The sequence below is a fragment of the Dermacentor andersoni genome, chromosome 10 (assembly GCF_023375885.2).
Source record: "Dermacentor andersoni chromosome 10, qqDerAnde1_hic_scaffold, whole genome shotgun sequence".
Lineage (NCBI taxonomy): Eukaryota > Metazoa > Arthropoda > Arachnida > Ixodida > Ixodidae > Dermacentor > Dermacentor andersoni.
The window spans coordinates 67,394,506-67,521,784 of NC_092823.1; the positions used below are offsets into that span (position 1 = coordinate 67,394,506).

Below are 127,279 nucleotides of genomic sequence, written 5' to 3' on the forward strand. Positions count from 1 at the left end.
CTTTGACCACCGACTCTTGATGACATCGTGTTCGTGCACCTAAATCTAAGTACACTTGGTTTTTGCATTTCACCCCCATTTAAATGTGTCCGCCATGGCTCTGATTCAATCACGCGACCTCGTGCTTAGGAGCCCGATACCATAGGCACTAATCAACCACGGCGGGTCAAAAAAGAAGATCACGACTGCAGCCAACAGCTAATTTTACTTTTGCAGCTTCACTTTTTAAGCTGTTGTGGGCTCAGTCCAAAAGCCGTTTCGGTTATTAATGTTGCCCGCAACCACCGCCGCCTTCGGTTTTTGTCGAACCTATCGCAAGGTATAAGAAAAATGCTAAATTCCCGCCATGATCAAGCCAGGTCTCTATGCGTGAGAGCCAGCTGCTCTACCACTGCGCCACACGAGCACTTTTTGGCTGCTATGCAAACATGCCCTATACAGGCATTATAGGGCGCGAGCGATCCTGTGATTAGATTTACTGTATAATGACACCAAAGCCTGCAGAGTTGAGCGTGGGACCACGATCTTGCCTGTCAAGCATCTGTAGCTATGCGGCAAAGACGCACTCTGCCTTTGCAGGCGGTGTGCCTAGCATATCGCTGATCGACCGTGGGTGCTTTTCGGGGGCTTTTCCAATTTTTCTTATCTGCGTTTCGGCCTAATTTTATGCACAGCGCATTAAAACGACTGACTATAGTCTGCTGCGTTATTTGCGGCACTAAAATTATTTGTCTACTAGCATGCACTCGCAAGTGATTCACCTGTGCGCCATCCAGAAACTTTTGACCGAATAACTTAGGTGCAGATGGAGTGTTCTAAATACATGGGCCGTACAAGGATAAAAATATATATATTTAACGTTTCCATATCATCTCACGCAACTTTCGCTTCAACTTACACGGGTGCAAGCAGCATCGCGTTCTTTGTTGGAAATAGCAATTCTGAGCGATTGCTCTTCAGCTGGCTGCCTAGGTGGTTAAATAGTAAATGGAATATCTGATCACAATATTGTTTCCCGCACATTGCCTATATCAGCTCACCTTCGTCAACCAGGCTCGGTAAAGCCTATACTCTCTTGGTATAAAGCAGATCGTGCCGCAATAACGACATAATTTTCACATGCATATTCTGACTTCTCAGGTCTTTGTTCCGATAGTAGCGCAAGCATACATGAAGTGCCGACACATATTAAAGAGCATGTCATGTATTGTATAGGTAACTTTACTCCCACATGGAACAAGACTACCAGAAAGCACATTGCTTCGATTATTCGTGAAACAATTCCCTTAAAGTACAAAATCAAATGACTAACGAAGTACAGAAAAATACTAGACAGCACTAGCTCTCAGGTAGCCCCACTCAAGTCGTTGCTTAAATTCAAGGCATGGAATGCGGAACACCACCTTTTGGAACACGAATTACAGAGTTTCACCAAGGAAAATTCAGAGCCATTCCACTTTGCGAAGGTGCATGACGAGTGGAACGGTATATATGGTGATGAATATGTTGATAATAAATATGTTGATTGAAAATAATAGACACATACCACGTTGCATTGTTTTCACCATTGTTTTATTGTTTGAATAGATTGCACACTCTGTGCTTCTTTTCATTTTTACATTCTTTTGTTTGCTTTTTGTACGTTTTATTTGGTCACCAAGGTGACTATCGCTTTATGATAGCTATGACCAGTGGCTCTGTGACAACATTTCAAAGGTTCTTGGCCAATGAGAGGTCTATACACGACCGATGACGCGTCGTGGGCACACTGATGTTTCTGTATCATTTAATTGCCAAACCTCTCCTAACAAAACACCGCGATCCACTTTCCGTCTGGCCGAGATACGTCTTTGTTGAAATCACCCAAAATTAGGGCGGGAGTGGAGGCAGTAGGGCTGATCCAACCTAAGGCACATACTCTTGGCCTTTGCGGTACAATCTTTGTGGTAATTACGGGCTTCCCGCCATCGCCACGCACATTCCCGTTTCTATTCACGGCAGTGTTCTCGTAGGCGCTCTGCTTTACTGCAGTACTCACCACACGTGACCTACCCATTGCACCGGTGGAAGAGAACTGAGATAAGCTTACGTGGTTTGCCTATAGAACCCGCGACGTCAAACCATAATCCATACTAAACCGTGTCTATTCCTATTTTACTTTTTATGACAATATCTGTTTTAACCAGTATACATACTGTGATAAGCTTTGCGTGTCTATATAGACACTGCAGCAGTTTCTTTTCGATGAGCTTGGTCTACGCGATTGTTCTGTGCATGCAATGAACCACCAGAACCTAGGATATAACAGCTCCGCTGCAAAACTCACCCAAGTGAATTGTGGCACTCCATTCACAATAAACGTGCAACCCATACCACTTTACCGGGCGAGCAAGGGAAGATAAAGATGATTTTTTTTTTCAATTCTCACTTCCACTCAGCCTTTAGCACCGAAAAGAGCGTAATGATGCAGGCGCACCCTGATTACAAAGACCAAGCTAAAACACTATCACTTTTAGACATCACAGCATCTGGCATTCTCTCAATGCTCTTAAATCTTCATGACAATGAATAGTTAAGTTCGTAGCACTTCCTACAAGGGAAACCCATACGGATAGCTCGAAAGAAAAGTCTCGCAGTTGAAGAAAAATATTTTCGTCCTGGTCTGTGACTCGAACCCAGCACCACCGCCTTTTTGGGGGAGCCGCTCTACGATCTGACCTAACCAGGTGGCTAGCAGATGGCAGAGCGGAATCTAATTTCTCGAACAACTCCAAGCCTTTGCTTCGAGTTGTTGACAAATCGTTGTTGACAAGTTGCTGACAGAACGGAAGTTAGGAACGACACGAGCGCAGTCATATGTGATACTTTAGGACATATATTGAACAGCGTTGTTTCCTAGCGGGATTTGGGCAGGAAGTGTACACGCTTGCAATATATTTTTTTTACTATTATCGTGCGAGGGTTGACAGGGAAGTCGATAAGCGCCGCGGAACGGAGGACATATGTTAAATGATGAAAAGTATGTGCGTGCTGGCAAGGCGCAGCCCAGTGCAAGTGTCCTCGGCTGCGCTATTCTGCTAGGCAGAATGTACCCTGTGCTTACTGCTCCGTTATCGGATCCTCTTCAGAGCGCAGCTCTTTTAATAGCCTGTTCCTGGGGCGCGCATCGGCGGCGTCGGCATAAGCACGGGAACGAGCGCCGCGAAGAGTGAAAACTCACGCGAGCGCAGCGGTGGATGAAAGAAATGTCATGGCGAAGAGAGGAGGAGAAAACCGCATGAGGATTGAGCAGTGGAAAGAAGCGACGGAAAACGGCGTAGGTGCGGATGGGAGCGGCCTGCGAATACACTGAGGTAGCGGCGGCCTTGGCATCCCCAGCCGCGTGGGCGATCTCATCTGTGCTTCTGATCTCATCTGTGGGGGAAGCAGATGACATCAGGGTGCTGTGAGTTTGCCTGAGTTAAAGCCCCTTCGTAAACTAGGGACACTCTCCTCCTCCGCCTTCACTCCTCCTTGCTTCCCCTCTCTTTTACGCTCCCTCTTCGACGTTACGCCGCCTATACCACTCGAGCGAAAATGCCGCTGAAGCACGACTGTAAACAAACGAAGCCGGCGCGAGGGCCCATGTGATGCTATTAGGCGAATAGCGACGCGGCGTCGGCCTCGGCCAGAGGGCGCGAGGAGGTGGCAGCATTCTTCAAAGTGTGTTGCTACTTTACGAACTTTAAGGGGTTTTAGCCTCAGCACCATACGCCCAGCCGCGACGTATGGTGCTGAGGTTGGTCCGTGGTACCAGCGTGTGCGACGGGGATCACTGCTCCTGCAACGGGCGATAGCGAGCGTCTAAGAGTAAGGCTCAATGTGACGCTCCCTTGGGTGTTGTCGCCGCTGATACTTGTGGCACGACCTCCCCGTGACAAAGGGCAGCTTTTATCGTTGGCGGAACGAAAGCGCGCGAGGCAAAGCGTCGTGCCACATAAGACGAGCTGTGCGGCGGTGACGGCTACTATATGGCACCACAGTAGCGCACGTCGTCTCTATGGAAACAAAGCACTGCATGAGTGCAGGTCTGTCTGCGGCGGCTACTATGAATCGCACCCACGCGCGGCTTTTCGCGATCTCCCGATTAGCAAGGCAAACGTACCACACCACACTTCGCTCCCTTTGTAACGTGCCGCACGAGACAGACTGTCCGCGCCAGCCAACGTATCCCTAAATAACAATACGCGTAGATCTGCGCTCAAATTTTGCATTAGAGAGTATCGTACTCGTCGGTGAATTTTTGTTTTTGTTTTTTATGAACCTCTTGCACAAATACGAGGAGAACATGAGCATCTACGGCGTCTAGAAACGCGCGCAGACGTTGCTGTTGTTGGACTGGATTATATTTTTGAACTAGATAATGTTAGGAATGGCCGTACGGGGTGGCAACGTGCCAGCTATTTCAGCCCGCTGCACGTGTTCCCATCCAACCAGACGGGGCGCACTTCAGAGAACTGCGGATGACCGACAGCCACGTGGCGCGGGGTCAGCTCAGGAATGTGGTACCCGGCCGCGCCACCCGAGATGGAGCAGAGTTCTACGAAGCCCCTCTGACGTCGGCTCCGGACCTTTACACTTGTGTGTGTGTGCAACACGAGTATGAGAGCCCGCCTCCTCCAAAAGGGCGGGTCATCTTCGGTGACGTAGAACGGTGACGTCGAACGATAACTGGACGAACGTTTCCGTACTCTTGAAATCAAGGGGGGACCAAGTGCTTATAAGCAGCGATCGTCGGCTGCTACTGTGTGCTCGTCGTCGGGGGCTGAGTGCTCGTTGTCATGCTAAAAATGTACTCGTGAGCTGTGTGCTCGTAAGCTGCTTGCTGTATGTTAGTCTTGCGGGCTCCATATGGGAGTCACGCTAAACTGTCGATGTATGTCTTGCTAGAGGTGTAAATAATGTAAATAAATCCTATTCACCGAGTTCCTCTCTACGACCTTCAACTCCTTCAAATGGTGGCAGCGGCGAGATCGTCCGACGACTCCTACAATAAGCAATAGAACTGTGTTGCACCAGCTGACACTGTATGAAGCTTCAGATATTTATTCATTCATTTACCCTTAATACCTTCAGTGACTTTCGCATGAAGTATAAGATGCCTCCCGTAGTGCTAAATAAAGGAAACCAGACAGTCTGCGATATATATGTTTTGCAGAGCACTTCACAGACATAGATCGCAAACACATTGGATATAACGCAAGCTACAGTTAACAGAATCCTGCAGGTGTTCAGCGATGACGGGCATATTGGTAATACAGCAAGAAATGTGTACGCGAGAGAAAATGGTGCTGCATTACATGCTGATGCTGATGTTGATCGTTTCATGACAGCTGGTAAGGTCAGAGATGTGGTCGGTGTCGACGTTAGCCCAGAACTAGTGCGGCCACGGCTTTTAAAGAAAGGTTTGAAAACAAAGTGCTGCCAAGAAACCGCTCCTTTCCAGTGAGGCGAAAGCAAAATGGATCACGTTCGCTCAAAACCAGTTTCATGTGACTGCACATGAATGGCAAAACGTTGCCTATGCCAAAGACTCAGCGTTTTGAAGCCAGTAGAACCAAAAGCATGTCTACCGACTAGATCTCTTGAGGCGCGTATTACTTCTCACTTTTCATAATGCCTAATTCCACGCGTTATTGTTCGTCATTCTCAATATAATTGTACATTATTCGTCTTTAGGATAACTTGCACACATACATACTTCGAAAAACACCGCTATGTTCGATCTAAGTAATGGCTCAGATTCGTTAATGTACAACTCCTACGTTCTGCTAATGAGAGTCAATGGCCGCAAAAATGTGAACTTTTGCGGTATGCTAATTAAGAATGGCCTTGGATCTCCGCCGGATTGATGCAACATTGTACAGTGAAGCCTTTATGGAAATCACCCACCTATACATCCTTCCATGTGTCATAGACAGTTCGTTTCCACGTGACTACTGCTGCTTCAGCAAGACTTGTCGCCCGGCCATACGGCGCGCCTTGCAAGCACATCTGGAAAAACTTGGCGCCATTTCACTAGATGCGCCGCCATTTTGAGCAGATATAAATGTTATTGAAACTATTTTAGTATGATGAAACCCAAGCTGTCAAGCATGCAGCTATAACAAACAAGCTGTCATGAATGGCGGGCTATGATAAAAGGACGTTGTGAGACGCTGCAAATGGCCCCACTCTACGACTCGCAGTCTCGCCGAGGTCGACCAATCTGCCGAAGGCTTTTCGTCGTATTGAGAGATCGTTGAAACACACAAAATGAAGCTTTCTCTCTATTTCTTATGTTTAATAAACAGCTAAATAAAAATATCAGTTAGAAATTTAACTCTGAATTGAGCAAACTTGCACCCAGCAAAAGAAGTACCACTCAAGCACTTCAGCGGCGAGCAATGCCGGTGATCGTCGAAAATCTTATCTGTGGGTCAAGTGCAACGACTTCTATACATGACTCGTCAAAAGTTCCAGGATAACCGCTGGTGCCCGGGTGCCTTTAACAAAGTGCTACACAATTCGGAACATGCATGTGACATGATTATACAAGGTTCGGTGAGAACATTCACAATAGATAGAATCAACTATAACATTCAAGTAAGTTCCAGATTAATCACGCGCGTCTTGCACTCAGTGATAACGTTCAGGAATTGTTAGCTGGTGAAGTTAAAATTTAAATATTGGGTTTTATGTGCCAAAACCACCATTTTAATATGAGACACGCCGTAGTGGGGATTCCGCGTTAATTTTGACCACCTGGGGTTCTTTAGAGTGCACCTAAATCTAAGTACACCGGTGTTTTTGCATTTCGCCCCCATGTAAATGACACTGGCAAAGCCGGGATTCGATCCCGCTACCTCGTGCTGAGCAGCGCACCACCAAAGTCACTAAAAAACCACAGTGGGTAGCCGGTGAAAAGCGGTCACCTGAGATAGCTAAATGACACGTGTCAATCACCCTCCCTTAGAAAGCTGTCATAAATGAAGATGTCCGCCAGCCCAGATGTCCGCTAAGCTAATTATTACGCCATAAAGGCATGCCACGCAATAAAACATCCTTAAGAATTTTCCCTAACCACTCCCTACCAGCGAGGCAATCCACACATTATCGCGCTCCACATTCTGTCGATGTGCTACGCGGGCAGCAGCACTGGCGGCGCTCTTCATCAAGCTAGCCATGTCAGACGTGTCGTAGTTGACAGAGCCCTGTTATTTGTTTCCAGAAAGATTCGATTTAAGTGCTGCGTCATGCCAAGATGTCACACAAGCCGTTCCATTGAACGGCGTCCGAAAAGTATATGCACTTTTGCACAGAAGCCAGACATTCAACAATTATGCCACGGATGCTTTTCGCCACAGCTGCGTGGTTCATATTGAAATCGTCTTGTTGGCATTTAAAAAACGTAAAATTATCACAACTATTCATCACGTCATCATGCATCAAAATGGGGGCCGATACTGCTATCTAGGTATGTGTATCGATGTGGTAGACAGCCCAGCAAAAAAAAATCAGTGCCACACCTCTCACTCTATTTAGGCTTGTAGTGACGCGATAGAGGGCAGTGCTCATCAACTCCGCGTGTATATCATCCCGAACTCGCTCAGGAAGACTTTGTCTTTCATCGCCTGCAATCGCATGCTGAATCGCCTTCCAACCTTTCTGTTTTGTCTTTCCGAAAATGCAAACGTTCACTTCATTTGAAGGGGTGCATTGTGCTACGATCATTGTTCAACTCGTTTGATTGTGGTGATCACTTTTCAAAGCCTGCGTCCATTCGTTCCTCTCAGAAGCAACATTAGCCATTGTCGCCATTAGTCTTCCCCTTTACCTAGGACCACGGTCTTTGAAGCTTACTTTCCTCTTGTAATATTCGTGGTTTCAGTGTTTTTAACAATGAGGTAAACATACTGGCGTATGCGAACGAGCTCGCTTTCTTCTGCAGTCGCAAGTCTACTATCAAAACTGTGATGTACATGATAGAGGAATTCGCAGCCATCTCTGGTGCGCAAATGAACGGTGCTGAATGTTCGCGACTCTGCTTCAACTCATGAATCTTTAGGGCGACAAGTTTGCTGGCATTCAGTTGTCTTGTGAGCAGCCAAAATATATTGGTGTTCCACAAGATGCATATCATTCAAGTGCACATTACTGGGCAAAAGGGGTACCAACTTTCAAGCGTTGTGCCCCGACCTTTGTTCGTCAGAACCTCTCAATCTTTGACGGAGCTAAAGCCAGCAACTCATTTTTTGCACCAACTCTCCTATTAAAGGGCAATTATCATACAGCCAAATGTACCACGAAGCTACAAAAGAAAACCATACGAGTTTCTGAGAAATATTTCTTCACAGCTGAAAAAAATCAGTCCTGGACCGGATTCGTACTGATCTCAGAACTAGATTTAGTTTTCCTGAACTTTAAAGCGTATTTTTTCCCTGAATACCGGCGCAGGTTTCCTTTGTCGCTTCGCGCTACCTACGTAATTTTGTCATTCATGACAGCTCCTCGACCTTGCAGAATTCCACGGTACTGGTTTTCCAATCTTTTTTGACTGCTCCAAGTACTGGCTTTTTCTAGGGTGTTCATCAAGAAATTTTCACGAATCTTAACAACCTTTATCCGCCTGCACTGACGACCAGTCAGTGCAGGTGGACGTACACTAGTTCATCTTTCTGTTACGCAATTAGCGCCTCGTTTACCCTGTTTTCATTGATGTTGCCATAGATTACTCTGCACGTTCGTGCAGGTAAACATTCTCACCATTTCAGCAAATTTAGTACATTCGAGAACTATTGCTCCACGTCGCTCTTTGCAAGAATTTATGCATAAGAACACCCTTTTATTTGGTTGCTTGGCAGTTCTCCAGTGAATACCTATTTTCTATCTGACAAAACATTTAAATAAGGACCTAATATCTTTCACGCATCCGTTAAACAGTTAAACCTGGATATAACGTGCTTGCGCACGTCTGTAAAACGCCTATTTCTCCGCACTCTAAAAATTCATATAAAATTCATACGGAAATGCTACGTGCTAAATACCTGGTTAGGCAGGAGAGGTACCTTTGCGTGTTCAATTACCTGCTGTGGCAGTGATGTTACGGAAGCTATAGAATATCTGTTTACTAGCTGCAAGGATGCCTTGTCATTTTGGCACGTTTTCCAAAAGAGTTTTAAAAATGTTCTTGATTTGAATTCTCATAGCATAAGATATTGTATGCAACCTGAGTGAGAATATGTACCCCTTCACATCTTCCTACTGATAAGGTACCACGGTTTATGTAAAACGCGCACGTTATATCGGAATGCACAATCAGTTGTATCTTCGAAGTCATAGTTCGGTAAAATAATTTCACAGCAGGAAGGCTTTTATGATCAAAAATATTTGCAAGCGCATTGGTATCCATCTTTGACGAAGTGCATCCATTATTTTCATCACTTTTAGAGAGATGTTTACGTTAATAATAGTATTGTCAACGTTTTCTTTTGTGCTCGTAGACTCGGCTACGGCTGTATTGATTGCTATATATACAGGGTGTTTCAGCGAACACTTTCAAAAATCTTTAACAGTAGCCTGTGACAAATATCACGTTTTTAGTTCATGAGCTGGTCTCCTATAAGGGGCGGACAATACTTGCACAAAGGATTGAGATAAGAAATTGAATAATTAACAAACACTCTCCAATTAAGTTTTAACTAATTACGTTATGGCCCATATTGAAATTTACAAATTCTAGCCGTAGTGTTCGCAAGGCGGATTCACTTCGAACGAACTTTCAATATGACACCAGCTTTAAGATATGAATTCCCGAACTTTGTGGATAAATGCATTGGCCTTCCAGTTAATTTGTTAAGAAAACGTCGTTTCATGTACCAAAGCACACAAGTAACTGGAGCACCACTGCATTTCTCTCCAAAGTTCGGTAATTTATATCTCAGAACTGGTGTTGTGCTGGGAATTTGTTCCAAGTGGAGCTGCGTCGCGAAGCCCACTCCTATGGGTCATATATTGGCTAAAAAGTTAATTAGTAAATTCTTGATAATTATTGATTTTGCATTTCAATTTTTTGTGGAAGTAGTGTCCGCCGCTTCGACTATAAGGACTCATCAACTAGAAGTGAGCTACCTGCAGCAGGCAACCTTTAAGCATTTTTGAAAGTGTTCGCTGAAACACCCTGTATAACATATGCACGTACGCAATTTTTGCCAGCTGGTTACCGCGACAGGTTGCTATGCCAGGGGATCATGGCTCCATTTTAAAATCGGGCCCCTAATGAAAAAAAAAATTATATTGGAGCTATTAGCAAGATAACAGCAGCTATAGTCGGAAAAGTCGGTTAGGTTTCGAAAAGGAAGCTTCGGATTATCATTAAACATGGCGTAGCGAGACTATCTGAGTTAGGGAAGTTCAAATAGGAAAATGCTGAACTGTGTCTAAAAATACAGCCATCAGCATTTGGCGAAACTGCTACAGACGGAATTAAGGAGTGTGCGATAGAAGTCGGTGGTAACTCCGTTAGACAGCATACCAGTAAGCTATCGCAGGAGACGAAAGATGTGATCAAGAAACGACAATGTATGAAATCCTCTAACCCTACAGCTAAAAGAGAACTGGGAGAGCTTTCCAAGTTAATCCACAAGCGTAAGACAGTTGACATAAGGAACGATAATATGGATAGAATTTAACATGAACGGAGGAAGCCTCAAATCAGTGAAAAAGAAACTAGGAATTGGCAAGAATGAGATGTATGCATTAAGAGACAAAGCCGGCAATATCATTACTAATATGGATGAGATAGTTCAAATGGCTGAGGAGTTCTATGGAGATTTCTACAGCACCAGTGGCACTCACAACGATAATCGAAGACACAATAGTCTAGCGGAATTTGAAATCCCTAAAGTAACGCCGGAAGAAGTAAAGAACGCCTTGGGAGCTATGCAAAGGGTGAAGGCAGCTGGGGAGGATCAGGTAACAGCAGATTTGTTGAAGGATGGTGGGCACATTGTTTTAGAGAAACTGGCCACCCTGTATACGCAATGCCTCATGACCTCGAGCGTACCGGAATCTTAAAAGAACGCTAACATAATCCTAAACATCCTAAACCATAAGAAAGCGGACGCCAAAGACTTGAAAAATTATAGACCGATCAGCTTACTGTCCGTTGCCTACAAAGTATTTATTAAGGTAATCGCAAATAGAATCGGAAACACCTTAGACTTCTGTCAACCAAAGGACCAGGCAGGATTCGTAAAGGCTACTCAACAACAGACCATATTCACACTATCAATCAGGTGATAGAGAAATGTGTGGAATATAACCAACCCTTATATATAGTTTTTATTGATTACGAGAAAGCGTTTAATTCAGTCGAAACCTCAGCAGTCATGACGGCATTACGGAATCAGGGTGTAGACGAGCGGTATGTAGAAATACTGAAAGATATCTATAGCGGCTCCACAGCCACTGTAGTCCTCCATAAAGAAAGCAACAAAATCCCAATGAAGAAAGGCGTCAGGCAGGGAGATACGATCTCACCAATGCTATTCACAGCGTGTTTACAGGAGCTATTCAGAGACCTGGATTGGGAAGGAATGGGGATAAGAGTTAATCGAAAATACCTTAGTAACTTGAGATTCGCTGATGATATTGCCATGGTATGATGATATTGCCACTGATGATATTGCCACTGACATGGAAAGGCAAAGCAGAAGGGTGGGCCTCAAAATTATTCTGCAGAAAAATAAAGTAATGTTTAACAGTCTCGGAAGAAAACAGTAGTTTACGATAGGAAGCGAGGCACTGGAATTGGTAAGGAATACATCTCCTTGGGGCAGGTAGTGACCGCGGATCCGGATCATGAGACTGAAATAATCAGAAGAATCAGAGTGGGCTGGGGTGCATTATCAGATCATGAACAGCAGGTTGCCATTATCCCTCAAGAGAAATGTTTATAACAGCTGTGTCTTACCAGTACTCACGTATGGGGCAGAAACCTGGGGGCTTACGAAATGGGTTCTACTTAAATTGAGGACGACGCAACGAGCTATGGAAAGAAGAATGACGGGTGTAACGTTAAACGATAAGGAAAAGGCAGATTGGGTGAGGAAACAAGGGCCAGTTAATGACATCTCAGTTGAAATCAAGAAAAGGAAATGGGCATGGGCCGGACATGTAAGGAGGAGGGAAGATAATCGATGGTCATTAAGGGTTACGGACTGGCTTCCAAGGAAAGGGAAGCGTAGCAGAGGTCGGCAGAAAGTTAGGTGGGCGGATGACATTAAGAAGTTTGCAGGGACGACATGGCCACAATTTTTACATGACCGGGGTAGTTGAAGAAGTATGGTAGAGGGCTTTCCCCGAAGTGGCCTTAACCAGGCTGATGATAATGATGATGATGATGATGATGATGATGTATTTTCACCTAAATATAGTTAGAAATCTTCAGCACGCGCTACAATGTCACATAGCGCAAGATGCGTACACATCATCGAACAAAAGGGCACTATTTTCCTATTTAATCCACAGGTTTCACTCATTGCCTTCATACAATTCATAGCTATCTTCTATATAATAAACATATCTTACCTGTGTTTGTATTGTTAGTTTAAATTCGTACAGTTTTATTTGGGAACACCCGTCCATACAACCTACTGTCTGGATTACGTTGACAATTTGCACATTTACCTAGTCGGCAAGCGTGATTATTACAGGAAAATGAAGGCAAATAAATTAGATGATGGTCTTCACATTGAGATAATGGTATTGCCGCAGTATTTCAATTCAGTCCCGTAGTAACTGGCGAATATATCTGCCTTCTTTTTTCTATTCATTGCGTCTTACACTTCTTGACAACTTGGAGAATAAAATCACTCACTTTCTGGCACATATCTCTATACTCGAACTTGTGCGTGGTTTGTGGAGGAATTCAAATTATCAGTTGGCAGACGTGCGCTAGTCGCTGACTCTAAATGGTATATTATGGCGCATTACAGGCAATGCATTGTTGATCCGATTCATGTAATTTGCTCTAAATTTTTCTGTTGCGGAAAAAAAGGAACCGGTTCTAAATATAATCCATGGTACCAATACTTTCCCGCAGTAAAGCCGCCAAGTCGATGACGTTTATGCCGACGTTTCTTACTCATACGGAGGAGTAATATCATGCAGTGTAAATCACATTGTGCATGGTCTGGTATAAACCGCTCTATCACCTTTTATGTGAAGGCTGCTGTCTTGTTATTCTTCGGAAAGAAAGGAACATGAGACCTACTGTTTTTCTCGATAGACTTGTCCATGTAAAAATTGGCTGTCATTCGGTATAGTATATACGTTTCCGGTTTCCTGTTTCTGGATATCTTCTCGGACAGTTCCCTTCTTTAGACATTTTTATTAGTCTGGCGCGTCGCCTGATGACTGACAACAACGGCATTCACCCTAGTACAGTGACGACTGCTAGCAAACTATGCTATTTCAAACTTCACTGGCACATGCCCTCCTACTTCCCGCCGAAGAAGATATTTAAAAGAAATCCAACCTGGTGGCTATGCCAGACACGAGGAGCTTGTTTCTGTAAAAACGTCCTACTATTCTGCATTTCGTGCATTCAGGTAAGATGCCTCATATCAGATCGCATCTTTCATAATCATCGAATTTGTTTTCTTTTTCTCTAGACAGAGAATTAGATGATTAACATCACCCCCAAATATGTTTCTTCTTGACTTCTAGAATAGCTGCACAACATTCTCTTTACGAAAATCAGTTATATTTCGATCAGCATTCTTGTGATACTTCCGGCACGTTTCTGGCCTTCCGATGTCTAACGTATTTCACGGCCCTCCTCGTTTGCTTTCGGGACACTCTGCGCGTTCACCTCCGACTGGTCAAGTTAACAACGCCCGCTTTTCTTCATAATATTGAATAACATTTTAATACCAGAAATATAGTAAATAAATATAGAGATATAGATACTGCAACTTCGCCCTACTTCATTCAAAGTAAGGTATGCTGAGCCCCAATTCTCTAGTTCCAGTGAGACAACCTTCGTTGTAACGGGTAGTCCATGCTTTGTAAATATTTTTGTTGTTTTTTTGCAGCTTCCTAGGTGCAGACGTCGTGGTCTGTGACGATGCTATTGCGCATGCGTCTAATAATGTGGTTGACATTCTCAGTTTAGTTCCCCCCTGTAGACTGCATTTGACAGTTTCTTCAGAAATACCGTTTGTAACAACATTGCTTGAATTTTAGTCGTATTAAGTCGACAGACAGCGGAAGATGGAATGTGTCGTAATTTTTTTTTTTTTTTTTGCTTGCGTATGATAACGCATCGAAATCAACTTTCCCTAGACGTCGAACAAATCGCAAGTTTACAGACACTCAAATTCCTTTTACAGGTGGTTTTCTTGCCAATTATTTAATGACAGTTAGGTTTTACATTTATCGTGCTTTGTGCGTCCGATGCCACTACAATCAACACAGTTTTTGTATTCTTTTTTGCTATGCAATGCATGACGTTTTCCTTGGTTATTCACAGACTTATTTGTAGGGTTGAAAGAATTCGTGTGTTAAGATTGGTTACGACGAACTGCTTTTCAAGTCTGCACCATATGGAATTAATGTACTGTATCACTTCATACATACCAAATCTTGTTACTGTGACCTTCCCATTGAAGTGCATCGGGAGAACTGGAGGCAACGAATAAATATATCTGTGTATAGTACCGATTTTCTTCTTTCGCTGACCACATACAAAGTACCATACTGCGCACTCTTTCTTTCTATAAGTGTTGTCTGATCTCGTTTTACAGATGCCTTCTGCAAAGTTTCACTCCCTTGAGCACGACATATGTATTTAACACCAACTAAAATTTCGCCAATTTCAAAGATGATGCTCTGCTTGTAAATTACTACAACTCTCACTTGAAGCAGAGGCGCTAGTACGAAGAACCAATACACAAACCTATCAGCGCATTCTGCCATTGAACAGAAGCTTTGTTAAGCGGAATTCCGTAAAGGGAAGGATCTCTAAGTGCAAATTCAATGGGTCATCGTGTTTTGGGAGGATGGCGCTTTAAGGTACTGCAACCTGCAAATTTACTTTCGTCCACGCAGCAACCTCAGCCAGACTGATTGCTAAGATGAAGTTCTCCACTGCCATCCTGTTCTTCTCGCTACTAGCAGGTAAGCAGAAGCGCCATTCTACGATGCGTTAAAAATGTAATTAACATAACAATTTTCAACACAAGATTTAAGTATGTACGCTGAGTCCTGCCAAAGAACAACAGTTTCTCCCGTGTCCTACATAAAAAAAATATTGTAACATTGAGCTTTGAGGAAATCCCCACATGAGTGAGAGAGAGAGAAGGAGAGAATAATGCAGAGAAAGGCAGGGAGGTTAACCAGGGATAGTTCCAGTTGGCTACCCTACGCAGGAGAAAGGTTAACGGTGATAAAAAGAGAAACAGAGTGGAAGGGGGCGATAGAACGAAAGAGAGACAAGCACGAACAAAGCGCGCACACTACAGAGCGATAAGGGGCGGCATTCTTACAGTCTGTCGTGAAGCCCCGTAGACCGCAAGAACCTTAATAGGGCGAGCAAGGCCTTCAACGCGGATGTTCGTTCGGAGCATTACTGAATGCCCCATGCTCCCAATCACTTCAGCACTTCAGAGCAACATTGCTTAACAAAATTCTCCCTCAACATTAGAAGGCGCGCTTAATAAGAAGGAAAAATAACAGATTCTGTCGTTAGCACATTACAATATCTAATGACACACGTGCGCTGCATTGTTCTTTTTTTTTTGCGGGTGAGACCTTTTTCACCAGCTTGCCAATGTTATGATGTTATGCTATCAATATTATCATGCAATCAATGTTGTCGTGTGCCTACGTGCAGTGTGCCTGGCTGATTTCACTGACCTTGAAAAGCTCCCCAACGGCAATGGCTTGGGAAGAGGTAAATATAACATGTCCATATGCGCGTGCTATGATATAATTATTTTCGTCAATTCAAATGCTACGATAAGAAAAGCACATGTTTTGGTTTAGCGCCGCGAGTATTAGTCGCAATTAACACGTTCGTCTGAGACTTGTAATGTAATGAGGTTGCATGTTTTATATTGACATGCATCTTGCCAGTGCGACGGCCGGCAGCTTATATTTTCCACTTGGCGTGGTACCTAGTGAAGTCTCAGAAATCACGGAACATTTGCAGTCTTTTGGACCGTTTCCGCTATTTTGGCAATACGGCAATCAGTTCGCCCCCGAAAGCGCTACCTGTATAATAATAGGTGAGCCAGTTTTCTCTTTAGACTTCCGACTTTGTGTTGTTTATCAAGGTGCAATGAACACAGTATATCCTATTCATGGCTTCCCGGATCGTAACCGATTAACACGTCAACATATCAATTCCTGAGGTGATGAAAAACAATTCCGGCATTGGAGCATACGGACATTGTTATGAACATTGAAGTACCTCATACACGCCCGTCCCTTAGGCACCGTGCCCTTTCCTTTGATAAGACGGTAACTTCAGCCGCTAGGCCTGCAGTGCACAACCTCGTAGCTGAAGTACTGTATGTTACTTTTTCGTGGATTCAGCGAATTGCGCTGTTATTTTTTCGCGGTCTTTTTTCGTCTTTTCATGGTGTTAGTTTCGCTCCATGGATGATACACACACAGACACCGTCACGTATACACGAAACGGACACAGATTGCACTGTAGCAAATATGTAATCATTCGCTCGACCCTCGTTACACTGAATGCGCGCTTCACATATTGCGGAAATTGCATTTGTGCACAGGCAGAGTCAGAATGAAAGTGAAGGCCGAATAATGACCATGAAGCCGCAAACGCAAGCAACTTAGAACACAAACGCCCATCATAAGTGCAATCATCATCTTTATCAAAAGTGGCACGCGCGCTCGCGGCAGAAAGCCTCGTCAACAGGTCGGGCTGTGTAGCGGAGAGATGGCAAAAATTAAATAGCCGTGCAGTTCTTTCGACTGCCTACAATCGTTTTAGCACATTTTCTTATTTTTGCATACGAGCGGCGAAGAACGGAATAATCTCATAGGACTATGATGTTATATGTCATGCTCACTGTTTCCAAAGCTGCGATAAAAAAAAAGATTATGGGGTTTTGCGTGCCGAAACCACTTTCTGATTATGAGGCACCCCGCAGTTCAGTACCCCGGAAATTTAGGCCACATGGGGTTCTTTAACGTGCACCTAAATCTAAGTACTAGGTTGTTTGCGCATTTCGCCCCCATCGAAATGCGGCTGCCGTGGCCGGGATTCGATCCAGCGACCTCGAGTTAGGAGCCGAACACCAAAGCCACTGAGCAACCACGGCGGTTCCTAAGCTGCGATAAATACCCAGTGCGCTCATATGAATTTCAAATGAAATAATATCGTTCGTTTGCGTGGCACAAGAAGAATTTAGACAAAGAAAGCGTTCGGTAGAAAGAGACACAGAGGAAGAGGCGATATTTAATTTTATAGTTTACGCAGCACGACTTATCTCCTTGGGAAAGGCGGGCACGACAGAAAGAAGAAAGAAGGTAGGGAAGGTCGACGCGCTCACAGAGCTCTTGTTTGTCAGCAGTAGCCAGGCGGTGCTTTCAAAGGTTACACAACAGCCCTGCGTCCTCCAGTAACGTGAAAAAGTGTCTGAAGGCGGAGCGCTTGTGCCGGCCGCAGGACACCAGTTGTGAGGCCGAGACAGCAGGGAGTCCCAGGCGTAGAAATGACGCGTAGAGTGAATCCCTCTCTATGGAGAAAGCGGGGCAGAAACAAGGCAGCTGATCAGTTGTTTCGTCCTCACCGCGCGCTGAGCACGCCGGGGATAGAGCCAGGCCTTTGCTGAATCTTTGCTATGCCGTTCACGAGCAGTCGATCCGGGGGCACAACAGGGAGGCGACTGCTGCCTTGTGAGGCATCGATCAGGAAGGGGATGGGAGAGTCCACCTCTGGCGACGCTCTGATCTGGGTGGAGCGCCGTAAAATAGCACTGCAACGTGTGCCTTGTATAATGGAAGGTCGTTACAGTGGTGCTGTAGGGAGGTGCATGCAGAATACGGAATCATGTCCTCCTCTCATTTTTTCTTTTTGCATCTCTCCTCGGTGCCACGTAATATGTGACCGCCATAGGCGGCCTCGATACTAAGCCAGGCTTGTATTAGAATAAAAAGCATGTGCTGTATACTTGAATAAATCAAGCAGGCAAGATGACTATCTCTCACCGCTCCGTTATATGGGGTGGTAATAGATCACGTTATTTAACTAACACCCGCGCTTTCAGACACCAATGGGCACCACCGTAGAGAAAACGAGCTGGGGACATGGTGGAGCTCGGAAGGGAGGAGAGCTGCGTCGGAGAAGCAGATGTGAATGCGCATATATGCGCGCTCTTAACCTTGATCACGTGCTCAGGGCCCTAGCGTGGCGCGGCGTTTCGGAATATGTGAAGCGTTTGTAACGCAACATGCCACCGCATCAACAAACAGCTGTCGATGCTGCAAAACGCTAGCGCAAGCGCGCTAGCGTTTTTGGCTGTACACGCGTAAGCGTGTACAGCCAAAGCACGCGCCAGCCGAGCCAGGAATGTGGCGGAAGCTCGCGACATCCGTATCATCCAAATGTGCGACTTGTTTCGCGCCCGGCAGAAGCAGCAAGACGCTGAGCAATAGAAGCTTGATGTGGGCGAGTTGTTGTAGCATATTTGAAGAAAAAACAACGCTACAAATAGGCGGACTAAAAGAAGAACATGCATGACAGACAGGCGCTGCATGTTTTTCTGTTAGTCCACGTCCTTGTAGCGCTTTGTTTTTTTCTTCAAGTGTCCTGAGCAGCGATTGCTGGCCCTAGAGCGAAGGATAGCCCAGCACGGATAAGCGGTTGCCGAGAGTTCTGAACAATAATACAACAGTCTGCTACGTTGTAGCGCGGTTCAGGAGACCCGATGGGCGTTATTGTAATGCCGCTTGTAATGCAATGCGATTCAGAAAAAGATAAGGTGGATAATAAGCATGAACAAGAGACAGTACACAGATAAACAATAAATATTTACTCAGGAATCATTTGAATAATTGCCTACTTGGACCTTGTCTTCTTGGACGTCAGCGCTTGGTTTACACTTGCTTTTTTTTTTAATTTGATACCGTAACTAATGCCGGAACACGCCTAAATATTTATGTCGTAAAATTTACATTAATTGCAGCCTCACGTTCTTGCAGCTCAAAAACGCCCGTATAAAATTTAGGAGAATAATAAACATGAAAAAGAGACAGTATACAAAGGCAAGCAATAAACATTTATTCATGGAATCATTGAAATGAGTGCGTACGTCGACATTGCCTTCTTGATCGCCGGAACTTGCTTTAAAACTCGCTTTATTTTAATTTGTGACCCTACCTGATGCGGGAATTCTCCTGCACTTTTTTACAACCACGTCGTAGAATGTGCCTACAAACTGGAGCCTCACGTTTTTTGCAGGTCATGGATGCCCGTCCATCCTTCTTTGCATGAAAAGCTGCCAGAAACAGGGCTTCAGCATAGGATTTTGCCTCAAGCCCAAAGTGCCATTGCTCTGCCTGTGCAAGTAATTCCTAGTCGAGTGCATCACTGTCTGTCAATAAACCTCGCCCCGACACCCGCTATGCGGCGTCCTCGTTGAATGTGTTGTGTTTGCGGCGTGAAAACGAAATTTCACTTATCGCTTCGCACTTTATATATTGAAACGTATTTTCATTTCTCTGAAATCGCATTGACCTTCATCCGATGAACGGCCAGTGCATTACAACAGGAACTTCACCTATTGCACCGGAACATCTTCTGTTGCAAGCAAGGAAACACACTCCTTCACGTAATCCCATACGAAAACGAAAAGTTACGAAATTAATGCAACCCAATTTGCGCAAGGCTTTTTCTCTGACCCTTTCTATAGTAACTACGTAGACAAATTAGACTTCCCCAATTCGGCCCCGTGCCCTACTGGGTTTTAACAATTCGGCACCGTGCCCTACTTAATGTGTAACACGAGGGAAAGAATACAGGAGCATCAATAGGATTATTCTGGCCGTGATGAGTTAGTATTAATCTTCCCCGTTAAGCCTCGGTTGCGCATGCCCAAATTGGGCGAAGTGATGAGACAGATATCGAATAAAAATATGAAGCGATTTTTTCCGCTGTCTTTATTCACAGTATTTCGGGCATATCAGAGGACCATACGCCATCTACCCTTCGTTCTAGAGGGACTTCTTTGAGAGGAGCCGTGAGCTTGTTGTGCTCCGTGAAATGGTAGGTAAGGTACTTTACCGATTCCGTAGCGGACTTGTTCTGACAGACCATGTCGGTGCATGTGTTTCGCTTGGTGGAGACAGACCCGCACGGCGTGGCAAGACATGGCCGGCTCTATCGTCTGTTGCACAAACTCGCGGTGCGTCTTGGTGTCCTGGTTGAAGTGGCCAACGGGGACGGAGGCTGCACATCCTCGTCGCAGAGCCACGGCAATCTTTGGTCGACTCTGTTCTACAGCCTCACTCATAGTACTCGAATAAGCGATATCATTCAAGTTCCAAATCAAGCACGTGCATCTTGCGCTGAGCGATAAGGTTTAGCAACTGTTAGCCGTTGAAGAAGTTAAAGTTGAATTAGAGGACGTTACGTGCCAAAACCGCGATCTGGTAATGAGGCACGCCATGGTGGGGACTGCGGATTAATTTTGATCATCTGGGGTAAATTAAAATGCACCTAAATCCAAGTACACCGGAGCTTCTGCTCTTCGCCCTCATCGAAATGCCACTGGCGTGGCCGGGATTCGATCCTGCTACCTCGTGTTTAGCAGCGCTACACCAAAGTCACTAAGAAACCACAGCGGGTAGCTGGTTAAAAGCGGTCACCTGAGAAAGCTAAGCGCCTCTCTTAGAAAGCTGTCATAAACAAAAATGTCCGCCAGCCCAGATGCCCGCTAAGCTAATCATTACGCCATAAAGCATGCCACACAATATAGCATCCTTAAGAATTTTTCCTACGCACTCCCTAGCAGGGAGGCAATCCGCACATTATCTCACTTCGTCTACTGTCGATATGCTGCTCGTGCAACAGCTCTGGTGGCGCTCTTCATCAAGCTAGCCTTGACAGCAGCGCTGGATTAAGGGAGGGCTAAGGGGGCTGCAGCCCAGGGCCTCACCTCGGACAGTAGGAGAAGGGGGCCCATCTATTCTAACCTGCTTAGTATATGGAACCATGGGCAACGGAACTTCGAGAGACATGTATGAAGCGAGAAAACCAGAACGAGAAGACGGCGCCCCCCGCCTAATGTAACAGCTTTCAATAGGTGAAGCGCCGATAGTGACGGCACACAAGGAGAAATACAGACGGGACAAGGCGCTACTTGCAACTGTTTATTGAAATCACAGGTGGCTGATTATATAGCCATGAGGAGAGGGGAACGAAAAAAGAGGGACACTGAACATGTGAATGCGCACGTGCGAGAACACTGAAGATAAAGGGAATTCAATAAAGTGATTTCAATAAACAGTTGCAAGTAGCGCCTTGTCCTGTCTGTATTTCTGCTTGTGTGCCGTCACTTTTGGCGCTTCACCTAATGAAAGCTATGCACCAACTAGCCCCACAACGTGTTTTACAGTTTTACTAATGTAACAGCATGCGTTTAGGCTGATCATTTGGGGAGAGCTTGTCGAGCTGCAAAAACAGGAATCCCCCGTCACCCCAGCAGGGCCTTCTTTCTTACGAAGCGAGGTGCGTTTGCTTGGAAGAGTTTTCGTGGTTTCCTGTCAGTCCGTCTGTCCAATGCTGTCTGGAGAGGAAGGGCAAGGGGGAAGCATCTAAAACATCTGGGATGAAGACCTAACCTCCCTTGCCCCTCGTCACCACCACGCCACCCTCCACCTCTCAAATAGTTCCGCCGCAGTCCTTCTCGTAGAAAGAACGTGCTGCAGTACCCAACCGTGCCCCATTCGACTATTCTTTACCGTGATGGTAATTTGGGTGGGGGAGGATGAGTCCGATAGCAGATAATGATGAGTTTGATGGCAGAGTCTAGGCAAGAAAAGGAAAGAAGACGTCGTACGTGCTTTTGTCCGCGTGCTGTAGGGCATGGAGTGCTCACCGTTCAGGCTAGGGTTGTGGGGCAGTGAGGAGGTTTTTGGTTCACCGAGCAATGGCAATTATATGGGAGTGCTTGACGCCATTGCCAAGTTTGATCCCTTTCTAGAATAGCACATAAAACGCTACGGGAACAAAGGGAAAGGTCACCCATCGTGTCTGTCAAAAATCATTTGTGATGAATTTTTTGAGCATATGGCAAAGGCTGTCAAGGAACGTCTCGTTGACGAAGTGAAACGCGCAAAATACTTCTCTTTCATTGTTGATTCGACTACAGACCTTACTGACGTTGATCAGCTATCAGTTGTTTTACGATACTATTTAAATGGGAAAGTGTACGAACGCTTTTTTGGATTTATTCCAATTGAATCGCATAACGGCTTGTATCTTTTGGATACCGTGATGTCCCTCTTGACGACCAATAGCATCTCAATTGATGATTGTAGGGGCAAAGTTTATGATAATAGGTGTAATATGTCAGGAAAAAAGAAAGGACTGCAAGCTCAAATCAAACACATGAACGAATCGGCAGTGTACGTACCGTGTGCCGGTCATTCACTCAACTTAGTTGGCGCGTGTAGCGTTGACGGTTGCCTTGCGGAAGTCAACTTTTTCACTGTAATTCAGAGACTCTATGTGTTCTTTGCTGCCTCACCTAAGCGATGGAGGTATCTTTTGGACAGCATGGGCGGAACGGGCCAGCAGCTTGTTTTGAAAAGTCTCTCTGAGACCAGGTGGTAAAGACAAGCTGAATCATGTAAGGCCATTCTGAAACATTTCAATGCAGTCTTGTGTTGCCTTGAAGCTATGGAAGAAAACGGTGACACTAGGAACGAAGCGCACTGTCTCTTCGAGAAAATGATAAAACTAGACACTGCGTTCATGGCGATTTTCTGGAGTGAAATCATCGAGCGCTTTGACAAAACGAGCGTAGCACTCCAGAAACCAGGCCTAGACATTTCAACTGCTGTAGACCTGCTGAAGTCTCTAGAAGGCTTCGTTAATTCTTTGCGACCTCTCTTTGATACCTTCAAAGAGAGAGAACGCACGCTAAGTACCACTCAATGTTATCAGGATGAGGGCAAACGCATCGTTTCGAGTTAGTACTCGGACGTAAAAAGCGATAGTGCGCTACAAGGTAGAAAAAAGTTTATCGTAGAGACCTACAATGTTGTACTTGACAGTCTAGGCTCTGCTTTGCGAGTGCGAAAGGCTGCCTACACTGAACTCTGCGAAAGGTTCGGCATCTTAAAATTGCTCCCCGAAGTTGGAAGCGAGGCCTCTCTGGCACGGCGGGCTTAGAAGTTGGTGAAAACCTATAAAAAGTATTTGGATCCAGCATTTTCCGCTGAAATCGTTCAGTCTTCAGACTTTCTGCACAACTCTGTGTGCCAGGACAAAAGTCCCCTGGGAACAATGAAGTTGCTGCACGAAAGAAAGCTTATTGATGTGTTTCCGAACCTTTCTATTGCTTTGCGAATGTAGTTAAGCCTACCCGTGGCAAACTGGGAGACCGAACGATCGTTTTCCAAGTTGTCACTGATAAAAAAAAATCGCCTTCGTTTGAGCCTCTTTGACAACAAGGTGAACTCCCTTGCTATCATGTCCATTGAAAGTGACCTCCTCCGCGATCTATCCTTCGAACAGACTTTATCAGACTTCGCCAAAGCGAACGCGCGAGAGATGCCATTTTAAAAGAGGACTGTTTGCGCTATGCATGCATAGCTCTAATAAGTTCGTTGTGTCGCCTCCCAGCCTCCACGTTGCCAATGAAACGCTGAGCAGTGTAATTTGATATGCAAATCTTCGTTGTTCGTCTCTTGTTTGTTCTTGTGATATTTAGCGTGTTTGTAAAGAACTGTACTCTTGTTGTTTTTGATAGTGCCACGTTTATTTGGTGTCATCCTTGCTTGTCTTACCTTAAACGAAAATATTTTCAAATAATGTTTTTAATTACATTTGCTAATTTTCATCTGTATTCTAGCGCATTTTTATGGTGTTTGTATTGCCTTAAGTATTGCATATACCTATTTCATATTTATAGAGTAACGTGCATAGCGATTACTGCAGTCTGATGCTCGAATTTTAATAAAGAATGTGTTGATACAACCATGCGTCTCCTCACGGGATTAAACTTAGTGATGCAAACAAAGCATAGCTTCAGAAGCATCGACGTCTGAGCTGTGTTTTCTTTTCTGCGTTCCTGTTCATTTTGAGTGCACTAAACTTTTCTTGAAAGCCTAGCTTTTACTGAAAACATAATGCAGATTATTCACAAAGTGAACATATGTGTTGGTGTTTAAAACAGCACGCATTTCAAGCAAGTTTACTTGTTTACCTTATATTAATAACAATAATAATAATCCCGTTGATCGCACTTCGTTCTTTTTAATTTGGTGGAATGGGAATGAAACGGCGTATTTCCAGTAGCGTAGCAGGCGAAAGGGGGAGGGTCAGTATAGGGAAAGGGGGCCTGCATGCGCATTAGCCCAGGGCCCCCATTTTTCTTAATCCGGCCCTGCTTGTCAGGCGTGTCGTAGCTGACAGAGCGCTGTTTCTTCTATCCAGAAAGATTCGCCTTAAGTACCGCGTCACGCCAACATATCTAATCAGCCTTTACTTTGAACAGCGCCCGAGAGGTCTCTAGTAGCAGCCAGACATTGCGACATTTACGCCACGGACACTTTTCGCCACAGCTGCGGGGTTCATATTGCAATCGTCTTGTCGGCCTCTAAAACACGTAAAATTATGAAAGTTATTGAACACACCATCATGCATCAAAATGTGAGCCGATCCTGAAAGTACTGCCATCTAGGTATGTACATCGATGTGCAAGATAGTCCAGTCAAACAAAATCAGTCCCACACTCCTCTGACACTCTTTAGGCTAGCAGTGACGCGAGAGTGCAGTGCGCAGTGACTGCACGCGTCTCAGCCCAAACTCGCTGAGGAAGACTTTGTCCTTCACCACCTTCAATTGCATGTTGAATCGCCTCCCAACTTTTATGTTTTCTCTTTCCGAAAATGCAAACATCGGTTTCATTTGAAGGGGTGCATTGTGGTACAATCATTGATCAACTCATTTGATTGTTATGATCCCTTTTGAAAACCTGCGTTCATTCTTTTCTCTGCGAAGCAACGTTTGGCATTGTCGCCATTAGTCTTTGCCCTTTACCTAGGACCACTGTTTTTTACGCTTACTTCCTTCTAGTAATATTCGTGGTTTCAGGGTTTTTGACAATGAGGTAAACACACTGGCATATGCGGACGACCTCGCTTTCTTCTGCATGCACAAGTCTACTACCAACACTGTGATGTACATAATACAGGAATTCGGAACCATCTCTGATGCGCAAGTGAACGGTGCTAAATGTTCGCGACTCTGCTTCAACTCATGAATCTTTAGCGCGACAAGCTTTCTGGCATTCAATGGTGTTGTGAGCCGCCAGAATATATTGGTGTTTCTCAAAAGATGCAAAAGGGCAAAAGATGTACCAAGCTTCGAGCGTTATGCCCCAACATCCGTTCGATTTAGCCTCGCAATATTTAACGAAGCTAAAGCCAGTAAACTCATTTTTGCGCCGAAGCCTTCTATTAAATGGCAATTAATATACATCCGAATGTAGCATAAAGCTACAAAAAAAACCGTACGAGTTTCTGAGAAAAATTGCTTCACAGTTAAAAGAAAACGGTCCTGGTCCGTATTTGGCCTCAACTCTGAACAGGATTTGCTTTTCCTCAACTGCAAAGCGTTTTTTTTTTTTTTTATCTGACAGCTCCTCTACTTTACGGAATTGCGCAACACTGATTTTCCAATCTTTTGTCTTCTCCAAGTACTCCAAATTTCTAGGGTGTCGATGAAGAAATTTTCACATCCCTTCACTATCTTCATTTAGTAATTTCTTGACAAACCAATGAGGTGCCACAGCCCTTTGAAGCCAGTCAGTGCAGGCGAACTTACACTAGCTCATCTTTCTGTTACACAATCAGCGTCATGTTTATTTTTTTTTCATTGATGTTGCTATCGATTACTCTGCGCGTTTGTGCAAGTAAACATTCTCACCGTTTCAGCAAACTTATACATTCGACAAATATTGCTTCGCGTCCTTCTCTGCAAGAATTAATGCATAAGAATTGCCTTTCAAAGGGTTGTTTGGAAGTTCTCAAGTCAATACTTGTTTCCTATCTGACATAAAAATTTAAGTAAGGACCTAATATCTTTCACCCGTCCGTTATACAGTTCGCTATAGATCAGTCAACCTGCATATAACGTGCTTGCACACGTCTCTAAAACACCTATTTCTCCGCGCTCTAAAAGTTCATATAACATTGATACTGAAGTGCTACATGCTAAAACCTGGTTACGCAGGACAGGCATCTTTGTGTGCTCAATTACCTGTCGCGGCAGTAATGTTCGGAAAGCTATACAATACCTCTTTATTAGCTGCAAGGATGCCTTGTCATTTTGGCACGTTTTCCAAAAGCCTTTCAAAAAAGTTCTTGATGTACATCCTCATAGCATAAGATATTGTATCCAACGTGAGTGTGACGATGTGCCTCTTCACATTTTGCTGACAAGGTAGCACGGTTTATGTAAAATTCGCATGTTAGATCGGAACGCAGAATCAATTGTATCTTCGCAGTCATAGTCCATTAAAATAATTTCAGAGCTGGAAGACTTTAAGATCAAAAAGATTTTCAAGCGGATTGGTATCCATCTTTCACGAAGTTCATCCTTAATTTTCTCCGTTTTCAGATATGTTCACTTGAATAATAATATTGTCAACGTTTTGTTTTGTGCTCGTAGACACGGCTGCAGCTATATTGATTGCTAATTATATTTTAAGCACGTACCCAATTGTTGCCAGGTGGTTAGAGCGACAGTCTGCAATGCTAGGGGACCGTGGTTCAATCGATCCATCGGACCCGTAACGAAAAAAACAAACAATCTTTTTGAGCTATTTAGCAAGACAACAGCAGCTATAGTCATGAAAGTCCGGTAGGTTTCGGAAAGGAAGCTTTGCATTATTAAACATGGTGTAGAAAGATTATCTGAGTAAGGGAAATTCAAATTGGAAAATGCTGAACCATGTCACAAAAAGACAACCATCAACATTTGGCCAAACGGCTACAAAAAGACGTTTTCATTGAAGCTAGAGATTCCAAATAGATGAATGTAGTGGCCTCAGACTGACCATGTTTATGCACGCTATAGTATTTTCACGTACCTATAGCATGCGCAGCAACATCACATAGGGCAAGTTGCGTACACTTCATCGAACAAAAAGGCCCAATTTTCCTATTTCAACCACAGTTTTCGCTCTTTAGACTTGTACAGTTCATAGTTTTCTTCTAAAAAATAAACATATCTTAGTTGTGTTTGAATTTTAGTTTAAATTCGTACAGTCTTATTTGGCAACACTCGTCCGGACAACCTAGTGTCCTGTATGCGTTGACAATTTGCACATTTTCCCTAGTGGGCTAGCGTGATTATTTCAGGAAAATGAAGGCAAATAAGTTAGATAACGGCCTTCACATTGAGAGAATGGTATTGTCGCAGTAATTCAGTTCAGTCCTGAAGTAAGTGGCGAAGATATCTGCCTTCTTTTTTCTATTCATTGCGTCTTACACTTTTTGAAAACTTTAAGAATAAAGTCACTCACTTTCTGGTATATATCTCTATACCCGGACTTTTGCGCGGTTTGTGGAGGAATTCGAACGATCAGTTGGCCGATGTGCGCTAGTTACTGACTCTTAATGGTGTATTATTGCGCATTAAAGGCAATGCACTGTATATCCGATTCATGGAATTTTACTGTAAATGTTCCTCTGGCGAAAAAAAGGAACCGGTTCTAAACAAAATCCACGGAACCAATACTTTCCTGCAGTAAAGCCGTCAAGTCGATGACGTTTATGCCGACGTTTCTTACTGATACGGAAGAGTAATGTCATTCATTGTAAATCACACTGCATGGTCTGGTATAAACCGCTCCATCATCTTTTATGTGAAGGCTGCTGTCTCGTTATTCTTCGAAAAGAAAAGAACATGAGACTTAGTGTTTCACGACACACTTGTCCATGTAAAAATACGCTGTCATTCGGTATAATATATACGTTTCGGTTTCCTGTTTCTGCATATTTTCTTGGACAGTTGTCTCCAATAGGGCTTTTATTACTCTGGCGCATCGTGTTATGACCGACACCAAAGTCGTTCACCCTAGTACACTGACGCCCCCTAGAAAATTATGATATTTGAAACTGCACTGGCTGGGACCCTCCTACTTCCCGCCGAATAAGATATTTAAAAGAGAGTCAACTTGGTGGCTATGCCAGACATGAGGTGGTTGCTTCCGTAAAAACGTCCTACTACTTTTGCATTTCGTGCATTCAGGTAAGATGCCTCATATCCGACCGCATCTTTCATAATCATCGAAGTAGTTGTTTTTTTCTCGAGACATAGATTTAGATTATTAATATCAGATATGTTTCTTCTGGACTACTACTTAAGTGTAAAGAAAATAGCTTCACAATATTCTCTTTACGAAAATCAGTTGCATTTCGATCAGCGTTCTTGAAATACTTCAGGCACGTTTTTGGCCTTCCGATGTCTAACGTCTTTCACGGCACTCTTCGTGTGCTTCCAGGACACTCTACACGTGAACCTCTGATTGAAGTTAACAACGCCCGCCTTTCTTGCTAATATTGAATAAAAGTTTATTACCACAAATAGAGAAAATAAACATAGAGATAGAAATGCTGCGACTGCGCCCTAGTTCATTCAAAGTCAGTCATGCCGAGCCCTAATTCTCTAGTACCAGCACGACAACCTTCGCTGTAGTGGGTAGGTCAAGGTTTATGAAGCTTTTTTTTTTCATCTTTCGAAGTGCAGACGTCGTGGTCTGTAATGGCACTATTGCGCGTGCTCGCAATAATGTGGTTGACACTTTTAGTCGACCTCCCCACTGAAGACTGTATATGACAGTTTCTTCAGAAGTACAGTTTGTCACTACATTGCTTGAATGTTAATCGCAGTAAATCTGCAGAAACAGTGGAATGGTCTCTGTCACAATTTTTTTGGCTGCGTATGATAAGGCATCGAAGTCTACTTTCCTTGACGTCGAACAAATCTCAAGCGTCTGTGACTTTACTAACAGACAAATGACATTTCCAGGTGGTTTCCTTGTCAAATATTTAATTACATTTTACGTTTCACATTTAGCGTGCTTTGTGCATACGGCGCTACTACAATCAACACTATTGCACTCAGCTTTTTTTTTGTTGTTGTGCTATGCAGGATGTCTTTCGTGGTTATTCAGAGAGTGATTTGCAAGGTTGAAACAATTTCCGTATTAAGAATCATTGGAACGAATTGCTTTTCATATCTGCAACATTTGGATGTAATGTACTGTATCGCTTGAAATATACCAAATCTTGTCGTTACTGTGACCTTCCGATTCAAGTGCGTCAGGCGACATGGAGACAAGGAATAAATACATCTGTGCATGCTACCGATTTTCTTCCTTCGTTAATTGTAGTAGTACATACTGCGCACCTCTTTCTATAGGTGTTGTCTAATCTCATTTTATAGATGCCTTCTGCAATGTTTCCAACCCCTGAGCACGAAATATATATTTAACCCAAACTAAAATTTCGCCAATTCCGAAGATGATGTCCTGCTTTTAAATTACAACTCTCCCTTGACGCAGAGGCCGTAGTACGAAAAAGCAATATGCAAACCTAACAGCGCGTTCTCGCATTGAACCGAAGCTTTGTTAAGTGAAAATCTAGAGATTCCGTAAAGGGAACCAACTCTAAGTGCAAATGGAATGTGTCACCATGTTTTTGGCAGATCACGCTTTTAAGTACCGCCACCTGCAAACTTACTTTTGCCCACGTAGCTACCACCGCCAGACTGATTGCTAAAATGAAGTTCTCCACTGCCATCCTGTTCATCTCGCTACTGGCAGGTAAGCACAAGCGCCACTGTAGGATGCGTTAAACATCTAATTAGCACAACACTTTTCAGCACAAGATTTAAGTATGCCCGCTCAGTCCTGTCAAAGAGCAACAATTTCTCCTGTGTGCTACATGCAAAATATTGTAACATTGAGCTTCCAGGAAAGCCCTACACTATTCAATGCCCCATGGTCCCAGTCACTTCACTTCAGCCCTTCAGGACAATATTACTGAATATAAAATTCTCACACAACATTAGAAGGCGCGCTTGATTAAAAGAAGGAAAAAGAAAACAGTTTCCGTCAGCACACGAGCGCTGTATTGTTTTTTGCAGGTGACACTCCTTTCACCAGCTTGTCAATGTTATGATGCTATGCTATCACTATTATCATGTTATGAATGTTGTCGTGTGCCCATTTGCAGTATGTCTGGCTGATGATGACACTGACCATGGCACTGACGATGAAGAGAGCACCGACGACAGTGGGTTGGGAGTAGGTAAGTATAACATCTCCATGTGCGTGCGCTATGATATAACTATTTTCGCCAATTCCAATACTGCGATGAGAAAAGCACACGTTTTAATTTAACGCCGCGAGAATTAGGCGCAATTAACATGTACCTCTAAGACTTGTAATATAATCAGGTTCCATGTTTTATATTCTTACGCATTCTGCCAGTGCGATGGCTGGTAGCTTTTATTTTTCACTTGGCGTTGCACCTAGTGAACTCTCAGAAATCTTGGAAAATTTGCAGTATTTTAGACCTTTTCCTCTATTTCGGCAATACGGCAATCAGTTCACCTCCGAAAGCACTACCTGAGCCATTTTTTTTTCAGTCGTCACACTTTGCGCTGTTTGGCAAGGTGCAATGAACACCGTATAACCTATTGACCGCTTCCGAGATCGTAACTGATTAAGATTTATACGCCAAGATATCAATACCTGAGGTCATCAAAAACAATTCCGGCATTGGAGAGTGCGGACATTGTTATGAACATTGAAGTACCTCATACTAGCCCATCCCTTAGGCACCGCCCCCTTTCCTTTGAGAAGATGGTAACGTCAGCTGCTAGACCTGCAATGCACAACCTCAGAGTTGAAGAATTGTATGTTACTTTCTCCTGGGTTCAGTGAATTGCGCTGTTGTTTTTTCAGTCTTTTTTTTTCTTTTCATGGTGTTAGTTGCGCTCCACGGATTACGTACACACAGACTGTCACGTACACAGGAAACGGGCACAGATTGCACAGTAGCAACTATGTAATCATTCGCTTTGCCCTCGTTATAGCGTATGTGCGTTTGACAGATTGCGGAAATTACATGTGTGTACAGGCACAGTCAGCAAGAAAGTGAAGGGCGAAAAATGACCATGAAGCCGCAAACGCAAGCAACTTAGAGCACAAACTACCATCATAAGTGCAATTGACATCTTTATGAAAGGTGGCATGCGAGCTTGTGGCAAAAAGCCTCGTCAACAGGTCGTGCGGCGTAGCCGCGAGATGTGAAAAACTAAATAGTCATGCCGTTCTCTCTGCTGCCTACCCTCGTTCAAGCACGTTTTCTTATTTTTGCATTCAAGCGGCGAAGAACGGAAGAATCTCATAGAACATCATGTTATATGTCATGCTCACTGTTTCCGGAGCTGCGATAGATACAGTGCGCTCATATGAATTTCAAACGAAATATTATTGCTCGCTGGCGTGGCAGAAGAAGGATTTAGACAAAAGAAGCATTCGGTAGGAAGAGAGAGGGAGATGTAGAGGCGACATTTCATTTAATGCTTTAGGGAGCACGACTTAGCTCCTTAGGAAAGGTGAGGCCCACCGAAAGAATAAAGAAGGTAGACAAGATCGACGGTGGGCGCGCTCACATAGCTCTTGGCTGTCAGCAGTAGCCAGGCGGTGCTATCAAAGGTTACACAACGGCCCCGTATCCTCCAGTAACGTGAAAATGCGTCTGCAGGCGGGGTGGTTGTGCCGGCTGCGAGACACCAGTTGCGATGCCGGGACTGGAGGGAGTCCTAGGCGTAGAAATGACGCGTAGAGCGAATCCCTCTCTATGGAGAAAGCGGGGCAGAAACAAGGCAGATGCTCGATTGTTTCGACGTTACCGCACGCTGAGCGGGCGGGGGATAGAGCCCGGCCTTTGCTACACCTGCGCTGTGCCATCCCCGAGCAGTCCATCCGGGGACGCAACAGGAGAGACCACTCCTGCTTTGTGAGGCAGCGAGCAGGAAGGGGATGGGGAAGTCGACCTCCGGCGACGCTCTGGTCTGGGTGGAGCGCCGCAAAGCACCGTAAAGTGCTTTGCATAATTGAAGGTCGTTACAGCGGTGCTATAGGGAGGTACATGCAGAATACTGAATGGTGTCCTCCTCTCATATTTTTTTTTTGCATCTCGCCTCTGTGCCACGTAACATGTGGCCGCCATAGGCGTCGATACCAAGCCAGGCTTGTATTAGAATGAAAAGCATGTGCTGTATACTTGAATAAATCAAGCAGGCAAGATGACTATTTTTCACCACTCCGTTATATGGGGTGCGAATACACCGCCGCCATCATCATCATCATCAGGCTTTCAAGGTGGGGACACGGTCTCAGCCGGCGCCATATTGGTTCTCAACACCGCCGCGCCGCCTTGGAAAGTATATGAAAGCCTAAGTAATTTTGACAAAATGTTTCGCATTTGCCCGTGGAAATCGAGTCACGAGCAGGAATATAGTAAAAGCAACTGTTCGGTGTCACAACATATTCCCAAAGAAAGCTTTAAACACAATATTTGGCATTTAAGAGGAAGGTTTACTTAGCAGCTGCTATCTACATTTGAACGGAGAAATAATTTTCCTCAGCGACCACTACTACAAACTAGGAAATCTTTGTTGCATGTAAAAGCAAAGTCTGCCAACTGTATGAGATACATACTCATGTGCACGCAGCCGCACATACAAATATACGCGCAAACATGCACACAGGTAGATAGAAACACGCCCGCACACAGAAATACGCTAGCAAACACAAACACACACACGAACGCGTGTAAACACATACATGCACGAACACTTGCACAGACGGACGCAAGTACAAGCGCACACGCAAACATAAAACATGAACATGCACACAAATACACACGTACGCGCATACACAAAAATACGCACGTGCGCACTGCGTATTTGTACATACAAGCACACATACACGCTATTACGCATGCACACACGCGCAGACACGTGCACACTAACGCAGCTACACGCACATTCGCGCCCAAGCACATAAACAAGCACATAAAAACACGTGCGAACATAAATACGCGCGCTCAGAAACACGCAAGTACGCCCGCAAACGAATACAGGCAACTACACAACAACATGTACCCACATGCAAGAACGGAAGCACATTCAAGCGCGCAGATAAACACGAGCACGCGTAAACACACGGGCCCACACACATATATTCACGCAAAAACATGCGCACACACTCCGAGGAACACGCGCACACATGTAAGCTCACGATACAGGCACACACAAACAGCATTACGCACGAATGCGCACACGTAAGCGCGCCTATACCTACACACAAAACGCATTGACAAACCAGCACATCCACATGCACGGACAAACAAACACACACACACACACACACACACACACACACACACACAAAGCTAGCCAAAAACACGCTGAAGAAAGGCGCCAGGCAACAGCCACAGCAATACACGACCGTGCTAGAGAGAAACATGGCGCCGACGCTTTGAAGGGCGTCATGCACTGGGTTAAAATATGCATCCACCCTCTACGGCAATGCTCTTATCGATGCACCCTGGGCCGACGAGGCTGCTTGCCACGCAGTCACGTGTACCCTTTTATAATGTTGACGATCGTGCATGTCCCAAGCTATCATACTGCCCGAAAGGTTTTCTATCAAGAAGTTGGCTTTTCTGTTTTAGCTACACTACCTGGCAGAGCGTGTAAGCCCGCTGGCTTTCGCATTTTGATGCTTAGCTCGATGTCGTGGATTCAATACCGGCCATGGCGGCCGTGTTTCGTTGGGGGCCGAATGCAAAAAAATTCGGCAGAACACGTCTAACGATGACTGTCCATGGTAATGCGAAAAGCAAACGAGTAATGAAATGACAGACTATGTTCAGAGTATTGTTTCTTCTGCTGGGTGTCACATATTCGGATACCGTCACACTTTGCTATGACACTCACTTGGCAAGGTCGCCCGTGAACACACAAGCATGGCAGCGGCTCTATGATGCCGGTGCAGTGACGATGGAATGATGTCAATGAAACCAGAGAAGAATGTACTACGATGGCAGGAGGAAAGTGGCATGCCGATAAATTATGACGGTGGTATAGCGACAAAAACGTGACGGCGGTATGGCTACAACCACATGAACAAGCGGGAATGATGACGATGCCACGACCGAAATGACATGACGGCGGTTGTATGACAACGAATGCATGGTAGCTCCTTTGTGATGACGACGTGTGGCAACGATCGGATGAAAACGGTGGCATAATTACGACTGAATGACGACAGCATGATTACGATACAACAACGAACAAGGAATGACGCCGACGGATCGACGAAGGTGGAATGGCTGCGACGACATGATGACAATGGAATCACGATTCTGAAGTGATTACAATGGTGAAACGATAACCGGACTACGATCACATGATGACAACAGTACAACGACGTTGGCGCGACCAGAGCTGGATGTTGAAATTACGATAACGGTAACATGTCATGCCGTTGTCGCGACGGCCCCGCGACGACGGCATGACAACAGATGCACAATGGGGACTGTATTGAGACTATATGCAGTGACAATAGCATGACGGTGGTATGATGACGAGCGCATGATAACAATGGAACGACAATGATAGTATTATGACGACGATGATGTGAGCACAACGGCAGTACGAGTATCAGATGACGAAGCTGGAGTGCCGGTCATGGCATGACCACTACGGCACTACGACATCACAATGGTGGCATAATCGTGATTGAATGATGACAGTATGAATACAACACAACGGAAAGGAAAGATTGACGTCGATAGAACGACAAAGGCAGTATGGCGACGGTGGTATGAAGACAACGGTTTGACGCTACTGAAGTGATGACCCATAAAACGACTCCGAGACGGTGACTGTGTGCCCAAAATGGCGTAATCACGACGGCATCACAAAAGTCGGCTGACAATGTTGAAATGACGACAATGCAACGACTACAATGACATCATGACTTCGAATACATACCTAGTGGTCCAAGTTATTAGAGAGCTTGAACTACAAGGTCGCACCTCATGCCTAACGACAAAAGCATGGCAAGAGTCCGACCCCGAAGTTACCACGAGTATTGAGCGAATACGATGGCATGAATATGGCAGTGTGACAAGAGTTCATGACGACTGTGTGATGGCGATGGCATGACGAGTGGGGCATAACGAAGCTGGAGCGACAATCCAACGCTAAAACGGCGTGATCATCTATCTAGATAGATAGATTTATCCTACATATGTAATGGGCAAATGGTGCAACAGAATGTCCCCGGACTGATGTATGAGGATGACATAATGCTATTAACGGACAATGAAAAAAATACAGTCTTCTGAATATTTGTGGCCACGCAGAGACAAATCTAAGCCTTAAGCTTAGTACAGAGAAATCGGCAATTATGATAATTCATGAGGAAACGAGCAAATTACGTGATGTTAATTCAGCAGCAGGTCGTACCCATAGTCAAGCACTACAAATACATCTGCGTAAGCATACACGAACGAACGACTTACTCAAACGCCTAACAAGATAATCTGAAAATAAAGGTAAGGTGCAATAATGAAACCTAGAGCGCTTTGGGGCCACAATAAATATGAGGTGTTGCGTATAGTCTCGAAAGGAGTAATGTTGCCTCGCTAACATACAAAAATGCCATTCTCTGTCTAAAATCCGATATCTTGTCGGGGTGTGGAGTTAACCAAACACGGGTAGGTAGGGTGGCTTTCGCAGCCAGTTTTAAAACCAGAAATGAGGCGTTACATGGTGACATGGGTTGGTCCTCTTTTTGCAATCAGAGAGGCACAGAGCAAAATTAGGTTTGAGAAAGACGAAGGAAGATAGATCAAAATTAATGGGCGGCTAAAGTGCACAAGTGTCTGTACTTGAAATGTGTAGACACAGAATAAAGAAAGAAGTCAAGAAATTTGGCAATGAAGTACAAGATAATTTAAAGCGTAAATATACAACCAGGGGTCATCAAAAGTAATGTGACAGAAACCGAGAAAGCGCACTGGATAGAAATTATGGAAAGGAAAGAAACAAGGAAAATTTAAGAGAATGAGAACAAACAAACCAGAAGGGAAAATCGTTACGATAAAACAGAGGGCAGTGCCTTGCATTTTGAGGCTCGAGCTGGTTGCCGAAGGAAGAAAAAAACGTCGGAGCAAATACTCGTAGCAAGATGAGGAGGAGGAGGAAGTAAACTTTATTACTCTAGAAAGAGTAATTCAGCGGTCGGGCCGGATGTCTTGATCTTCTATTGGTTGATGCAGATCTCCGGCTTGCATGGTTGGCGCCCCTATTCCAGGGCACCACTGAGCGTGGCTGCCCGGCGGGCATGATCCACCAGCTTCCGTTGGAGCCTAGGGTCGCCGCTGGAGAGCACGCTCTTCCACTGCTCCGCACTCAGATTTTCTATTTTGTGGAATTGCTTATTCGTATTGCACTCCCATGTGATGTGATAAAGTGTGGGTATTGCACCACACCACGGGCATGTGTCCCTGTATTGACTTGGGAACATTTAGCATAGTATATGTAAATTTGGGAAAGTTCCAGTCTGCAGCTTTCGCCAGTAAACTGCCTGTTGTTGAGTGAGTGTATTGTGGGGTGGGGGATATCTGATCCTCGTCCCTCTATGGTAATTTAGTATGTCAGAGTACGTTGGCATCACTGATACATGTGCATGCTGCAGCAAAAACCCGGACACGACACAGCCCGTCCTAATGGAATGCCAATGCATTCACCCAGTGTGCCTCGTCGGCAAGGTACACCTTCCAGAAGAGCACGGACATTAAGTAGATTGAAGCACCAACATGTCAGCATTCGAGATATGCAAAAGACGGTTAGCGTATTGGAGGAAAAAAAATGAGGGAAGAGATTGCTATGTCCGTACCTGCCTGATGCACAGTTAGCGGTACAAAGCAGATAGAGAAGTTTTGAAGAAGGAAAAATATGAAAGAGATGCACACAAAAATGCTACCACAAAAAGCTTTGTATCATACCTGATTAAATGAAGCAGGATGGGTGACTATTTGTCGCCGTCCCGTTTCAAACGGAAAGCAGGTAAATGATCACAATCATCATGATCGTCATGGTTAAGTGGGTCATATACAGCACTTGCGCCGTTGGTACTTCCCTCCGCAGCCTGCTCCGCACACGGCTGGCCGGAAGGCCCGGGCATCGTGACACCAATGGGCATCACCATAGAGAAAACTTAGAGCTGGGGACACGATGTAGTTCGGAAGGTAGGACAGCTGCGTCGGAAAATCACATCAGATTGCGCATGTGCGCTCTTATCCTTGATCACGTGCGCAGACGGTAGTGGTGCGCCGGCCTTGACGAAGCCCTAGCGTGGCGCGGCATCTCGGAGTATGTGAGGCGTTTGTAACGGCAACATGCCACTGCGTCAAACAACAGCTGTCGATGCCGCAGAACGCTAGCACGAGCGCGCCAAGGCTGTGTGCGTTCGACGAGCCAATGAAAGTGCCGACGAGCGTTAAGTACGTAGAGCCAAACGACGCGCCAGCCGAGCCAGGAATGTGGCGGAAGCTCGCAACATCCGTATCATCCAAATGCGTAAATTGTATAGCACCCAGTGGAAGCAGCACGATGCTGAGCAGCAGAAGCTTGATATGGGCGAGTTGGTGTAACATACTTGAAGATAAAACAGAGCTTCAAAGACGCGTACTAGAAGAACATGTACGACGGACAGACGCTGCATGTTTTTCTCTTAATCCGTCTTATTGTAGGGCTGTCTTTTCTTCATGTATGCTGAGCAGCGCTTGTGGGCCTTTGAACGGAAGAGAGTCGCCCAACACGGATGCGTGGCTGCCGAGATTTCTTAACGATAAAGCAACCGTCTCCTACGTTGCAGTATGGTTCAGAGGACCCATTGGGCATCATTGGAATGCCGCTTGTATAGCAATGCGATTAAGGTAAAAATTAGGCGGATAATGAGCATGAAAACAGACAGTATAGAGACAGACAATAAACATTTACTCGAGGAATCATTCGGATGATTGCGCCCGTCGACCTTATCTCCTTGAGCGTCGGCGCTTGGGTTACACTTGCTTTCTTTTTGCTACCGTAACTGATGCCGGAACTCGACTACATTTCTTCTAACCGCGTCGTAGAATATACATAAATTGCAGCCTCATGTTTGTGCAGCTCAAAGACGCAGAGATAAAATATGTGTGAATAATAAACAGGAAATAGAGTCACTGTACACAGGCATGTAATAAACATTTATCCATGGAATCATTGGAATGAGTGCGTACGTCGACATTGCCTTCTTGAGCGTCGGAACTTGCTTTACAACTTTTTTTTTTTTCAATTGTTACCGTACCTTATACGGGCATTCGCGTACACTTTTTATAGCAATGTCGTAGAATGTGCCTACAAACTGGAGCATCGCTTTTTTTTTTTTTTGCAGCTCTTGGATGCCCATCCTTCCTTTTGTGCATCAAAAACTGCCAGCAAAAGGGCTACCGCATAGGATTTTGCCTCAAGCCCAAACTGCCATTCGTCTGCCTGTGCAAGTAATTTCTAGTCGAGTGCACCGCTGGATGTCAATAAACCTCGTCCCGGTACCAGCTATGCGGCGTCCTCGTTGAATGTGTTGTGTTTACTGCGTGACAACGAAATTTTACTTATCACTTCTGAATTTACACACTCGTAATTGAAACGTATTTCAATTTCTCGGAGATACATTGATCAACATGCGATGAACGGCCAGTGCATTACAACAGCAACTTCGCCCATTGCACAGGAACATCTTCGGTTGCGAGCAAGGAAACACCCTGCTGCTGGTAATCCCATACAAAAAGGAAAAGTTAAGAACTTTGTGCAACCCAATGTTCACAAGCGTTTTCCTCCGATCCCTTTCATAATAACGACATAGGCAAATTAGAATTCCCAAATTCAGCACCGTGTCTGACTGTGTTTTAAAATGCGAGTGGACCAAAACAGGGGCATCAATACGATTCTTGTGACCGTAATGCGTTAGTATTAATTTTCCGCGTTATGGCCTCTTTTGCACATGCCCATTTTGGGCAAAATTATGAGACAGATATCGAATGAAAATTTGAAGCGATTTCTTCCGCTGTCTTTATTCAGAGTATTCGGGCGTGTCAGAAGACCATATGCCATCTACCCTTGGTTCTAGAGGGACTTCTTCTAGAGGAGCCGCCAGCATATTGTTTTGTCCCATGAAATGGTAGGTAAGGTACTTCACTGATTCCGTTGAATACTTGTTCTGGCAGACCACGTCGATGCATGTGTTTCGCTTGGTTGAGACAGACCCGCAGGGCGTCGCAAAACGGAGGCCGGTTCTTTCGTCGAGCAATTAGACAAACTTGATGTGCTTCTTGGTGTCCTCGTTGAAGTGGCCGACAAGGGCGGAGGCTGCACGTCTTCGTCGGAGAGCCACGGTAGTATTTGGTCGGCTCTCTTCTAAAGTATCACTCGCACTACTCCTAGCAGACGCGGCATACAACTTACTGAGCATCGCAACTGAATACAGCGCACCGAATAAAAACGCAGCCAGTAAGTCGACTGTCGGAACGCGTGACAAGTGTCCGGACTCTCACGCGGGCGAAGTGCATTCGCTGACATTAAAACTTTTTTCTGGGTGAGTTGGTGCATACTTGACATGAAAACTGTTTACAGCGCAAACACATGCAACCACAAGGTATAAGGGACAGGACACAAGCACTTGTGTCCTGTCCCTTATACCTTGTGGTTGCATGTGTTTGCGCTGTAAGCAGTTTTCATGTCAAACATTCGCTGACATCCAAGCGCCAAATGTGTGGAGCAGCATTCTGGCGCGCTGCGAGTGATGCCTCCTCGCCCAGCATTCCTCCTCTTCTCCACTCATCCTCCCAACTTTGCCGTCCAGAAGCCGACAGACTAGTTTTCGTTGGTATGATCGTTCTAAAGCAGATGAATTAATGCCTACCGTAGACAGACAAGTATACCGGATGACACTGTAACTAACTGACTGATCATTATGTGAAATAAATATATAGAGGAATAGATGCACATTTTACTAATTCATTTCTAAGGAGGCATCCCTCTCGCAATGCTGCTTTCTTCCAAGCGCTGACGCAATTTGCTTCAGATTTTCGGAACAAGCGTGTAGAAAATCTTGATGTTGCTACTATGCGGATGTTCCTTGTGATTTAAGAGGCTTCACTATCGTATGTTCCTTGTAGTGGTGAAAGTGAGGAAGAATTTGTCTAAACTATGAATTGACAACTATCGTACACGTGATGCCTGCCATGTTTTCACCAATGAAGTTATCGTTTTGCTTTGAATCTCCTATTTGAAATAATAACTGAATAGGGTCACCGCTGAAGCAATCGCTGTAATAATTGCAAGGCCCTCCACGTGCATCAGGGCCGTAAAAGAGCAGATTCGGGAAAGCGTTTGAGTGAAGTGAGAGTAGGTTTGGTTCCGGTCCTTGCCTATGATGTTTACCTGCTTTCACAGCACGAACATAGGAGCATCTTTCCGGTTAAGAACAGCGGTTGTTGCCTGCAGCACGAGTAGAAAATTCAAGCTCCAAGCCACCGGGACCAATGCATTCTTCATGCTGCAGATGTTTCTCTTCAACAGCACATCTGCAGCAAGTGCACCACTTTAGAGACTACGTTTTTTTTCCTTCTGTCTTTTTTTTAGCATATTGCATTCCTCAGAAATGAGGTTTCGGAGAACAACCGAGTAAAACGTGCGCAAGCGGCGATGTTTAAGCAATCGCATGTTTAAATCCGTTCACTGCTTGTACAGTGCAAGCGACGTCCGTAGAGCAAGCAGACGCAGGGAAAAGAAACTTCATTGCAGAAACCATCGTCAATGACTACTAAAGTCTATTTGAAGGATTTACAAACGTCAATGACGAAACAGTATTTGTTCTTGAGCAACTTCTCTTTTTTTATTTATGAAGCACTGCCGCCTAATCCCGAGGAACTTCCTGTGCCTTCCGCCTTCTTTCTTATTTAGCCTACTGCCAATGGTGCTGTTGGTAACAGATGAGGCAGTACCACGTTGCAGGGATACGAGCACACCATCTCTTCCACGTGCGCTGGAACATACACTATCTGGATGACGATTTCACACTATCGACCAAGCATGATATGTTTCACTCACATGAACGGGATGCGGAGCAGCACCAGTGGCTCGGGGATCTCGTTTGCGGCCGGCAGGTACCAGGGCCTCTCCGAGTACTACAATCCGTTCCTTCGCGAGAGGCCCGATACCGTGCTACTCTTCAAGAAACGAACCCCTGCACATTGCGCACAGCAAAAGCGAACTCATGTCCACCCTGGGAAACGCTCGCTCGGGGATGGCCCCATTCATTGGCTTCGACACCACGACGACGTACTGTACGAAGCAGAGGCGATTGCAGACATTTCACGCCCCACCAAATTCGTCATCGACGGAGTGCTTCTGAAAGTGCTCGTCTACACACCGCAAGTGGCGCTGCTCCTATCGGTGCGGCTTGCTCGGCGGCCGTCCGCTTGGCGTGTCACTGTTTTTTTTCGGCCGCGCGTTGCCCCTCCCTTTGCTCGCACTGCACGGCCGCGCGCATCACGATGGCCCGTCGCTTGGCATTCTGCGGCCCCGCTCTCGCCGTTTGGGTACGCATTGCGTACCTCTACCTTCTCTGCTGAGTCTCTTCCGGTTCATACTTTCAAGGGTACATTATATTATCTGCAAGTGGAGGCCGACGCGCCACATAGCACACCTAGTATAACCGAGCCACATCTATTTGTGGCGCGCACACCCGTACTGACTAGCAGAGCAAGCGGCACCCCGCCTGTAGAGGCGAACGAGCGAGCAGATGGGCGGGCGTTCACCGGCGACACACTCTGTGAACTTGGACGGCCTAGCATTTGACCCTGGCTCCCGCCAGGCGAGGACATGCTTGGTATTTAAAAAGAAATTACAAGGCGACAGGTAGCACGAATAAGGGGCGCGTGGTAGAGTAGGAATATTTTCATGTAGTAATGAGGCGAAGAAAACAGCAGCAAAACTGTGAATGACGAAAGTAGCTTTTTATTGGGCCAACTTGTGCCCACAAAACTAGTAACGCAGGAGCACAACGATAGCGGTGAACATAGTCACCGATCGTCGAAACACTGATCTTCAGGTAAAGCGTGTCGGCTTTTATACGTGAGCCATCGAAGCTTCCAGAGTAACCGCTGGTGTCCGCGTGTCTTCCAGAAGGTACTGCACAATTCGCGTAGAGCGCAGAATCTGATTACACAAGCTTCGGTGACAACGGACGACTCGTAGGCCCATCGATAACAACCCAGTAAATTCCAATCATGCAGGCGCATCATGAGCTCGGCGTTAACATTAAGTTGTTCGCGGGTGAAATGCAGTTCCCGAGAAAAGGATAGGTAACTACACGTGCCAATGTGGTGTTTGGCCCTACATTCTTCGACACATACAGCAGTGAGCGGGTTCACATTCTCCGACAGAACCGCTGTTTAGACGACCCCACATCAGGATGGCACGGCCGGCTACATTTACGGATAACATTTAGTACATCAATGCGGAAGCTTTCTTCATACAGCGTAGCTGTTTATGGGTAAGACCCGGAGTTTAGTGTCGTCTGTCTGCAGAACTATAATGTGGGCCGATACTGGTGGCGGTGCAGAAAGGGTCCAAGCTCATTAACACATACCCTGTGGGTTCGCGGATCTGTAAAGCGCCCTTGAACTACCATTGTCGCACCTGGGTCCCAAAGAGGTCCCAGGCACAAGGGAAATGATAGATGTTTTTGAAAAAAAATTCTGCAACTTTTTCAAACAGAACTGTTAGAAAATCCTCGGTGCAACCGTGCGAACGCGCTCGAGCCACTGCTCACGCGTTCGTCTTCGTCATCTTCCACAGTTGATCAATTAGCGGGAAATGAGATCCACCCAGTCGTATCAACTGCTACAAAGGAAACTTATACGGGTTCTTTGAAAGAAAAGCCTCGCAGTTTTTTTTTCTTTGTTTTTCTTCACCGGCGCGGCTTTTATTTAGGAACACTTATGGCTTTCCATTGTAGCATTTCCTACGATTTGGTGGATGTATCATTTTCCCTTAAGAGGAAGCTTTAGCTCGAGTGCTCCTATCTAAATACATGTAAAAGGAGAATTCGTTTTTCTCGGCAACCACTGCACCAAATGTGACGAGGTTTGTTGCATTTAAAAGACAAACTTAAAATCTAGTGACTGTTGGTTTCGAATTTTTGAGTTAGGTCGTGAATTTTTTATTAAACATTGCCAAAAATTGAAAATTTTTAAAAACGAAACTATCAAGTTTACAACTCTGTAACTCAACCACTAAACATGATAATACAATTCTGTGAATTGCATCTAATAGCACATCTAAAGCGGACAAAACTGATGTGTTACACATGAATATAAAGAATATTTAATCATAGGGAAATACAACTTTTGCAAAACCGTTGTAAGCGACGTAACAAATTCATGTAAGATGTAAAATCACATATTTAATTTGTCCGCTTTGAATGATCTAATGGATGCCGTTTACAGAACCGCGATATCAGTTCTTGATGCAGAGCTATGAATTTGTAAACTTCGTGCTTCCATTTTTTTCAAACGGTCAAATATTTGAAAATCGATTTAAGAAAATTTAAGCCCTAAATCGAAATTCCGCTTCCAACAGTCACTAGAATTTGCCTTTCTCTTTCAAATGCAACAAATTTCATCAAAATCGGTCCAGGGGTTATCTCATAAAAACGTTTTTGCGTTTTACATGCATTTGAATAGGCCGCGTCGGAGTTGGGCCCGAGCTAAAGCTTCCTCTTAATTACTTGCTTTTCTCCGCCTTGCGGGTTTCCGCAGAACTATTACGGCTTCCACAACTGACTCCGTTGCCGCACACCAATCCAGCATACAATTTCACTTCTCTTCTGTCGTAGTAAAGGGGAGGCCGCGTTTACGGGGTGTATGAATCATTGCTAAAGGGGTTATGAGCAATTGATCATCTTACGCATTTAATAACAGAGGTGATAGGCGTATGTCTGAGCGCACGTATATCGTCACGATGACCACAGATCAGGACAATAAAAATGTTCGTACCTTTGCTCAAAATGCTTTGTCATCTCTATGTCATGCGCCAAACAGCTTCCCTGGTCATGCATCTTGACAGAGTGGAATAGCTTAGGTATTTTTTTTTTACTGGCAGATAGTGCTTCTGCACTAAGTCGGGCTCTTGATTTTTTTTCTGTGCGATTGCTAAGAAACAGTTATTTCGTCTTGCTTGACCTGACCAAAGGAGCACATTTTGAAAGTCAATCCAGAATATCAAGATGCCGATATTCCTGGTAAAATTATCAGCTGTTTAACTAGCCATACTGCTGGATACTGTGACAGTTAATGACTCGTCTTGCCAGAGTAATTTACTTGATTGAATCGACTCTACCTTCTGTGATCAGTAAATTAACTCGTTTGTTTCAATTGAATATACTGTTACCATGTCAGCTGCTGCTTCATACGCTATTAATAATTATGGGCTTTTACGGGCCAAAACCACTTCATGATTATGAGGCACACCGTAGTGGGGGACTCCGGAAATTTGGAGCACCTGGGGTTCTTTAACGTGCACCTAAATCTATGTACACGGGTGTTTTCGCATTTTGCCCCCATCGAAATGCGGCCGCCGTGGCCGGGATTCGATCCCGCGACCTCGTGCTCAGCAGCCCAACACCATAGCCCCTGAGCAACCACGGCGGGTGTTCATACGCTATTAGACTGCCATCTGACAGGCCTATGACGCACAGACCTATGACGATGATTATGCAAGTAGAATAATTGTTGCAGATGCATTCAAAACATATTTGACGTTTTGTTTGCCTGTCTCCAGCAATTGGTTCAGCATGAGGACGTCGCCTTGAAAGTGATAGTGTTTCGTACCTGACATGGGTGCACATATGAGTGGTATTTTAAAAACGCAAATACGTTAGTACGGGCCTAAATGGGCGTTATGTTCAAAGCATGGGAGCGACGGGTATAACTTGCGTGAGTAAATGTGATATCGTTACATTCAAAAAGACGACAGGGGGAGTTATCAATTGCATATAAAAATTTTAAGGCCTATGTGATTACGAGAAAGTAATGGCTCAATGTTCAACGATTGTTGTGTCAGTGTTGGTGAGAAACAGTGGCTGTAATATCGACAAATGAAACCAATAGAATTCCGTTGAACATTATTAGGCAAGCTTGTTTCACGTTGTTTGCAGTGGAACCAAATGACAGATGCACATTGTAAAACAGGGCGGAATAACGTTTTATATGATAGCAGTTTAGAATCGCGGGGGGTCTTAGCTAAAGTATGGCGCAAATAAACTAATTTCTTAGGGTTTTCCCGTTCACATATTCAATATGTTTAGACCAAGAAAGTTGTTCTGTTAGAATGACACCTATACTCCGTTTCATGCACAGCAGTCAACGCTGTGAAAGCTACGCAAGAAGTTCGGTCAAGAAACGTCAACACCCCGCGCGTTCCGTCTCGGCTTCGCTGCGAGCCAAGAGCGTTCACTCGCTCGAGCATGCGCTTCTCGCGACGGGTTGCAAACAAAGTACCCGAAAAGTGCAACAAAAATAAAAAATGCTCTAAATGAGGGCATTAGCAGCCGTATACTACAGTGTTTTTGTATATATAGATTAAAATTTGTTTCATTCAATACTGAGTTTATATAAACAACGGTTGCGCACAAGTGTGGTCGAAAAACATCGAACGATATCCAAGTGCCAGCGAAGCTACTGCAAGAAGTCGCTCTAGCTTCCACAGCGTTGACTGCTATGTAAGGCACGGGGTATAAGAATTCGAACGAAATTCCGAACCGCGCATATCGAACCACTTCTCTACCACTAAAGTTGCTTGTACCTTGTCTTTCTTTCTTTACAAGGTTATTCCTCGGAATTTTGAGAATGGCAGCCCAAAAACAAATGTCATGGAAAAATACCGCTCTTCTCAGACTCTTCACAGACTGAAATATTAAAAGTGCGAAACAATAACAGGAGATCGACTCCCACAAGAGGCCGCTTTTCTACCAGAAAGCTCGCCTTCGTGCATAGCGTTCCCAGCCAGCATTTCCCGGTAGACGTTACGGTTACATATGCTTCAGTTGCCGGGAAGCATGAAAAGCAGTACGGGTCATTGAGCGCTATCGCGTTCCCCTCTTAAAGGCGAAGCTTAAGCGTCCTCCAAATTCTGAGACACTCTTTTAAGTTTATTGTCATCCCGGGAATAATCGAACGAGAAGGGGCTCTGTCTATTGGCAAATGACATCACGACTGTTCTACTACAGTTGATGTTTATTTTCCACGTTTTCCACCGAGCACAGAAAGACACAAAGAATTAGGCAAGACCGTGGTGGTCATCAATCGAGTTAATAGATTCGCATAATATACACTCACCTGCATAAAATCTTATTTTAGTTGAGGTGCTACGAGGTAAATTGTTGATGTATATTAGAAATAATAAGAGGCCTAATATGGATCCCTGAGGAACGCCTAACGTAACGTCAACAAGAGGTTTCACCAAGTTAAAATAAACAAATTGGGAGCGATAACGAAGAAAACTAGCTATGCAAGAAACAAGACGTGGAATATTCAATATGGTGTTTAATTTATAACGCCATATATAATTTGTTTATTATAATAAATGACGACTCAAAACAATCAACAAGAGTGTCAACATGACATTCCGTACTGAGTGGCAAAAAATTGTCAAATTTAGCTGCCATAGTTTCAGTGACAGACCTATCGTCAGCCTTGTTAAAATCATGAAATGTGGAATAGCTGAAGTGTACATGGCGGATAGGGGAGCTAATGTGTACGATAACTGCGATATGATCCGAAATTTCTTCCAAGATATTATTCTTAAAGCCTAAATGAGCAAGACTGTCACTGATATGGAGTATGGAGTTCTGCCACGCATTTTTATCAACTACTCATATCAGGTTATGGGTAAAGAAAATGTCCTTATCTCTCTACAAATGGAGACACTAGTGGCGGAGTATGTAAGGGAAGGCCAGTGAACGGAGGCAACCTGAAAGTCAGCAAGAACGATTAAGTTAGAACTGTCGAAGCTATGGTCATGCATAGAATACGAAATACTATCTAAAAAGTCACTAGGGTGATCAGGGGGGCGATAAAGACCACAAATTGTTAAATTCTGCTTATGCACTAGTCACTTGCACCAAATCAGTTCGATACTGCGAGGACCTTGTAGAAGCTTAAAATTAAAATCTGAACGAAAAAGTAAAGCAGCACATCGCATTTCTTATTCTGGCGGCCATACCGGACAGCAACGCGACATGGATGCGTGAATTCTGAGTCGTGAGCATATTCATGAAGCCATGTTTTTGTGATACATATAACATGAGGAGAAGGTGAAGAAACTAGCAGAATAACCTGTGGAAATTTGTTAGTTATGCTACTGGCATTAACATTCAAAAGCGCAACATCTGTGGCAGAGTGATGGGATGGTCAGCCTAGTGATGATTATACATTTGGAAATCTTTCATTAGAATCAAAACCAGGAGCTATTGCTAAACTATTTGAGGCCCTGTCCAAGTTCTACCGAATGTTATCTATCAATAAATGATCGAACCTAATTTAAATAACCGAGCCGTTATTCTGCTGCTAAACGGACGCATACTATAGCTTTTTACGTACTGCGCGCCCTCTGGACGAAAAATCTTCAGAAAGTTTCATGCTGCAATCTTCCAGCTTATAAGCGTTTTTCAGCATCACTAGCTTATCGCTGAAATCAAGCCATTTTAATATCATAGGACGAGAACGCCAAGGGCGCATTCTGCCTAACTATGCGTTCAATACGCGAACAGTCAAGGGAAAGCCTATTTAAAACGTTCACGACCTTGGAGTGCAGTGTGTCATGATTCTCGTCGGTATATTGTGGTATGCCATGAAGGATTAGGTTATTTCTTCATGAAAAGTTTTCAAGATCATCATATTTGGTAGTTAGTTCGGCAATAGTGCGCTTTAGCCAAACCGCCTCAGAACGAACCTGCAAACAGTGCCGTCGAACATAAGGCTTCGAGAGCAGCCACACGCAGTTTCAAGGCATCGAAACGTGTATTGACAGCATTTTTAATTTCAGATATATCGTGCGACTCATTTTTCTTACAAGCAACTAAATCGGAAAGAACCTTCACAAGGTTAATTGAAGGGTCTATTCACTTCGCCCTGTCTGTTGCACTGTTAGATTCTCTTCTAAATATGCACCAACCAGCCGAGTTCAGAACGGTGCTGCAGTTGATCTGAACCCTTCAATTTGCCAAGCAGATTAGGCAATGACACGCTTGCATATGTAGGAGTTATACGTACTGCAAGTTGTGTACGCTTTGAAAATGTCATGGGGATACTTCATAGCTAAAAATTTGGTGTGCAAAAGCACAAAGCAGCATTAGTAGCTGTGTTGCTCCTTCATGTTCTTTCAAGGTTCTGTGCGTCTTTCGTAATATAGTCCTTCAGCCGTCGGCCTGTTTTTCCTACATCATTGCTACTGCAGGGCAGTCGGATGTTGTAAACAGCACCTAGTGCACTTATGAACTCCGACACATACTTCTTGTTGCAAACTTCACCTCATGGCCCGGTCCGGATGTTATTTTCGTACGAACCCAGATTGATACGCACTGGAACTAAAAAAAAAATCATAAGCCATTCCACTTTGTGAAGGCGGTTGACAAGCGAAGCTCTTCAGCACAGGACGCGGAGGTGTCACATAATTTTGAACAAAGGTCCGAACTCATTTATTGTCTTAATGGGTGGTCATCGTGACGAAATACACTCATTTATTCTATTGATCGGTGGTCATTATTTCACCCGCAACTGCAATCATATTCTTTGATAATGTCAATCGATGCACGTAGGCCGCTGGGTGGTCGGTTGGGCCTGATCAGTGTGGCATCACAAGGGATATAGGAATATTTCTGCAACACGGAACACGTAAACCGCTCCCTTCTTGGTACTGACACATCCACATTGAAATCACCAGCAACGACAACATAGGTGGTGTCATTACAGCTAATTCTCGCAAAGTGAGTATTTCACTCGCAACTGGAATCACATTCTTTGATAATGTGAAATCGATGCACGTACGCCACTGGGGGGTTGGTTGGGCCGGATCGCTGTGGCAATGTCTGCAACACTGAACGCGTAAACTGCTCCCTTTATGGTATCGACAAATCCACATTGAAATCACCGAGAACGACGGCAAGGCTAGTGTCATCGCAGCTAATTCACACAAAGTGAATAGCCATGAACCTTACGGGACTATGAGTCATTGCATTTTTTTGCATGCCTACGGCGGTATGAGCCATTGCTCACGTGGGTAAGAACAGTTGAGGATGACAGCTTTCGGCATGCTGTTCTGTATGTTGTACGGGTGATTAGAAAGAATTTAAGCACCGTTCGTTTCAGTTTGCTGAGTGCTTGTAGCCTCTACTTTAGGGGGCCATGAGCCACTGCATTTTTTGTTTGCTTACGGGAGCATGAATGCTTATGGGTGTACGAGCCATTGATAATGATGGTTTCTGTTCACGGAGAAAAAATGCACGGAACTGTAGCAATGTACAACTTTGCTGTAAAATGCCATTGCCATGTTCATGTATGTGCGTGCTTAACTAAAGTTTATTGTTTGGTACCATTCAATATGACTGTTGCACCGCATAAAAGCAGTGTTGCTTGCGTGGCCTAGTACTCACTCTAAGCTGGTACGCAATTGAAAAAGTTTTTCCTTGCTTGAAGAGTGGCATATAGCTTACACGAATCGGGCTCGCCAGTTCTGAGTTCATTCGGTCCCTCTGTCTATGTACGCGCTATGAGTGATGTTTGCAAGAAAATGCCAACTAGCTCGTACCCAAAACCTGCCGAGTCGAAGCATTGTTGCTTCGGTTGGCTATGTATTGCATTTTGCAAATATGTAAAATGTGAATCAATGCATGTCATTGTCACAGTTTTATATCAAAATTTATTGAGGGATCTTTAATATAACGACTGTTGTGCTACCATGGAAATGATCGCTAGCATGTCCATTCGTCTAATCTGCGTACTTATGGCTTCATAAATGTTAGTGGCGCTATCTATAACGCTGTATCTTTGCAGAATGTCAACCAGTCACAGCTTTCTAAACACAATCATTCCGTAAGTCTGGGTGACTTCCATATGCATTACGAACTGTTAATCTTATAGCACAATATGTAACTGAAGATCATCAATTTTGAATGTCACAATGTTGCTTTCAGGCCAGAAAAATGAAATTCAGGCATATATCCTTCTCACATTTGAACGACAACCACTTTTTAATTTCTGCTTTGTACGAGGGAATGGCTGTGGACTTCCATTCTCCTACACAACATTTTGTTGAAATCAATTTTTCGCAGATACAATGGTGCCTTCAATTTGCGAAAAGGGAAATTTATCCAAACGTATGAACCACCTATCGTTCTCATGCAGGACTGAACTTCCTGCTTGCGCTTCCCATAGACACCAAAGTGCCACCGCTGCCGCTTGTAATTTCAGTCAGAAAGCCAGTGCTCAATGAAACTTAAAAACCAAAGAACTTCTTTATCCATGAATATGCGTGCATGGTTTGAGCGCAAGAACTTTCCAGGACGGATTGGCATTTATATCCAGTCATCTTACACTTGATTCGCTTAAAATTGGTCAGAGCACGGAAACGAAAACTGCACAGTTGCACGAACGCACCACCCGAACCGACAAGCCGATTACTTTCGATCTAAGCATTCAACGGGACTGCTTTCTCGCGTGATATTGAAAAGATAGTGACAGATTAAACCTTTTCTGAACATATTCTACATGTTAGGCTATTACAACACGTTCATGTATATTCTGGTGTATTATTTCATGCCTAGTCCTTTCAGTCACGATGTAATTAAAGTGATGTGTTATTGTTGCATTGTCGCTAAAGGGACAGTAAAACACTTACGACCAATGCACCCAATGCTCTGTAAATACATGGTTTCAAAAGAGTGTGCACTGATATCTCAGCAAGTAATAAATAAGCAGAGCAAATCATTTGTTCAAGAGAGTTGGTAATCCATACTTAACACTGTTTTGGCGCAGTATTTTTTAGTCTATTTATCTGTATGTCTTCACGACACCTAGCATTAAATGCTAGTTGGAAGTTGGGGCATGTCCCATTCGTGTCCGCTTGTGCTTCTTGTAAGTTCTACGCTTAAACAGTATGAAGAATAAATAAACAGTGCTCACCTGGACACACGTCCTAAATAGAAAATTTGGTTTCAGTATACCCGAATAAATATATTACCACAAAAACTATAACGCATCATAACGTGCCTCGCAACACCTCACACACCGATTTCCTTCCCTCCATTTTTTGTCATTTCTCACTTTTTCTTTTCTTCCTGCAATAATTCCTTTGCCGAAGCGGGACATGGAGGCACGCACATAAATAATTGTGGATTCCTAACCAACTTGTCCAGTGGGTCTCACAGGAAAAGAATAACCACAAACACAAGACCCTATGTTGTCTTCTGCCTCCCATCTCCCCTCCTCGCTCATGCAGGGTCCTTCCTCCTATTTCCTGGATGGTGGCAGGATCAACCATTTGCCTCCTTTTCCTGAATCACTCGCGGGACAATGATGCCGTTGAAAACAGGTTATTTCCTTCAAATCTCTATTTTCGCGTGTGCCAGCTGCGGTGCATTTCCTATTCATCGGTTAGAAATCACCCAACGATCACGAAGATGGTGCTCGCAACTTACAACTTTTTTGCTATAGTTGCTCAGCGTTGCGCCAATGCTCTGTCGCCTTTATTGTCAGCATGTAATGGTTAATGTCGCTTTGAAACGCGCAGTTTTGTAAAATACTCGTATGCACGCAAGTGATTACGCCATTACACTTTCAGAGTTTCTATTCTGTGTGTAGTAGACGGCGCATAAGCTGAAATCCAAGTCACGGAATAATGCGTTTCGTTTATCCGAAGTTTCATATAAGAGAAGCGCACAAATCACCTAGATTTATCGGAAAAAACGTGCGTGTTTTGATATTGCCGTCCGAAAAAGGTGGTGTAATGTTCATGAACAGGGATAAGGCGTCTCAGATAGGCTTAGCAACGTTTCTATAAGACGACCTATCTTCGTCAAAGGCGGCCTCATCATCCTCGACCGGTTAGCTTTAACTAACCTGCCGAGGATCACGTGCTACGAGATCACGTGTTATGTGATGCCATCGGGCAAAAAAAGGGGATGTTCTACATTCGCCCACCAAAGCTCTTAGTGGCGTTCGCTAACAATGCTAGGGCTAGATCTAGTAAACATATATACCCAAGTTAGAGAACTGATTGACAGCCGTCGCAGTAGCGCCATTGGTAGTGCAACGCGAGCGTAATGCGCAGGTTGTGGGTTCGGTTCCAACCGGCGACAAGTCACGTTTCCTTCCACTTTCATTTCCCTTTTCTTCATTATTTTCTGCATCGCAATTTCACCTACAGCTGATTTCCCCGATTCTTTCCTTCACTTCATTGTCTGTTGGCTCTACGTGGTCATGACTAACAAAATCGAACCCCTTGGTTGCCCTTCTTCGCTCGTTTATTCATAGCGAAGGTCTCGAATCTGGCAACCTTTATGCCCTCAGGTAGCACGTGAAGGTTTAATAACCACGTGCCTAACGATCCAAGATCACGTGTCACCTGACGCCATTGGGCAAAAAAGCAAGTTGCGCATCCACCGACAATGGCTCTGAGTGGCGCTGGCTCCTGGGCCAGATCTACTAAACATAAAAATCCAAGTCAGCGGACGAATTCACAGCCGTCACCGTAGCACAATTGGTAGTGTCGCGCAAGCGTAATGCGTAGATGGAAGAGTAGAACCAAATTGCGGAAAGACATCTCGATATTACAGTCTAATTTTATTTACCGACAGTTATGATCAATAAGTGAGAAAATCAGTCATTAGCAAGAGCAGTCTTTAAAACATCAATTTATTAATATAACCGAGCCATTTTTTATGGACCGTTGGGGCTCGAGACCTTGGATTCACGGCGTTGAATTATTTACCTGAAAGCAGCAGAACAAACACATTCATCATGTTGCGGCATTTATTCAGTTTCATCAACAAATTGTGCTAAATTACTAGCTTTAGAAGCATAATTACTCTATCTTATACCAAAAGAAAGCTACTAATAAAAAGCTGTTCTTGAAGAAAGAAACTTACGCAATAATTAGGAACACTCTATTCAAATATATGTGAAGCTTCTAAGAATAAGCGTGGCAGTGGAAATAAAAAAAAACTTGTTTCGTTTATTTTTCTAAAAGAGTGTGGTAGTGATCGCAGCGTTGACGTAACATTCCGTGGAGTTTTTGGTCATGCCTTTATGGCTAGTGCAGCGAATATGAAGGGTGTCATGTGGCTGAGAACTGAACTGTGTAAAGAGTAAGCTGGCATCGACGCATATATAGCCGAGCAGCTTTTTCAGCAGTAGTTAAGCCTGCAGACATTCCGCCTATCATCTACATTTTCTCTCTACACCGCTCTTCAATATTAAAAAAATCTCTAAAGCTTGCCGTCGACACCAGAACGCCGAAATCATGTAGTCGTCCTCCACTCGTTGATCGTTCCGGGATTGTTTTTGTTTTGTCACTGTCGTCATGTATCCATTGTCTTGCATTCGTTGTGAAACCGTCGTCGTGATGTCATCGCGCTTGTTCCATCGCCGTTCAACCCGATTCGCCATTCGAAAGTCGCATTGCTTTAAGGGTCCCGCTGTGGTTAATATCATCTTCATCGTGCAGAAACGTCGAACTATTTTCCCCAGGGCGTCGTCATACCAGCTTTGCGCTTCCATCGACGTTATTCCTTTGTCGCCATTGCATTTTAAACGTGTTTGCAGCCTTCATTCTCGAACACGACGCCATCGTCCTGCGACCGTCGACATCGCACCATTGTCATCCATTGCTCGCAACGTAAAACGCTGTCTCGTATCTGCTGCTGCATGACTACACTTCCAGTCGGGAGCCGCGCAAAGCGTCACTCAGAAGCAGCTAGTGTGAAGAGCGAAGAGCGGCGAAAGCTTCATTTTGAACGAAACATTCCCCTCACGGAGGTTCTGGAAGGAAAGCTTTACTTCGAAGTGTTGCGTGCTACTTCAGGTAAGATTGCCATTTTGATTTGACACCAGGTACTTAGTTCTACACAGCCCTTTTGAAATATAACAACTCATCATTAGACTTTAAGGCACTTTTCTTCAGCTTTCCCATATAAGCACTGTCGTAAAGCTTTTAACTAAGAAGTTTAGTAACCTAATTAGCTTATTCAGTTAGTGGATTGGTGCGGTTGCCCGCACAAATGATGTCGAGTTTGGCGTATACTATCGCTGTAGTAGTGTGATTCTAGTAAACTTTACAGTAAAGAGCGTTCGAACTGAAGAATACGCGCGGTATTCTGCTTCTATTTTCCTGATTTATATGTTCTACTGCATGGCCTCCTGGAAAATTGCGTATATAAGGATGTTTTAAAAATGAGAAAATATTCGATAAATGTTTTGGCAGTCGGTGGCTTTCTTCCCCAAATACTACTATTTGATTCGAAAATTTTAATATTGCAACACCTCCACTATATACAATAATAATTATTTCGTAATTAAAAATATTTTACAGTTTGTCACTAAGCGGCACGCGTATGTACACGTGGCAGAAACATATCGTGTCGACACCAACTGTTTCTTTCATATTATTGCAGGCCTTACATGGGGACTGGGGTCTTACAAGGGGACATGGGGACATGGGGACATGGATTTTCGTATTATGGTACACACTTACAGCGGCTATTGGCCAAGAAACGCGAGTACATTGTCGATAAATAAGAACAATAAACTACAAGCGCGTACAATATCAGCCCAGTTGCTTAGCACCGGAACGCTAGAATATAAGCGTGAGCCAATTTCCTGTGCGCCAGCGACGAAGGAATGAAATGGGGAAATTTAGAGGATCTTATTGGCCGCTTCACGAAAAATTCCCTTCACGTACATCGCAACATGTGCGTGGGACCTGCATATTATTTCTTTTAACCACTTCGCTAACATTACCTTCGACACTTTTAACGGTATAGAAAATCTTTACCAAACAACTTCTGTACTGAAACTTTGTCATTCTTTCGACACTGCAGAACTTACACAAGAGTGGCTTAATGCTGAACAAAACACTCCAGAGTAGTGGCATAGCCCGGGTTAAGGCATCCATGTCGGTACGGGCAATAAGGTCACAGACGAGGGTCATGGTCTTGTCTCCTGAAGAACCGGCAATAGCGTTGTCCACAAGGCACTGCATGTGTGGATATTTGCAGCAATAAGACCATTTTATATGATAAAACAGCTTGAACGGGCAATTCACATTCTGGTTCTCCTAAGGAATCGATACGAACAGCAATGGGACTCGCAGGTACATTATCGATATTTATCGCAGCATGTAGTTGGCCGATCGCAGTTTCATTGGCTGATGCTACAGGGCCTCCGCAAAGTACGCGTGAACGTTTCCTAAGAACGAGAAAGAAACCTGAGAGGCACAAGAGTAAGTGCAAGGACTAAGACAAAGGGTAGCAACCTTATTAATTACTTGATTCACGAAGGAGGCGACGATAACTGGACATGACAAAAAGAATTCCCTAAACAATGCATAAACCCATTTTAGAAAAAAATGATGAAAATCCAATGGCTTTACTACAAATCTACAAGCGAGTTACGGAACAAGAACATCTGCTGTTTTACATGCCAAACCCACGATATTATATGCGACATGCCTAACCTAGGGGAAGGGGGCGTGAGTAGGTGAGGAGCGAGTCTGGAATATTTTGACCACCAGCAGTCGCATCCCAGTGCATCCAATGCATCCAATCCATGGGAGTGTTTGTATTTCGGCCCCATCGAAATGCGGCCCCCAAGGCTGTGATCTCACCCTCGTCTTCGGACTTTGAAGGGCAACGCCATAGCCGCAACACTAAAATTACGGGCTTATGTCATTCATTCATTCATTCCATACTACAAAATTACACAAAATACTCCAAAATACTACAAAAAAATTTTGAGCTTCCCACCTTTCTTTTACGTTGACGTAGACGGGCACATTATGTGTCAATGAGAGTAATTTACCATTCTAGACACGAAGTTCATACAACTTGGCGAATCATTGTGAAGAGGTAGATACGTCAAATGTTCGAAATGCATATAGCGAAGAATGCACTAATAATCAAACTGTCCAATGTTCAGGTTATCATAAATGAGCAGGTAAATGTAAAAAAGAGTAAGATCAACGGAGTTGAACAATTTCTTCTTCGACGCCTGGAATTACCCGTGCAATATCGCAGGCATTAGGCTCATTTCTATAATTTGTGTAATAGGAAATACGTAATCGCGAATGCACTTGTTTATTAAATTATACCACAATGTTCTTTCATAGCTTCTAAAATAAGTTGCTGTGGTTATCTGGTGGAGCGCACTCGAAAATCAGAATATAGAAAATTTGGTTTTTGCCTCTCTCTACACAATTTACTAAGTTGTACAAAATGCGTCACAGTTGGAAAACGCGACGCGTACCGGGCTAAACGATTGATGAAAGTTTTCATACTTCGCCAAAAGCGGTTATATGCTCGCACTGACACGTTCTTCCCCCCACAAACGTTGCCATGTCCTAAATTTAGTGCTTGTTTTTGATACTCAGCTTAAGTTGGAAACATTATTGATGTGTCTACATCTTGCTATATTAGTGTGCATAGTTTTCCCGTGGTTATTTCATTGAACACTGTGACCAGCATAATCAATAAGAAATATGGACACCAGCGGATTTGCAGAAAACTCAGTTTTCTCTTATAACATAGAAGTCTATGCAAGAAAAGCCTATTTTATAAGTATTGTTGCTACGTACCTCTACGAGAGACACAAGCGAAGAAGCAATGCTTGTCTGAAAAAAAAAAAAGGATAGTTGTCAGACGCCAAGGCAATGGCTACAGTAAACTGCTACTTTTCTACGTGTTAAGTATCGTACGGCATGTCGTACGGCAGCAACTTGGTGCTTCTCCAGCCGGTGTTCTTACGAGGATCTTAATTGATAATAAAAATAGCCACTTTGAAATAAAAAAATAGTCCCGTCGGAGACATGCAGTCAGTGGTAGCAACCGCGGAGCGATCGATGATATAAAGCAATTGTTCGCTAGTGAACGAAAATTCATTGTTGAACTTTAATGAATTTTAGTTTTATCCGGCTCGTAGTAAGTGTAAATTAAAGCGAGCCCTCCGTACAAGCCTAATCGACCTTGCATCTGGAAAAATGCGATTTCCCTGGGAGCTGTGGCACGATGAACTGCGGCTGTCAGAGCACGCGCAACGAAAGTGAGCATCTGAAGCGGGCCCAGCGCCCCTCGATTCGACGTTCTGATTCCGTCACCCGCCAGCGGGAAACCACCCATTGGACCACAAAAGTCCTACAGATGTCGAACAAGTGTCCCGAACGGGACATTCAAACGCACCTAGGATGTACGTAAATATCCTGTTGATCATTTATTGGTGTCCTTCGGATCGTTCCATGCGCGTGAATTGATGTTCGTAGAACCGTCCCACGAACGTCACAATGGGATATTCGGATGTCCAAGACGCCTGAATATGATTTATTCTTATTGCATAAAACCGAGTACATCGCAAGGATATTTTTGTCAGAATGTAGGATGCTTCTGGGACATCTTGCGCTGCCAATCGTCCAAAGCACGTTTTGGGGGACATTTGGTTGTGGATTTAGCATATTAGCATGGCGTCCATAGTGATCATAAAGTAACATAATAGGGACGTTCCTCACAATGTGCCCTAGCAGTGCAGCAGGCCTGCTGCATTTTACATACCATTTACAAAGTAAACTTGGCCGAGTTTTGCGTTGGCTTGTGAGGCAATGAAGAACAGGAACTGCATGGCTCTTGACGATCCATCCCAGCGGTTCAATAAGGTGACCAGACATTTTTGTCACGCAAAACCTCAAGTAACAGGAGACAGTCCAGGAATACAGCCCCTCCCATCTCAACGCATGCTAAAGAAGGCTGCAGTGCAGTTATGCTTTGGGCACACAATTGCCTGCTACGTTAAGCTAACACATTACACATAACTTGATAAATATGTATTAAATCAACACATATAGCGTAAACAGCCATCAGTCGGGAGATGCGGGCTATACTTTTTTGTGCTAATAGGGACAAAGCTACAGGACTATCTTGTTCAGGCTGCTGAATCATTTCACAACCTCATTACAAATACAGCAGTTACTTCAATAAAACATTTACAGGAAGATCGCAAGCTCACCTCTCAAATACACTCAGCAGTTTTAAGTCAAGCACATCAATGCAAACAAGTAAGACTCAATGATTTAATCATACAACCTCAGCCATTAGCGATTATGACGCATCATGGTCGGTAAAAGTATGCAGGAATTAATATGTTTACAAATGCACTTTGGGTAGCAAGAAAATTGAAGAACTCGCAGTGGGGCACTACGGAAGTTATCATGAGGCTTGCTGTGGGCTCACTTCCGTGGTCGCACGCACACGAACACAAAATGAGCAGGAAAGCTCAGATATGTTAGCCACTATAAAAAGAAACAAGAACCTTTCTGCAGGCCGTCATCAGTGCTTACACTAGCACAAATTATGCGCATGATGTCACAGCTACATTACGCGTTAACAAAATTACTTGATACTAGTTCAGTGGTCGTACACACAAACAGCTGTTGTATAGTCGCCCATTTATAGTGCAAATACGCTCTGCATCCATGCACATTCCGGAGAAGGTCGCCAGACCAAACGTGTTCGAGAAGTGATGAGACAATTTCAGTTGAGCTAATATTTAGAATATGCACCTCGGCTATTGAAAGAATTTTAAAATCTTTTTGTGAGAGTGGGGCACAAAAGAAGTTAGATAAGAGGCCTACTGATGGCAGGCTCACTTCAGCGGTTGCAGGCACATAAACGCAAAATTTCCTGCAAAGTTCACAGGTGTCTCAGCCATCAAGGAAGACACTTCATTCAGGCTTTCTGCAGGCTTGCTTCAGCGGTCAAACACAGTGATAATAATAAAGATTTAAGAGATGCATTGGTCATTATTAAAATTGCTAAAAGCTCACTTGAGCCGTTACAAACGAACACAACTAGAGAGCTCACAGGTAGAAAAGCAACTACAAGACACTTGCTTCATCACAAAAACAGAGTTCGCAGGTACTACAACTTACAAAATCCTTGTTATCCTTGAGTGGTCACATATACAAATTCACCTCAAGAGTTCGCTGGCTCGAAGGCCTCCAAGCAAATTAACAGAGGCTGGATCCGGCCTTTCTTCCGTGATCGCATCCAAACACTGCTGAAGACGTCACAGGTACGTTGGCGACTACACAATTCACTAAAAGCTTGCAGCAAGCTTCCTTGCGTAATCACAGAGGCAAAAGTCTATTGTCTAAGTTCACCCGTACCAAACGTTAACGGGGATTTGTGTGAGCTTGCTCCAGAGGTCACACAAATACATATTCATCCTGAAATCTCCCGGGTATCACATGGCCTCAAAGGAAGTGGCCGTGCAGAGGCTAATTTTGGCTGTTCTTCCATGGCTGCAGATACAAATACTTCTGATAAGATCACAGGCACCTAGATGACTACACAATTTACTACAGCTTGCTGCAGACTAGCTTCAGCGCTCACAGAAACAAAATTCATTGCAGTTCATAGGTACTCAGAAATTTAGTGGTGCATTTCTGTGGACTTGCTTTAACAGGCAGAGACAAGTTATGCCAGAGTTCACAGGTACATCGGCTCCTAAGGCAGTTACCACATGCTGGGTGCGGCGATCATCCATGGTTGCAGATGCCGAACAGATCACGTGCAGGTTGGCTGCTACAGGATTTACTAGTCATACTGCAGGATAGTTTCAGCGGTTGCAGACACTAAAATGCCCTATTCAGATCAGGGGTGCTAAGAAAGTTAGCTAACAAAACAGATTTCCGTGGGCGTGCTTCAGTACTGAGCAGCAACGAAGAATGATATCGACCCAAAGTGACATCAGGCTGATGGAAGGCACAGAGTATGGCTGTAAAGTATGGAAGAAAGACGTGTTAGAAATATGTATATAAATAACTATCCACCATGTGAATCGTAAAACGCTCCAAATTTAACAGCAATTTGCTGGTATCGACAGCAACTTCACTTCCTTGTGGCTTTATACAGAGTACCTAAGCTGACAGACACAAGAAAAGAAGTAATAATTTCAGCTCTGTACAAAGATAACAGAAAGTATACTAATGTGTCTACGTCAGCATGGCTTTGCCAAACGAGCTGATAACAGTTAAAGATGTCGCAATTCCTCCCGAAAGACAAAGCAGTGATTGCGATAGCTAATTAGCGGACAGCTATAGTACCCAAATAAAGCAGCTGTAGGCGTGATCACCAGTATAAGTAGTAGTAATCCTTCGCTTACTTATTATATTAACAAACTTGGTACCATGCATAAAGACAAACATGAACACATCTAACGCGAAGTCAGGGTAAACTCGTGGTCAGAACGCTGGCGTGCTGAAGCGAAGCAGCAGCGACAAGCGACCGTTTCTTGCTGCTTCGAGCAACAACGAGTTTCCAGAGCCAAGTACACGCGACCTTCGACACCATAGCTGCGTGGGAACAGCGCTCACGAAGCCACAACCTCAGGAGCACACGTACGCTGCATCAGCAGAATTTCGCCTGCACTGTGCCTACAACTTCAATAACAGTAATAATTTTTTTTTAATCGGGCGTGTGCTGACTAAAGCTTCACTAAGAACACAATGACAATATAGGGATGAAACAATTTCGTATTATTGTACAGTACGTCACGCACACATATCGGAAAATACGCTGACCCTAACGAAAGCGAATTCGAGAGGAACGAAAACTGAAGCAGTTCGGTTCGCCAACCGCCACGAGGGAGCGGTGCTGTCATTAACGTAGAAATGCCTACAAAAGTTTCGTTATTCGAGCCGTACTCTGTTTTACGATTACTCTTGCAATTGCGGTTATGCAAAGAAAACGTAAACGTTCGGCAGACGACGCTTAAGTGACGGTTGGTCGCTGAAGGCGTCCGACAAATTCAATGAACAGTCAACAGAGACAAACTTTCCCGATTACTAAATATAATTACAAGCAACAGTCTAATAAGTAGCGCAAAGGTTTCGATCGTTACAGATAGTTGACACGTAGGCACACCCACACCGTCATACTAGCATGCATCCAACATGTAAGTAAGCAGGAGTTTAACAAGTCGCCGCCCAAACGTATTGTTATTCCAATAAACGCACATGCACAACATTGGCACGAGCAATATACCACCTAAGGAATACGCGTGGGAAAATACAGCAGTGTGGCCTGCCAACCATTACGTGGAGCAAGTGCTCTGATCATGATACAAAAGCCGACAAAATTTAGTTATTCCATCCTTGCGCTGTTTTACGATTGCAATCGCAATCGCGGTTACGCAAGCAAAATGTAAACGGCAGACGTCGGTTAAGCTACACGGTTAATGAGTGAAGGTGGGCACGTGACACAGATTTGCACGTGATATTATCACGTGCAAACGAGTGATAGTCTACATAGCGTAATTGTTAGGTTATTACAGGAGGCTCACGTAAGCTTGCACTAGTGGCCATAATAGAATGCATCCAACTACGTCCAAATAGACAGCAGTCTAACAAATGGCCCAAATTTTTGTTATTTCGAGAAACTTGCATGGCAATTTTTGACAACATTATACCAGCCATAAAGACAAGTGTGCTAAAATTCACCAGCGTGGCAGGCTAATTAACCGTCAAGTGCAGCAGCTGCTCCGATCGTGATACAGATGCCTACATCTGTATTCAACGTCCCAAGTGTATTCAACGTCCCAAACCTGAAGTATTCCAGTGTATTCACTGGTATTCAACCAGTGTATTCAACGTCCCAAACCTGAAGTCTTATTCCTTCATTCCAAGGACAGCGACCACCTGTTCCAGCATCCTTCAAAACAGCGATTTCCACGCATTGTGAGAATATCCCTCCTCTCCGTAACACCCTACGTGGCATTCAGATTATTCAAGTAAATAAATAAATAAAGCCAGTTCAGTTATTCCATCCTTCCCCAATTTTACAAAAGCTATCGCGATCGTTAGGCAAACAAAGCGCCACTGGCAGACGAAGCTCAAGCGACACGCTTAATCACTACGAGCGAGTGACAGAAAGAGTCAACCAAAACTTTCATGCTAAAAGTGCGACCACGTACAAACGAGCTAATCAACGCAAACGTTTCGAGCTTTACACAGCTGAGACGTGAAGTTGAACTTAACGCCATACTAGCATGCACCCCTTAACGTTTAAATAAAAAAGAAGTTTAACAAGTCGCCCAAATGTTTCGTTATTCCCAACAACGCGCAAGACACTGACAAAAACAAGTGCCAGCCCAGACACGCGTGGTTAAATTCCGCAGCGCTGCCGGCCGTCACTTGCCGCAAGTTCTCCCACCGCGAAACAAATGCAATCAAAAGTTCTGTTATCCCAAACGTATCCAGGATTACGATTGTTTTTCCAATCGCGGTTACCCAAACAAAACACCAAAACCACAGGTACGAAGTTTAAGCGACACGGTTACTACTACGACCGCTTGACAGAAACAGTCAATTAAAAGAAAAACTTTCACTGTGGCATGCTGAAAAAATACGACCACGTGCAAACGAGATAATAAGTCAGCCTCAATGTTTTAATCATCAAGTGCAGCTGAGGAGTAAACTTCAGTGGATGTCAACCACACACTAGCATCCTATCAAGTGTAAGTAAGCAGAACTCTAGCAAATCGCCAAAAGTTTCGTTATTCCAAGAAACGTGCACGGCACTGTTTCGAAAGAGAAATAGACCAGCCCTAAAGACAGAGGTCGTGAAATTCAGCAGCGCGGCTGACCATAATGTGCAGCAAGCGCTCCGATCGCGATAAAAATGCCTACAAAAGTTAAACGATCCCAACATTACGCATTTCTAGGATTTCTCTCACAATCACGGTTATGCAAACAAAAGTCAAACGAAACTCAATCAAGGCTATTCCGGAAGGCCTTGTATGGAATAGATGTTACTATTAATAATATTTTTTTTTCATTATTTGACACTGTTCAAGAAAAACACAACGGTAGCCCTTGTGGACCCATCCTGGGGGCTACATCGAATGAGTTAGCGGTTCTACAGTTTCGCACTCAGAAACTTCTTTTCGGCCAATGTCAGCGCTGCACAGAAACAATTTAGCACAAAGTAAGCTCAGAATTTTGCAGAAAAGCAGTACGCTGCGACCATACCCCGTACAGCGGGAGCACAATGGAGGGTCAATCGCCTATTGATGTTATCGTGGCCTCAAGCCACGGGGATGTGCAGTGCCTGGGATTTCATTACAGGCCGACATGACGACACGATAGTTTAAAAGGTTGCAGGGCTGTAAAGAAATCATTGTCTCCAGGAACTTCCACTTACCTCTTGATAGCCGTAAGACTTGCAGGCGCCGCCTAGGTGGAGCTCCAAAACGCATGACGATAACGTTACCTCGAACTGACAAGCGTTCGCGCAAAACAATCAGCACATGACGACCGCCACCTTCAGCAAAAACGTGCACGCTGAGTGTGGGGCGCACCAAACCTGAACACAAGGACGAAGAGACCCAATAAAACGACGGCGTTAATTTATGTGACCGCCACTACGCGCGAATCAGCGCAACGCGGTCATGCAACAGGATGCAACAGTGGCGATTCGACTGGGTAAAGGCCATCACTGCTCTATTCTACGGAATTGGTTGCAGCTGGTGCAGAGGTTGCAGTTAGTTACAGTACTCGGACACGATTGATTCGGGTACACGCCATCCGGTAGGTTGTAATGCGCTGCTGTTCCGGCGCCTTGCCGACCGCTTTGTGACGTTTCCTCCTGAAAAGTTTGTGCAACTTTGGTCATTCACTTCAACTTCTGCTTTTTGTCATCTTCATTGCGAGTCTGAACAAAATTAAATTATGCGGTTTTACGTGACAAAACCACAAAGTGAATATGAAGCACCCGGTAGTGGGGGACTCCGCAAATTTGGTTCACCTGGGGTTCTTTGACATGCACCTAAATCTAAGTACATGGGTGTTCTCGCCTTTCGCCCCTATCGAAATGCGGCCTCCATGGCCGGGATTCGATCCCGCGACTTCGTGCACTGCAGCCCGGCACCAAAGCCACCAATTAACCACGCCGGGTAAAGAAGTTTGATCCTGGGTGCGGCAGCTGCACGTTGCTGGCCGACATGTCTGTGTTGGATTTAGTGTTTTGGTCTCACATATGTCGGGTATGGGACATCCCGTTGAAAACCAAAGGGTGTCTTAAATAGGACGCCCCGAAATTAAGGGAATCATTTTATCCACTGTGCGTCTTAACCGGGATCGGGCCGTTCCGATCTAATCGGGGTGTCCAGGGGATATTCGTGGTCCAATGGGCAGTGCGCTGCGGCATCGTGCTCCTCGCTGCCGCTGCGCGCTGACAGCCGGCTTCTGAAAAGCCTGTACAGCGCACTTCACTAACTAAAGCAGGTGTGCTCTACACTGCCTCGTTTCATAGAGAATTGCCAATAAATGATCATCATCATCGTCGCACAGAACAACATGGCAGTTCCAATTTCTTCACCATCCCACCGTCCCCTCTAGGGTGCTTATCCACGCTATCGCTGTCTTTCGCGATTTTTTCGCCGTGTGATCTCGGTTATCACTGTTTCTTTAGAAACGAAAATTGTAGCTCACGCCAAGAACATCATTGCAGACAGTTTACGAGGGGAACAGTGAACAGTGAGTAATGAGGCTAAAATGGTGTGGTCCTGTGTGCGAACTTCCGGCGTTCACCGCGGACCGGCTCGATATCCTGACGGAAATCCCAAATGTATCCCGGGGCCCATTGGTTGTCGAGATGAAGTACTAGTCCCCGACTGGATTGTAGGAAAAAGCGTGAACACGTTTCTGCTGCTGTGATTCACTCTTAAATGGTGGATATATTCCAGCGCTTTGAGCATTAGAGGCAGCTGCCCGTGAAGTCGATTACATCCCGCCGGCGACGCCAGGTTGGCCCACAAATTACTATCAGTACAGCATGCCAGGTTGAACGGTACCAGCAGCAGCGCGGTGATCAGCTCGATCAGGTGTTGCCACTGTGCATGCGCAAAAGTCTTCAATCCTGCACGCCCTCTTCAGTCTCAAGAGCGAGCGAATCTAAAAGCTAGCTTTGCACTTTACCGCGAAGGCAAGCTCGGGCATGAGCAACGACGCTGCAGCAAAACGTTTCCGCTACTTTTGCGTTCCCAAGCCTTCTGTTATCTTCCTTGCACTTAAGATACGCGCAAGGTGATTGGCGCATCGCTTAGCTGCGGCTATTGTAGCAAGTTCTGCATTGTTTCTCTTGTTTGATTTCCCCGATAACTAACGAATTAATTAGCTTTAATTACACCACTCTTTGATTGTTGGCTGAGAGCCCCAAGTCTCATAGGCAGAATTGTAGAGAACGTTTAGAAACCACCATTCTAGGTGTTTCCTGTACGGTACGACTGATGTAGTCCTTTTTTCCGAGTTTCAAAGAAAGCCCGCCAAATATGAGAAAAGCCGTGTGATGGAGCGTTTGCGCAGTCGTATCGTGCTGATCTCAAGCATGCATTGGGGGAACAAGGTCGGCTGCATCGCGACTGGTGACGGGGAAGCGGCAGGGCGTTAAGATTGCATAGGCAGCTGGGCTGGCGGCTCCCATCCGAAGACGGCGCAAATGCACTCTGCTGGCAGAGCGCGGCGTAGGAGATGAACGCCCTGATATGTGTGCACATGAAGAAGCCATGTACCTTTATAGCGTCAGTAACATTTGATGTTCTATAACTGATACTTACTTCCAACTTGCATCTTACTGCGAACTTATGTTTGGATTTACAGAGAACTTGCGTGGGAGCAGCAATTTAATTTGTCTGATGAGTTCCTTCATTTTTTCTGTTGTGCGTTTATCAAATATTTTTTAGTGTGCAGTAAACACAATAAAAACTGCTTTCGTCGTCATTTCTCATCATTTATTGGCTCTTAAGTGCCCTTGATGGGGCATTACAGAAGCTGACGAGGGGGGGTAACAAATTAAAACCAAAGGTCACAGAAGATACGGCACATGAATACGGATTGTAAAACAGGTAAACACAATAACCCATAAAAATTAAAAAGGTGACAAACGTGAAAAGAAAACGGGTTGCTACTGGGATGGTGTACAATGCTAGTGTACTGATAACTGTTTAAATTTTACACAATTTATTTCATTGACAATACCGTGCGGAAGTACATCCCAATCCGGTACGGCAGTCGACAGGACTGATTTATTGAAAGCTTTAGTTGAACCATCAATGCTTTGAACCCTTTTGGCAATTAAACAAAAATAGTGGTGATCTCATAGGCGGCAGAATTACGCTGTCACGTAATTGAAAATTATAGTATGCCTTATAAAAAAAGCGGAGAGTTGTTATCCGACGACGGGATGCCAGAGGGGGTCAGACACAATCGATGTTTTGGTGTTACTAACGCACAGCCGAGGTTCATATTTGGATGTTGTAAAACGAGTCGCTCGGTTTTGTATTGCCTCTAACGCCTAGATTAGGTACTCTGGAGGGAGGTTCCAGATGTTGATGAGTGTTCAAGTTTGGCACAGATGAAAGTTTCGTATGCCATTAGCTTAATCGTGGGCGAAGAAAACTTGAGTGATCGTCTGAGACCTAGTGATTTAGAAACGCTCACAGCAAGTGACGTGGTGTGCTTTGACCAGCTTAGATTATTTATGTTTATGCTGATATAGCTATAACATTCAACTTGTGATAGCACGGTAGTGTTTAGCATGTATGAGACGTTCAGGATAGATTGCTTTCGAGACACGTGCATAAACTTATATCTTGATACATTTACCTGCATGAGCCAGGTCGAGCACCAATTTTGGATTACGGTTACATCGTCCTCCCGCAATGAATGATTCTTACTCTAACATGATTCTTACTGCTAACAATCACACTAAGCACAGTTAGAAATATAACACTTCTGCTGCAGGCATTGCTTTAAAATGTCTCAATGTGTATATCTAAAATATTTGCAAGTTAGGTAAGTGAACTTTCACTTCTGGGAATATGATGACCTGCTGCGCGATACAAATGTTTCTTGTGCAGATTTTGTTTCTGAAGTAATCATGATTTTTTTGTTTTCCATGTTCCTTTTGTCATTTTGAGAGTGTAAAACGAATTTCTGTATATAATGGGAGAAACGTAGCACCTACAAACGCGAAATATGATAACTCTGTCCTAAATGTTGGTCGGAAAAGGTCATGAAAATATTTAAAGGTGAAAAAACTTACGGTTGAGCTCTCACAGCTGGTTCCAAAGTCCGAGTGGCACTGTACGAAAAGAAACAGCGTAAACGTTACGGTCTGAAACAAAACGTCTCTAATTGAGACCAAAGATTTAGGGTAATTGCAACAGAGGCTTTCCACAATTGTGTTTTCCTTAATAGCACAAACCGCGATCCTACATGCAAGGAAGAGAGGATATGTTGGTAGCTTGTTTCTCTACAAGTGGCTGCTCTTGTCCAGGTACCGTTGCACCGCGTTCTTGTTCTTTTGGAACACTTGATACACACTACTGGCCTTGGTATGCAGTTGCTAGACCAGTGCCAGGTTTTTCTGGATGTGGAACGAGCAGCTAATGTTTCTGGTTGTATAAAGTTTTCAATAAGTAGTCTCCTTCAAACAATTTCTATTTTAACACCTTCATTATTAAGGAAGTTGCGCAAAAACAACCGTTCGTGCGCAACAGCTTTTAAGTGACTTGCTGGACGAGATATTTAAGAGAGCGAAGTACCTGACGCTTGGGAGTGCGCAAAGAATGCATGAATATAAGCCTGATAACACATCGATACATCTCCATTTAGGTTATGGGAACACTTGGATAACCAACGTCCGACAATACGCGTAGACACACCTATGTTCCGTGCAGGTGGTCCGAAATATTATAAATATTGTTACGGAAGGGTGAAAGAAAAGAGAGAGGAAGAAGATAACGAGACGCTAGCTGCTCCGTGTTCTTACTAGTCAGCCATTTTAACCCACTTGACTCTCCTTGTATATACATTGTAAATACAGTCTTATACTCCCAACATCTTCGTAAAATCTTGGTGGGAGGTGCGGGGCACCACGGCTGAAAACGGCGCTCCGCAGCGGACGTCGCATCACAGTCCCCACCATGAATGACGGTGAGCACTTGGGACCAACGTCGTTGCCGCCTCCAACGTCACCATCGCACGATACGTCGCTGTCCCCTTCGGTTGTAATTGTGCAACCCAAGGATCCCGGAACTTTCTGCGGGACTGATGGCGCCGATGCCGAAGAGTGAGTGGATATGTACAAACGTGTGAGTGGAATCAACAGATGGGACCCTAGGCTTATGCTAGCTAACTTGTTATTCTACCTAAGAGGCACGGCAAAGGTGTGGTTAGAAAACCATGAAGAGGAGCTGACCAGCTGGGACCAATGCAAAGAGAAGTTAACAGAGTTGTTGGGCGAACCAGCCGGCCGTAAGATTGCCGCAAAGCTGGAATTCCCCGCAGAGTCCTATGTTTAATATATCCAGGACACGCTCGCCCTTTGTCGTAAAGCCGATCACGACATCACAGAAGCTGAGAAGGTAGGGCATGTGGTCAAGGTAATTGCTGACGACGCCTTTAATCTGCTCATGTGCAAAAGCTGCTCTACAGTTGACGCTATCTTCAAAGAGTGCCGGCAATTCGAGCAGGCCAAAAGCCGACGCGCCCTGCACTCATTCACCAAACTTCCCAATAGTGCCGCAAAGTAGACGTGTGAAGATCAGCCCACATAGCAGCATGCGTCGCCATCAGAGGATGTGGTGCGAATCCTGCGACAGAAACTGGACGCGATGGCGCCAGCAGCTTTCTGTTCGCGTAACCTTGATGCTACCCCTTTTTCAGTTCCCCTCGTGCAAGCCATTGTTCGACAGGAACTTTAAATCATTGGCCTACATTCTGTCTGCGCTGTCACCAACCCCAGAGCCAAGGAACGCCCTTCTACTATTTTCGCTCCACCCCGACGCTTCTCTCCGCGTTATTGCAACCCGACTGAATGGAGAACCGCGGACGACCAGCCCATATGTTTCACCTGTCGCCGCATTGGTCAGGTCGCAAGATACTGTCGCAACTCGTGGCCCTCCACACCTCGCACGCCGACCAACCTGAGCCATTTTAATGGAAATGCCCGCAATGTTTCGCCCACCGCCGAGTATAACAGCGCCGACAACTCTGCTAGGAACACGTAGTACAGCCGCTCACCATCGCCGCGCGGACACCAGTCTTGTTCACCGCAAACGCGTCGCCCATCTTCCCGTTCGCCGCAGCCATGTCGCCTTTCGTCCATTGTCGTTTTTGGCCTCACCGTCGGAACACCAAGAAATGCAGCCTTCGGATGAGGTGCTGCATTGCCCACTACGGCAGCAAATCCTGTCTGTGCGACCAAAAAGGAGTGTAATTAACGTTAATATAGACAGCGTACTTGTCCTAGAACAAGTCGACACTGGTGCCCCCATATCTCTGCTGAGTACAAGGCTGCGTAGACGTTTAAAGAAGGCCCTCACCACAGCAGCTGCCGGAATGCTTCGTGTGGCCGACGGCTGCGTGCTGGTTGTACTTGGAATCTGTACTGCTCTTATAAGTATAGCTGGCCGCCCGACTTATGTTCTCTTTGCTGTGGTCGACAACTGCCCTCACGACATTATTATTGGATTAGACGTTTTATCCCATCATTCCTCTCTCATCGACTGCGCAACCAGCATTCTTCAGTTGCAAGTGCCTCTTAGTCGCCGATGCTTTGAGCACCGCTCCACCGCACTTGTGTTCGCTTCAGTTGTGCGTCTGTCACCTGAGGCAGTCACTTACGTCACTTTGACCGCACAGCCACGGATTCCCGAAGGTGAATATGTCCTTCGCCCTATCATAGACGTGCTTTTAAACAGGAACATTTCTCTTCCGCATACGCTGGTGACGGTTACTAATAACAACGTCGTTCTTCCGCTTCTGAATTTCAGCCTGTGCCCTCAAGTGCTTCCAGCCGGCATGCTCTTGGCCACCGTTTCTAATACTTCAGAATTTGACATTGAAAGTCTGAATACCGAGAGCAGTTTCTCAGCACCAGTTGCAGCTCACAGCTCTGCTTCCCTAACGGATAACTTGGCGACCTGACCTAGCCTCTACAAGGCCAAGGACATACGTCTCCTCCTCAAATCGTACCTTGACATCTCCGATTTCGGCGTCAAGCCTTTAGGACAAACATATGTTGTACACCACCATATCAACACTAGAGACACGAATCCTATTCATCGGCGTCCCTATCGTGTACCGCATGCTTAACGTCGAGTCATCCAATAAGAAGTGGACAAAATGCTCCGCAAAGGGGTCATCGAACCATCAGCCAGCCCTTGGGCTTGGCCTGTCGTCCTTGTGGAAAGATGGTACCTGGCGTTTTTGCCTCTATTATCGCCATTTAAACAAGATTACCCGAAAAAACGTCTACCCACTACCACACATCGATGACGTCTTGGACTGCTTGCGCGGAGCTAAATACTTCTCGTCCATCGATCTTCGATCCGCCTACTGGCAGATTTGAGTTGATGAAATGGACCTCGAGAAAACGGCCTTCATCACGCCGGATGACTTATATCAGTTCAAAGTCAAGCCCTTTAGCCTATGCAATACTCCTGCGACATTTGAACGTAGGATGGACTTTCTTCTGCGAGGCTATAAATGGACCACCTGTCTCTGTTACCTTGACGATGTTGCTCTTTTTCTCCCACGTTCGGCAGCCACCTTATCCGACTCACTGCTATCCTTGCGGTCTTCCGAAAAGCCGGCCTCCAAATGAACTCCACGAGGTGTCAATTCGGGCGCCGTCACATTACCGTGTTGGGACACCTCGTTGACGCATCCGGTGTCCAAGCAGATCCGGAAAAAGTTCGCGCCGTACGCAGTTTCTCTGTCCCACGTTCTGCTTCTGACTTGGCTGCTTCTTCTTCCTGTGTTCTTACTTTCACCGTTTCGTCAAAAACTTTGCCGACGTTCCTCTGCCTTTGACTGATCGTCTAAAGAAGAACACGCCATTCTCACATGGCCCTGACCAAGCTCACTCATTCGCCGCTCTCATCGGGTTTCTGACTACCCCTCCCATACTTGCCCACTTTGATCCATCTGCACCGACCGAAGTCCACACTGACGCAAGCGGCCACGGCATCGGCACTGTTCTCGGCCAACAGCACAACGGTACTTAGCACGTGATAAATTACGCCAGCCGCCTGCTGTCACCTGCTGAGATTACTCCATCACCGAGCCGGAGGGCTTGGTTTTAGTTAGGGCTGTCACGAAGTTCCGACCATATTTGTACGGCCGCGCATTTTCGGTTGTTCGAGACCGCCACGCCCTCTGCTGGCTGTCTTCCCTCCGGGACCCCACAGGACGGCTTGGTCGCTGGGCTTTGCGGCTCCAGGAATTTTCATTTGTTGTCAACTATAGGTCTGGACATCTGCACCAGGACGCTGACTGCCTCTCGCGTCACCCCGTGGATCCTCCCGGTCCTGTTGCGCATGATCCGGTGACCTGCGCGTTGGCTTTGACTGACATGACCAATATGCTCGCTGAACAACAACACGACGCATTCTTACAGTCCATCATCGCCGGAGTGCAATCTGGCAGCACCGACGGCACGTGCCACATGTTCGTGCTGCATGACGACATCCTCTACCGTCGCAATATCAACCCTGACGGCCCTGAGTTGATCCTTGTCCTTCCTCGTCATCTGCGATCCCTCGTTCTCGAACAACTTCACGATGCACCGACGGCGGGGCACCTTGGTTTTGCGTACATACAACAGCTTACGACGCCAGTTCTTCTGGCCGGGCCTCTATCGCTCTATGCGTCGTTATGTCGCAACTTGCGAATTGTGTCAGCGCCGGAAGAAACCTCTCCTGCCACCTGTCGGCCGTCTCCATTCAATTGAAGTTCCCTCTGAACCATTCTTTCGCGTAGGCCTTGGCCTGCTTGGCCCTTTACCGACGACGACTAGAGGGAATAAAGGGATCGCTGTGGCTACTGATTACACGACATGCTATGCGATAACAAAGGGGTTGACGCCTAGTTGCGCAATTGACGTCGCCGATTTTTTCCTCCACGACGTCCTTCTCAAGCACGGTGCGCCTCGACAGGTACTTACAGACCGCGGCCACTCGTTCTTGTCTCGGGTTGTGGACGACCTCCTCTGCTCTTCTGCTACTGAGCACAAGCTATCCACCGCCTACCACCGCAAACGAACGGTCTCACGGAACGTCTGAACCGAACACTCACAGAGATGCTGTCAATGTACGTTTCCAGCGATCACCGCGACTGGGACGCTACGCTGGCCTACGGGACATTCGCGCCTACCTCATCCCGACATGACACCACAGCATATTCACCCTTTTATCTTTTGTATGGTCGCGACCCCACTTTGCCCTTTGACACAATCCTGCCTTCTGTGCCCCGTGTTGCCACTGAGTAAGCTCGTGAAGTCGTCGATCGCGCTCACATGGCGCGTCAAGTCGCGCCATCTCGCTTATTAGCCTCGCAGCATCTGCGAAAAGACGGTTACGACTAGTACCATCGCGATGTTCAGTACACCCCAGGTGCTTGGGTGCTGCTTTGGTCGCCATGTCGTCGGGTTGGCCTCTCCCAGGAGCTTCTCTCTCGCTGCAATGGGCCTTATGAAGTCCTACGTGAAGTTAACGATGTCAATTACGAGATCGCGCCGTTACAGTTTCATCCATCCTCAAGTCCGCCGCCTGTTGACGTCGTGCACGTATCGCGGCTGAAGCTATACTTCCCTCGCAATTCTTCGCCTACCATGCACCGAGACGGCGCTTCACCACCCGGGGGTCCTGTCACGGAAGGGTGAAAGAAGATAGATTGAGAGAAAGGATATCGCGAGACGCTGGCTGCGGCTTGTTGTTACTAGTCAGCCATTTAACCCACTTGACTGTCCTTGTGTATACCTTGTAAATACAGTGTTCTACTCGCAACATCCCCGTAAGAATGTACGGCATCTGGTATTCTAAATCCGCTCTGTGAATACACAGGCGCCTAGCCAGCTTCAACAGCACAGTGGATTCTGCATAACACTATTTTCTTCTTACGTTAGAGCTAACTGCGGCATCGGCAGTAGACTCCCATTTATTTCACGAACTCACGGACCCTTCAGTGCGTCGTTTACTCGTCAGAAGGAGGTAGCGCTACGGAGACTGCGTGAGAGGGCAACAGTTATACCACCAGTGGCGTAGAAATTGGGGAAATCTGTCCATATTGGTTCAGCTTTCACATCAAATGCTACTAACGAACACCTCTTGTGGGCCTATCTTCGCCTCAATCAAATGGTTTGGTGCTACCTACAAATTGTGACCCGCAAGGCGACCAGAACATGCGGAGATTCAATGTGAGACCGACACTAACTATCTTATCCCCCACGCCAGGACACAAAAGCTCCATCAACCATTAGGGAATACAGTACCTCACCGCGCTGTTCTGCTTCCACGTCCACAGCAATGATGAAACATGTTTTTGGATGTGTCCTGGCTTCAACAAGATACATCAACGTTAGCTTAATGAGTGGGCCTTCAACCTATTAAACGAATAGAATATGGCGCGACTACGTGTGGGGGCGCCACATACCCCTTTGGTCAAACTTAGTTGAGAGCAAAACCTCGATGAACCCTTTGGTGCCACTTGCCCATATCTTCATCTTGCTTCTTAAATGCTACAATAACACACCTAGTGTGGACATGCCATGGCCACAACCAGACATCTCGGCCTTACCGCAAGCGAAGGTTGTTAAGTCCCGAGATTATCGGACTACAATTCAGGCCTGCATGGATACTTCCACCAGTTTATACCTGGACATATATCTGAAAACAACGGGGACTTGTTTATGAATTCACTTAACTATTTGGCCAAGCATGAGCAAAAATATTCCGGCCGAACAAAGCCCAAGATCAATGTTGACGCTCTTGTAATTATCATTTAAGCTATGTAGCGACCCACTGCATTTCCTCCACAAAAACAAGTTCTTTATCTGAAGCCTATAACTCCGCGTTCCCCTCACGCTTCACACCGAACACGATGCGCTGCCTTGCGGCGGCGTGCATATTCACTAAATCAATATATATCCAGACATAATAGTGCGAATATATATGTACTAGGTTATATTCCGTCCAGCAACACAGAAATTTGAAATGAAGTTTTCTTAATAAAGAGAGAGAGAGAAGGGAAGAAGGAAAGGCAGGAAGGTTAACCAGACTGAGTCCAGTTTGCTACCCTACACGTGGGGAGGGGAATGGGGAGTGAAAGAGAGAGGGAGAAAACTTAGGTGTAGGATGTCTATAGTCGGGCACTCAAGTCTGTTGCCTTCGGGTAGTGAAAAAGCACTCGAACTACATTCTGGGCTAATGAACTGTGAGGCCAGGCTCCCAAGATCTTCGCTTCCATAAATGGCCTGTCTTCCAGTCTATTCAAGGCACACTGGAGAGTCTCACGTAGATTATCGAAGCGAGTACGGTGGCACAGAAGATGACTGATGGTCTCTTCACACTTTCACTTAGCGCACATTGGTGAATCCGCCATTCCAATACGATAGCTGTAAGAGTTGGTGAATGCGCCACGTCGTAAAAGGTTCGCTGGTAATTTAATTTTCAGTGATGGGTCGAGGCTGTATAATGTTCTGTGGCGTATGCCGGTAACTTAAAGTGGTGGTACGAGCGAGACTGCGAAGCTCTCTTGCAGCGTCGACTCTCAATAAAGGTATAAGGAGTGTCGGTGCGCAAGCCTGGCCACGTCGGGCAGCGTCATCGGCGAGGTGATTACCAACGACGCCAAAATGTCCCGGCAGCCACTGAAATATGATATCATGTCCTCTTTCAGAAGCGTAATGGCAGATTTCATTTATTTGTGACACCAGCTGTCCATAATTGCCACATCGTAAACTTTGCAAGCTCTGGAGGGCTGCTTTCGAATCACAAAATATTGCCCATTTGTTGGGCGGTTCTTTTTCAATGTATTGGACAGCAGCGCAAAGAGCGGCCAGTTCGGAAACTGTAGGTGTCGTTACGTGTGAAGTCTTAAACTTGATGACGACCGATTGAGATCGTAGAACAACGGCGCCCGTAGAATTTTCCCAGACAGAACCATCCGTGTAAGCATGGATTCGGTTAGCGTATGAACAATGCAAAAGTTCCAATGTGATCTGCTTGAGAGCCGCGGTGGTCAGGCTAGCTTTCTTCACTATTCCTGGAACACCAAGGTACAGACCAGGTTTTTTCAAGCATCACATAGGGGATGGCGTTCTTGTTGCGGGTGATTGCCTCAAAAACAGAGTGCCGGTTAGCCGCAATTGATCTGGAGAACGCTGCATTGGGTCTTTTCTCAGGCAAGCGAGCGAGATGGTGGTCAGGGACTCTGGATATATGCGCCCGGAGTGCGTCGATAGCTTTATAGGTCATTATTGATTGGGTGGTCTCTCGCGGTGGCAATTGTCGCCACGGCTGAAGCATTTCGAGGTAGCCCCAGATATGTTCGAAGGGCTTGGCCTTGAATGCTCTGTAGGACATGGATGTTAGTTTTGTTAGCATTGGACAGCACTGGTGTGCTATAGCGCAAGTATCCTAGGAAGAGCGTCCTGTATAGTTGAAGCATACATGCCATGGATGTGCCCCACGTTTTACCGGCAAGAAACCTTAGTATATGGAGATAGAAGGAAGCCGCTTCTTCAAGTATGAGATGTGGCGGCTCCATGGAAGATCTCTGTCGATAATAACGCCTAGGAATCGGTGAGCTTTTGCGTAGGAAATCGGTTGGTGGTCAATAGAAACGGGGTACCAGGTCATGGGCTTGTGGGTGAAAGCGACTAAGGCGCACTTCTCGGTCGAAATGATGAGGCTCTTAACACGCAGGTGGTTATTATTAAAGATTGGCACATGTTCAATGGCAAATAATCAGTGACCAAAGTTCGCGCAACATAAGTTTTTTTGAGGGTGGCACATACCCAGTTACCCCAAGTTGACTTAATAGAGGTTCATTAAAGAACGACATTGATCCAGTGTCACCTACCGAGGAACCCAAACTGGTTCGACTGTTTGAAATCAGATGCTCTGCGCGTCAAGACAGAGAGTTCCCAGTGACTCCAGATCAGGGCAAAACGGTTACATATCCAGACTGATAGGTACTCAACGCAACAAACCTACATGCAAGAAATCCTCCGGGTAGATTGCGTGGAAGAAGTTGAGTTGGGCAGGGCATAGAGATGCTAATCAACGGTTACTTGAAATAACAGAATCCTTACTTCTTATGAAAAAATGTAGTCAGTGAGAGCACAATATTGGTTGAGGAGGTGATATAAGGAGGCGTGCATGCCTGCGTTGATGCGCCTGTGGCAGAGCAGAGGCAACTGGAGATATTTTACCGCAAGCTATTATACGGACTCTTTTCAGAGGGATTCCACGGGAGGCACTATGACTGAAATTGTGACGTGTTCATTGCTTGCTTCAGCTGCCTCTGTTAACGCGCTGGTTACAATGGATGCGCATGACGCCCCTGTCCATGGGTCAACAAACATCTGTGTCTTAAGCCACCATCGTTCTAAGTTCCCTCTCACATGCCTCCCCTCACACCTACAGCATACGGCGTGCAGCCCCGATCTAATCGCACTTGGACTTTACAGGGAACGTCACAATGACGTCGACGCAAACGCCAGCGCCAACGATGCGGCAGATAACCTCCTGGAGTGCCATACAATGGCAATCACAATTATACCTAATTAGACTGACGCTCGCAATAGTGAAATCTGTTTAGTTACGCTCTGATGTTGCCATGTTTCATTGTTGTATGGAATCGTGAGATAATTGCCAATGCCTTAACCACGGAACACAAGTTTATATTTATAGTTTATAATTATATTTTATAGGTTCCCTTGTCTGTATTTGTTATAACACTCACTCACTCTATCTACATACGGGTATCACTTTATTTGCTTAATGCTAATGATCTGCAGGTAACCATTTCATTTGGCTACATCCGCAAAGTTTTCGTGCTCTTTTCGTGTTCCTAGCCAAATTTATTACTGTCTTAGTACATTGTAATTGCGGGAAAAAAATATGCGAATATGCGGATAATGAATACCTCCTCCTGCAAGCGGGGTAGCCGAAAGTGGACGTGGAAAAGCCCGAATGGCGAGACTTGAAATGACTTTATACTCTGCGCGAACGCTGGCACCATACAAGATGTGCACGTGATCGGCAAGGTGCGCTGTAGTGACCATAGGATCGTACGAACTCGAATTAGCCTAGACTTGAGGAGAGAACGGAAGAAACTGGTACATAAGAAGCCGATCAATCAGTTAGCGGTAAGAGGTCAAATAGAGGAATTCCGGATCAAGCTACAGCACCGGTGTTCGGCTTTAACTCAGGAAAAGGACCTTAGTGTTGAAGCAATGAACGACAATCTTATGGGCATCATTAAGGAGTGTGCACTAGAAGTCGGTGGTAACACCGTTAGACAGGATACCACTAAGCTATCGTAGGAGACGAAAGATCTGATCAAGAAACGCCAATGTATGAAAGCCTCTAACCCTAGAGCTAGAATAGAACTGGCAGAAATTTCCAAGTTAATCAACAAGTGTAAGACAGCTGACATAAGGAAGTATAATATGGATAGAATTGGACATGCTCTCAGGAACGGAGGAAGCCTAAAAGCAGTGAAGGAGAAACTAGGAATTGGTAAGAATCAGATGTATGCATTAAGAGACAAAGCGGGCAATATCATTACTAATATGGATGAGATAGTTCAAGTGGCTGAGGAGTTCTATAGAGATTTATACAGTACCAGTGGCACCCACGAGGGTAATGGAAGAGAGAATAGTCTTAAAGGAACTTGAAATCCCACGAGTAACGTCGGAAGAAGTAAAAAAAGCCTTGGGAGCTATGCTAAGGGGAAAGGCAGCTGGGGAGGATCAGGTAACAGCAGATTTGTTGGAGGACGGTGGGCAGATTGTTCTAGAAAAACTGGCCACCCTGTATACACAATGCCTCATGACCTCGAGCGTACCAGAATCATGGAAGAACGCTAACCTAATCCTAATCCATAAGAAAGGGCACGCAAAGACTTCAAAAAGTATAGACCGATCAGCTTACTGTCCGTTGCCTACAAAGCATTTAATAAGGTAATCGCAAATAGAATCAGGAACACCTTAGACTTCTGTCAACCAAAAGACCAAGCAGGATTCCATAAAGGCTACTCAACAATAGGCCATATCCACACTATCAATCAGGTGATAGAGAAATGTGCAGAATATAACCAACCCTTAAATACAGCTTTCATTGATTGCGAGAAAGCGTTTGATTCAGTCGAAACCTCAGCAGTCATGGATGCATTACGGAATCAGGGTGTAGAAGAGCCGTATGTAAAAATACTGAAAGATATCTGTAGCGGCTCCACAGCCACCGTAGTCCTCCATAAAGAAAGCAACAAAATCCCAACAAAGAAAGGCGTCAGGCAGGGAGATATCATGTCTGCAATGCTATTCACAGCGTGCTTACAGGAGGTATTCAGAGGCCTGGATTAGGAAGAATTGGAGATAAGAGTAAATGGATAATACCTTAGTAACTTGTGCTTCGCTGATGATATTGCCTTGCTTAGTAACTCAGGGGACCAACTGCAATGCATGCTCACTGACCTGGAGAGGCAAAGCAGAAAGCTGGGACTCAAAATTAATCTGCAGAAAACTAAAGTAATGTTTAACAGTCTCGGAGGGGAACAGCTGTTTACGATAGGTAGCGAGGCACTGGAAGTGGTAAGGGAATACATCTGCTTAGGACAGGCAGTGACTGCGGATCCTGATCATGAGACTGAAATAATCAGAAGAATAAGAATGGCCTGGATTGCGTTTGGCAGGCATTCTCAGATCATGAACAGCAGGTTGCCATTATCCCTCAAGAGAAAAGTATATAACAGCTGTGTCTTACCAGGACTCACGTACGGGGAAGAAACCTGGAGGCTTACGAGAAGGGTTCTACTTAAATTCAGGACGACGCAAGAAGCTACGGAAAGAAGAATGATAGGTGTAACGTTAAGGGATAAGAAAAGAGCAGATTGGGTGAGGGAACAAACGCGGGTAAATGACATCTTAGTTGAAATCAAGAAAAGGAAATGGGCATGAGCAGGAGATGTAATGAGGAGGGAAGCTAACAGATGGTCATTAAGGATTACGGACTGCATTCCAAGGGAAGGGAAGCGTAGCAGGGGGCGGCAGAAAGTTAGGTGGGCAGATGAGATTAGAAAGTTTGCAGGGACAACATGGCCACAATTAGTACATGACCGGGGCAGTTGGAGAAATATAGGAGAGGCCTTTGCCCTGCAGTGGGCGTAACCAGGCTGATGATGATGAGTATAGTGATGACATTTTAATTCACTTACCTGACCAATGACTGCGGTTGGTAAAGATACATTTTTACTGTCGCCGGAACCGGTCAGATTTATGGTTCCCGCCTTCAGCAGGCCAACCATGCTCATGAAGTTCGTGGCCGCTGTTCAAGGAAAGGCATAGGCATCGAGGTTGTGCACCGCAATTGAGGTATATAGCTTTTTAGTGAAACAAAAAGGTCCTTTCCTAAAAGTAAATGTACATGTGGGAGGTATTGAAGGATTTATAGAAGTATGAGTGGTTCTAGCAACAAATATGTAGTTTGTTTTGCATGTGAACGCTCTTAACCATGAACAACTTTTTTATCTTTAATTGCATGCTGAATTGCGCCGATTAGTACATGTCTAATAAAACCCCAATAAACTTTATTATAAACAAAAGGACTCAGAAGCACTAGCCCAGAAGGATTCCTTCCGCTGAGTAATTCCACCTGATCTCAAATGATTAAAAGGTTCCCCTCGGATACTTGTGTTGATACGTTAAAGTGAACCTTTAAATTTTTGTCACAGCTATATATAGTTCGTGCACTGTGGCGGTTTCTGCTGAAGCATATAAGGGTTCGTGTTGTCAATGTTTACACCCGGAAGCACAAACAAATTTGCAATTCTTTCTTAATTTCTCGACTATTTAGTGAACTAACTATGCTTGTTTCTACAAAACAATCTCGAATTACAGCAGTGTGATTAAACGTCTACAATTATCCCACGTGAATACAAAACAATGATAATCCCGTAAGATGAACGAGCAGGAGTTTAATATGTGTTTTGTTACCATTTAAAACTTGCTCTCGAGAGGTGTAGATGAATATCTGTGGCTTCGTTAGGCAAGTTCAAGGTTCGAGGGAACGTAGCATTTTGAAGTATTGCCCATGACAGGTACAACGCCTAAGCCACAGCACTAAATTAAAGTCACAAGTGCAGGAAGTTGGGTAACTTTCCTAAGTGTCTGTATTCTAAGCGTGTAGTTCTCTTTAATTCACTCGGGTTTCCACTCGGCATAACGTCAATATGAAACTAAATATAAGCATTCAGGCCCGTTTTACAGAGATACCGCAACAATGACCTATAAAATGGATTGTCTATAATCCACCATTCATATTCTTCAGCTTGATCACTGTTCCATGGTCTTTGTCCTAGGGAACATCCAAAGTATATGGTGGAATATCCGCTGGGAACGCAGGAGCGCAGCAGTTCGGACACTGGCCAATGTTTTCGTATGCTTGACCCCAAGCGCAAGAGATGGCTTGCGTAAGAATCGCCCGATTTCGAAGTCCGGAGAGAGACTACGTCCACCCCAGAAAGATGGGGGGAAAGGACGCAGACGCGCGGGGAAATCAGGGCACGTATGTCACGCCGGAGTAGGCATTTTCGCCCAATCAGCACAGAGCGCAGCTCCGAGGGAATGGAAAGAGAAAGAGTTACGAGTGTCGAGAAAGAGCGAGCAATGCTGTCCGCAAGGTCGTGTCATTTCTTGTTTTCCTTAGCAGTATAAAGCGCTCACACGGATACCTGATGGTACGTTAGGCGTTAACCTTGGCACCACGGAAAACATGCTGAACGGAGAGTATTGCATAAAATATTTCAGCGCTACTTATACGACTACAACGTGGCAGTCGTGAGAAAAGCACCGAATCACGTGACGACTGGCGGTCGTGTCTAGCCACACCGCAAAACTTCGTCAGAGTAGTATTCAAAGCCACTGAAGATGCGGTGGTTCACTGTCTTCTCGTTCTCTGTTGCATGCTGAATTGGTAACATGCAGACAATAAGGCAGGCGCACTGTCACAAATGTTGCCACTAAAGTTGCAATCATGATTTCGTGTGCCTGGGCTCGTACCTTAGGGCCTCAAGTTCGGTGAGCCGAAAGGCTGCTGCGCCAGCTTGCCCTCTTCTTCAACACTCTGGTCGCGATAAAGTTCATCCCTCCCCCGTGTAGTCTGTGTCGCTGTGAAAGCCCCGTGACGAACTTGGGGACTGGAGATCATGCTTCAGTGGTCGGTATAGATGTTGAACGCTGTAAATTGACAGTGGCCTGTTCCGAACCAGTATAAGCCTGTGTCAGCCTGTAAGCAGCGACTAAAATGTGTTAGCCGCTGACGCCCAATGCTAACGTCTTCATTTGGTGCTCAATCTCTCGGAAGGATCCGTCGTAGGCAGGAGGGAGGGGGAACCGCATGACAACGTGCGCATGTTGTGAGGAATTGGCCGTTGAAAACCGGACGAGAACTGTGGTAATATGAAAGAATGGCCGGAGGTGGGAGCAACTGCGCCGAAAACCACAAACGTATTCTAGTGGGTGCGGTTGAGAATCTGGTGGCGATTGTAACAAAAAACACCCGGGCTACTACAGTGGAGCACTCACACCAATTCAGTTGCTGGGCAAACGACGACTTCCCCTTATAAAGCGGAACAAATGCGAAAGAGAACAATGAGAAGAGGGGGAAGCATTATTGCAGATCATGAGCGTAAAGCGTGGTCTTGGGTCAATGGTAAAGGCTACATGTGGGAAGAGGTTTGCAGATGGATGATATGTGCTGGTATGTATGGGATGAATACCCAGGAGGGCCACGAAGGCAACCTAGAATGCGAACTCAAACATTTTTCTTCTGCCAGTAGTAACAACCGCGGAGCAGCCTAAACGAGCCACTCAACTTTCGATGAAAGCTGCCGCGATCGTGGTTCCGCTGTCGCGCGGTACTGAACATGCTTCAAGCAAACGCCGGTCATGTAGGTACAGCGCCCACAAGGTCGATAATCACATCAGCGGATCTGTCATCATATGCTATGCTAAGGTAGGCAAGCAAGTGGCAAGCACCAGCAAGGCAGGCAAGTGGCAAGAAAAGTGGACAAAAGAAAACTAAAACTGAACAAAAAGGTATTAGTCGGAGAAGGGCAGAAGGGCGCAGAGCAGCGGTAGCTAGGTTCCCGTTGACACAAGGCAGGGAAGGGGAAAACGGTCACTGTGCAGCTCTATTGCGCATGTCGCCGCTGTAGCACGAGAGAACGCAGGTTGAATAGGGTAATGAGGGGCACAATAGAGAAGAGGCCCGGAAGGGAGACAAAAAGGCAGAACCTTGCGGAAAAACGAATATATATATATATATATATATATATGTGTGTGTGTGTGTGTGTGTGTGTGTGTGTGTGTGTGTGTGTGTGTGTGTGTGTGTGTGTGTGTGTGTGTGTGTGTATGTGTGTGTGTGTGTGTGTGTGTGTGTGTGTGTGTGTGTGTGTGCGCGCGCGCGCGTGTGTGTGTGTGTGTGTGTGTTTGTTCGCGCTATTGTCGCGGTACAATGCGGACAGAACACAGGGAGACGTTCTTCACGAACAACAGGACAATCTGTTCAAAAACAAACAGAGCAGAGACACGTCTTCGTTATCACCCAATCTCACTCTGACCCACTAGGCGGAGTCCGTTAGTGCTCCCATCGTCGTCGACGTCGTCGTCTGAATAGAATACACGCGTCATTTGTCCCTCCCTACGAGAGCATCGTCCCGATGCTAGACAAGAAATGTCAGTTAAGGAAGTAAAGGCCGCTAGCATAGTTATTCGCTCCCATACGGCTTCGTGCGGACAACGTGCACAAGTTCAGGATAGTGTGCGGCACCGCGTACAGCTGGGATTATCGGGAATGACCTCGTAGGTGACATCACTGAGTCGCCGCAACACCCGATATGGTCCGAAGCATCGCCTTAACAGTTTCTCGGAGAGGCCTCGTTTCCGTATGGGTGTCCAAACCCATACTCTGTCGCCGACTTCATAGGTAACTATTCTGCGGTGAAGATAGTAGCGGCCTGCGTCGTAGTCTTGCTGCTGGCAGATCCGCAAGCGCCCGAGCTTCCGAGCTTCTTCTGCGCGTTGCGTAAACACATCGGCGTCCGTATCAGTGTCGTCAAAGTCGTGTGGAAGCATCGCATCCAGGATCGTTCGTACATCTCGTCCGTGAACAAGGGTGAACGGAGTCATGCGCGCCGTCTCTTGTTTCGCCGTGTTATATGCAAAGGTGATATACGGTAGGATGTCGTCCCAATTTTTGTGTTCTACATCCACGTACATTTATAGCATGTCTTCAATGGTTTTGTTTAGGCGCTCTGTTAACCCATTGGTTTGTCGATGGTAGACGGTTGACTTTCGATGGGCCGTTCCACTTAGTAGCAAGACGTGATCTAAAAGTGCAGCCATGAATGCGGTTCCTCGGTCTGTTATTACGACGGTTGGCGCACCGTGTCGCAATACCACAAGCTCAATGAAAAAGCGCGCTACCTTGGCTGCTGTGCTGCTCTGGATTGCATTTGTTTCAGCGTAACGTGTGAGATGGTCCGTTGCGACGATAACAAAGCGATTGCCTGCAGTACAAGTAGGAAGTGGGCCCAAAATATCCATTCCGATTTGATCAAATGGTCTTCGAGAGACCTGGACGGGTTGTAGGAGGCCGGCTGGTTTTGTCGGAGGCGACTTGCGCCTCTGGCAGTCGAGACAAGTGCGAACGTGATTTTTCACGGCGGTGGTAAGTCTTGGCCAGTAGTACCTTTGCTGCACTCTGGCTAATGTTCGCGCGTAGCCTAAGTGACCAGAAGTCACCTCGTTGTGGCAAGCTTGAAGTACTTCCGCACGAAGAGCTGCAGGAATGACAAGCAGATAGGGGGACCCGGTCGGAGAAAAGTTTTCTTTTTTTTTAAGAACCTCGGCCCGTAAACAAAACGACAACAGTCCTCTTGCGAAAACTCTAGGTGGTTTCGCAGATCTTCCCTCCAAGTAATTGATTAGTTCAAGCAACTCAGTGTCGTTCCGTTGTTGTTGCGCGATGGCGCATGTGTCCATAACACAAAGAAATGCTGAGTCTTGTTCTTCGGGCGGAGCAGGTGACTCTATCGGCGATCGAGACAAGCAGTTAGCATCCGTATGTCGTTTCCCCCACTTGTACGTGACAGTCATGTCAAACTCTTGCAGCCTTAGGCTCCAACGTGCCAGTCGTCCAGAAGGACCTTTAATGTTCGTCAACCAACATAGTGAATGGTGGTCGCTGCTAACTGTGAAGTGGCGGCCATACAAGTATGAGGGAAATTTCATAACCGCCCATACCAGGGCGAGGCATTCTTTCTCAGTTGTGGAGTAATTAGCATCTGTACGTGAGAGTGTTCTACTTGCATAGGCAAGCACTCTTTCTGTGTCCTATTGCCACTGCACAAGAACAGCTCCCAAGCCAACATTGTCGGCGCTCACAATCAATGTCGGCGCTCACAATTTCTTCAGTGTTTATCGGCTTCACGTCGTTCTGCAGCGAGAATGTTGGGGGCTTTTTAGTGTCTTGCGGTGGGCCTGCAACCTTGCCTCAGGTGTCGCCGCCTTCAGTTTCCCCGACGGTGGCTGGGCGACCTTCGTCCTCAGAGCTCCGCAAAAGTACGTCCAGTAGATGAAGCCATCTGACGTGGAGGAGTTGGAGAGCGTGACCGACGGCCGAAATCGGACCGATCATTGGGCACGGATTCGTCATTCGGTTGCACTATTGGGGGTCCCTGAAAAGCAGTGTCGTCGCGGCGTAGCATGGCGTCGTCATTTGCACGTCGACCATAGGACCACGGACGAAGAGGTCGAAATGATGTGTCACGATGCCAGCAATGACGCGAAATATGGCCGGCGCCTCCGCAGTGAAAACAGAGTGGGCGCCTATCGACAGTGCGCCATACGTCGGTTCTCCGAAGTTGCGGCCGTCCCGTAGCGTCGTTTTGCGGCGGTGACCAAGACGCGGCGAACCACGGCTGGCAGTATGACTGAAGCGGCATAACGGCTGCACGCTTCGAAGCCTCCTCTTGTGGCGGCGACCAGGGAGCGGCTGTCGGAGGTTGGTGGTACGGCGATGTCATTGCAAACGGTGGTGGACATCGGACAGCGGCGGCGTAACTCAGGGCCCGCTGGTGGCCTTGAAGATCGGTTAGCGGGAACGTCTGCCGGATTTCGTCAGGCACCACTTCGGCGATTGATGCGACGGGTCTATCTAGTGTCGGTGTCATGATCTTTTGAATTTCCTCTCTGATGAGCTCTCTGACCAACTCACGTTTTGGCTCAGAATGAAGTGACCCAAAATGACTACGTGAGTGACAAAGTGGAGGAAATTGGATTTAGTTTTCCGCTCGGCCCTCAGGAGCACGCGAAGGTAACAGCAAACGGTGGCTAACGTATTAATTTCCGAGTAGAGCGAATGTATCCGTGATGTCAGTTTATTGCGTGATGGTTACCTCTTTTAAGTGCGCATAATTCCTCACGAAATACATGACGTTGTTTTTACGTTCATCTAGGTTACTTCTTCACGTAAGAGCGTGGGATGTAGAGGTATATGGATCTTCTTATCTACAGTGATAGCTTTCCTTTATTTGTCTTTATGTGCCGTAAATTATTCATGCGTAACCATCGACGTAAATAAAGCGCAAAGAAAACAATTTAAAATAGCTTTTACGCATATTTTCAATCGGGTGCAAGGCACTGCCTCTCCATAGCTAGTTTCTTAGCATGTTATCAGCATGCATTGTTGTACCGGTTGAGGTCTTTTTCAAACCTAAATAAATGGCGCTGACAACCGCAGGTAAAATAGCAAGAATGGAGTGCGTGTAAGACGAAGCTCCACCTAGAGATCAACTTCCATTTCCCTATTCAAGTACATGTAAAACTAAAAATGTCCCTATGCTCTACCGATTTTAATGAAATTATCTGTTACAAGCCCAATTTCACTAAAGATCTCACATTTCACGCAAATTAAGGAAAATTCAAGCGCCAAGTTTATAAATCTACAACACGGCATCAAAAGCAGATATTTCACTTTTGCCAACTGCTTGTAATGCATATAAAGTAATGACATAAGCCGGACAAATCTTGTAGAATATTTTGAAGCTCGCGTAAAATTAGCATAGTGCTTACGATTAGCATAGTGCGTGGATTAGTGGTGGATAATGCATGAATGTGCTTCAGTTTGCAGGACTGTGCTGCCACACTTTACTACTGAATTACAGTGCTGAAAACATGCCACTTAAGGTTTCTTTGAAAATGAAAATAAACAAATATAGACAGCCTGTGTAATCTACTCGCAAAAATCACGAATCTGTAACTTCTTTTTTTTTTCGAATGCTTAGAGCCTCACCAAATTTTGTGAAGTGTATGATGAAAAAGAGTTTCTTTGTTTCTGTGTTTATGTAACTTCTAAAGTTGTTTTGGAATTATTCGCGCTTGAACGTAGTCGCATAAAGATATTATATGACCGTTACTAGGTCGTTACATTCTACACATGCTCGAAGATTGTTGACCAGGATATACCTTAGCAGGCGCTTTGTAAGCGAAGACGCAAGCGGCGGGCAACACTTATGGCTTAATCTCTGTGACAGCTGTAGAATTCACTTACTAGATGTTTCACTGCTCGATGCTGTTTTAGTGCTTTATATGTCTTACTCGTCTTGCGAGATTGTGCGGATAATAAACTTCTCGTTTATTTTGTAGCTGCAGTCTCACAGCCGAACCTCTGCAATTTCCAGCTCTTTTGAGAGTGCAGCAAAATATCTCGCTCTTTCTTCGAGAAATAAATACATTCTGTTGTGGTACGCGCGAAAACCATGACGAGGTTAAGAGTTAAGCCCGTAGTGGGAGACTCCTGACTATTTTCACGACTTTGGGTTCATTAACGTGCGCCTAAAGCTACCCTGTAATGAGTGCCCACCCTCGTTCTGCAATTTATGCTGAAAAAGTTACGCCACTATGACTGCATCAGAGAAAATGGAGAGATTCCGCTAGTCTAACCGCGCTCATGTGTTATTTGGCGCCACCAGCAACGAGACAAGGCTTCGATCGGCTGATAGCAAAGCGGATGCAAAAATATTTAAGCAGCATCGGTTCTCGGATGAAAAAGTGCGACGGAGCGTGCACGGGGTGGCGTCAAGAGAGTTGTGTTGTTGCCGCAGCAGACTGTGACCTAGCATTGTGTCGTCTACATCTACCGAACAGCTGCACGTGATTCAGTACGCTTTGAGTGGAAGTTTTCTATCAGATTAGCTTGATGAAACAAGGTTATAACGGCGCGTTTTGAGGACAGGACAGAGAAAGAATGAACGCAGGACAGACACCAAACTTCAACTCTTCAAATCTTCGCCGAACTTCAAATCGAGTTGAAGTTCGGCGTCTGCGCTGTGTGCATTCTGTCTGTGTCCTGTCCTCGAAACGCGCCGTTATCACCCTGTTCCAGCAAGCCAGCAACCAACTAGCCCCTCTAAGTCTGTTAATCGCTTGGGAGTAGCATTTACTTCAAGTTCCTGGCGGTAACTAAGTTAATAGTCTTTGCATTTGTAGTACCCTACAGGGCCCGGTTAACATTCCGTTGATACTGCGTGCCTCGATTACGTTAGTGCTGGGTGCTGCGCGTCCGAGGTGCCAAGTTGCTCTTGAAGCAATACGCTGCTCGTCAGTTCGCTCGCTGCTGCTGCCGCGGGTATTAAACGCCAGCGTTTGGACAGCCACTGCCCGCTGTCATTGAGTGTGATGTGTTAATGTTAGCGGTGCGCGCGGACAGCATGATTGTTAATTTAGCTAGCAAGCGAATGTCTGCAAGTTCATACGACCGATAGAAGTGCTATCTTTACTTCGTGTGGCTGTCTGCTAATTTTCTATCGCAATCGAACTTTCGCCTTTCTGGCGAAACTACGACTGCTTTTGTTGATATTAGCGAGGAAACATCATGAGAACTCGTTGGTTTCCGGCAGACACACATTAAGATGTGCTCGTTATTTCTAACGAGAGAAGTTGTTCTAATAAAATTGTTTGAACTTCTGTTTCCTCCTTACGCAAAATTGCCGCTTTCGCGACGTTGACGTGTCTGATTTTATTCGCATTCATAATAACCAAATTAAAGAATTCATTGTTTAAACACTAACATGTTTCATTGGGCTTGCGGAACAATGACAAATGAACTACACCCAGAAGTTCATACATAATTTTAAACTTAATTTTCCTGAAGGGAACATTTAGTATTGTTCCTCTGATCGGAAATTAGTTTAATTCAATTATCACTGTATCAATGGGAAGTAAAGTAACGCTACAATGTAGCTTAACCAAAAGTTCTGCGCTACGATGTTTATTAAGAAACAGGCCAGTGCGTTTTTCACAGGATGAACTGTACGTCCTTTACCCGCGAACAGCACTTCACTTCATGCGCATTGTTCTCTTTCATCGAGCTAACGATAGGACCTCTGAAATTTTAGCATATTGCAGGACACTTCACAAATTTAAAATATTTGGCTTGAAGTTTCTTTCCTATTTTGTGTACCTCCTTTCAGAGTGCTCCTCTGGATTACCTTGTGTCGAGACGCAAGCACTAAGGCGGACACATTTTGGCATATTACGTTTGTAATATACAAACGTTTGTATTAAAAATATTTATTATTTTGGTAATGTGAGCGTATAGTGAGAGCGCACTACACAAAACAAAATATTATCCAGAACTCATACTCAGTGCTCTTTTTTTGCCCCGTAGCTCACGCATAGATCTTGTGTATAGTGAACGGTCCTACAAATGCAAAATTGCTTTCAAGTAAAAGCAATAGGCTAAGCCAGTTTTGTACTACATAGCTCCTGTATTATCATAGACACAGTGCCTATATACAACAGGATGCAGGGACTGACTTTACCAATCAGAATTATTGGTCTTTACTGGTGCGCTGTAACCTGCAAACACTTTATTTTCTCCATTGATTCGCTTGTTTCGTTTTTAGACTGTATCTTGTCTTCTTTCATGGGATTTGTAAAACTTCAAATAAGGGCTAACATACCCTTTAGGGGTATTTTCTGTTGCTTTAGTTTCATTGCATTAAATCTTTTCGGGGTACTGCCAATTTTCGTTACTTCACATGAGATGCAAAACCAGTCAACTGTGCTATTTAAGCAGAAAGTCTCTGCAAGGAAGGGTAATACAAAACACCTGTGGAGTGGACGAGATACCATAATTGTAGCAGATGCGTTTTTATAAATATAGCCTTTCAAGAATATACAGGAAAACTACAATATTGCTGTAACTAATTGGTACGTTATTGCGTGGCGAGGAATTCAAATTACGGGCGTTATTTTTGCCCGGGATGTAGGCGACAAGCGATTCTGTTGGAAAGAAAGTGTGCTAAATGTCGGCTAGTACTTAGCAGAAATACGCAACCATTTCTGCATTTCGCCCTGATCAATATACTGCCACCATGGCAGGGACTCAAGCCCGGGATCTTGCATATAGCAGCGCAACACCTTATCCACTAAGCTACCGCGGAGTGTCGAAAAAACATTCACGAGCCCGAAGGTGAGCTCTTCTCTCTTTCTTTTTCCCTAAAGTACATACGAATGCGACGTAGGAACGCATGCATACAGACATGCGTTAAGACGGGTAACCGGGGTTCAGACGTGTATTCAAACAGTGTAACATCATAAGGTTTACTGTGCTGCACAAACGCACGGCCAAAGAGGGAGGCCATGGCATGGAATCCCAAGAAATTTGAAATTTCGTGAGCGTGAAATTCTTGAACAAGCGCCTAAAACAGAAAACTGTCTGAAACATGAGTTTCTTTTTCCTCCTCCATAACAATGCAGCCGTCACGACCGGAAATTCACCCTGCGGCCACACGCTCAGTCGCGCCACCCCCATAAGCCACAGTGATGGGTACTGATAGGTAAGAAAGAGTTCGATGGTAATATGCTAGCATTCCTTCTTTTATTTTTTCTTGGATGTGTTCCTTTTAACGGACTCATATATTCGCAATAACTTGCACATTTGTGTAACCTTTTCAAACTTACGTCCATCATAGTCATTACCAAACATCTGTGAAGGACCAATGATTGTAGCTGCAGTAAAGAACTCATTTATCGATGACCTCGTACCGCATGCTCTGAATGCACATTAGGAGCAATCGGCTGAGTAGTCAACATTATAGCAGCCCTTGCAGCCACTGGGACACCACTAACTTCTGCCCTTGAATGGGTGTTCACACGAGGAACAGGATGGACGATTTCGGTAGCGAACCGTGTAGAAAGTGATGCCCGCGCAAAGAAAACGTGTGGACCTTGCCGAGTCCGGCCTTTTTCACCTGCAAGCCGGACTGAAAATGGTGGCCGGCATTTCCGTCCCTGCATGTGGCGGCCGTCGGTCCTCTGTTTCGCCTACTCATAGTGTCACACACAGTGAACATACTGCCAGCTGCTTTTTGGCAGCCAAAGCAGGAGGGGTACATAGAAAATAAAAAGGAATAATGTACAAGCAAAGAAAATGTGAAAAATAAAATTCGAACACAGCAAGCTCACACACAGTGCAACACAGATCATACTTCTACCCTACTGCGCCGAACAATATCTCTAAAACTAAAGACACGAGTTGAATAAAAATTCGGTACAAAAGGAATTGCGCGCTTCGCTCACAACTGAGAAATAGCCGATTAGAAAGAGTCGACAGTACGCTTGTTTGTTACCTCTTGTGGAGGCCTGTTCCATTCTCTTATCGTTCTAGGAAAAAATCAAAATTGATAAGCGACAGTTCTAGCCTGGGGTACAATAAGGGTAAGGTCGTGCTTTCCACGGGTACTTCTACACGTGTTAAACTGTAAGTATTTCTCAAAATTCTTTTTAGTTTGGCCGTTGACTATCGCGTAAAGCATCTTCACACGGTGTAGCTTACGGCGTTCCTCCAGTGTTAGAAGACCAGACCTTGAACGGAGATCAGATAGTGATATTTGTCTTCCGTAGGCATTAAAAATAAACCTGAGTGCTCTTTTTTTGTACTTTTTCCACCCTATTTGTATCAGTCTTAGTGTGAGGGTCCCAAACGACAACACCATATTCAAGTAGTGGACGCACCAGTGAAGTATAACCAACTAGTTTTGTCTTGCTTGTACAGTGCTTCAGACGTTGCCGAAGTAACCATATTCTTTTTGAGGCTGACGAAACTGTTTTTAATGTGCGCACTCCATCTTAAATCGCGAGATATTTCAATCCTCAGATATTTAAACGTATCGACAAGAGTAACGCCAACGTCGTTAATTTTGTATGCATACGATAGTGGACTCTTCCTTTTTGTTACGGTCATTTGGGAGCACTTAGGGATATTTAGGCTCATTTTCCAGGTCTGGCACCAATTAGAAGTTGATGTTAGAGAATTGCTTAAGAGTAATTGATCATCTTTAGTTTGAATTGCATGATAAACAACGCAGTCATCCGCGAAAAATCGCCATTGTACAGCAGTGTCAATTGAGAGATCATTCAGATAAACAAGACAAAGTAATGGTCCAAGGACGCACCCTTGAGGTACGCCTGAAAGGACTGGAAGCACTGATGATTTAGAGTCATCTGTTTGAACATATTGTTGGCGTTGCGTTAGGTAAGAGTCAAGCCACCTCAGAATACGCTCATTTCTAAAGAGATGCTTTAGTTTAAACATCATTTTAATATCATTTAATATCATTTTGGAATGCGAATGTGAGGAGTTGTACTGGTTGGGCTCGTTGGCCAGGCTATCTGGTGTGCAGTCGCAAATTTGATTGCGCAGGCGACCTTTTCCCAATGTAGATTTGTTAGCGATAAGCATAAGTGCGATAATCCGAGTAAGGCGCAGAGAACGCTCCCCCCTTCGGTGCGTCAGGAACTCACGTATGCGTTGGAGTGAACAGTAAGTATGCATTTTCGGGAAGCGGGCTTCGGCTGTGTAAATGTGACCTTGCCGTTGTTGTCTGTGTAAAATGATCACGGGGCTGCTTGGCCCAAGGAGCAAGCCGGACTTTGCCCCCCCCCCCCTGATGAATCTAGCTACGGCAGTATATTTACATGGAAGCAGAAATAGCATAGCAGCCGCAAATGTCGCCCCCTTGTCCGGCCATTTGTGTTCAGCCCGAGGAGGTACTTACACATTCTTGCGAGGATGTCTTCCGACGCATTCATGAGCTTGTAGATGATGTCAGCATATGCAATCAGTGCATCCCCAGGGTTGTTGCTATGGTCCGCCAAGGTCCCGTACACGCACTGAAATATTTGACGCAGGGAACGCAACAAATTTCTTCTCCCTTTAAGTACAGTAATAACACCCCTTATTATGCATTAGAACAGTTCACGCTTAATGTGTATTTGGCTCCGGTACAACTTTGATATCCAAATAATTTTTTTTTTCAGCTTCTTCCAACGAAATCACCTGCAGACTGATGCTGTAAATGTCGTTAACGAAACAAGAACAGTGCATCGTCAGAGACATATCCATCAAAATAAGAAAGTTTCATGATAAAGATTTATATCAGGACTGTTGAATGAGCATTCATAACGAAAGCAGTTATAAAGGTCAGCGCATCTCAAAGTCTGTTTGTTTCAATACTCTTCAAAATTGTCGGGAACATACGACTTCAAACCAACCCGTACGTCGCTACACTATAGCCAATTAGCAAATAACACTCGTGCGGTGATAATAAAAAGTGCATACTCATGATCAAACAAAAGGGCACTTTTCGTGCTTCTTTAACCCTTCTTCGGGGGGATGCGTGACGCATCCCGCATAGCGCTGCTACATGAACAATTCCATAAATATCTGCGTAAGTCTTAAATTGCATGAGTCGTAATTTCATAGCACGGAAATGATTTTACATGCGTAGAGAATAATTTGACTTTGTTTGCGTACCACATCACACGACGTATTATAGTATGGTACCACTATTATAAATAAAAAAGACATAGGTGATCGTCCTACGTTCCTGTTACTTCTCTCTTATTGCACTCAGCCCTATATTAAAGATCCGTTCTTCAAGAAGAGGCATACAATTTGCGTTCCTCTATTGGTGCGCCCTAAACTTTTTCATGATTTAGCAATGACGACAATTTGCAATCCGTTCAATGTACCCTTCCGTTCGTAATAAACCAAAGTAATCTATGAGTAATGCGTGACTCCAGAATATACTTGGCATGGCCACGTATGAATTGTTTTGCTTCTTTATGGTGACCCCTTTTCCCGCCAGCCCTTTCTCGGATTGTCACTGACATCAATTTTCCGCGTTGCGATAGCTGCGCTAACTGTAACTGATTTTTTTTTCTTCTTATCTCAGATTCTGTATGCAAAAAAAAGTTTTGTCTAATCAGATCACATGCGGGGCGACAAGGTTGTCGCGCACTTCCCAATATTAACGAGAATGAGCGATTATTGCGGAATGCAAAGTTACACCCAACCAAATAGCTTATGCTCTTGACCAATCGCCAATAAGCCTTCATTCGTTACTAGCTTTGCTTCGTACGTTTCTCGAAAGTAAATTTACCATACTTCTTCCTTTTTCTTGTTCCTACAGGACCATTCGTTATGGTTGATTCCTCTCATGGCAAAAAAGTAACGCCCAGGGTGTAGTTTATACTATTTAAATACTAGACTCGAATTCTATTCGCCGTGTTGTTATAACAGTTTGCATTATATCAACTGCCTTTTTTCTGAACGTTTGCGCGGCATGTAGTGCTTTTATTCTTTGTAAGTTCTACTAAGCGACACGTGCCAACAATAAATATGTAATCCATTGTATACCTACTGTGACTGCGTGACTTTCTATGTCCGTTCTGATTGCTACGCACTAAGTACCTTTCAAGTGCCTACATTTATGTATGTTCGCACACAGCTGCCTTACGGGCTTAGTGCCTTATTGATGTTATTAACTCAGTTTTTAGGCCGGATGGGTTTCTAGGACATGCTATTAAATGATAAATATCAATCAAAATAAATGGACATAAAATAAAACAACGTTTCATTGAGGCACGACAAAAGCTGGCCACGCAAGGCGGTTGTTCATTTTATTACATTTCATTTTATTACCTTCTGGACCCCTCTAGGGGGTGTTACATGAGGGTTGGATATGCAGAAAAATAAATTTTGACAAAGTTAACCACACGTTAATTTCGGGACAGGTAGTCTGTTACATTTTGAAGAAATGTTATAATAGGAGATAGCGGCACCGCTGTGGGAAAGGTTGTTCCAATATTATGCTCTTCGTGGAATATTGTGTGTGGATTTGTATAAGGCCATCCGTTTTATCGTTGGGCGGCCTCAAACAGTAAGAGTACGTACAAAAGCCGGCAAGGTAAACTGCTACATATGAGGTGAAATTTTTGAAAAACAAAATGAGCACGGTGCCACCTGAGCATTCTAAGGCGCTGAAGAGGGGCCATGTTTTACCAATATATCACATAAATGGAACTTAATTAATATCCTTACGAGCAAAATTTGCTAAAGCAAGTGAGCATTGTGTGGTATGCTCATACAAGCTAGCACAGAGAACAAATTGTAGAAGGTGTCCAGTTATAACGGTATCTAAATTTGAGTAATCCTATTACCAAATTCTACCCAGTCGAATACCTTGAAAACTTTTTCTAAGCATGCAGTGAATAATATTGGACAGATTGTCTCCTAGTGTTACCTCGTTTTTGATAAGCGGTTATCTGCTTTTATTCTGGAGAACCAAGGTAGCTGTGAAATATTTCTAGATATTAACGTATGCCTCCTGTACTTCTTGTTTACGCGATTCCTATATGACCGATGGTATCTCTACTGAATCAAATGCCTTCTCAAAATCTATGAACGACATATAGAAAAGTTGATTGTACTCCGCAGATTTTTCGATTACTTGATTGATAATATAGATGTGACCCATCGTAGAATATCCCTTCCTGATGCAATCCTGTTCTCTTGCTTGATTGAAGTGGAAACATTGCCCTCATTCGATTTAAATTTATCTTGGTGAATATTGTCTACCATATTCAAGGTAATGGGTCTGTTATTCTTCAATTCTTTAACGTCTCTCTTGTTATGTATTAGTACAATGTTGGCATTCTTCCACATCTCTGGTACACTTGAAGTCGTGAGGCATTGCATATAAGGGGCCGCGAGCTTTTCAAGTATAATATTTCCTTGCGCTTTGATTTGCCGGGTCATGAAGTGCAAGGCCCCTTCATCACGAGTAATTGAAGGTGCCTCTGTATGCTATTTGTCACTGCTTCGAATGAAGATACCTTGACTGCTCTGGGTACAGGTCGTTATAGAATTATTCTGCAGCCTTTGCTATGTCATTGAATTGCCGATGACATTACCCTGCTTATCTTTAGGTGTATACACGTTGCCTTGTCCTAAGCCTAGTTTTCTTGTCACTTATTTCAATTTTCATCCATTTTTCACTGTTTCCTTAGTCTTTCTCACGTTATAATTTCGAATAATCCTTATTCTCTTCCTGTTGATCAATTTTGACAGTTCCGTGAATTTTATGGGATCTCTTCAGTTGGACACTCTCATTCATTGTCCTTTCTTTATTATGTCCTTCGTTACTTGGTGGAGCTTACCTGCTCGATGCCTGGATGCCCTACCTTCCACTTCAACTGCTGCATCTGAATTCACCTAGTTACGGCTTTATTGAATATTGCTACGGAACAGCCACCACAATGTGGCTGCACTGAGGAGAAAGACGACGACGTGACCCCGCTTGATATAGCGTCGCCATCTTTGCCACCGTTGGTCTACGCGTAAATATATTGTAAACAGACTTGTACATCAGCTACACGTAACATTAATTTGGTGGATGTGGACGTTCTCCGTACCCGTCATGGAGCTTCGCAGCGGTCAAAACGGCGACAGTGCAACTTTGGCTACTGCTGACGGCACTTCATCTACGCAACCGTCTCCGCCTGCAGCGCCGTCCTACGTCGCCGTTTCCCCCCCTCGAGATCCTGGTGTTTTCAACGGAGTCGGCAGTACTGATGATGACTACTGGCTCCGCTTATACGAACGTGTAAGCACCAGTCACAGGTGCGATCCGACTATTATCCTTGCGAACGTTCTTTTCTACCTCGACGGAGCTCCACTTGCATGGTTCCAGACTCACGAAGAGGAGATCTCGAGCTGGGATCTCTTCAAAGAGAAGCTCCGCGGCCTTTCTGGCAATCCCTTCGGTCGCCAAGTCAATGCCAAGAAAGCCCTTGCCACACCTGTACAGACGCCGACCGAGTCCTACGTGTCGTACATTCTCGACGTCTTGGCCCTTTGTGCCAAGGCTGACCCGACCATGTCTGAGGACGATAAGGTTAATCACATCCTCAAAGGCATTGCTGACGACGCCTTCAATTTACTGGTTTTTACGAACGTCACCTGCATCGATACGATCCTCAAGGAGTGCCGCCGTCTTGAGCATGCTAAAAGCCGCCAGGTATCCCAGCACATCACGCGACTTCCCAACACAGCTGCTACGTCATCCTGTGACGACCTGTTCCACCTGCCGTCGCGATGTGACAACTTGACCCGCCTCATTCGTCGTGAAGTCGAAGCGGCACAACCGGCGGGCCCTTCATTCCCGTCACCTGATCATTCTCCGGTGACAATCTCCTTGATCCAGGCCTTCGTCCCTCAAGAGTTGTCCAATGTCGGCCTGCAATCCATTCGTTCCTTAAGCTCGGAACCACTTTCTCCTCGCAAGTCCCCACCGCGCGTATCTTACTACTCTTATGGACAGCGCAACCCCTCCGAATGGCGAACCGGGGACGACAAGCCGATGTGTTTTAACTGCCGACGCATAGGACATGTCGCTCGCCACTGCCGCAGCCACTGGACTTCTCCGGTGCGCTATTCTCCTGATTACCACCCTCGCCCCTCTAGCGCGTCCTTTTCCTTCGCCCCTTCTATGCCCGCTCCACCATCTGACCCTGCGATACCTCTGACACGACCCCGCTACTCCCGCTCGCCTTCTCCCTCCCGTCGTCAATCTCGCTCGCCCCCGTCTCGCTGTGCTCCTTCTCCGACCTACTCGCCGCACCCGTGACCGGAAAACTAGACAGTGCAGCTTCTGGAGGTGAAACTGCAATGACGGAATTGACACAAAATCCTCGCTTCACTTTACCCACGAACAAGAATCTTTTGGACGTTCTCGTCGACAATGTTCCTGTGTGCGCGTTGATTGACACCGGGGCGCATGTGTCCGTTATGAGTGCTGCTCTTCGCCGTCGGCTCAAGAAAGTTCTGACGCCCGCCCCGGACCGAGTTGTACAAGTCGCCGACGGAGGGACTGTCGCTGTTGATGGCATGTGCTCTGCCCGCCTCACCATTGCTGAGATACACACCGTCGTTCACCGTCTTCGAACATTGCCCTCCCGAACTCATTCTCGGTCTGAATTTCCTTGCCAGTCATTCTGCCCTCATTGATTGTTCGGCCGGCTCACTTCGCCTTGACTTGCCTCTTCTTGCCGACCATGCGGACCCGCCTCCAAGCCATCTGAGCTGCATAGATTTTATTCGCCTACCGCCTCAATCTGTGACACACGTCGACTTGTTGTCCTCACCAGCTGTACCTGACGGTAATTACGTGGTCGCACCAATTCCGGCAATTACATTTACACATGGTGCTACCGTGCCACACACTGTGCTGACAATTACTGGTAAGCGCACCTGCCTTCCAATTGTAAATTTTGCGCAAGTTCTGCCTCAGGGGATTTCATTGGCATAATTACTGCTTTGCAGGATGGTGAGATCGAGCCATTCCTAGTGGAAGATCGTCACAGCTCAGCCCATACCGGGACGTCATCGCACGGTACTGACGTCAACATTGAGAAGATGGTTTCCTCTCACCTTACATCTGTTCAAGCTGAAGCTCTTTGCCGCGTTCTTGAAGGCTATCGCGACATTTTTGACTTTGACAATCGACCCTTAGGTCAAACGTCCGTCGTGACCCATCGCATAAACACTGGCGATGCGAACCCTATTCACCGACGTCCATATCGTGTTTCTGCGTCCGAACGAGCTGTTATCCAACAGGAAGTCAAATAGATGCTTGCGAAGGACATTATCGAGCCTTCTTGTAGTCTCTGGGCTTCTTCCGTCGTACTTGTCAAAAAGAAGGATGGCATGTGGCATTTTTGTGTAGATTATCGCCACCTGAACAAAATCACAAACAGGTACGTGTACCCTCTGCCACGTATCGATGACGCTCTAGACTGCCTGTACGGTGTCATCTATTTTTCTTCTATCGACTTAGGGTCCGGCTACTGGCAGATATCCGTCGACGACATGGACCGAGAGAAGACTGCATTTATTACCGCTGACGGCCTTTATCAGTTCAAAGTGATGCCTTTCGCTCTCTGTAACGCGCCCGCCACCTTCGAACGAATGATGGACTCTGTGCTTCAGGGGTTCAAGTGGTCCACCTGTTTGTGCTATCTGGACGACGTCATAGTTTATTCGCCCACATTTGACACGCATCTAGACCGTCTTTCAGCGATTCTTGATGTGTTCCGCCGCGCCGGTCTCCAGTTGAACTAGTCAAAATGTCACTTCGCTCGCCGCCAAATCACCGTCCTTGGACACCTCGTGGACGCCAGAAGCGTGCAACCTGATCCGGACAAAATTCGCACCGTTACGAACTTTCCTGTTCCGAAGTCTACCAAGGACGTTCGTAGTTTCGTAGGGCTGTGCTCTTATTTCCGACGCTTTGTGAAGGATTTCGCGACCATCGCACGTCCCCTTACCAACCTCTTGAAGAAATACGCCCTATCTTTTTGGGGACCTAACCATGCCGCATCTTTTTCGCAGCTCACTACTCTCCTTACGACGCCTCCAATTCTGGCCCATTTTGGCCCGTCTGCCTCAACGGAAGTTCGAACTGGTGCCAGTGGTCACGGCATAGGAGCAGTGTTAGCACAACGCCAGCGTGGACATGATCGCGTTATAGCCTATGCCAGCCGACTTCTACACCCGCCGAGCGCAATTATTCAATCACAGAGCCCGAGTGCCTCCCTCTTTTGTGGGCTGTTGCCAAGTTTCGTCTATACTTGTATGGACGCCCCTTCTGTGTCATCACTGATAACCTCGCGCTCTGCTGGCTATCCTCGCTCAAGGACCCCACGGGACGACTCGCTCGCTGGGCGTTACGCCTGCAAGAATATACCTTCTCTGTGGTATATAAGACGGGACGCTTGCACCAGGATGCCGATTGTTTGTCCCGCTACCCCGTCGACGACCCGGCTGATGTGGACACCATCGCTTGCGTTTTCTTTGTGTCCCAGTTGCTTGAAATCGGCAACGAGCAACGCCGCGATCCTTCATTACGAGCCCTCATCGGCCAACTGGAGTCAACGCCTGGCGACGCCTCTCTCCCGATGTTTCTCCTTAAGGAGGGGACACTAAACCACCGCAATCTCGATCCACACGGCCTTAACCTTCTGCTCGTAATTCCATCACACCTGTGTTCGACTGTCCTCCAACAACTTCCCGACGCTCCCGTGGCTGGACACTTGGGCGTCTCGCGCACATACTACCGTGTACGCCGTCGATTTTTTTGGCCGGGTCTCGCCCGCTCCGTGCGGCCCTACGTTGCCGCTTGTGAGCCCTGTTAGCGCCGGAAGAAGCCCTCCACACCTCCAGCTGGATGTCTCCAGCCGATCAACATCCTACCAAAACCCTTTTTCCGTGTTGGTCTAGACCTTCTTGGACCGTTTCCTCTCTCGGGCTCCGGAAATAAATGGGTCGTCGTCGCTACTGATTATGCTACGCGGTATGCAATCACCAGAGCCCTCCCGACAAGTTGTGCTACCGACGTTGCCGACTTTCTGCTCTATGACATCATTTTAGTGCACGGTGTTCCGCACCAATTACTGACTGACTGTGGCCGCAGCTTTCTGTCGGCAGTAGTCGAGGACATCCTACGCTCCTGCTCGACTAAGCACAAGTTCAGCACGTCCTACCACCCACAGACTAACGGCCTCACGGAGCGCCTCAACTGGACCATCACCGACATGCTATCCAAGTACGTTGCGACCGACCACCACGACTGGGATCTTCCCTTACCATATGTGCCGTTCGCGTATAATTCATCGCGTCACGACACCGCCGGCTATTCACCATTCTATCTCCTATATGGCCGAGAACCCGCGTTGCCCTTAGACACTTTGTTGCCCTCGGCCGCACGTTCAGCCACTGAATACGCCCGCGACGCGATCGCACACGCCGACCACGCGCGCCAGCTCGCCCGCACCCGTCTCAAGGCCTCGCAGGAGCATCAGAGACGCCTCTATGATTGCCACCATCGTGACTTACACTTTATTCCGGGTTCTCTGGTGCTTCTCTGGTGCTTCTCTGGTGCTTCTCTGGCCACCCATTCGACGTGTGGGCCTTTCCGAAAAGCTGCTGTCACGCTACACTGGCCCATACCATGTGGTGCGACAAGTGATCGATGTCACGTATGAAGTCATCCCCGCCAACCTCTCAGCGTCATCATCGGCTGCAAGTGACATCGTTCCCGTGGCGAGACTAAAGCCATACCACACATCTTTCACCGAGGATGTGTAGAATAAGCAATAAGCCTCTACTGCCAGGGGTGATGCTACGGAACAGCCGCCACAGTGTGGCTGCACTGAGGAGAAAGACGACGACGTGGCCCCGCTTGATATAGCGTCGCCATCTTTGCCACCGTTGGTCTACGTGTAAATATATTGTAAATAGACTTGTACATCAGCTACATGTAACAATATCTGTATGTTATCTTCTTCTTCCTGTTCTAAAGCTTCATATTTTTTTGCGAGCACCAATGAATTCGCCTGCTTTTGCCTTTACTGCGTCTAGGTTGACCTGTTCATTCTTGGGTAATTTCACTGTGTTTCTCTTGAAACTGAGAGAAATGGTAAACCTCATTAACCCGTGGTGACTGCATTTTACCCCACCGAATACTTCTAAATCCTGCACTACGCTAGGATCGTCAGAGAGTATGAAATCCATTTGATTTCTTGTTTTTCCGTGAAGGCTTTCCCCGGTCTATCTAATGTCACTGCACTTCCTGAAGGAGGTATTCGTTATTCGGAGCCTATTCCTTTCCGCGAATTCTACAAACATCTCTAGTGTTCATATAATCAATGCCTCATTGGCCAATTGTTTATTCCCCAGACTGCTTTAGCCCCACTTTTGTATTCAATTCACCCATCACTACAGTACACACAGCTTGCAACTCTGTCATTGCTAATCCTACATATTCATAAATGTGTTCTATTTCTTCGTCAATGTGTCTGGAACTTGGAGCATATCCTTGTGCTGCCTTTATTCGTTGTCCTTTTCAGCTTTATTACGACGACTTCTACCCTTCTATTATCGCTGTACAATTCGTCAACGTCGCCCGCAATGCCGTAATGGATTAGAAATCCTACCCCATATTATCTCTTACCTGGAAGAGCTTTGTAGCAGCAGAGGTCGTGGCACCTAGTCAGCACTGTATAAGCCTCACCAGTTTTAACTTCACAAACGCCAATAATATCCCCAGGCAATGACTGATAATACCTAAAACAGTCCTGCTAAGCAGCTTCACTCGAGAAAGTTCGCGCGTTAAACGCAAACCCTATGGGAAGGCTTAAGATTAACGATCAACGACAAATATCACAGCAACCATCGGTTTGCAGCTGATATTTCACTGTTCGTCATCACTGGGGACAAATTACAACAAATGATGGAGTACTTTAGCCGAGAAAGTGTAAGAGTTGGTGGATCCAGAAGACAAAGATAATGTTCAATACACTGGCAATGGGACAGCAATTCAGGATTCCCAGTCACCGTCTAGAGTCTGTACAGGAGTACGTTTATCTAGGTCATTTACTCACATGAGATCCTGATCATGAGACACAAATTAACAGAAGAATAAAATGGGTTGATGTGCATACGACCGGCATTACCAAATCCTGGCTGAAAGCGTACTACTGTCGCTGAAAAGAAAAGTATGAAATGATTGCATTCTACCGGTGCTGTCATATGGGGCATAACCTCGGAGGTGAACAAAGAAGCTCGAAAACAAGTTAAAGACTGCGCAAATAGCGATGTTATGGGTAACGTTAACGGACAGGTAGAGAGCGGTGTGCATACGGGAGCAAACGGAAATAGGGGCTATTCTAGTAGACATTCACAGAAAAAATGGAAATGGGCAGGCCATGTCATGTGCACGATATATAACTGGTCGACCATTAGAGTTACAGGATGGGTGCCAAGGGAAGAGAAGCGAACAAGTGGAGGGCAGAGAACTAGGTCACATGTGGAAATGAGGAAATTTCCAGGCGCAAGTTAGAATCACCTATCGCAAGACAGGGTAATTGGAGATCGCAGGGAGATTACTTCGTCCTAGGCAGTGGACCTTAAACTGTATAATGATGATCATGATGATAACGACGACGACGATTATTATTATTATTATTATTATTATTATTATTATTATTATTACTATTATTATTATTATTATTAATTTCAGTTCTCATAAGGCACTTACCTTAACTAGTGGCCCAACATCATCAATAAGGTCCTGCAGAGTAAACACAAAAATTCAACTGTGATATAGTAAATAGTCTAACAAAGTTTTTTTACTAGGTTTCGCTAGACATATCACGGCGGTATAAAGCATGATAGCAATTAGCACTTTAAAAATAACGCAGTGCCCTTCCACTCTGTGAAGAAGGATGTCCAGCGAAGATGTGTACGAGGGCGCTCATTTGCCAACTGCACCTCCAGCGCAGGTCGGCCCGGCATTGTACTACCTTCGGGATTGGCACACGTGTGGGGAGGACTTAACGCCTGCTCCACTTCTGCCGTGGGTTGGCCTGGTATTGCACTATCTTCGGGATCGTACCACGTTAGGAGAGTACTTGACGCCTGCTTCACTTCCTCCCTGGGTCAACCGGTATTACACTACGTTCGGTATCGGCCCACGTATGGGGAGTTTCGTTTCTACGTACGGACATGATCCTGGAGGAACTAGTCCTTAACAGCTTCGCTGTAAGTTACTTGACACCGTACCGCCCGCGTACTTTCCGGTATCGATGTTGTTTCTGTGTTCCAACCATTGTCCCAACAACTTTGGTCACTGGCTGTTCCAGTGTTCAATGGATACAGCACCATGTTTGCTATGGTAAAGGAACCGTGTCACTGGTTATGTGATTGAGAACTTGGGTCGCTGAGTTTGTGACGCAGGTTATGTCCTGCTCTTCAATGAAAAAAAAATATCCCTTGAAATTTACTCGGTCTTGGGCGCCATCGAAACCGCGTCGCATACATTAGGAGAACCTTGTGTGAATGAGCATTCGAAAAGGCACCAAGCGGACTTTGGGTTGGCACCAATGCATGGCACAGCGCGTCCAGATAATTGCGTGAAGGAGCCACCAGGCTGCATGGATGCTCATACATGACACCTTTAGGTGGTGGTACTACATTTTGTCGCTACAATGCTTCAATGCGAATCGCACTACTTTCAACATGCATTGTAAAAGTGACTTCGGCGAACATTTTGCTGTTATTGACTGTTGGTAAAGACGACAGCAAGCTTTCCCTTAGCTGTTGTTTCTCCAGGTAATATGAAGAAAGTAAATAAACGAAAGCGGCCTGCGAATTGGAAATTTTACGATACACACTCGGTTTACTCGGTTTGGAAACACTTGAAAAGCTTCCAAAATAAGGTCCCAGTTATATCAATATTCGAAAAGAATGTCACTCCTCCTTTTTCGAATATTTATCCTGTCTTGTTATTTTTTCAAGTATTTTTCAAGCAGCATTCGCATGCGGCAAACAATCTTGTGCACATGAGTTGTATTAAAGAGAATGGGTCTGCTTTATGAAAGTTCAGTTCATATCGCAGATTTGTACATCCGGTCTAATTCTTCGTCCTGTGTCTTGCTCTATTTACAATTTAACTTAATATTTCGTGCAACAAATGGTTTGGGGCGGCCCACACAAACATCACAGAGATAAAAACCTAACTGCAAGGCATAAAGTCAGAAGCGAATGTAGTTTGATAATCTCATTACACCCAAAATACTTAGAGAAGTAGCTCACCTGTGACGTCTCACAGGAAGTATTGTTTTGACCAAGGCACTGTAATAAAACATGGTTATTCAATTAGGCACGCATTTTTATGCTCTGACGAATTGAAGGAGGAGTGGCTTTAAGGGATTTGCCAAACTGGTCACTGGTGTTTTTTGTGGTGTATGGCGATGAGTGAGCGCTAAACTTTCTTGGTTTTAAAACTTGTGTCACTTGTCAGGCTGCCAGTATTCCGCCCTGAATTCTTCTAAGTGCTCTGCTTCCCCTGAAAGACAATGAAGCGATATCAAGGGATCTCCGTATTCGCAATGTGCGAGACCGGATTTGGTCCATGGACCTAAAAAGGTGACAACAATTAACATTCATAAATACGCATAGTACAATACATTCACGAAGCCTATCATCTTCTCTATGTTTATGAAAGCCCTATTTGTACACGGCCTCTCAAATGTTTGCGCCAGGAGCAAGTCCTAACTGCTAATGATCAGTAATGGATTCTTCTAGCGCTTTCGCGCAACCTTGTACTTTCCCATTCTATCCTTCATATAACTATAATAGCCTCAAGTCTTAAACCACGGCACGTCAATGCGAGTCACCCCTTTCAAGGTTTTGCACGTGAACCACGCGCGCATTTGACAATGCAATCGAGGCTTTTACATATTTCATTCACACTGACCACAAGGTTTACTACAGAGATTACTCATGGAAACTATGGCGCAACCGCCTGCAGGAGCTACAAACATGTCTAGTCAACGTGGGGAAGACATCTTGCAATATCTATTTGCCTAAGTTTTGTACTACTGGCTTCGAAACAACTTCGAAACATTAAAAATTCAATATATTTGAACAAAATACTGTTTTCTGAGAAGTACAGTCTACAATGGTTGTGCAGTGTGCAGACACTTATTCCCTGTCTGTGTTAGCAGTGGCAGGTAGGAAATTTCGAATATATGAAGCCTAAAATTGCGCCAGTAGGATGTCTGAAGCCACAAGCGCCCAGATTAGACAACTCAATGTGCTACGCATTATTTACGCAGCAGTTAACGATCATTCCAATACACTTCCATCAATCAATTTATGTAGAGAACTATGACAATTCTTACATGTCCCTTCACTGCATATTTCTTTTCATTTTCCCATGAAAAAAATGTACAGGGCTTTCTTTAGATCAGATATGCCTAAACTAACGTCACTTTTCTAAAGAAAGCCTTGGCAACAAATTAAATAGCAAAATTTGACGCGTATTTATGCGATACACCTTGTATATTATTTGAACGCGCAAGAAAACATTTGAAGTGAAGAAAACGTGCAAGACTCTGAGAACAATAAAAACATAACAATTTGTTTAATATACGGGACTTACTTCTCACAGTTCCAGGAAGTACAACTTCAAATAAAATTTCATTACGACGTCCTTGTTTGACTAGTTCAATCCTTCAGTATTATGCTCAGTCATTCGCAGACGCCTTTAAATTCATTTGTTTCTACTGATATTGCATTTTAGAGCCCGGCAGAGCCCACATTATGTTCTTCGTAAACTGCTGGTATATGCATTTTCATGCCCTTTCCGCACATCTCATACTTCTAAAATATATACATCATACTAATAATAAGTTCTTTCGCCAAATTTCTTCTTTCGTGAGGACACGTACATCTGCTGTTCTCTATGACACAGCATATATGACACAGCAAATAATTCTTGATTAAAAGAAGCACCGGAATGTATTTTTCATTTGAAATGGTGCAGAAGGCTTATAAAGACTATGAAAACAACCTGATTATATTTATGCACTCATTGCAACTGTTTATATTGGTAAAATAGCCTTTGCATTTACATAATTTTTGCAAGTTGTATGAGGAGCAACCGCCAGACATACTTATAGGGAAGATGCCATAAACAATAATTTATGTGCTCAAGTCACTGTTGATTTCATTGCTAAGATGTCATAGATGCCAAATTATTATTTGGATTAAAATCATTTGGATGCTAATCTAGGCAATAAGGGCATCTTTACAAAATGCAATACCATGCCAACTGAAGTCCCATATATTAGCTCGGAGCTGCGATGCCCACAGACTCAACGAGAGTACTATCCCGCGCAAGATTCGATGGTTTCATGCAAGCTCTCTAGCAAAATCACCCTGACTGGCACCACACTTTCCGGAGGCACGAACTTTTCGGAAGCATGAACAACCTTGAAGACAACGATATTCAATGTTTCTACAACCATTCCACAGCAATATTTCTAGCCCTTACAGTATTCAGACTCTCCACGTTGGGTAGTTGAATATCTTCGCAGGAATCTAGAAAAGGAAACGCAAGCAATAACAAACTTGTTTTCAGAAAATAAGACAAAATTTTGAAATAATCACGCTATCGTGTATCATGCATTATTGCCCCTTGTTGCACTTCTGCAGCACCCAGTTCCACATTCTGCCATTTGCGAGGATTCTAATGCAGCTTAGAAGTTTTCCATACTATTGTCGCTTGAGGGTACTTCATTCCGCCAAGTTACTATCTTAGCCGCTTGGTGGCCAACAGTCGTCGTTTCTGTAGTTCGCAAAATGGCGGCACCCACGTTGTCCGCAAGCTCCACAAACAAGCTGTTGTGAACTTTTTTTTGTGAGCCGTTAAGTGGACCTGCGCTGCTTTTTTCACCTAATGTATGTAGTGAACACTATAGAAACTACTATAGAACGTAATAGTTTGCTTTGCGGTTGCTCTGTTCTTCAGAATATTTTTGCACGGGATGTGTTGAATACGTGCAACCCTGGGCAGAAAATGTCATAATTTCAGCTGTGGCAGATGTGTAACATTGTTTTTCTGCATAAAATCTGTTTCGTGACGTGCCTTCATTTGACTACCGTTAAAGTCTCTGCCTTGATTTTAGTTTACTCAATTTGCTTTTCTAACATTTTGTAAGCGTCCACTGCCATTTCAACCTCACTGTTCTATTCCGTTCCAAAACAGAGGCCGAAATGTTTTGTCCATGCTAACTTGCTGGATATGATCGACACTAACGAGAGTGCTTTTTCTGCTGAGATAAGTCGGCAATCAGGTGATACGTGCTTTACGTAAATATAAGCACAGCGAATATTTGCTTTACTATATTTAAAATTTTAGGTAAACTAAATTTACACGACAGCAGACCCGTCACCACATTTTTCCGTGTTCCTTTGCAAACGTTGATTTCAAGTTTTGAATAGCAGCAAAAAAGTCTTACCTTCACTTGTTGTGTTGGCAGCGTTTACACTTGCGAAAGAGAGAGATAAGCCTGCGGAAACAAGCGACACTACGTAAAGCATATTGTATAATGCAACATCACAAAGTAAGACAGCTCGATGCGTGGTCAGAAGGTGGTATGCAGACCGACCGCTGGTCCTCCGCCACTTACAACCACGAATTAAAATATGTACAGGGGGTCACAGGAGCTGGAATTCGCTCGTGTGGAAAAAAACTACAAGAACTTTTTGTTCAACCATGAATCTCCACGTGCTCTAATCTCATATATTCAGATCACGGTAATGCATTCAGAATGTTGGAACATTTGGTCTTTTTAGAGGAAAATCCCGTTCATAACATCAGTGCAGTAGTGTAACATGTCGTAGGTCAAAAACGGCCCGTAAAGTGCCATCGAAATAGAGATTTATTTTATGGTCTTGGCCATGTGTTCACCTTTATGCCTGAATAATACAACATGCAGACAGCTAAGAATGGGCCACCTTCAAGAAAGATTGCGTTAACAGCTGATTTCATTCGTATATGCGTCTCTAAAGCACCCGCTATTTTTTTTATTGACGGATGCATTATCCTGTTTTCAAAAGTAGGTTCCCAGAAATATAGTGGCGAATAAAACCTGCGTTTTCTATAAAGCAAGTGCAGGTCGCAGTGCCCACGTACCCACGGGTTCTTGTGACACGTTAAACCCGACACTCATGTTGGCCTTAAGTGGCTAAGGGTGCCGAACGCTCACCTCCATAAAAATATCTATCTCGGAAACGTTTATCTAAACGCTCACGAATGAAGAAATCACCTAGCTCTGCGTCAAGTACGCTTCATTCAGTGTGGTTTGTTGCATAACTCAGGTTAAAGTATGTACACCCAATTTACATTATTGAATGTATGTTAGCCGAACCTTCTTAAGTTGGTGCTTCTACGAATATGGGATTTGTGTAGCATAACAAGTTTCGTGTACGGATCGCAGTGGGACATGCCTACACTCTAGAGCTGGCCACAAACGGACGCACACCGACTGGCACGTACGGGCTCGTTCAATTAAAGAAAAAGAAGTATCGGAGATTTCGTTCAGTGTAATTCGTTATTTTGTTAAGATATTGGTATGCATCAGAGATGGCTATGAGCTGACAATAAATACTCAAATTTTACACAGGAAAAAATACTTGTTAGGCGCAAAATACTTGTTGGCATACTTGTTTAACCTACAGGGGTTATGTAAACCAATTCATGAGCACTTATTGTAGCTTTTCTATATCATCATCATCATCATCATGATATTTATTTTCACCACTGGATACATGGTGAAAAAGGGAGAGCCGGAAAAAAAGCCGACATTTGTTCGGCTTGAGAAAGCTCCGGTCTCCCAGACAGGCACGGTAGCGGCTGGTGCAGCAATACAATCACGCATTAAGTGTAGATATAAGAGGATTTAAAACACAAATACATGTAGGCGCTTTCATGTTATTACATAGGAACTAATTATAATACAGTTGTGTAAAAAACCTCCCGGTATAGAATTACAATCTGTTATCTTGCATATTATTATTTAACAGACACGGCTGCTCAGGGTATCCAAAAAATTATAAATTCAGAATAGGCGAAGTCAGCACAGATTCAAAACGACAGTGGAAAATAATAAATTCCTCCTTGAACCAACCCCCATCGGGCTAAACCAATAAGTAAGCTTAATTCATCAGACGCCACGTATAAGCGAACAGAAGAAATCGCGAACGCATTTAATAAGTTTTTCTGTGACCACTCCTCTGATCGTACCACGTATACTATCATTTAAAGAGACTTGATTGTTGGGCTAGTTGGTCGTCCATAATTGAAGAAGTAACTCAGCGCGATAAAAACACGGAAACAAAAAGGTAGACAGGGACAAGCGTGTTTTTATCGCGCTAAGTTACTTCTTCAATCATTTCAGCGATGCTTACAATCATTGTACCTATTTCCAACAGGCCCAGATGAAATAATCAATGTCATAGATGATTTAAAGGTTACAGGAGCAGGTCTGGACGAAATCAGTTCTATTAATATTACATTAATAGCTCATCTTATCGCTCGCCCATTGTCTCATATTACCAATTTGATGTTTAAGACTGGAGTGTTTCCAAGTCAACTAAAGAAAAGCAGATATTATTCCAGTATTTAAAAAGGGTGACCGCTCCTGCATTCCTAATTATCGCCCTATTGCTATTCTTCCTTTCTGTAGCAAGGTAATCGAAAAATGTATTGAAAAGCGCTTAACGAAATACTTCTCAAAATTTAGCATTCTTTCGCCAAATCAATTTGGCTTCAAGGTAGGATCCTCAACTGATTGTGCTATACTTTCTTTCGCGGATAAAACAAAAAGCGCTATAGATGCCGGTTTCTACGCAGGATCAGTTTTGATCTATCCATCCAAACCATTGGAATCCATAAATCACCTCATCTCACTTGCTAAACTACGGGAAGTAGGCATCGATGGCTCAGCATTGGCAATTATAAAAAGTTACCTAACAGATGGACAACAAGCTGCGTGTTTTAGTTCCGGACTTTCTAATTTGAGAATAACAATTAAAGGGTCCCGCAGGGGTCTTTCCTTGGCCCACTACTATTCCTGCTTTATATAAATGATTTGGCTGTTTTTTTTTTCAGAAACAGAGGCCTTCCTTTACGCTGACGACAGCGCATTACTTTCAACCGATCGTTCACTAACTTCTCTGACAACTAAGCTAAACACTGATCTGAAAAATATTTTAACGTGGTGCCAGCTTAGCCCACTGAGAACAGATCCTACCGTTTTAAGCTTATTCATTCGAATCATAGGACACCAAAATTCATTCCCACTGCCAACGTAAACTCTCTTTTCATCAATGCAGTTAATGAATGCTCATTTCTTGGTATAATTCTTCCCTCAAACCTAAAGTTTACGAAGCATATCGCCTATTTGAAGCACAAAATTTCTCCCGGTATTAGAATTTTACTTACATCTAGGTATTACTTTAGTAAATCAACATGGCTAATCTTGTATTAACCTTTTTTTTCACAGCCATCTCAATTATTACATTACAGCATGGGGTAACACATATCCAACTCATATAGCACCACTACAGCATTTGCAGAATCAAGCCATCGGGATATTGTCGTTAAGCTCATTCTACTGCAATGCTTCTGATATGCTTTTCAAACACGCAATACTTTCAGTAAAAAATCTTGTTAAATATAAATGAGCCGTAATGAGCCGTAACCCAGTAATTATATTTTCTGAGGCTACTTTGGTTAACTTGAACCACGCAAGATTTGCAGCTAACAACAATTTCTTATTGCCGCTAATACATACTAATTATGGAAAACAATCTGGATATTTCGCAGCACTATTTACTTGAAAGAGCCTCTCAATAGATGTCAAGCGCTCTTCGTGTTTAGGTTTCTTCAAGAAAACATTATTCACTTTTCTACTAAATAGCCAAAATAATCCACATATCTAAGCTACTCAGTTTAGTCCTGCTCATTTCTTTACCGTTTTTCCTATTTTTTTAATTTGTAGCATTTATAAATATTTTTGGTTTGTACTGTAGCGAATACCTTAAACTACTATTTTAATTCTACGACTAGCTATGGGCTTTATATTATTTTGCAGTTTGTACTATGTTTGCTTTGTATTATCTTCCAATTAGTGACTACTGCATTGCTGTTTCATGCTGTGTATTTGCACAAATGTCTATATTTTCTGACAGCAGGTCCCCTTTCAGCCACATGCTTTGGGACCTCCTTCTCTATACTTCTGTAAGCATGTATATCTACTTGTTAAAGAATTAAACTAAAACTGAAGAACATACCAATTGAGAATGTACAACTATGGTCCTTGGGCATGCGCAACTTCATATATGCCACTGGGTATGCACCCAAATAGACAACTTAGGCGTCAAAAGAAGTTACACAACCGGATATGGGTAAGTGGACATACCACTGGGTATGTTGGAGAATGGGAAACTTGGTCCATTGGGTATGTGCAACTTGGTATGCGACAATATTGTTACGGGGATGTTGCGAATCTATAAGAACTATATTTCCAATATATGTATGCTAACGTTCTTCACCAATCTATAAGAATGGTTATGCGCTAATATTTAGGCGCCCGGGTAGACAAACAGAACAATTAGCAGGAATTAAAAAAAGTCAGTATGAAAAGTAGTTGGGTGGGAAGAAAAAAATCACCGTAATACCAAAGGACAGTATAGATCGACCCGTCAAACTTTAATTGTAAAAAAAATAAAAAGAAACTGTATCAACTGGTAAAATATGACCGGTATATGAGACGGGGTCGAATTTTTACCGCGGTTTTTTGAAAGACGTCCTACCTGTATTCTATTTTTTATGATAAGTGAACAGATTAGGACCAGCTAGTCCATCCAGCAAGTAGCATCGGCCTACAGAGAAATGAATAAGATGTCGGTAAAAAAAATTTGGGAAGTCCGCTTCCCATAAGTGCAGAATTTGGGAATAGGATGTGCAGATACATTACATCAATGATAGTATAGTATTAACGTCGGCATTTCGTGATATAGAGTATCCAGGAACATCTTATTTAGATGGTCAATAGATGTAGAAAATTGCTCAAGTTTCTGAGACTGGAAAAATAAATCACATGTAACATGTATTTAGGCACAGGGAAATAAGCATAATGCTTTGTTGGAGTAAGATCTTCAATGTGACGGCAAGAAATTGCTTTCCCTTTTCTGAGTGTTATTTTTACGTCGGCAAAAGCCAAAATTTTTACTCAGTGCTGTAGTATCATGTTGGCGGGTTAATCTATTGCCACGCTGTAGTGACGAGAAAGAACAACACAGCGTCAAAACTTTAAAGTACGAATTTCGCTCTTCATTTGGCGAACTTCTGCCGAGTAAGATAAGTAAAACGCGAACACAATGATAGCGGCGTGCAAAGATAGCGGAGGTAGGTGAATTTATTAATTAATTACTTCGCTCGCTTCAAGCGATCAAAGTAAGTTCCTTGATTTCTCATGATAAAAAGGAAAATTTTCTTTCATTCACGTCTGATATCGAAGGCCATGGTTAGCGTGTTGGAGCTCTTGGAGAAAGAAAAGAATAATGTGGGAGTGTTGCGCAACAACATTGAAGCCAGACGAGTCAGCCCAGCATGTGACTGTTAGGTCGGAGCACGTGGTACGTTCTAGTGCTTGCGGCCCGTCCACACTCTGCAGAAACAGCAGTCGAACAAGAGCGCATCCCATAAAACTACACGGAACCAAACATTCTCGCCCAGTGACCTGAGAGCCTAAAGATCCGATAACCCGACAACACCCCGCACCACAAAGGTGACCTTACGAAGGTAATGTTCAATAGCTTGCCAACAAAACAAGATTTCGTCATTGCCAGTCAACGTCCTGAGTCTGTGCAGAGTGCGCTCATCTGGGTCAACTACTCATAGGGACCTGGTCATGCGAAGAAAATTTACAAAAATATAAAAATGGATTGGAGCGCATACTGCAGGCATTACTAAATCATGACACGGAGCTTGCCGCTATTGTTGAAGGAAAGTGTACAAATATTGCATCCTACCGGTACTAAAATATGGGTCAGAAGCAGAAGTTAACAAAGCTTGAAAATAAGCTGAGGACCACACAAATATCGCTGCAAAGACAAATAGGCGTAGCTTTAAGGGGCGAATACGTGAACAAACAGGAGTAGCTCATGTTTTTGACATTAGGACAAATAAACCGTTCTGGACAGGCTACCAAATGCGCAGGGTAGATAACTGGCGGTCTGTTACAGTTACAAACTGAGCGCCCTGGAAAGCGTTGCCCAGTCCAAGACGGCAAGATATCTGGTAGTGAATTGAAAATGGTTAATTGGCAGGCACAACTTAGAATTGCCTAGGTCAAGGCCGGTCTAATAGGAGACATGCTTAGTCATTGTGTATACATAAAAATAAGCTGATGATCATTATGACCTTGAAAACGCTGAGACCCAGAGGTCACGTGTTGGGCCATATTTTCAAGGGAAACGTGATGGCAATGACTTCACGGCGAGTTGGCTTTCCGAGGCTCCCTGTGCAACGTAATGCTCCTGCCCAGTTTATTTCCTCCCGCCATGTTGCCGACGCCAGTAATCGTAGATCACGCCCCATGCAGCTCGCATCGGCCGTCGCTGTCTGCGACGGGAGAAGACGGAAGAGACTTGGTGGTTTTTCTTTTCCAGAGTAGGCCTGTGACAGCCTTAAGTCCTATGCGGAATGATCCGGAGAATAAAGTACCTGCACTTCTCTTGTGGGGTGAGCGGCGGCGTCTTGTCCGGCTACAAATTCATGCACAGACGCGACTATTCTCGTAGTCTCGGTGGAGAACGAAACGCCCCACAAGTTACTGAGTTCTAAACCGGCCGGGAGCAAAGAAGTGGGCGTATACACATTGCTCCAGGCACGTTAGTCTCAATACTCGGGGAAGAGCGTTTTCAGTGCGAATCCGTCACTCTAATGTAGAGAGAAGCGCTCGAAAACGTGGACCACGTATTTTTATGGTGTCTTGCAATTAACTAAGCAACTAGAGGAAATGGGAAAACTTTATCAGTTTTGTCAAAGCAAAGTCTTGAAGTGTTTGTTCTATTTAGGGCCTAAGTGAAAGTGGCTAATCGATTGTTCTTGCCCGTTTAGAATTATTATATATAACAACATATGAAGCACCCTCAATGCGTCTCTAGGGGCGCGAGAGAACAATAATGGCAACCTATTTATATTTCGAGAGAATCGGGCCCGTGTTATCGACCATAAGTGCGGAACGTTTGAAGTGTAGATTATGTATGTATATCGACAGTATTTACCTTATTGCCATTTCCTCCGTATTTACGCTGTACGAGGTGCATTTACCAAACATAGTATGGCCGTTTGCCATACAATGCGGGGCGTGTACCTGATTTTTCAGATATGCTCGATAATTCAAACATGGGCCACTCTTTATATTTCGTTGGTTCAAAGAATTAGTTACCAAAGAAGCCCTATGAAAGCTAAATCTGTTAATTTATTTACAACATTCGTAGAAAATTAGCATATTAACTCCTCAGATTGTTAGGAAACTACATTACGACCTAGAAAATCTGCCCAATTTCTTGAAAGAACAGTACTTGCCTAAATGTTAGCATCTTTGCGAAATAGGAGGCGTCATTTGGGTCATGTGAGGACAAAGTTTCAAGTGCCTCAGTTATTTGCCAGCTTTGCTAAAATTACGAATAAATAGTTTGAAAGCATAATACGGCTGTTATTTGCAATGTTTCTCAACGTACTAGAAGTCTGTGAGACCAAGTTAAGATTGGCTACAAATGGCACTCACTTGAGCGTTGATGTACGCAGAAAGCTTAACGTTTTTGACTTTACTAGGATAGTTGTAAACAACTACTCTATTCTAGTTTTCTCTATGTTTTCATTCCTTTTATACGAGGGGAGCTGCAGGCCTCTAGGGTGCTGTCGCCAAACTTAACAGGGCAGTTTGTTTGCACAAAAATAGTCAAAATTAGGGCCTCATTATTAGCCGACATTGTGTAATACTCGTTTACGTCCGATTTGTTCCGATACACAACCAGGTGTTAGCGCGGGGTGATCGGCGTGAACGTCGTTCGTCTTGTATATACTGCGGGTCACACCAAAAAGCGCGCGTATTGCTTGAGCAATATACGGCATCCAGAATTTTCAAAGCGAATATTATTCTTTGGCTACAGTTTCACATGGCTAGGTGCCTGCTGCCTTGTATCGGGCCCAATGGAGTGAGCACTGCGGCACCTCGACCCATGGCAACAGTTTAAAGGACCCAAAAATTATGAACCTGCCAATCTCAAATTGCATCTGTGTACGGCACCAATATTGTATTTCTTTCGCGCGTATAGAACGTACGTGAGGCGTTCGAAAGCATCAAGACAATTTTGGGGAAAATACAAAAATAGTTTGAACGCACTTAGTGCACTTTCTATGTCCTTTTGAAAAGCTGTTCAAAGAAAGAACTCAAGCCTCAGTGAGTGAGTTCATATGCGCCGTCGAAACATCATCCTATTCGAATCATAGGGTGAACGATTTCTTATGAAAGCCGCATTCTGTGGACTTTTTTTTTTGTAGTTGCTTCGAGTAAGTCTCCAGGCACAGCGCGTTTGGACAGAGGAAATGTTACTTTACTAATCTTTTGTACCACAAGTTTGCACTAAACCGTATGCCACTTACCCATAGAATTCGAGACTGTAAATTGTTCCTCAATATGCTTATTTATTGAATAATTTCTTGTATTTTAAATGATACCGTACAGATCGTTTCTTTATCGCAAGGGGCTGCATGAGATGGGTTGCTCTCGACGCCAACTCGTTTAGTTGTTTTGTATGGGACCAAATGCACTCTCGACTGCAGAGCACATTGCTGCATTAGCTTCCTCTAATTTTAAGAGCGCAGGAAATTCGAAGTCTTAGGCTACCGTCAGTATTTTTGAACGTACCAGAGCGCACCTATATTATCCGAAAAGTCTCACTGCCAGGTGGCGGCTGTTTCGTTCGCCTAGGCAACACAGGGACCGCACTGATCTAAAGGCTTCTATTATGGACACTAATATTAGACAGCCAATCCCGTGGTTAACGCAGGCCACAATATTCGAAAATCTAAATCCTGATAATTTACTTTCGAAGTTTATAGGAAACATTCCATTTGGATCTTCATAATTGAGTTTGAATGTCAGTTCTGTAAGATAGTGAATATATCACGTTCTTCTTGACAAAACAGCTCATAGCTTTGTAACTAGCGGCGGCAGCTTTCACACTGTACTTACCAGCAATTGCGAGAAGCTGGAAGACGGCTGAGAAGAATCTCATATTGATGTCTACCTGACCTGCGTATCCGTGTTATCAAGAATGAGAGTTCACACCAAGGGGACCCTATAATAGAAAATTTTAAGGTGTAAGAATATTTTTATTAGGTGGAGGAAGGTCTATTGCAGTAGGAGACTGCACTTACCGGTTCGGAGGCTGCGGTCGTACCGTTTGCGGAAACTGTGCAATAGCGCAAATTTCTTTCATATAATAAATACGAAATTGCGACTGGTTCTCTCTTTTGCACGATACAAAAGGCCTTCCTCATTTCGAGCTTTCACTCACATAAGTTTGGAGTTAGCCGCAGCTGGATGTCAAAACAGCCCTGCCCCTGTTATCCTTAGATATCTGCGCATGCGAAGACTTCGCCTCCGGTGACAATAGATTGAGCTAAAATTAACTTGTCACACAGTGCATGTCTAGACCAACAATGAAGTTTAAACCATCTAGAACCGGACTGTCCGGCCATCAGGTTCTTTGATATCTGTACGTCGTCGTAAATAACCACGTCGTAAAACATAGAACACGTATAGAGTAATCTATACATGTGCGCAAAGATTTCAGAACTAAAACCGCTCACTTAGCAATGGGCATGGTAAGAGAAATTGCACACATGCAGCTGCAATAGCGGAAAGATAGAATATACGAAGCATGGAATATACTCTCCCTCAGGGACACTGAAATTGGAGTGTCAGCGCAAGTATGCGTCTTGTGACACGCAGTGCACACAGCAGTACATCAGCCAAGCGGACGAAGTCATGTTGGCAAATGCGATGCATTACCAATATGTGGTACATCATTGCAGTCAGTAAACAGAAAACCTGTTACAAGCTATGCTCAACTTGAGGCCTCCAAAACACCTGCAAATTCCAATTCAAAAAGCACCCATAATATGGCGATCAGTGAGCTAATTTTCACCCTTTAGAAATTACCCATAAATATAGAGGTATCTGAATAGCGACGCTTCAGAATCTGATAGAGATATGAATATTCGATAAAAACGACCTCGTATACTCGAAATCAATATCGAATGCTTTTACTTTCCCAAAGCCAGACAACACGACAACCGCAGCACATCCTAAGGACATGCAAGTGAGTACGTTTGGACGTCCTCGGGACGTCCCCACATGAGCCTCAATACATCCCTGTCAAGTCCTGTTGACCGGCGTCAGTAAATCCTCAGGGTGTCTTCAGAAGAGCATTCGAGGATTTTTTCAGTACGTGTTGAGGACATTTTAAAGACCTAGGTATTATTATTATTATTATTATTATTATTATTATTATTATTATTATTATTATTTGTTTTCAACAGATACATACAATTAACAGGAAAGGGAAAGCGAGGATCAGGCTGGCAACTGCCACCGGAAGGGGCACAATGCCTGCCTTCTCTTCAGAAGGGAGGCGACAGCAACACAGAAATGAAAGATAGAAAGGAGGGGAGGGAAGAGGAAAGGAGGAGCAACAGGACAAATCTAAAGAATAAAGTAGAACACAGTACAGATCACACAGAGTAAGGCCGTCAGTCAAGGTAACGCCACTACAGAATTTTGAATAGAATAGTTTCGACGTTACAAACGGGAACCTAAGTTAGTTAACTCTATAAAAGTAAGTAGAGCGCGGTGAGCCTGATCACGTTTAGACGCACAACCACTGGGGTACAAACATTCTCTGCGCCCAGTAAAAGCCGATTATTTTATTACCTAAAGTTGTTTTCTATCCACTAAGTGAGAAACTCATGCTTAAAACTACAGCATGCACTTTCTGCTTCACAGATCATATTTTTGAGCCCTGTTGCAGAAGGCTGCACGAAAGTGAAAAGGTAAACCCATAATGACGCACGCAAAACCATTTTATTAATTTTACTTAATAAGGGCGCATATTATACTGACAAAAAAAAGGTTGAAAGGAGCGTCACAAAGCCAGGGGAATTCTCCGCTTGAAATGTCTTTATCCAAAAACACTGAAGCGCGAGAGCCCATAGGAGTCACTGAAAGAAATAATAAACAGCACATTGTCAAAAACAACTTACATCCAAATACAGAGAAATGACAAACGAAAAAGTGTACCCCACATATATGGAAGCACTGAAGCGCAAAATTATTGCATGAAGCTCCAAAGCTATTGACTACTGGTTATCGAACGTTGCTCCTTATGGCAAAATCAATCAATCCAGTCAATGTTTTTTTTTTCATAAAGAATATATTTTATCATCTTAGCCACGACATGATTTAGGAAAACATTAAGTATAACTGCATCTAGCTTAAAAGCCGACAAGGCGCGATATTTGCCGCTGGCCAGGGCTAAATGTCGGATTGCTTGGACGTTCGTAACAACGCTCTTATTCATAAAAACAGCGAGGAGAGGTTCAAAGTGACGTTACAGCAGCGTTGAACCATGAATAAGGGATGGTCAGAAACGCTAAAATCATCACGTTGAAACTGTCCACTTTAGCGACCCAGCATAAAATGTCACGAACCTGGGGAGAGCATCTTTGGTGATATTATTCTACAGGCGAAGCGACATCGTGAGTTCCAGCACCCGTTCCATCCGACACTAAGAGCTCCATTGCGAAGTCGCGCGAAGCCGTCCGATTCACTATGTAATTGAGGAAGGCTCTGTCAGCGCTGCTCGCTAATTAAAAACATGGTCTTATGCGTCTATTTCTTCCACCTACAAATCTACGTTCCACTTTCTGCCGCCCTGAAAAATATGAAAAGAACTTACCCGCTGTCCACTGCCATCTTTTTCTTCAGTGCTGCATTGGCTTGGGCTTTCAAATCGAAAGTGCCAATGTGCCAGCAAAAAAAGAAAATAGAGTGGCTTGCTCGCTGACATCGCGGGATACCTTGCTGGTTCACTCTTTCATTACCAACCACAAATGCTATCACCGCAGGTACTCAAAACGATACAAGTTACAAGAAATGGTTCAATCAAAAACAGTGGTGAGGTATAAAGAGCAGTTGATCAACGCTTAACTCAACGAAAAAAAAACAATATCAAGTTCCATGGCGTAGCAACGACGTCACATGAAGTATAGCACCTCATTTTTCATTCATCAGCGGAAACAATCTTGAAAATTTCAATTTCGGGGTTTCTTCTAACATAAAACTAAATGTCCTCAAAATGTCCTGCAGCGGACGTTCCTTGGGCAATCAGACATTCTTAATAAGTCCTGCAAAATATCATTTCAGGATGAACCCGTGAATGTCGCCCCGAGGACGTATCAAGGACATCGTCAAAACTGTGAGGCCGTTTGTACCATTTGAGGACGCCCTGAGGACGTCGAGTGTTGTCTGGGAACAAGTCCAATATCGAGTTTGGGTAGAGTTCTTTCTGTTACAAGAATAGGTTTTACGTTACATCACTGATGCAACAACGCAATGCCGTTCGGAACTTGGCGTACTCGCGATATTTGCCGCGATTCGCCACCGGAATCGTCGACGTAATCGGACGAACAACTTCCCTGCTCGTTACCATAGGCAGCGCGTCTAGATGGCTCTTTTAGAGCGCGACAAACGCAATCAGCCGCACGCGCATGCAGGTGCGATGTCGAGTATTGCAGTTATTCGCGAAAGAGATTGATTGTGTGCGTTTGTTCTTGTTCTTTTCGTTACGCTTGTGCTTCCGCAACGCCGTGCTGAGCGCTTTAGTCATGTCACTATGCTAAGCTCGCCGGCGACAGCTTCTCGACAAGACAGGCCAAGATGACGGCAAAGTCCACGACGACGACGGCACGCCATTTAATGAGACGTTTCGAAAAAAAGCATAAAATCTGGAGGACACTTCGCCTTTAAAAGTGGAACCCGATAGCATTCAGAGATCCCTCAGTGCTTCCCACGCTTCCCGGCCACTGCAGCTTATGTAGCCATTGTAGCCAGCTTTCGTTTAGCGTGTTTCGCATAAAAACGGGCTTAGCGGAACAGCGGAATCGAAATGCGCGTGTGCAGGACGCTAAGCGACTCATGCCGTTTAGTGTGAGCACGCTGTTTCGCAGATTTAACGTTGCCATTGATGCGCGCTTTACGTATATTGCGTAAAACATTGCGGCGGTCCCGGCCTCCCGCTTCGATGTGAATTTGACGTTATTTTTTGTAGAATGCATTTCGTTCGTAGCAAATTACTGTGTAATCAGTTTTGCTTAGCTTCAGGCCGCTTCGTCAAAAAGTATTGTGCATAATCTTGAAGAGTTTCGAGATTACTTCTCGTTTCGAACGCGTCCAAGCCAAATGAGAGAAATGTGCGAGATGGCGCTGCCTATAGGTAAAGTCGGGAGATAGGCGCGACGACATCCTATTGCCTCTGAGATTGGAAGATGACGGAAGCTATGCTGGAAAGCTTGTACTCCTTGTACCATTTCGCCGCGGATTGGAGGACATGGAAAGTACGAAGACAAAGCGCTCCTGACTTCCGTTGCGCTGCCCCTCGCACTTTACGGACGCACACACAAGTAGAGTCAGTTAGGTGCGCTATGTATGTGAAATTCAAAGCTTAATTCAATAGCGTCACACTCTTAAGCTACGTTACGATGCTATACTGAAACTTGCTTTCTGCAAAGTTCGTTTGGGGTACGGTAACCGTTCCCCTTAACTCCAGGTACACGCTAAACCTAAACTGTCTAATGTTTACTGGAAAACGTGGCGGTGAACGCTGTGCACGAAGACGAGCTTTCTGGTAGAAATGTGGCCCCATTCGTGGGCCGATCTTCTGGCATTGTTTCACACTTCTAATATTTCACTCTGCGAAGATTCAACACAAAAGACATGTGGTGTCGATGCTTTGTTTCAGGGCAGTTTTTGTGGGCTGGCTTTCTCGAAATACCGAGAAATAATTTTGTAGAGAATCTAAGGTATAAGCGACTTTAGTTATAAAAGAAGAATTGTAATGCCCCGTATAGTATACTGTTTGCTCACAGGGTGCCAAGACCTGCTACGGCGCCGATGCCGACACCTGATTTTCTGTGACACGGGGTCCTTAACGCTACCGCGTTAATATGTTCCACGATTTCTCCATCTGACCAAACGGCTTCAGCACACCGTCAGGATCGAAAGCCATGGCTGGAAGTGCACAAGCTCTAAAATATAAAAAACACACTATTGCTGTTAATAATTAGAAATAATTTCTAAGGAGGCCGCACGCTCGTAGTTTCTCATATTAAGTAGTGGTCGATACAGTATCAGCATAATATTGCTTGTTTAACAAAAAAAAAAGCTTCGTCACAGCGTGCTTAACTACCGATACAACTGTATTTTTGCGATGGCAGCCGCCCAACCACTGAACAGCCGTTTTTTTATTGCAAAATACGCCAAACGCACTAATTCAATGCAACTGCTAATTATAGCTCCGTCTTTTGCAGCTCTCGAACCAATGGCGAAGCCTTAGGTCAGGGGCTACTATCGGAATACGTAGGAACTGAGAATTTCAGTTTTCTTGAAGCTCCGCACGCATATGATTCAGTTCTTTTTTCATTGAAAAATATCTTTAAAATATGCTCTACTGAGCAGTCATTTTTTAGTTGAGGCCCTCATTGTTCACAATAATTCTTGAATATTCCATAGTTCCAAAGGAACCCACATACCATGTTTGCGACTCTAGCTAAGCAAACAAAAAAGAATACCATTCGTTAAATTGTGCCTAATTATACATCCGGATCGCACAGATTTGATGTACTGCACACAGCTCCAAAATATTTCATGAATTAATGACTAGGGCTTTGCAAGACCTTCAAGAACAGTCCAGAGCTGTCAGCGGAAAACGTGAATCCAAAATAATTATCTGTTTCCTTGTGATGTTCTGACAGGTGCAGCTTCTAGAAGGGCGATATCTGTACTTAGTGCCGATTTAGGAACTCGTAAGTTTGATGTTTTAATTTGTTTTTCTAACTCCGCATGCGACAATGTTAGTAAATAAATTCCATACCGTAAAAGATAGCTATATTGCCCCGAGCTACTGGAAGTTCAATATTTGTTTCATATATCCAACAAATGTTATTCAAACTAGTCTGACAGTTATCTCACAAAAGCATTGTTGCGTTTTCAATGCATTTGAATAAAAAAAAAGTTGCCCCCCCCCCCTCTTGCTTCGTCTCCAGAACCGCGCAAGACAGGTACTGATGAGTTATACAAGGCAAGCGCTATTTTCCACGTGACTGCTTGGAGACCACGCCATAGACAATTCCAACGCGTGCGCCATAAGCAATAAGCCAACACAAGTTCTATGAGCTTACATACATTTCTTGGGATAACGAGCTAGCTCGAGCACAACATCTGGCGACCGCGGCTCAGCAGCCGAGACATCAGTGCGAAAACTTTGGATAAATAATGGCTGATGAGTTTGACGACCATAAACAGGCCCGAAGCCTTTATAGACTATTTTCATCGCAGCGTCGTGGTTGCCGGCATGTTTCATCCCGCGATGATGGATCTATTGCTTGCCTCAGCCGCCGCCTCTATTCACAACGACAGCAAAGGATGCCACTGCGGTGCAGCAGCCCACTATTTCGGCGTTTCGGGCCGACAGTTACCACGAGAAGGGAACGAAACAGTTTTTCAAAGCTTCTGAATACCTTTACGCGTCGCATATTTAGCTTTCCGAGCTGATCACGTCTTGTCCAAATGCTGCAAGCCTTCGAGCAGGCACTGCCGCACAGTGCGGGTGCCATAGAAGGCTGGGCTGAACGCACAGTCGACCAAAAAAGTTTGCGGACCACGGGATCTCAGAAAATGCAAAATATACGAGCAGCCTTTAAAAGCAGCCAGTGAAATTGTGCATCACAATGTTGTTCGCATATGCCACAAAAGGCTGGAAATGGGAATAAGAGGCTGTGTCTTGAGACTGAGGAGATATTCAGCTTTTTGTCAGATCTCTTGGTCCGTAAACTTTTTTGGTCGACTGTACATTTCCAAAACGCACTGCTGCTTGTAGGTAATTCGAGCCCCAGTAATAAATATGTCTTACTTTCATTCATTCATCGTTTATTTTTTCTTTATTAATTGCGGATGGCTTGGAAGCCGGATGTCGTCATGTTCGCATGAGACGCACTTTATATGGGTCAGAGGTGGTCGCCTAAGAAAACTGCATGCAACGAAAACAAGTTATACCATTAGGACTTATGCCTATGCGATTTTACTTAGGCGATAGTTTCGTAGATTAGATACGATATCATTCCACCATGCATACGTTGTGCGCAGAGATGGTGCCCTTGTCGCGCCAGGAGTGGCGCAGTCAGATTCAAGTTTATCCTCTCGCTCGGTATTCAGAGAGCCATATCTCGGCGCCATGTTTGTTGATCGGAGCGGGAGCGGCAGCGTTTCAAAGAGCTCACTCCGCCATAAGTACAGGTCATCAAAATCAAACCACTGTTTACCTGGAGGTATACGGCCTCCGAGTGTTCAACTTGTTGCAGAAATTTAGCATTCGCTCTTCCATGCCCCCCTCCCCCCATAGCGTTGAACACGTACGAATGAGAAATAAATGGTCTTGGAGAAACTCGGGCAGCAAGAGCAAAGGTGGAGCAAGAAAAGAAAAACAAAAGGACCACGGCACGTAGTGTCCGTCGTCTTCATAGGGAGAGCAAGCGTAAGAGATTTATGCGAGCGCATGAGCCTCAACCGTTCAACGCGACGTAGGGCTGAAGCATTGCCGGGTCGTATCGGGTGCCACTGGTGTGGTAGATATTTCATTGCCCTCGCGCCCAAACACTCTCTTCAAAAGCAACAAGCCCGCTGCGAATAGCTAGCAAGCACAATTGCAGAATTAGGGTGTAAGACGCCCACTAGCTACAACACATATGTTATATATGTAAAGTTCTAATGAGTGAATAATGGAGCGTGTGCATTTGGTTACGTTATCTATGTTCCTTAGTGCCTATAGACCGTCTGGTGCACGCACAAAATGTTTTGCGTGCTCCGGTGGTTGCATCGCTGATACAGCCTACCCGAATTTTTTTAAGTAACGCTTTTTTTAACGTTACTTAAAAAACTACGTTTTTTAAGTAACGTCATTACATCATTTAGTTCTTGTGAAATCAGTCGTGACTGTCCATATTGGGTTACATATGTTTACACCACGCACCAGGCTTGAAATTGCCATGTTTTATTGTGGCGAGTTGGGTGTTTTGGTACATATTAGAAAAAGGCGGCAGCGTGAACAAGAAAGACAGAGGGAGACAGGACGACAAGGACGAGCGCCAAGGACAGGCATCAGCGCTCGTCCTTGTCCTGTCTCCATCCGGGGATTTCTTATTAACGCTGCCGCCTTTTCGCCATGTTTTGAGCCTTTTTAATAGTTTACAGAAAAGTACTAATTTCGTTCGTCAGTGACTTAGGTTGCGGCTCCTGACAAACTATTCAGCGTCGAATATCTTTGGCAACATATGTAAATCACACATTAGGCAGAGCCCTGTCTTACGAGTAGTCTCATATCTAATATGTGAGTGAGTATGAGTAAGCTAGAAGGAATGGGCCTGGACGTCAGTAGGGACCATAGAAAAAACAATTTTTGAGCGAGCACTATTGCCACTTGGCCATCATAATTTTCCGGAACTTTATTTCTCATGAGATATAATCGAAAAATTGTTCCGCTACCGCAAAACATTGGTGCGAGCTTGACTACGGTTCGTCATTTTATTCCTGGACTGCGGCAAATAAACAAGCGCGAAAAAACGTGATGACCGTAGCTACATTGAAGGAGAGCTAGAAAAAAATGCACTAGCAGTTAGCATTATTTATGGTGCACATTTTTTTCAATGGTTCTTTACCTTGAACCCAAAACACTACAAACTAATGAGCTTTTAGCACATAGATCCACGTGAAAATTCTAGTTATCTTCCAAACTTCCTTCAAGCGCTGCCAAAAACCGAAAGACCGAAAGGACAGGACCGGAATTTTCTCTATATAGTCGAGTGCCTCTACGACAAATACCTCTACAAGAAAATGACTTGTATAAGAAAGCAATATTTCTGTGCCGGTTCTACTCTGAGCTGCGTGGTGTTCCGCCTTTACAACGAAGCGATCTGTATTATTATGTTTCGGAGGCCCGAATCAGTTCGCTATAAGGGTGCGGGGCTCTATATGTGAACCATGTTAAATAATTTCTTCGCTTGCGAGAAAGTGCCGTGTCCTGCCGCCATTAGTCCTGTCATTGCGCTTCAAGACATTCCCACGATGATCGTCAGCCAACTAGCTCGTCTCACCATGTTAATGCCCCCGTTTTTAATCGGTTAAAGATGAAGCAGCTTTAATGAAATGTGCATGCGTAAAGCACACTTAGCAGGTTTTAGAAAATGGGGTTTAGTGTCCTCAACCAGCACAGCGGCTTATTGCCTGGCGTGGTAGTGCAGGTTAATCATCATCACCATCATCAGCCTATTTTTGTGTCCAATACGAGGCAAAGCGCTCTCCCAGCGATCTCGAGTTACTCCTGTCTTGCTCTAGCTGATTCCAACTTGCGACTGCAAATTTCCTAATTTCATCACTTCTAATACTCTGCCGTCCTCAACTGCACTTCCCTTCCCTTCTTCCCTATTATTTAACCTTATTGGTGGACCGCATATCTGCCTTACGCATTGCATGCCCTGCTCCATATTTCTCTTAATGTAAACTAGAATTTTGGCTATCCCTCTTTGCTCTCTCGTCCACACGGCTCTGGTACGGTCTCTAAACGTTACGCCTAAGATTTTGTTTTTCGCTTCATCACTCTTTGCGATGTCCCCAACTTGCTGCCGAGCGTTTTTGTTAACCTCCAAGTTTCTGTCCCATATGTTATCACCGGTCGAATACGATGGCAGTACACTGTCCTATTCAACGATGGTGGTGAGCTTCACGATTTGGTAATGTCTGCTGTATGCACTTAAACCCACTTTTATTCTTCTGCGCATTTCCTTCGCATAATCAGGGATAATCAGGGTCCCCGGTGAGTAACTGACCTAGATAAGTGTACTCCTGCACAGACTAGAGGCTGACTGGCGAAAGTTGAATTCTTGTTCTCTTGCCAGACTAATGAACATTAGCTTTGGCTTATGCGTGTTGAGGGGTATCCGCCTTCGTTTCTACCATCTCGTAAACTTTAACGAGCACGTTAACCTAAATACAGAAATGCTTATCCATTCAACCCTTGTAAATGCGTCCGCCGCGTCCGGGCATTGAACCACGGCAAGGACTGCGTTACGGGGATGGTGAGAAGAAATGGATAAGCCCGGCGCAGCTGCCATCTGTTTGTAGTGAGTCAACAAGCAGGTGAAAAACAGCTGCACCTGAGCCCCGCTGCTTTAAAAAGCAACTTGCCCTATCAAGCGTATAATTGGGGTTGTGGAAGTGGTTTGCCGACTAACTTTCCG

At 44.8% G+C, this 127,279-nt stretch overlaps 1 protein-coding gene across 1 annotated transcript; it reads right to left on the minus strand.

Moving 5' to 3' along the window:
• Window positions 1-53,368: 53,368 nt before the first annotated feature.
• Window positions 53,369-117,085, minus strand: LOC126543993 (uncharacterized). Its single transcript, XM_050191174.3, has 11 exons — window positions 116,904-117,085; window positions 108,090-108,140; window positions 107,123-107,169; window positions 104,878-104,916; window positions 103,322-103,354; window positions 92,939-93,053; window positions 80,030-80,139; window positions 67,845-67,883; window positions 57,332-57,367; window positions 55,588-55,735; window positions 53,369-53,473 (listed from the first exon to the last, which is right to left on the minus strand). The coding sequence occupies exons 1-11, from the start codon at window positions 116,944-116,946 to the stop codon at window positions 53,466-53,468; spliced, it is 669 nt and encodes a 222-aa protein (XP_050047131.2). The 5' UTR covers window positions 116,947-117,085; the 3' UTR covers window positions 53,369-53,465.
• Window positions 117,086-127,279: the final 10,194 nt, after the last annotated feature.

Bases quoted from the DNA above. Each gene is read 5' to 3' on its own strand.
- LOC126543993 (XM_050191174.3), bottom strand. From the start codon at position 116,946: ATGAGATTCTTCTCAGCCGTCTTCCAGCTTCTCGCAATTGCTG. The intron at 107,170-108,089 runs GTAAGACTTTTT...TTCCTTTTCTAG, and splicing joins TGCCAACACAACAAGTGAAG to ATTCCTGCGAAGATATTCAA. The intron at 57,368-67,844 runs GTAAGTTTTTTC...TTTTTTTTTCAG, and splicing joins CCAGCTGTGAGAGCTCAACC to ACAAGCATTGCTTCTTCGCT.